At 45.6% G+C, this 143020-nt stretch overlaps 7 protein-coding genes across 18 annotated transcripts; 4 read left to right on the top strand and 3 right to left on the bottom strand.

The window, feature by feature from the left end:
* Positions 1-371: 371 nt before the first annotated feature.
* kpna1 (karyopherin alpha 1 (importin alpha 5)) lies at positions 372-13170 on the top strand. Its single transcript, XM_056583679.1, has 14 exons — positions 372-645; positions 1560-1693; positions 1914-2027; positions 2321-2420; positions 2571-2665; positions 2879-3010; positions 3264-3352; positions 4144-4243; positions 4847-5010; positions 5110-5188; positions 7293-7418; positions 7862-7989; positions 8240-8415; positions 9791-13170. The coding sequence occupies exons 2-14, from the start codon at positions 1565-1567 to the stop codon at positions 9976-9978; spliced, it is 1620 nt and encodes a 539-aa protein (XP_056439654.1). The 5' UTR covers positions 372-645; positions 1560-1564; the 3' UTR covers positions 9979-13170.
* On the bottom strand, positions 11827-15355 carry fam162a (family with sequence similarity 162 member A). Its single transcript, XM_056583697.1, has 5 exons — positions 15199-15355; positions 14643-14741; positions 13428-13536; positions 12818-12926; positions 11827-12571 (listed from the first exon to the last, which is right to left on the bottom strand). The coding sequence occupies exons 1-5, from the start codon at positions 15236-15238 to the stop codon at positions 12446-12448; spliced, it is 483 nt and encodes a 160-aa protein (XP_056439672.1). The 5' UTR covers positions 15239-15355; the 3' UTR covers positions 11827-12445.
* Positions 15356-15695: 340 nt separating this feature from the next.
* Positions 15696-21187, top strand: mix23 (mitochondrial matrix import factor 23). The gene is made up of 5 exons (XM_056583699.1): positions 15696-15792; positions 16638-16763; positions 16879-17025; positions 17420-17479; positions 17639-21187. The coding sequence occupies exons 1-5, from the start codon at positions 15742-15744 to the stop codon at positions 17687-17689; spliced, it is 435 nt and encodes a 144-aa protein (XP_056439674.1). The 5' UTR covers positions 15696-15741; the 3' UTR covers positions 17690-21187.
* A 21775-nt stretch (positions 21188-42962) lies between these two features.
* LOC130376802 (uncharacterized) lies at positions 42963-48673 on the top strand. Its single transcript, XM_056583693.1, has 2 exons — positions 42963-47101; positions 47384-48673. Exons 1-2 carry the CDS (start codon positions 46055-46057, stop codon positions 47585-47587), a joined length of 1251 nt encoding a protein of 416 aa, XP_056439668.1. The 5' UTR covers positions 42963-46054; the 3' UTR covers positions 47588-48673.
* Positions 48674-49367: 694 nt separating this feature from the next.
* riok3 (RIO kinase 3 (yeast)) lies at positions 49368-78007 on the bottom strand. 4 transcript variants are annotated; one of them, XM_056583682.1, is made up of 13 exons: positions 77710-78007; positions 76106-76221; positions 72793-72935; positions 72580-72687; positions 63154-63263; positions 62717-62860; positions 57498-57625; positions 55795-55977; positions 55291-55450; positions 54153-54233; positions 53873-53962; positions 53512-53625; positions 49368-52673 (listed from the first exon to the last, which is right to left on the bottom strand). In XM_056583682.1, the coding sequence occupies exons 1-13, from the start codon at positions 77743-77745 to the stop codon at positions 52560-52562; spliced, it is 1527 nt and encodes a 508-aa protein (XP_056439657.1). In that variant the 5' UTR covers positions 77746-78007; the 3' UTR covers positions 49368-52559. The 4 variants fall into 4 exon arrangements, with proteins under 4 accessions (XP_056439657.1, XP_056439659.1, XP_056439658.1 ...); XM_056583684.1 differs by lacking the exon at positions 77710-78007 and adding an exon at positions 77611-77689; XM_056583683.1 differs by lacking the exon at positions 77710-78007 and adding an exon at positions 77563-77572.
* A 2999-nt stretch (positions 78008-81006) lies between these two features.
* On the top strand, positions 81007-85276 carry LOC130376806 (clavesin-1-like). The gene is made up of 7 exons (XM_056583698.1): positions 81007-81208; positions 81657-81827; positions 82350-82468; positions 82649-82823; positions 83352-83462; positions 83833-84059; positions 85195-85276. The coding sequence occupies exons 1-7, from the start codon at positions 81110-81112 to the stop codon at positions 85274-85276; spliced, it is 984 nt and encodes a 327-aa protein (XP_056439673.1). The 5' UTR covers positions 81007-81109.
* A 2852-nt stretch (positions 85277-88128) lies between these two features.
* unm_hu7910 (un-named hu7910) lies at positions 88129-131260 on the bottom strand. Of its 9 annotated transcripts, none has more exons than XM_056583659.1 (29): positions 130970-131260; positions 129626-130004; positions 129467-129532; positions 127332-127529; positions 123889-123933; positions 123113-123181; positions 117365-117415; positions 117237-117275; positions 116698-116742; positions 116405-116437; positions 109415-109468; positions 107644-107841; positions 103280-103321; positions 103135-103167; positions 100845-100877; positions 100294-100329; positions 99633-99680; positions 96317-96349; positions 96062-96147; positions 95493-95579; positions 94930-95080; positions 94412-94548; positions 94217-94315; positions 93893-93982; positions 93425-93562; positions 92450-92585; positions 91699-91790; positions 91315-91448; positions 88129-90763 (listed from the first exon to the last, which is right to left on the bottom strand). In XM_056583659.1, exons 2-29 carry the CDS (start codon positions 129768-129770, stop codon positions 90613-90615), a joined length of 2469 nt encoding a protein of 822 aa, XP_056439634.1. In that variant the 5' UTR covers positions 129771-130004; positions 130970-131260; the 3' UTR covers positions 88129-90612. The 9 variants fall into 9 exon arrangements, with proteins under 9 accessions (XP_056439634.1, XP_056439635.1, XP_056439637.1 ...); XM_056583660.1 differs by having other exon boundaries at positions 116698-116715; XM_056583662.1 differs by lacking the exon at positions 99633-99680.
* Between the last annotated feature and the right edge of the window lie 11760 nt (positions 131261-143020).

Here is a 143020-nt window from a genome sequence, read left to right as displayed (position 1 = left end):
GTGTGTATAATCACACACACACACACAGACACACACACGTCGGGCTCGCACTGTCATAGCTCATTGGCAGGCCAAATTCTCTGGGCTGGCAAGGCAGAGAAAGGGGAGGTGGCATCTCCCCTTATGACGACAGACGGGGAACATTCCAAAACGGCTGCTGGGGGAGCATAGGTAGGCTGGGGGAACTCATATAATTCTTAATAATCTAATTCATTGGATCTTTCATTCAAAAGTGACGCACAATCAGACAGCTGCTGAAGATGTCAGCAGCTGTCTGGCTCTCTAGTTCACTATCGTTCCATGGTTCCAAATAGTGCAAAGTTGTGTGCATCTTTAAAATGTACTGTTATATATTTCTTGATGTCTTATTATTCACAACAAATAGTCTGCGGTGGTTGAGAACCCCTGCCCTAAGTGGCATATAGCAAAGGACCTTGCTTCAATGGTGATCAGCGTGGGGTTTCTCCAGACTGCAAAGATCCAGAAGGGCTGCCTCGGGAAGACTGGCACTTTGGAGCGGTGGACGGACTCAGGAGCTGACAGAGTGTGGGGCGTGGGGCCAAGAGGAGCTGCGTAGCTCACGCATGCGCAGTCCTGTACCGGTGTAGAAAGGCTGGCCTTACGGATTAGAGTCCACTTTCTCAGGTCAGTTAAATTAACGTTATATAATATGGATTGGTATACATTGATCGATAGAACTATTAACCCTTCAGTCCCAGACACAATGCGGTCTATCTTCACGTTGTTGTTTTGGTTAATACTAACGGCTTATCTCGGAGCTAAGTGACTTAGCCGTGGTTGGCTAGCATTAGCATGCTAGTTAGTCTGTTATGGACTGGGGACTGTTATGACAGCTCCATTTTAAACATTAATAACCTTTACCTAGTAGCCTATACTGTACATAGTAGCCTATTCTGTATACTATAACTAGTAGCCTACACTGTACCTAGTAGCCTATACGTATACTACACCAGGTCTCCCATACTGTACCTAGGCTTCTATACTGAATACTGTACCTAGTAGCCTATAATGTACCTACTAGCCTATACTGGAACTAGTAGCCTATAATGTATACTGTACCTACTAGCCTATACTGTACGTAGTAACCTATACTATACCTAGTAGCCTATAATGTACCTACTAGCCTATACTGTATACTATACCTAGTAGCCTATACTATACCTAGTAGCATACACTGTACCTAGTAGCCTTTAATGTACCTAGTAGCCTATACTGTATACTATACCTAGTAGCCTATACTATACCTAGTAGCATACACTGTACCTAGTAGCCTATAATGTACCTATTAGCCTATACTGTATACTATACCTAGTACGCTATACTGTACCTAGTAGCCTGTTCTGTACCTAGACATGATGTATACGAAGCACAGAACACACTGACCGGCTGGCTGCGTGACCCAATATAACCTTTTGCTAACGCCGAAACAACAGTGTCATGACAGTGTTGACTGTTTACTTTCCATGCAAGCTTTAAATGATCCAATCGTAGATGAGGTGTTTTCCTCCACGTCCAACCACGTTTATCCGTCTCTCCAGGAGACATGATGAGTCAGAGTAAAGACAATGCGCGGCTCAAGAGCTACAAGAACAAGGCGCTCAACTCAGATGAGATGAGGAGGAGGCGGGAGGAGGAGGGACTGCAGTTGCGCAAACAGAAGAAAGATGAACAGGTGTGTATGAGCTTCAATATGTCCGACTTGGACATTATTATTAAAGGGGCTCCTCTGCTTGTCTTTTCTTCCTATGGTGGGTTTTATTGTTTATTTTGGACTAATTTGTAGAGAAGCACGTCAAAGGAAGTTAACTACCTATCTAATTAGATAGATGCATTACAGTTGCATACTGTGTGGAAATAGAAATCAAGTTTATACTCTTTTTATACTTTGCCAGCTCTTCAAGAGGCGAAACGTTGCAACGGTGGAGGAAGATGGAGCACTGGAGGAGGATGGAATGGCCGACAGTGGCTATCTGGAATCCCAGGCCAACAACATGGACGCCCTCATGGTAGGGTGAAAGCAGCTTCATTACAAGCAACGGTACCTTGTGGTCATGGAACACGATGCAGTACAGAATGACGGTGGTCGAGCCCATGGTGCACTCGTAGCATTCCTTCTCAGCAACGACTTTCATGAGATACCAATAGCACTGTTATTGCTTGTGCTTGTATGCTGAGATTTTTACACTTGTTGACAGTTGAACTAGGATCTAGAAAAATAACAAATAGTTTGGTGGCGAATCATCTGTTCTCTTCGTCTGTTGCCACTGATGGTGGCCGCGTGTCTCTGTGCCTCCTGAAGGGGGGGGGCATATCGGTGGACATGACACAGATGATCTTTTCCAGTGCCCCCGAGCAGCAGCTCATTGGCACTCAGCGCTTCCGGAAGCTCCTATCCAAAGGTACAAACAGATTCACACTTTACATATGCTTAGCAGATGCATCTATCACATTTTTTCTTTCTGTTTCTTTCTGAAACTGCACCTGTTGCATCAATTCAAGTTATTTTTGTAGTGTCGTCTGCATGGCTTATGTCTTATTGTTCCGGACAGAACCCAACCCACCCATTGACGAGGTCATAGCCACTCCCGGGGTGGTGGATCGCTTCGTGGAGTTCCTGAAGAGGAGGGAAAACTGCACGCTGCAGGTACTGTGGCTTCAGCTGCTGAGGTGCTGTTAGGGAATGCTGGTGTAGGGGTAAGGGCCATCCACCCCCAAAGTCTGTGTTTCCTCCTAAGGATGTGTCTGGGTTCACTGTGAGATGCTTTAGAAGAGTCTGCTTGAAAAGATAAGGATGCAGAATTTTTGGTAATGTCTGTTGATTTTCATACATTGGATGCGTATTTGCCATGGTTGCTAGTTCGAGGCTGCATGGGTGCTCACCAACATCGCGTCAGGGACGTCCCATCAGACCAGGGTGGTCATCCAGGCGGGGGCCGTGCCCATCTTCATAGAGATGCTCACCTCAGACTTTGAAGATGTCCAGGAGCAGGTAGGGAGCGTTGAACCAAGTACCCGACGACATAACTCACTAGATTCATATACTGATACTGTAACAAAGGAAAAAAATATTTTTTGATTAAGTTGTGGGGGGATGACCTTTATTCTTTGGACGCTCCTTTCAAATATTAACTGAGAGCTACAAATAGGTACAAGAGGCTGCGGTGAAAACCAAAAGGTGACACAATGCAGATTGAGATGTGTGTGGAATCTTGTTGAGCGGTGGGTTCTCTCCTCTCACCCAGGCTGTGTGGGCCCTGGGGAACATCGCAGGAGACAGCACTGAGTGCCGGGACTACGTGGTGGACTGCAACATCCTGCCCTCCCTAGTCCAGTACGTAGCACTCGGTTCCTCTCTGTTCTACGCTCCTCACATGGGCTACTTACCACCATGGACACGCCCGATCTCGTCTGATCTGGGAAGCTAAGCATGGTCTGGCCTGGTTAGTACCTGGATGGGAGACCGCCTGAGCATACCAGGTGCTGCAAGTGGTGTCGGGTGGTGGCCTATAGGTGGCACTCTTCCCTCTGGCCCCTTCACTCATCAATACCGATGCCCCAGTGCAGTGACAGGGACAATGTGTGTGGAAGGTGCCGTCCTTCGGAGGAGACGTAAAGCCGAGGTCCAGACTCACTGAGGTCATAAGAGATCCCAGGGCACTTATCGCAATGTGTAGGGGTTTCCCCGGTGTCCGGGCCCTCCCAGGCTCATTCAATCTGGCACCCTAATCATCCTCCTGTATAATTGGCTGACTCATTAATTCCCTCACTCTTCACCTCAAGCTGGTGTGTGGTGAGCGTTCTGGCGCAGATTGGCTGCCGTGCATCACCCAAGTGGGTGTTACACACTGGTGGTGGTTAGTGAGGTTCCCCCTTCCCTGTTAAAGTCTCTTTGAGTGTCTAGAAAAGCGCTATATAAATTCAATCAATTATTATTATTATTACTTTAGTTTCTTTGGTTTCTTCCTCTGTTGTTTGGTTTTTTATTTTTAAGTTTTAAGTTTTATTGTAATTCCGCTTTATTCTTACTAAACGTGATCATTGGTCCAGGCTTAAAGCGTAAATTAGTATGAAGTAACAACAACATACAATTGAATAACAAAGTGAATGGATGTCGTCTCCCAGGTTGTTGGCCAAGCAGAACCGCCTGACCATGATGCGGAACGCTGTGTGGGCGCTCTCAAACCTGTGTCGAGGGAAGAACCCGCCGCCAGACTTCAGCAAGGTAACCGTTGCCATGGTCACCATCATGCCCAGCACGCTGCTGAAGTTAAAGGGGGTATCCCGCCACCATCCCCTGCTGGCTGATTGGTGGGGCCGCCTTCTCCCTGCTAATGGATGAGGCTGAACACCCACTCCTGAGGGATAATCTATCCATCCATTAGTTTTACCTTCACTGACGGTACCTGCAGTGCCTACAGTAAACCATACTACCTACATGTAGGGTCAAACACTAGACTTGGTAGCCCCGCCCATTCTGCTGGTGATTTGAGTTAGTCCTGCAGAAGAGTCTGGAGAAGAGCAATACATTTCTTTCTCCTTCCAATACGTTTTTGTGGGAGCCAATCACCAAGATGGCTTTTCTCCCTGGCTCGCTATTGGCTGGTTTAACACAATGACGACAGGGAGGCGACAGCAAGCAGCCAGTTGCGTACAGAGTCATTGAACTAGGCCCATTGATCACGCCTCTTGTGCTGAAGAAAGTGACAGCAGCTTCCTCAGACCAACGTGCGATCTACGATTGAGCTTGGTCTGGCAATAGCCAGGCTAGTCAAACACATCATCAGCAGCATTACAAACAGAAAGTCCACCCCTTACCCCCCTGCAGGTGTCCCCGTGTCTCAGTGTGCTGTCCTGGCTGCTGTTCGTCAACGACACGGACATCCTGGCAGATGCGTGCTGGGCGCTCTCCTACCTGTCAGACGGACCCAACGACAAGATCCAGGCTGTCATCGACTCTGGGGTGTGCCGTAGGCTGGTGGAGTTACTGCTGTAAGGAATCACGGACATGGTTTAGGCCTGGTTTGGCATCCTTACAGCTAAATTATGAGTCAATTAAGTTCAGTGGCTGACATGGTTTTGTGTTTGTAGACACTCTGACTACAAGGTGGTGTCTCCTGCCTTACGCGCTGTGGGGAACATAGTCACGGGAGATGACCTACAGACACAGGTAGGTGACCCCTGACCCTTCCTGGGAGGCACAGACACCCTAGGTCCAAGTGGTGTGTCAGCCCATATATTGAACCCCATTAGCTTGTCCCATTTTTGGAGAAAAATTGAAAGTGAGATATTTTCTTTCAATTTAAATGCTACACTCAAGAAGGTTTGTTAACATATAGGATGTTTTTCCTGTGTGCGTCAGCTAGGGATGTTAACCGATGACCGTTTGACCGCTGGTTTACCGCATCAACGTTAAACGATCAATCTTGTCGCTTGTCGGTTAAAAAAAAATTGGGATCAGTGTGGACTGTGAAGTGTGTGTTGGTTTCACTCCACACAAAAAGATGATCAGATCAGATGACCTATTTGAATTTGGACGGACACTGTGTCTCTAGCCCGCTGTTTAATTTCTCCTCAAGTATTAATTATTCCCGCATGAGAGCGGCAGAAAATATGATCTCTCAATTATTATGGACAGTAGACCAGGGGTTTTCAAAGTGTGAGAGAGTGAGCCCCCCCTCAGAGAAGAAATTTCAGCTGAGCCCCCCCCCCCCCAATTTTTTTTTTCTAAATACCTGTGTTTTGAAAGCTATCTTAATTATTTTACACATTTTAAACATCTCTGATTTTAATTTTAAAACAGAAACATATTTTTTCAGCAACACGTCAGAATATTTTAAACATATTTCTGAAACATTACAACATCTTTGTTGTAATGTTTCTTTGATACATCTTAATCTGTGTAAACTGCCAGTTTACACAGATTCATTCAGGGTCGAATCAGATCTGCCTTTTGAGTCCAGAGATTCGACTATTCGGCGGGGTTTGTTTACCGGCGTTGCTATGGTGACCTAAATTATTATAAGCAACTGAAAACGATGCCGGTTTCAAACTAAAACTGTGATTCTGAAAAAAGTATAAATGCTATCAAAATTCTATAGTATTGAAGATACAAGTTTGTAGATTTGTTTAATGGTTTGAACGATGGTAAACGGTTGAAAAATGAATGAGTTACGATGTCTAGAAGTAGGTGTATCAGAATGGGCTGACGTCTTCAATGAAAACAGCTGAAAACAAAGCGGTATGAAACTAAAACTGTGATTCTGAAGAAATTTTAAATGATATCGAAATTCTGTTTAGATATTATTGAAGATACAAGTGTGTAGATTTGTTAAATGGTTTGCACGAAGATAAACGGTTGAAAATTGATTTAGTTATGTTACTTCTACAGTTGAAGTACGAGTGATGATTTGAATCATCGACTTCCAGGTTTTTTTTCGGGTTTATTTTTTTCTCACGTCGCGCCCCCCCCCTGAAGAACTCTGGTGCCCCCCAGGGGGGGCGCGCCCCACAGTTTGAAAACCACTGCAGTAGACTAAACGCTATAAGACTACAGTTAGCCATCTCATTCCAAGGGGAAAAAAAGTATCCCTCACATTTTTCCATCACCTGCAAACTAAACAAGCGGCGTCTCTTCGGAGCTGTCATTTTCTTAAATGCGCCACGGCAATGTTTCAAATGAGCTCCTAACGCTGCCCTCTTCCGATTGGCCCCTGGTGAATCCCGCGCTGGGTCTCAACGAGGTCCGCGCCATCTCAGACCATTGTGGGCGTTCGAGCCCGCTCTCTACACACGGTCAACTTGCAGTAAGCATGCCTCGTGTTTCAATTCAACACAGGTCGTGCCGCGGTTAGAGCCACTGCCTCTCACTCGGAGAGTGTGTGTGTGTGTGTGTGAGTCAGAGGCAGAACAGGAGAGAGATAAGCAGAGTTGCGAAATAACAGGTGGCTGGCGCGGCTCAAAATGGTTATTTCAAATAGCACATTTTAATCTGATGGGTTAACCGGTTTCAACCGGTTAATGAGGCTCGGTGGTCGGTCAAGAATATTTTACATTTTCGCCATCCCTAGCGTCAGCAATGCACTCCTATGTCACTGGTTTCTACTTAAACACCTGGTCAGTAGCCCCAGAACTTCCCACCTTTTAGCCACCGTCTCCCTGAAACCATGGAAACCAGTATCTCTCGATACTGATTGTTCAGATCCAGGTCCCTCAAGGCGAGTATTTCATATTGTGTGTGTGGGGGTGTGTGCTTATCGTTGTGCGTTATGCAGGTGATCTTGAACTGTTCAGCGCTTCAGTCCCTGCTCCATCTCCTCAGCAGCACCAAGGAGTCCATCAAGAAGGAGGCCTGCTGGACCATCTCCAACATCACGGCAGGCAACCGAGCACAGATCCAGGTGGGACACCACCTTTTGTAATCAACCACCCAGTTTCTAGATCAGATCCTGGGACAATCCTATCAACCCATAAAATCTATCACAGTGAGGTAGTTATTTCCACTAGTAGCTTGTATGTGGTTCCTACCCATTTGTCTCTTTGTGCAAAACTAATGTAAGAAATATAGTGTTCAATCTTAATACTTCATTAGCCATCAATCTCCCACACATCCATATGCTTATCGCATATGGATGAGGAAAAACTGAAAACTGCCAAGGTTGGGAAAACTGCCCAGCACTGGGATTGGTGAATGTGAGCAAGAACAGGCGATTTGCCATCATGACTTTCAAGTGACTAATCCCAGTCTCTCTCTCTCTCTCTCTCTCTCTCGCTCTCGCTCTCGCTCTCGCTCTCGCTCTTGCTCTCGCTCTCGCTCTCTCTCTCTCTCTCTTCCCCCCCCCAGTTGGTGATGGATGCAGGACTGATGCCCCCCCTCATCGCCATCCTGCAGGTGGCAGAGTTCCGGACACGTAAGGAGGCGGCCTGGGCTATCACCAACGCTACCTCCGGGGGTTCAGCAGAGCAGATCAGGTCGGTCCCACTGTGAACACATCTGGTTCAGGTGCCCAAGGAACCCTGGTTGTAGAGTACATCACATACGTTAATTTGGTTAAGCATTTAGCTCTACTGCCGATTTCTCTTCGATTACTCTGTGGTTAATCCCACAATGTCAGGGTTACCTGTTAAATATTCTGGTGTTCAATAAGTCATCGGGTAAATCTATTCCTACTGTCCATCTGAGACCTTCCAACAGCGTCGTCCTCCCTGTCCTCCCCTGCAGGCACCTGGTGGGCCTGGGCTGCATAAGCCCGCTGTGTGACCTGCTGACCTTGATGGACTCGAAGATCGTGCAGGTGGCGCTGAACGGCCTGGAGAACGTGCTGCGCCTGGGGGAGCAGGAGGCCAAGAGAGGAGGGGGCATCAACCCCTACTGTGCTCTCATAGAGGAGGCATATGGTGGGACCCTCACAGAAAAAGTGTCCAAATACCACCAACACTCCTGTAGCACTTTCTGTTATGATAAGGATGGTCTAGCGGTTAGGCTGTCTGCAGTTTACCTGTAGTAAATCTTCAGCAGGAGGGAGAGGAGATGGAAGACGGATCCGCGCTGTCCTGCCAAACCCAGCACAGCAGCTTTCATGCTCATCTCGACAGAGGGTTAGAAAGGTTTTTCAAATAATTCTTTCCAAATGGAAAACAGTTTCCAAGTTCCCTCTGTCGAAATTAGCGTGAAAGCTGCTGTGCTGGGTTAGGCAGGACAGAGCGGATCCGCTTCATCTCCGCTCCAAAGAGCGCTATCATCTGTATTGTCAATCCTCTCGACCCCATTCATTGTGATCCACCCCCATTCAGAACTTGTAGTCGTGCATTTTTCCTCCGGTGATTTGATGAAGCGTCAAGTCACCGGAAGTGTATTGGTAAAAATAGTCTATAAATATATGATGAAACATACTGTTGGAGCACAATGTTGTTTTAGGGGTTTAATGAGTGGCTGTAGATCAGATACAATATAATTATGATATTGTATTTGATCTACAGTGACCAAAATACAATATCATGACATCTATTTACTGTTATTTATAACAGTAAAGAGATCACCTACAATATGATGAATTTACGTCTTTAAGGTGCACTAATATGACACTGATATCACCCAACTGCATTAACATGTTACCTCCCCCCTCCATGTCCCTCTCTCCACCCTCCATGCCTCTCTCCCCCTCTCCTCCCTCTCAATCCTTCATGCTTCTCTCTCCCTCCCTCCCCTTTCACCCTCCATGCCTCTCTCCCCCTCTCCTCCTTCTCCACCCTCCATGCCTCTCTCTCCCTCTCCACCCTCCATGCCTCTCTCCCCCTCTCCTCCCTCTCAATCCTTCATGCTTCTCTCTCCCTCCCTCCCCTTTCACCCTCCATGCCTCTCTCCCCCTCTCCTCCCTCTCCACCCTCCATGCCTCTCTCTCCCTCTCCACCCTCCATGCCTCTCTCCCCCTCTCCTCCCTCTCAATCCTTCATGCTTCTCTCCCCCTCTCCTCCCTCTTCACCCTCCATGCCTCTCTCCCCCTCTCCTCCCTCTCCACCCTCAATGCCTCTCTCTCCCTCTCCACCCTCCATGCCTCTCTCCCCCTCTCCTCCCTCTCAATCCTTCATGCTTCTCTCTCCCTCCCTCCCCTTTCACCCTCCATGCCTCTCTCCCCCTCTCCTCCCTCTCCACCCTCCATGCCTCTCTCCCCCTCTCCTCCCTCTCCACCCTCGATGCCTCTCTCCCCCTCTCCACCCTCCATGCCTCTCTCCCCCTCTCCTCCCTCTTTACCCTCCATGCCTCTCCCCCCAGGCCTGGACAAGCTGGACTTCCTGCAGCACCATGAGAACAAGGAGATCTACCAGAAGGCCTTCGACCTGAACGAGCGCTACTTCAGTCCCGAGGATGAGGACCCGGCGCTGGCCCCCGCCGTTGACATGCAGCAGCAGCAGTTCCTCTTCCAGCAGTGTGAGGGCCCCGTGGAGGGCTTCCAGCTATAATGCCCCTCCTGCTCCAATTCCTGCTCCTTCTCCGCTCCGCCGTCCATCGTCTTCATCACCTCTGTGCTTCTCCTCGTCCTCCTCCAGCCAGGGCAGAACCGTGGTCCCCTCAACTCCCACAGATTGTTCAAGATAATTGTGGTGTGGTACTTCTGCATTCGTACTCCTAGTAGACCTCACCCCTCCCTGCCTGGCGGACCGCGCGTGTGTTGGCTTGCAACAGGAACAGCGTGGTGCTTTGCCATCGCGGTAACCCTCCCCCACTATCACCCAACGCCACACAAGACCCCCCTGGGTTTCCACCAGCGATCTCAGATTGGTGGAGGATTCCCCCTCTCCCGGTGAAGAGGGATTTGGCAATAACCGCTTGTCTGATTGAACTGCAGGTGTTGACTCTAGACAGACAAACACACAGACGTGAGTTTCCATTTGAGTTAATTTCCCCCAGGACGACCCCAAGAGAAGGCGCTCTTAACCACTGGGCGGTGATGAGTGACCCCATGCATCACCGTGGTCACCAGACTTATTATTCCACCGTCTGTTGAACTGTGGCAGGTCCCCCCTCCCTAAGGACTGGACTGACCGTATTCCACTAGCAGGGCCTACAGGACAGAATGGAAGTGACCTCCCTACCACTCCTCTCTAGCCATCCGTCTAGCTACCGTTTGGCCAGAGTGAACGCATTAGGATCAGGACGGGTGTTTGGTTAAAGGAGCGCAGCTTGTTCCTCCGTTCTCATTGGGTGTCCATTTTGGATCCCACACCATGCATTCCTTCTCCCAGTAACCACTTCTCTCACAACGGGCTCCCCACACTACATGTGAGGAGCCAGGGGCGCACGTCCTCCCATGGCGCCATGGGATCTCCAATCTTCCATGCACTGAGACTAATGGACACTGAACAAAGACTAGAACTAGGTGTGCTATTGAACAAGACGCCTGCTGCACAGCAGAGCCATACGGGGTGCGGGTGGCAATTTGCATTTCAAAACTGGGCTATAATCCCATTTCATTTTTTTAAGCACTTTAGTTTGGGCCTCCTGACTGCCGGTAGTTTCTAAGTGCTTGACCCCGTTATGATTGTTTGACGTTGTTGGCACGTTACCCAACCAACCCGCTCAGGAAGTGAGGCGTGAACAGCACGCCCTGAAGCAGTCCCTTGTTCTGCCCCTCCCTGGTCTCGTCCGACCATGGACCTGACCTGGAGTCCAACGAGGACTTGGCCTGCTCACATACCAGCTGGGTTCTCCAGTGGGGCCACTTTCCAAAACAACCAACAACCCTGACAGAAAACTACCAATGGAAAATCGGATTCAAATGTTTATTTTAGTCATCAAGAAAATCCAAACTGTCGGCTTCTTCTGTGTTGCTCTGGTTACATGAGCAAGTTTGGACTTGCCAAATTATTCATACTCACAAGCTAATCCTAATTTATATTTCAAGTGTTCTTCTAAATCATGATTTTAAAGTTGATATTAAAACAGCACATCTTTATCAGGTAGGCCTCTCGTCTCAACTCCTCGCTGCCGTTCCCTTTTCTCCCCCCATAAATTAAGTAGTTTCCTCAATCCAGATTTAACTTTTCTGATGATTCTCATCTTTGAAAAAACTCAATCATTGTCAAGGCCTTTTTGTGGTTTGTCATTTTGCAAATTGCGTGTTCTACCATGTTCATTATTCCATCGAGTTTGTGCAACTGTCCTGTTTAAACTATTTGCATAAAAGCAGTTTCATGAATGAATGCTTGGGAGTTTAGTTTTATGATGTAATATGAAACGTCAAACATTTTAAATATTTCATGTGAACATGAAATTGGTTCTATCACACATGTTACATCGACCATTTTGCACACCAAAGAAATCAGTCATTAACACTGGTTGCTCAGCATTCAAGTTGAAAGTTTTAATGGTTTGATCACTCCAGGATACGATTTTACAACAGCCAGTTCCACTGACCACGCTTTATGTCAACAGACGGATTAGACAATAGGAACTTGCCAAAAGTAAAGGACCCAGTATTTTATACAGTATCAGTTCTGATCCATTTCTAAGGGTTTTCAGGTAAAAACAAATTAATTTCAACAGTCGGTTTAGCTGTAAGAGGCAGGGGGAGAAAATGCCCTGGGTTTTAATATTAGTGACAACTACAGAAACAGGAACAAAGAACACATTTTGGTCAGAGGCAGGAATCTGCAACCAAAAAGTTGATCCATGGAAAACACTGAGCAATGACAGTGAGTGTGTACACATCTGTAGCCTGTGTTGTGCAAGGAAATCAAGGTTGTGTAGCACTGTGGGCTATTTGGATCTTGGCATATTTTCTACAATTAAGGCATGGCACCTTTATGGAGTGCTAGGCGCGCTCTCTCTCTCTCTCTCTCTCTCTCGATATAGAGAGAGATATATATAGAGATAGAGATATATAACTAATAACCGGAGAGGATCATTTAGTAGGTGGGACATGTCCTGTCATTGGGCCTTTCCAGACATGGCGGCGGCGCTAGCGGCCTCCTGCTGCTGTAGCTGGAACTCCTGTCTCCACTTGGCCTTCTTCTCCATGTTCTGGCCTGTCAGAGACTCATGTCGGCCCGCTGCCTGCCCACCGCCACAGGGAAACCAGGTGAGAGGCCAAATGGATACGGCCATACTTGACACAATTGTAGTTATTGTACAAATATCAGGTCAGAACTGTTCAACATGTATACATCAGTGTAGTCCATCGTTCCTCATGAACTTGGAAGAAGAGGACCAAGAAGACCATTTGAAACATTGTTTGCTCTGAGGAGGCAGTTTACCAAACCAACACAGAACCCATTGCAACAACTCCATGTTGACTCTTACCCGTTTGCCTAAAATGACCATTATCAAGCAGGCAGCTATTGTGGTCACCATCATGCCGTAGCATGCCTTCACTCTCATCCGATTCCTTGAGGCATCGATCATCTCAAACCTGGAGCAACAGAGTGAACCACTGTTAAATTAATAATGAAACACCTGCCTCACGGACATCTGATTTAGCCATTTATAGCAGACGCCTTTATCCAAATAAACAAATTAAAAATTGAAGCTGAGAACAACCATGATAATTAGGCAATCTTAGCCAAACTGATAATGTTGTATTTTTCCACTTTGGGCAGACTAAGTGCAGAGTCCTTGGACAAGTGTCTGTAATAAATTCAGAGCCCCATGTTATACAGGATGAGCTGGGTGTGGGGTCTTCTGATAATCATCCATCAAAACAGGAGATAAGGTCTACTGATTACTCAGGATAAGTGAATTACCGACTGCTGAGGCCTTGTTTGAAATACAGTCACCCAGAAGCACCATAAACTGGAACTGCATTACACCAATTACAATTGTAGATTGGCGTAGATGTAACTTGATTGAATCCTATAAACCAATAGAATGCTAGAAGTGAGTAGGTCTGATGTAAATAGGAAAGGACACTCACGACACAAACTCTGGGATCTGGTCGGCGCTCTTGAAACGCCCAGACCAGATCAGAATCTTCTTATCCATGTCTGAGGGTCTGTACCCAGGCAGCTTGAATCCCAGGTGGGCTGCAGGACAAAGAGTACCAGTAAGACCAGGAGAAGACAGTGGGTTTATCAATGCTTATGTGTCCCTGTGAAGTCCTATGAGAAAGGCATTGTAATGAGTCATCATTACAATGCCTTTCTCATAGGACTTCACAGGGACACATAAGAATATCCCACAACTCTTAAACTTTCAAATAATATACCAGGTAGAAGTCCCAAGAATAGGCAGAATATTAGTATCTATGGATGAAATAATCCAGGACAGGCAACCAGTTTGACTCATGTTTAGACTTCCGCTGCTCGGTTCATGATCCTCAGGGACAACAAGGGAAGTTTACACAGCTTCAATGTCAATAGCAAGCATCAAATAATCACAGACGGATGGCCTGTATGAATATACAACTGTGGGGATAAGGTCATGCGAATATAAGGATGTGCATTTCTTTGAATTTAATATATTTTCGTATGAGAAAAGGCTGGAGAAAAGACGACGCTGAAGTTGGCATCCGATTCGCACCATCGGCTTGAAAACCACTTAGAATCTTCAAATCGGTCCTGATTGAAAACCACTACACCTAGACTCTTCAAATCTGGACTACATTATCACAGTGAGGCTATACATTATGTAAAACATAGTTTCAGATTTGTGAAACCTTTACCCTATTTGTGAAAATGCAATACAGGCTTATTTGAAATTTTTTTAGGGGTCCAGACCGCATTGCATTTTCACAAATAGGTTAAAGGTTTCACAAATCTGAAACTATGTTTTACATAATGTATAGCCTCACTGTGATAATTTAGTCCAGATTTGAAGAGTCTAGGTGTAGTGGTTTTTAATCAGGATCAGTTCTAATGCGGTCTGGACCCCTAAAAAGCATTAAAATGAGCCTGTATTGCATTTTCACAAATAGAAAAAAGGTTTCACAAATCTGTAACTATGTTTATTAAAATGTATAGCCTCACTGTGATAATTTAGTCCAGATTTGAAGAGTCTAGGTGTAGTGGTTTTAAATCAGGACCGATTTAAAGTGGACCAGCTGCTGAATCGGATGCTGCGAATCGGATGCCAACTAAAGGCTGAATACGAAGCTGTCAGGGGGTACATGTGACGTGTGTGAGAACCCAACTGTTGGCAGGAGCTGTAGCTGGAGGCTCCGCTTTGGTCTCCTGGGGTTTGCTGCACAACGTTCTCCTGCTCGCATCCACCACCTGCCTGCGCCATTGACCTGCACGGAAACCATCATTGAGAGTCACGTAGAGCAAAATGTAACTGCCCATGCCCAAACCTGCTAAGAGCGCCACCTACAATAGCCATGGATAGGAATTTATATTTTAGCCCCTTCTTCTCGGTTGGTGTTTTTGAAAGACGGGCAGTTTATTATATTATTTTGGTACATCACAAAGTGCGTGGTGCGGGTGAACGCCAAATTAACCAATCCAAGTAGAACGTTAATCCTTGTGTAAATTAACCGATCAACTTGTAGAATGAGCCATCACAGGACGCGGTCGACAAAAGGTCATCACCAGGACCAGTGTCACCACAGTGTCAACACTGGTACCAGTATCACCACCATGATGAACCATTAATACGTTGGCCTACCAAGTTACGTCGGCGAATAATTGTTAAATAGCACTGATAGTAGAACGACCTCAACAACACACGGACACACACGGGGCTCATACCTGCGACGCTGAGGAGACTCCGACCTCTCATCATGTTCATTTCTGCAGAGGACTCTTAAAGTTGCACTGGGAATAAACCAGTGGAGGAGTGGACCAGTCGAACTGCAGACAATGTTTTGTTATGACATGTTCAAGAGCAGTAGGCAGGACCCCTGGGATACGGGTTGGTGTCCGCAGTGCCTTGTTAGAATGATACGTTTAATTCATCCACGGCATGGAGGATAAGGCTGTGTAACCAAGTATTATGTTTCAAGTATTATTCTGCTATACATGTTGAAGAGAATAATAATCTTAATGCATATCTCATGCATTTGTCAGACTTGTGTATGATAACGGAACGAGATACTTGCCTTCATACATGTACCGTCGATCATATAATGGTACATGTACATATATGTAATAAGCTCCAAATGATAAACATATAAACGAAGGACTCTAATAATTATAATATAGGATAGGATTTCAGATTCAGAAAATATATTGACTAAACTAGGTTAGGTCAGGCATACATTCAGACACCTCGTGAAGGACCCTGCATTCACCATGGCGGCGCCCGGTGAACCTTTAAACTGTGAGGACTTCTCAATGTTTCAGGTAATAAACAATATATCAGTACCAAAGTCTGATGAAAAGTCTCGTGAAAACATGCACCTAAATACAGACTTTACGGCCCAGTCGTATCTTTTCCTGAATGAAATATGTTGTCTTTATTCTGGAAATCCAATGTTGTGTAACCGCACACAAATTTGAGGAAAAGTAATGGTTTTAGGGATTATCATTGAAGACTATCTATGAATACATCTACCGATCTGCAAATACATATGTTCAACTGGACCCATCAACACCAACGTTATGGTGACGACTATCATTCTTCAATTTCTCTCTGGGCTATTAAGTTTAAGACGTGGAATTATAGGTGCTCCATGCACCGTGTTGTAAATGGAAGTCATTGTCAACAATCTACTTTTATTTTAATTAAAAAAGGTACACTTAGCGAGACGGTAACTGAGCGTTCGTGGTGTTCTGTCTTATCTCTTGTTTTGGATCCCCTCTAAGAAAAAGAAAGCGGCGAGCTCGGGAATCTGTGTGCCTCAAGCAGTACAAATAGAGAGATAGAACGTTCATTGACATACTACATAAAGCATGTCTACAGTTTGTTCAAGGGAAAATCCCTCACCTGCCGTGTGAGTCCAGACCGCAATCGTCCACCGTTTTAGAACAGCAGTGAGAGTCTCGGGGCTAAGGTAAAGTGAGGTAAAATGGACACAAACTAAGAAGTTTAAATTGACCAGCAGAGATTGTAATGATACATTGATGATGACACAACACATACTCGATGATGACAAGCAACGCAACATACCTGCAGTGTTTGGTGCAAGAGTAGAGAATTTTGTCATGGAATTTCCATGATGATACACAACTAAACCTGTGTGTGTCAGGAGGCCCTGAGGGTGATCCGGACCATCGACGACCGCATCGTCCATTCCCTGAACACGAGCGTCCCCACCGTCTCCTTCTCAGGCCGAGTGGACGCCACTCAGACATGTGAAAAACTCTACCAAACGGTCAGCATGGATACCACTAGAATAAAAAAAAGAATCCACCTTTATTTCTATCTGCTCTAGTTGTTTGCCAATGCTATTGTGAAAACGTTTTGCTGCTTTTCATTACGTTCTGCAGATGATGGAGGCCCATCTGAGCAGAGACAAAGCCATCAAGGCGTGTTTAGCCCAGACCTCTGAGGCAATGGGACACTTGAGAGAAGAAAGGACAAAAGATGCTGACAACCTTGCAGTACTTAAACAGCTTAGAAAAGAGCAAACCAAGGTAATCCCTCATCCCAAAACAATGGGGCGCCACCGAGCCAAGTTTGCAACGCAACTGACAGAATTAAACTCAACCTTCCACAATATAATATAATAATATATTTTTAATGTCCGCTCATGTTGAGTGAATCGAAATTTTGGATGCATCAAACACTGTCTCTAAAATAGTCTTTCCTCAGAACCGTAAAGTATATTGTCTGTCTTATCAAATGGACTCTGTCCTCCACTGAAGTTTGGGGTTTATCTGCTGATGCAAACACACTTAAACACCCATTCTGAAATCCATGAGGGCACAATGGCCATGAAGGAATGACAATCTCACAAAATAATCTTGTTCCTACACATGAGGTGTTGTTGATTGATTCCATTGTTGATCTTCCCCTTTCTCCTTCCAGTTGAAGCTAATGCAGTCAGAGTTGAATGTTGAGGAGGTGATCAATGACAGAAGTCTGAAGGTAACAGTCTCTCAAACATATTGAACCATCCATTTAAAATGAATAGGCCATAGCCACTCAGTCAATGTATGACTGTTGTTGAATTCCCTGATGATTTCAATGGAACTCTTCACTTTGATTCATTTAATTAAATTTATCCTCACTAATTCTTCGATGTAGGTTTTCAATGAAAGATGCAGAACTCACTACACGCCCCCTAAGGTGAAGTGACTTGAGTCTGTGTACGGTTCAGAGAGCTGCCCCCAGACCAGCACTATTCTGGAGCTACCTAGAAACGAAGCCGGACCCCGTCTGCTCTCCCAGCCCTCCCATCACTGTGGCCCCTCATCCCGATCCAGAGAGCTGCTTGGACCCTGACCCTGTACTGCCATAAACAAACTGGAAAGACCCCCACCTCCCTTTCAGCGGGGGAGGGTTCCCCTCTGTCTCTCCTCGTCTGAAAGGCATTGTATGAAATTTATTTTATATAAATATATACGTACTTAAATGCTTTCTGGTTCTTTCTGTGATATAAGCCCTCTCCACCAGAAATTGTGGAGATAGAATTTTTTTTTTTTTTTTTAAGAGACATGACATGTCATCGCCATCATCACATTCATCATCAATGTATGTGTTGGCCCAAAACAAATGGAGGAATTATCTTTGTTGAAGTTGAGTTGATCACAATGGTCCATACCCCTCCCACCTTTAGGCTCATCTGATCACAATTGTGTACACCTCATAAAACTGCTCTCAAGAGAGGCAAGGTACTGACTGTACATATTAAGGACTGGTCAGAGAATGCTTGCCTGTCTCTTCAGGGCTGTCATTTTGTCACAAAAACATTAAGAACAATTTCTTATTTACAGCATTGATCTGGTCCAAGTGGCCCCAACAGGAATCAAGGTACAAATAAAAAATACACAACGGATATACAAATGCACAGCCTATGTACAGACAAACAAAAATAGAACACAAATGTAAATGAATGCAACGAGTGTAAAAGGGCTGGACAGGGTTTAATGAATAAAAGACAACCAAAATAAATGGATGTGTGTGCGTGCGAGCACACGTGCATGCGAGCAGATGCGTGTGTCTGGGTGGAAAAAAAATCGAATATAAACGCAAGCGGTGATTAACGGGGTCCGAGCAAAATTAAAAGTCAAGAAGACACTAATGGAAGATATATAAATGACAAATAATTATGAAGGAAAGATGATGAAGATGTTCCACTTAATGCAATACTGTGCCTCGGCTTTCAGGTGAGCTGCAAAGCAATGGCCGAATGTCATGTTCAGCACCCTATAATCGGGATTCGAACTCTCAACCTGTACAAGGCATTATCCCATTGAGCCACTGATAAACCTGAACTGCAGCCTCATTCACATGTTCAAAATGTTTATTGTTAACGACATCCAGAAACCTCCAAGCACACATTTCTCAAGTGAATTAAGGGCTTTCTTCAAAGCATATACCTGAGAAAGCTTTGAAATTCTGGGGAAATTAAACCTTTAGTTTGGAGTCAAGAACACTAACGGAAGAAATATAAATATGACAGTTAATTATGAAGGAAAAATTCAGGAATTTCAGGTGTTGTTCAGGTGTTTCTTAAATGAGTGGCAATGACAGAATGTCATGTTCAGCTTGTTCATAATGCTCTGATCAATAAGGGAGCCGAAGACCAGGGGGAAAAAGATGCATCTGATTTTAGAGATTAATATGATGAAAGAATTTTGAGTCCAGGTCAATCTAGTAAGGAGAAATAAGGCTAGTTCATATTTTTTTAAATAGTGCCACCTTTGGGTGTAGTACCACAATTTGGGTTTATGGGTAGTGGGGGGTATTGGTATCCACCTAATAATAGTCTTTATACAATAACAAAATGGTCATAAAAGAAAAATGGGCTAACTGCTCCAACTTTATAGGCCAGTATTTCTCAAATGGAACTAAATAAAACTAATTCTGTTTGATCGAGTCCTTCAGGAACAACAGAGAAGAGCAAGAAGTGCATTTTATCTTATGTGCCTAAACACTCAATGCTCTGTTCATTGTAGTCTTTCAGAGCAAATGTGTTTTTCTTTGTATTTTTGGTCTTTCTCTCATTGCTTTGTTTATGTCAGACATGCTAATCAGATTTGCTTTTGCACCAGTATCTAATTTCAGTGTAAATATAGTCCCATGTATTTGTAGTGGTGCTATCCATTTATCATCTTTAACAGAAAAGATCTGAAATTCTGGTTTCTCTTCACATTTCACCGTGCCAACAAAAAATATTTGGCTCAAATCAGTGTCCTCCACAACATGAACAGATTTTCCTTTTTGTTTCTCTATTCTTTTTGAAAAACATTGTATTTTTTGGTAACTGGGCAGAGTAATTAAAACATGTTAATCCGCTGGTCCACTAGCAACTCTCTGTTACGGTTGAGTTAACCTATAGTACAGCACACAAGTTCAGTCAGTGATGTGATTGTGCCCCGGTTTTGCCATGTTAAATTAAGCTGCACACTGTGTTCGTCAGGAACGAAATAAAGCTCCTTCAATGTGCAATAAGAAGCCTCCCATGAGTTACTACATAAATGTCGACGAGGATAAACTAAAGCCGGTGCCTCGTGGGGATGCAAGCAAACAGTAAGACTCTGTAAAGTTAGCGAATCCGAATCGGACGTTACCCGGAAATAATCATGGCAGCGGCCTTGGTAGGGAGCACCGCTCCGTTCCACAGTAGCTGTGTTCGAAGTCGTTCCCTATTCACTCACTCACTATTCCCTATATAGTGTTCATGATATAGTGCACTACATAGGGAACGAACAAACGAGAATTCGGACACTACGCTGAACATTTCTAAGCGTCATTTGCGTCAGTAAATGCGTCTGGTATTTATGTGACGCAGACAGATGCACCCACATCATGTAAACAAACGGGCACTCATGAAGAAAGCTGGAGGTTGTATTGATGTTAAATGTTACATTTCCTTGATCAAGGTTGTTTTTATTAATTTTGAATGTTACATTTTCTATGTTAAATTCCAAATAAATTGACATTTCTAAACGAAAGCCGGAGACTCCCATCATTAAATGTATTCGTTTTCGCAGTAATTCAGCTTCTTCTCCTCCAGAAAAACACGACCGCATTGCATTGTGGTATACGGGAGTAACATGTAGGGTACATTGTATGTACACTCAAATTTTGGGTATTTTAAGTGCACTATATAGTGCATGAAATTAACCACTGAGAATTCGAACACCACTACAAAATGGCGAGCACCCTATATAGTGCACTATACCCGTGATAGGGAACGATTTCGCACACAGCAAGTGAGACGCAGACGTGAGAAGAATATTGTGAGGGTTTCCACCATTTTATTTAAGCTAATGAAATCACAGATGCAAGTCGGCAGAAAGCTATATTGCTCAGTTCAGTGGGAAGTCAGACGTACAGCCTTGTGAGGAACCTTGTCAGTCCCGCCAAGCCCGGAGACAAGACGTTTGCCGAACTGGTCAAGATTTTAAAGGAACATTTCAACCCCAAACCCAGCGAGATTGTGCAGTGGTTCAAATGTAATTCCGGACTTAGGAAGCTTGAGAAAACTGTAATGGACTGACGTGGATTATGCCGGACCGTTCATGGGAAAAATGTTTTTTGTGCTCATAGATGCACATTCAAAATGGATGGACGTGTATCCAGAGAACTCTGCCACCTCAGCCACCACAATTGAGTGCCTGCGTACCAGTTTCAGTAACCATGGACTGACTAAGTTGTTGGTGTCTGATAATGGCACTTGTTTTATCAGCACAGAGTTCAACGTGTTTCTAAGTAATAATGGAATCCGTCATGTGACCTCTGCACCCTACCATGCCTCCAGTAACGGGTTAGCAGAGAGAGAGGGGTACAAAAAGAGTGATGAAAAAATGTCAGTGTTATTCAGCTACAGAATGAACCCTCACACTACAACAGGCTTTTCACCAGCAGAGCTGCTTCTCGGGAGGAAGCTATGTTGCACTTTGGATTCAATCCACCCAGACCTAAACAATAGAGTGCAGAAAAAACAAGAAAGACAAATAAAATCATCGACAAAAAGGCAGAAGAACGCTGGTTTGAAACAGGAGATTCAGTGCTGACCCAAAACTTCAGTTTTGGAACCCAAGTGGATTCCAGGAATCATTGAGTCAGTGACGGGACCAGTGTCATACAAGGTGATGCTGGGTGATGAGAGGATAGTGAGGAGACATGTGGATTAGATTCATGCTCACCACCAGAGACCAGAAAGAGGCAATGAAAAAAACAGACTGTTTCAATTTAGCCCAACAAAAAAGATGAAGCATGGCTGGATGCTGAGGAGGCTGTGGTCAGTGGTGACCAGTTGGAAGAGCCAGCAGCAACAGAAGCTGTTGTAACCCTTTTGGCAAGTGAAGAGACTGGCCAAAAGGGAAACTAAGTTGCCCAGTTATCTTAAAGACTCCCAGTTGAACTAAGAGAAAGAGACTCATTGATAAGGGGGTCTTAATATCAAACAAGAAAATAAACTGATGGGTTTGTATTGTTAGAATGATCCTAATTATTTATTTTTTTAAATTAAAGCATGTTAATCCGCTGGTCAACTAGGTGGCAGCAACTCTCTGTTGTTAAGGTTGAGTTAACCTATAGTAAAGCACAGAACAAGTTCAGTCAGCAATGTGCCCCAGTTTTGCCATGTTAAGTTAAGCTGCACACTATGTTCGTAAGGAACTAAATAAAGCTCCTTCAATGTGCAATAAGAAGCCTCCCGTGAGTTACTACAGTATTGCAAAGTGGTTCTTACCATAGGCAGGATATTGACCCGGTTTATGCTGTGTGCCACATATTTTGCAGGTGGATGAGTCCAACTTCTGTCTGCTTTGCACACTGCTATGTGCACTGCGACAAGCATTTGCGGAAAAAAAAATCAGATCCGCTTCTCTTAAAAAAACGGATCTGCTTCGCTGATTTTTGGTGGACACGGCCCCTTGGTGCACTCACACTAGGCCATCTGGCCGTGGCCTTGGCCGTTTTCACACCTAACCGTGCTCAAATCTGCCAGTGTGAGTGTGGCCAGTCTGGCCAGGCCAGGCCAACTTGGCCACTTCGGAGAGGTGTGCTGCTACGGTACGGGCCGCCGCGGTACAGATGCTACTGAGCCCACACGCGCACACGCACGGCTACGCAACCTGAGCTGGATGACGTATAGTCCATGCAACGACCATGGACATAATAAAGGCGACGAGCCTTCTTTCCCATTAAACGGTAAACATGGCGTCAAGCGGTTCAACTGTTGGATCACGTTGGTCCCATAGAGAATTCGAGTGTCTGTCAAAGTGCGAACTGTGTTCTCTGTGTTGTTGTCCATTGTTGTTAAAACTCTGAATGGCGGCAGACTTTATTATGGTCCGGACGCTGGGTTATGACGTGTTACGGCGTGATGACGTGTGTACAAGACCCTACCGTGGCCAGGCCATAGTTGCGAAGGCCAACGGCCACAGCCAGATGGCCTAGTGTGAGTGCACCCTTAGTAGCCTTTCTCTGACCTTTTTGTCTCCAACTCCAAACACAATCTGGTCTCTTACCATAGTATCCTTCAGCGTTCCAAAATTATATGACTGCTTTTATCTTCAGGTCAGTCAGAAAACCATCAAAACTTTCACCTTGCGTCTGCATTCTAGAACACATATCTCGTATTATAATTTTTCTTCGGAGAACAATGAGCATCAAACTTACTCAGCAAGCATTCCAATTGTGCATCCTCATCATCCACGTCTTAAAAAACAAAAAGTGTTGTACACTTCCACGGCTTGTGGACCAGCCATTGTAAGCAGTAACGCTACCTTTTTTACATTCAGCTTATCATCCAGTTCCATAGTCTCGATATATAGATGAAACTGCTGATTAAAAATATGCCAACTGCTTTGGACATTCCCAGTCAGCTTCAGGTGCGCTTGTGGCATCAAACTTTCCATAATTTCGCCGTTCACAATCTGCTTCAATCCTCAGATTCTGAATTCAACATAGTTTCACTCCTACCTTTTTCTGTTCATTTCAATCAAGAACTGTATTTTTTATTTTATCTTTTTATTTTGATCCAGGGAATCCAATACAACTGTGTTCTCTTTTAGGCCCCGTCCACACAGGCGAAAAAGATCAGTTTCCGTTTTATGAGGTACAGGAATATCTCCGTAAAGACGGATTCATTGCGAAACCGCATTGAGCTGTAGAAATGCTATAGTACACATTCCAGGCCATAAGGGGCGCTGCTTCTGCTACAGAACTCCAGCAAAAGAAGTAAGAGGCAGAGGCGAGCATGCGCATAAAGCCCGCACGCTGTTTGCAAACATACCCTCCTGGTAGTGCTTCGTTGGATCGAAATAGATTTTGGGCCCGTCCACACGGGCGAAAATGATCTTTTCCCCTCCTTGTTCCTTTGATACGTTTCAGGACTATCTCCGTAAAGAGAGCTGTAGAAAAACTATAGTAAAATACTCAAGGCGCTGGTTCTCCACCAAAAAAAGTGGAGCTCATCAAGCCTGCGCGCATCCAGCCTGCGCGCTGATATGCAAACATTCAGTCGAGGAGGAGATTAAACCTTTTAAATTGAACAGAAATCATTTTTAATGTACAGTTAGTGATTAAATGTACAAAGGGGCTATATTTAAAGCTACAAAAATAATACAAATAAAAAATGCAACGCAACTCTAACGTCGCCCAGCGGGTGGGGGGGGGGGATTCCACATGTTCTTATTCTACTAACTCACCAATAGTCTGATTAAACTGACACCTAGTGGCCTGTAGGTGAAATACTACAAATCATCACAGATGCTAGTAGCTTGGGCTGGAGCAGTAAGTTTGCTGCTCCAGTTTGGGCTACTCCTGTGTCTAGCTGGGATGCTGGGGCCTGGGGAAGCTAGTGTAACCGAGTTCCTGTTAGGGACTCCTATTTTGAAGGAGCAGAACGGAAGTCTCTGCGTGTGGGTCGCTGTTTTGACTGTGTGTGGGGAGGGCGAAAATAATAAAGAGGATCGCCCCGTTCAGTGAGTGGAGTTGTTCGATTCTTCTTTTATATTGCCCAAATAGCAACAAAAATAAAACGCTTGGTTACATTGGTGCCAGCGGTGGGATTACTTCTGTTCGGACGCCCATCGAAAATAAATTAAACGGACGAAACTGTTGGGAATAGTGGTGAAAAGTTTAGTTGAGTAATCAATCACTTCTAGCACGGTTAGTTTAGCTTTACACAGTTTAGCTAGTACGCATGGAGAGTCCGGGATGCGTCCAGCGTGAGGACTTAAGCCTTCATCTCAGCGTCGTTGTGAGCTCCATTAAAAAGCTACATAAATTAAATTAAATAAGCAAAATGTGGAAGTTTAAAAAGGACCCGTTGGACTACACGCAGCGCTGCAGGGAAAGGCCGTTCTCCAGCAACATAAAGATTGAACTTCCACCACCCTTTGCAGGAGAGGAAAAGCAAAGCTTCTCCTGCTGGGCCAGGCAGTATGAGGTCGCCGTGAAGGCGCTAGTGGGAGGCACCAAAAGTGACTATGACTTTGAAGTGGTCAGGATTTTACCAACGTGTCTGACCAAAGCTGCTTTTCTGTTATGGGATAGTCTGCCCGCAGCCGTTCAGGCCGACTATAATGCAGTAAAGGAGAGGCTGCAGGAAGCTTTTGGACAAAACATTTTTTGGACTGTTTCAGAGCGAACATCGCTGCCCGCCTCCGTGCTCCGGGCGAGAGCTTGGATGTGTATGCAGCGGAAATAAGTAAACTAGTTCTGGAAGCATTCCCAGGCTACGGCGACGTAGCTCAGAGAGAAGAGAAGTTTTGCAGGTTTCTGGTGGGGCTCGACCCGGTCCTGAGAGCTAAATGTCACGAGCAGGGGGCTACTGATCTGGATGAGGCCCTTATCATTGCCGGCCGATGTGAGATGGCTCGAGAGGCTTTAAAGATGGACTATGGCAGCACTCTGATACGCCAGACTCCGACTGGAGGCGGTGCAGCAGCCATGGTGCACTCCATATCTGATGGAGGTGGCTTGTACAGAAACATGGACAGACTGACTGAAGATATGAGAGAAATGAGGGTGGAAATGAGACGAATGGCAGAGGAACACAAGAAACTGAAATCCAGCGGCTGGGAAGATGAAGGAAGACTCTCTCACCCAGTGCGTGGAGGCCAGTGCCAGTGTATGTGTGGTGAACAAGGCTGCCAGTCGCGTCGCCCGAGAGATGACCACAGGTGGCGCTCACCCGACCGTGGCTGGCGTGAACGAGAAGCGGAAGGAGGTCCCGGCGGAAAACAGGATTACAAGGCGTCCTTTGGTGACCGAACCCCCTCTCCAACTTGGCGGGACCCTAGACCTACCAGAGGCTCCTTCCAGGATGATTCACAGAGGAGAGGAGTGCGTTTTCTCTCACCCAAGAGGGAGGATCCTGCCAACCGCATGTCAGTTCCGGCACTACTTAAACGTCCCTTAAAGGTTGTATCAGCGATTCTGGTTGCCCTGACTTCCGTTGCGAGATTCCAAACAAACAGAGCCAGCTAGCCCCTCCCTCCGTGTTTTAAAAATGATCATGGACACGCATTTTCTTGAACGTGCATGACCATGAACGCGCCACACATACGACAATCGAAAGGTTGCATAGCCCAGGCACGAGCGCAAAACACCACAACACCCATCCCTTGTCTGTGATTGGTTGGAACACTGTTTATTTTGATTTTGAGGTGTTGGTAGTACCATTTCTTTTTGTGTGCGATCTCGGAAGCCTAGGCTACCTAGAGAGACGCAGGTTTTTGACAGCCTGCTTATGGGACGGGCAGCTAGCGGATCGTGAGGAAAAAGCAGATGAATGTGATACTTTATGTTTCAATCAGAATCGCTGATACAACCTTTAAATGCAGACTTCATTGTTGCACGTGCGGTGAATGGTCAGATGCTAGACACATTGGGCACCATTACTGCAACTCTACATTTAAGGGAAGACTCCTGGCAGCATGTTTTAAATGTGCTTAGGGGGTCCACACAAGCAGCACTGTTGGGACTTGACTTTCTTAACGTCAACCATGCACTACTGGACTATGCGGGACACTGTAATTCCCCTTTTGTGTGCCAAAGACTTGATTCCAGAGTGTTGAAATGTCTCCATTACCACTGACACAATAATACCCCCCCCCAGTGAGATGCTGGTTCAAGTAAATGTGTCCCCAGCTGGCCTCGTTGACCAGCTTCCGGACATTGTTGGCTACTTAGCACCCAACCTTCAAAACAAATGTGAGTGTGTTCAAGATTCAAGATTCAATACTTTATTGCCATACAACTCTGTACAAGTTGCTAGGGATTTGTTTCAGTGTGCTCATGAGTCATGACAGTACATGACAGTACAAGACCCACACAAAAGACACATAAAACATAGAACATCATTTCATCCATGCAATATCCTTCCAAGGATCCCACACATAAGACATATAGCCCACTTCCACCTGGTTGACAGGCCAGGGTAAGTGCTGTATGTTTGATTAAAGTGACAGGTGCTTATAGGTGCAAGTGATGTGCAAAATGGAGCAAGTCATGTGCAAATCTGCATAAGGTTCAATAAATAAGTACAATAATAAGTTAAGAAAACTCACATTATATAAAAACAGAGTAGAAATTAGTGTGTATTATACTATACAGGGCCACTGGGGGAGTCCTGCATTCCTGATATACTGGTGTAGGGATGTAGAGTTGTTAAGAGATTTAATGGTCCTGCAGTTTGCGCTGTTGAGGAAGCGGGAGGTTTTAGTTTTGATGGCCCTCAACCTTATACCTGATGGGAGTGGATTGAAGAGGGAGTTAGCAGGGTGCAATTTATCCTGAAGAGTTTTCAAGCCTCTACTGTGGATACGGGCCTCGTAGATGTCTGACTGCAGCCAACTATCTTGGAGGCCGTATGGACAATCCTGTCTAGTCACATCCTCTGCTGGACAGTAGAGTTGCCATACCAGACTGTGATTGAGAACGTAAGGACGCTCTCAATGGTGGCTTGGTAGAACTGCTGCATCCCCTTGCAGGCCACCCCAAACTTCTTTAGTTGGCGGAGGAAAAAGAGCCTCTGGTGGGCCTTTTTACTAATAGCAGTGATGTTATCTACCCATTTCAGAGAGGAGGAGATTATTGTGCCCAGAAATTTGAAGCTGTCTACCCGTTCCACCACCGCCGCATTGATGGACAGAGGTGGAGTGTCCTTCCTCTGTCTTCAGAAGTCCACCACTAGCTCCTTAGTTTTTACAATATTTAGCTCTAGGTTGTGGTGGGAACACCATTCAGTTAAAGAAAGGATCTCATTTCTGTAGGCACTGTCATCATCCCCTGAAATCAACCCTATCAAGGTTGTATCATCAGCTAATTTAAGCATTTTCACTGATTCACTGTGTGATATGCAGTTATTAGTGTACAGAGAATATAACAGAGGTGATAATACACACCCCTGGGGGGCACCAGTACTAATGTGTTTGGCCTGTGACAACTTGTTATTGATTTTGACAACTTGTGTTCTTTGCTGTAGGAAATCTAAAATCCAGTGACATAAGGAGTTCTGGACACCCATGTTTTGGAGTTTATAGAAAAGTTTGCTGGGTACAATCGTATTAAAAGCAGAGCTGTAGTCTATAAAATGTACCTTTGCATAGTTGCCTGGGGACTCAAGATGTTGTAGAATAGAGTGGATACCAAGTGACACAGCATCCTCAACAGACCCATTAGTCCTATATGCAAACTGAAAGGGGTCTAGACGGACAGCTTTGGACAGATAATCACATATGATTTTTTCAAAGATTTTCATTATGACAGATGTAAGAGCTACCGGTCTATAATCATTTAAACCAGTGATGCTGGGCTTCTTGGGCACAGGAATAATAACAGCTGACTTAAAACATGTGGGGACTATGCATTCCCTCAGAGACCAGTTAAAAATGTCTGTAACTACTGGGGTCAGTTCATCAGCACAATGTTTGATGGTAGCAGAGGATACGAGGTCAGGGCCTGCGGCTTTCCTACAATTCAGCTTTTTTAGTAGCCGCCTAACCTCATCCTCCTGTATGACAAAAGGCGGTGCTAGGGTTTTGATGCCCGTATAAGGGCATCATCCCGATCTTTGTCAAAGCGGCAATAACATTCATCAAGACTGTCAGGCAGTTGTATTTCACACAGTGATGTCAGTGAGAGATGGGGTTACTACAGCCCGTGTGTTAAATCCTACAGATCAGGACATTGTACTCAGAGAGGGAATGCACCTGGGGGAGTTTTTCTCGGTGGATGAGTCCGAGCTTGTATCACTCCCGCAGGTTGCTGTCGAGACAGTCTCTGCTATTTCACAAAATGAGCTGCTCCCTGTGTCACTAGAGGATTTGCCCGCCAGTCTGCAACAGAAAGCGCGATTGGGTGCTCTGCTAGTAGAACACAGGGAGTAACCTGTGGTAACCCTGATCCAACCCGGACTGGCAGACGGAACCCTCGGACATGAGGTAGAGGTGGGCTGCATCCACGGCCAAACAGAGACCTACCCCACAAACCGCATTACAGTACAAACCCAGAAGGGAACCTTCACAGTTCAGGCCGGGGTGGTACTGTACCTCCCCATGCCTCTTTTAATTGGACGGGACCGCCCCATCTTTGGAAGACTGTTGAAGGCGGAGCTCAGGACACCCCAACCCCGACGTCTCCGGATAGGACCACTCCGGTTGCGTAGCCGGCCCGTCTACATGGCAGCCCAACCACGACGACGAGTCCCTTCGGAAGATCTACAAGAGGGACGGGACACCAACCACATGCCTCGTCCACGGACTCCATTCCCCGGGGGACCCCAGACACGATGACCGCCTCCGAACAGACAACCCTACCGGAGGAGAGAGAGAGCCCAGACCTCATCGATTCCTCCGACTTCCTCCTCGCCGTCGAGGGACGTACAGACAGGGGTGGACAGTTTGACACCACCCAACTGGAGGATGACGCTACTTAAACATGCCTGGGGACACGTGCAGGTCTGCGAGGGCGTATCCAGGGACTCAGTGAGTGGTCGGCACTACCAACACTTCAGCACACGGTGGGGATTACTGTATAGGGTAGTGCAGAGGGGAGGAGAGGAGATGGAACAATTGGTAGTGCCAAGGACATATGTGAGCAGGAGTCAGAGTCCGCCTTCGCCCCTACAGGGTCCCGGAGGCACTCCGAGCCACCATCAGGGCAGAGGTCGCCAGCATGCTGCAGGTGGGGGTCATCGAGGAGTCCCACAGCGCTTGGTCCAGCCCTGTAGTTCTGGTACCCAAGCCAGGTGGGACTTATAGGTTCTGCAACGACTTCCACAAACTGAATGAAGTTTCAGCATTTGACGAGTACCCCATGCCCCGGGTGGATGAATTGATAGGGCGACTGGATCGGGCCAGGTTCATATCCACCCTTGACCTTACCAAGGGATATTGGCAGGTCCCCCTCACCCAGAAGGCCCGGGAGAAGACGGCGTTCCCCACACCCGACGGGTTCTAGGTCAAGGGTCAAGGTCAAGGTTGCTTTATTCATACCCGTGGGTAAATTTGGTTTGCAGGGCAAGAAAAGGGCGTTCACACGCAGACAAAAATCACAGAGGTGCTCAGTACATCAGAAAGTGCAACAAAGTTATGCACCACTAGTGGCGCTGCAACAATTTATTCGTATAGATAATGGCTGCAGGAACAAAACTGTTCCTGTAGCGGTTTGTTCTGCTTTTGGGAACTTTGAGCCTCTGTCTGGAGGGAAGCAGCTGCAATGCACTGTTTAAAGGGTGGGTGCTATCATTTTGAACGGATTTCGATAACCTCTGTAACTGTTTGGTGTACAGGGCTTCCATGTTCGGCTGTGGCTCACCAATCAACTTACCGGACCATTTTACAATCTTGTTGGGGGAATTCTTATTTTTTAGAGATATGTTTCCAAACCATGATGCTAAGGAAAATGTTAAAATTGACTCAATAAAAGCACAATAAAACAAAGACATCATGGTCTTGTCTATGTTAAAATAGGAAAGCTTCCTCAGACAGTGCAGGCGCTGGTGACCCTTCTTGCACACAGCTTCGCAATTTAAATCAAAATTGAGGGTAGAATCTATTACTGTCCCAAGATATTTACATGAGGTTACCTGTTCAATGATCTGACCTTTTATTGTGAGGGCCTCCTGACTGTGAGCCTGCCTTCTAAAATCAATGAACATATCCTTTGTTTTGGACACATTTATCTGAAGATAAGAGTCATCACACCATCTAAGAAAGTCATCTATAACCGGTCCATGGCTGCTCTCCCCACCCCTAAGCAGGCTGACTACTACCGAGTCATCCGCATACTTTAAAATCAATCTGTTTTCGTACTGGCTCCGACACATGTTGGTATAAAGAATAAAAAGCAAAGGCGATAGCACACAGCCCTGTGGTGAGCCAGTGGATGAGCAGACAGGGTCTGACAAAGCCCGGTTTATTCTCACTCTCTGTGTCCTACATGTTAAAAAGTTAAGAATCCACCCTGCAAGATTCTTACTCACATCAAATTGTTCTAAAAGCCGGTTAGTTCAAATATGGGGCTGGATGGTGTTAAAAGCTGAACTGAAGTCAACAAATAAAAGCCTGGCGTGAGATCCGGGTCCCTCCAAATGACTGAGAATTGAATTAAATAAAGTGACTGTGGCATCCTCTACTCCCCTGTGTGGCCTATATGCAAATTGCAAGGGGTCACCAATATACTCTCCTTCCGTTCGGGGTGCATGGGGCACCCGCGACCTTCGAGAGGATGATGGACTGGATCCTACGGCCCCACAGGGAGTACACTGCCGCATACATCGATGACATTGTGATACATAGCAGCACCTGGGCCCTACATCTGCACCATATCTGAGCCGTTTTGGGAGCGCTCCTCCCAAAACAGCCGGCCTCACAGCCAACCCAAAAAAGTGCCACCTGGGCCTGGAAGAGGCCCCTATCTGGGCTATCGAGTAGGGAGGGACAGTGTAAAACCCCAAGACGGAAAGGTGCAGACCATCAGGACCTGGCCGAGACCGCAAACCAAGAAACAAGTGAAGTCGTTTCTGGGACTCGTTGGCTACTACCAACGATTCATCCCCAGCTTCGCAACACTGGCCAGCCCCCTCCACGAGCTGACGTGGAGGGCTCTACCCAACCGAGTGGCCTGGACGGACGAGATCGAGGACTCCTTCTCGCGCCTACGACAAGCCCTGTGCACCGAACCACTGTTAATCACCCCCGACTTCAATCTCCCCTTCGTGGTCCAGGACGACACCAACGCCAGGGTGACGCGCTGGTTCCTGGCCCTACAAGACTACCACTTCCAGTTGTTCCATCGACCAGGACGGGCTCACGCCAATGCAGACCCCATATCCCGGAGGGACGCCTGCTTAGGTCTTACCAGGGGAACCCCCAGCTTGCTGCTGATGGTGGGCATTTGTGGCAACCCCGTGCCGGCGGACCTGGAGGAAACTCGCCAACTCTCTGTACAGCGCCCTCTCTACGGACAAGTAGTCCAAGGGAGATACATCCCCTTCAACACGGCTGTAACCACTCACCAATCAAGTCACAGACAATTATGGGGATCACCTGGGGGAAGGTGGCGGCAGAGGGATATTAAAGGCCGAGCACACAGCAGTCAAGGGAAGGAGACACGTAGGCGAGACAGGCACGCGACAAGACGAGACCGACGGACTATATTGCCCTAACGTTTGGAACGCTTTCCGGTAGGAATAACCGAAGAGTGCCGGGAGCGACATTCACGCCGGACACCAAGAGGGATCTGGCCGGAGAACCCACACCTCTTTTCCCCATAGTGGAAGTAGCCTTAGTTATTTTATGATTTTCCTTATTCTCCTGAGCGGTCTAGAAATAAAACCCTTGTTTCCCACTTGTTTTGGTTCCATAAGCCTCAGCCTGATACATGTGGAAAGGATTTTTTTCTAAACACTTTTTTTGCTGAAGGGATTTATAACCATTGGTCCATTTTGTTTGGATTGCTTTTTTAATTGTCTCCTTTCCTCACCATAATCCTCTCTTTTTAACACTTACATATAAACAATATTCATCCCTGTTCCTTCGCTTTGTTCTTGTTTTCCCAGTTGGATACAAACACACACATCTTTGTTGTCCCACTCATTGTTTAATAAAAAATATACTTTTCTTTTTAATTTCGGCAGCGGGTAGCATGCGGTTCAGTCTACTTCAGATTGATGTGGAAGAACCAGAGATGCTGGATATGCGCTTCATATCCAGGTCAATTCACACAACTGTGAGTAAAGCATATAAACGGAGAGGAACTTCCGTAAAGTTGGAAATAAATGGGCAGATTCTGAGTTTGCGGTTCAATAGATCATCAATGAAACATCGTTGCGACACAATTGAGTGTATTAAACTAGAGAACCAGCTACAAAATTGTTTCCATCCAAACGAGCCGTCTTTAGCGAACGGTGAATTGCATTGGCTTCTATGAGCTGTCGGCTTTCAGGTGCGAGCATAGGGGCCGTCTGCAAAGTGCAAAACTGAAAACGACCACCATGGTAGAAGTTCAATACCGTCGCCATTATTGACGCTAGAGCCCAAAAACGTTTTCCATATAGGCATGGGCCCTTTATGATCTTACTGCAACCTTTAGTTTTGAAAAATATATATCTACTTATTTTTGAGGAATTTATTTTTAGCAAAAATGTCTATATACATCTTTTTTTAGCAACAATTTCAGTAGCGTCACCATTATTGACTCTAGAGCCTCAAAACTTGTTCAATAGAGGCATGGCCTCTTTATGGTCCTACTACAACCTTGCATTGGTTGGAGGCACAGACCTTTTCGATTGTTGTAGTATTTGTGTTATGTGGTTTTACTGTATAGGGTGGTTGTTGATATAATATATTTTTCGTTAAATAAATGTAAACATTTGTGTGGGGGGACGTGCGACGTCTGGCCTGCAGGGGGAGTATGGGCAGGTTGGGAGCGCACCGGATTGGCTGGGGGGGTTGGACCTGAGTGCGAGCAGGTGTCAGCACTCAGGCCAATCAGGGAGTGTTTGTATTTATGTGCCTGCTTTGTAGTTAGTAGGAGGCAGACCGGGGAGCAGAGAGAGGTCCAACGCGTTCCCCACCAGAGATCGCAGGTCGTGGATCGCAGAACGCGAGGACTCTCCTGGACGTTAATTTCAATTTTAGTTTCAAGTCTCTGCTCTGTTTTGTTACGCTTCCAAATAAAGACGTGCCCAGTGAGGGAAGACCAACTGTGGCCTCCGTGCGCTCTCTGATCCTGTTACAGTGGAGCCCAATACGGGGCGGGCGCAGACATGGACCAGTCACGGCTGGGAAGCGTGCTCGGGCATCTGGCCCAGATGGCGGAACGACAGGGCCAGCTCCAGCATACCCAAAGCGAGGTGCTCACAGAGCTGGCCCAGTCCATGGCGGCCGATCGGGCCGTCCTACGGGAGCTCCTCGCCTCCGGGGGACGCGGCGAGGGACCCAGGGGAGCAGGACCCGTGGCCAACATCCACGTCCCAAAGATGGGGAAGGCGGATGATGCGGAAGCCTTCCTGGAGACTTTTCAGGGGGTGGCCTCGTCAGGAGTGGGCTCATCGTCTCCTGCCGCTCCTGACGGAAGAGGCCCAGCTTGCGGCCCACAGTCTGCCAGCCGGGGCCCAGCGGGACTATGGGACCATCACCAGGGCCATCCGGGACCGGCTTGGCCTTTACCCGGAAGAACATCGTCGCCGGTTCCGGACACTGGCGTTCACCGAGGGGGACCGTCCCTTCGCCTTTGCCCAGCAGCTGCGGGACCAGGCGAGGAGGTGGTTGGTTCCGGACCAGAACTCGGCAGAGGACGTGGTGGAGCAGGTGGCCCTGGAGAGGTTCGTTGAGGGGCTTCCGGCCAGTACCACTGGCCAGAGAGCCTCTCCGCTGCAGTCGACCTGGCGGAGAGCCACCTGCAGCCCCCACCAACGGCCCAGCGACCACCAACACCGGTCCCAGGCACCGGTGCAGCAGCCCTACGACGGGACAGGCCAAGCCCGGCGCCGAGGGTGAGAGGGGGGGTCCCCGTTACGGAGCGGGCACGTGAATATCCTCCCACCCCCACTCCACAGACGGGCGCTCAGACGGCAGGGGAGGGGTGCTTGAGGTGCGGGCGGCCTGGTCACTTCCGGCGGGATTGCCCTCTAATGGAGGTGGGCCAGGTCGTCCGCGTCACCGGTGCCCCGTCTCCTCCCCACGGTTCCGGCGAGGAGTACCGTATCCCGGTGAGGGGATACAGCGGGGTACGCACCAGGCGCTGTTGGACTCAGGCTGCATGCAGACCATGATCCACCAGCATCTGGTGCGGTCCGAGGCATTGGTGGAGGCAGACCGGGGAGCAGAGAGAGAGAGAGGTCCAACGCGTTTCCCGACAGAGATCGCAGGTCGTGGATCGCAGAACGCGAGGACTCTCCTGGACGTTAATTTCAATTTTAGTTTCAAGTCTGTTTTGTTTTGTTACGCTTCCAAATAAAGACGCGCCCAGTGAGGGAAGACGAACTGTGGCCTCCGTGCGCTCTCTGATCCTGTTACAAATTGTTTTAAAGATTAAACTTGTAATATGTTCAATCTCTTCATATTTCCCCTGTTCATTACTGTGCACAAATGTACTGTATGTACACCCTTCTGGTGCTTTGCGAGCACACAAACAAAATTGCGATCTAAAAAAAAAAAAAATTCACCTCCGCTGCTGCAACTCCAGGCTAGGGGAAACACTGTATATGATATGTATCACATGATATTATTTAGATATAGAGCTCCAGGACTGTAACGCAAGTGTTGTACACTTCTGTGTTATTTGGATAACCGTTCTGCTGTTGGTATTATGGCGCAAAACACATCGGTTCTTTGACGTCTCTGGTATTTCCACAACGAGACTGTAGTTGGGGTTATCTCTGCCATCGTTGCGCCCCACTGCTTGCTGCCCGCTGCCGCGAAGCACCACCGCCTGGCAGCGGGCAGCGCGGGGTTCAGTCTACTTCAGATTGATGTGGAAATGGAAGAACCAGAGACCAGAGTTCTCTGACGCAGTCATTTGCGATTCATAATATCGTCTGGAGGCGCACACAGCTTTTGGCCGTGATAATATGTAGCATTATATTATATTATTTAGATATAGAGCTCCAGGACTGTAACGTAAGTGTTGTACACTTCTTTGTTATTTGGATAACCGTTATGCTGTTGGTGTTATGGCACATAACACGTCGGACTCTCGTCTCTGGTATTTCCACAATGAGACTGGTAGTGTGGGTTATCGCAGCCATGGTTGAGAAGGAATTGGGAGAAAGGAACTTTGGCTTAACTCCCTGAAGTACATGAACCACGACATGGAGAAAAGGATTGTTGCCTCCGATTGTCTCCCGCTTGAGCCCCGCTTCCGAAGGACCACCGCCTCGGCGCTGCCCGCTGCAAGAGGCAATGGTGCCCGAGCACTGCCCACTGCAGTGCCCGCTCCCACCGGAGCCTCGGCAGCGAGGCTCCGGTGGGAGACAAAAATCGCGGGCAACAATCCCTTTCTCCTCCATGTCGTGGTTCAGTCTACTTCAGATTGATGTGGACGTGGATAGGGATGGGAATCGAGAACCGGTTCTTGTTCAGAACCGGTGCCGAGTCAACCGATCCGGCCCTGGGCATAGGCAGTATAGGCAAATGCTAGGGGCGCCGTCATCCGCGGGGGGCGAAAAAAAAAAAAGTATATAAAAAAAAATGTTTTACCGGTGCCATTACTACTTTTATTTCGAAATATTATTTAAACCCACAGCAACAAAAAGTCATTGCAAAGACTATTAAATAATGGAGAAGCCTTTTTTCTGGGTGCCTGCCTGGCTCGTTGCTCTGTACCGAGGTCAAGAGGCCAGCTGCCTGAATCTAACCGGACCGTGACCCCGAGACGAAGAAAGAGATTTATGACACTGTATCGGAATTGTGTCCAAAAGACTGAAGCCATCAATTAAATGAAGCCCAAGGAACGAAAAGATGAAAGAAGAGGAGGAAAAACGTGAAAAAGATAGAGGTACAGTAATGTCAATGTGATGAAGTGCATGAAATGAATAGTTTAATGCATCGTAGTTACCTTTGTTGGAGCAGAGTGTTAGCTTGCTAGCTTACTTCGGACGATAGCAATATTGTTTAATAATCAATAAATAGCTCGAGTCGACGTGTGTTAATGTTACTTAAATCCATCAGGGACGTTTGGAAACTTAACGTTAGGCCTGTTCAGGTGTTATTTTACAGGTGTCTTTCCTGCTTGTATGTCAGTTAAAATGCTTTTAGTTGTCCATCCCCTTTGTAATAGGGTGGTTGTAAGCATTTGGTTTTATGTGTCACAGTTTATGTTTGTTAAAGTTTACATCAGTGTTAAAGCTATACTGTACGATGTGAGAGAGCTAGCATGATTTGAAATTAGCTTCTCTTCGGAGTTCCGTTTAACTCCTCCCCCCCCCTTCAGGACTCCCTGCCCCCACCCCTCGACACAGAGCCGTGCACGAGCGCTGCTGCTGCTTACGGCTTACTTCAACGGCAGTGGTAACTTCAGTTGTTTCTCTTCCATTGTGTAAACGTTGTAGGCTCACTAGGTCTAGTCCACTGTCATGAACTACTATGACAACAACGCTTTCTTTGCCCTCCGTGAACGCGCTCAGGCCGGCTTAGTCTCGTACACAGAGGGGAGAGAACGCGTAGGCTTGTGATTGGTTCTTTAGATCCGGGCACAGTGTCTCCGATTGGTAAGCATTTTAACAGGTTTATAGCAGATACAGAATTCGGGTTTTTTTCGCTTCTTTTTCATTGCCCATAAGTTATTTTTTGCTGTCAGGATGTAAAAACCAATTTCAACAACATATTAAAAAGTGCATATTACTGGATCCCGTACAATATGCCTTTAAGTGCAGTTAAAGTGTATTGCTGTTAATATTTCATGCCTTAGCTTTCACATATCATTCATAGGCTATATATACATAAATATTCATTTTACTGCACTTTACTGGTTTTTGCACTGTGGTTAGACTGTATTGCGCAATGACAATAAAGTTGAATGAATCTCAACACATTTTCATTATTAGTCTATATTAGTCTCATGTATAGCACACCAAGCATCTGTTTTTTTATTAAAATGTAACATGCAGTCGTCACATATACTTCTCTTCTCTCTTCAGATGCACTTTTTAAATATTTCAGTACCACCCCCAGTGACACAGCATCAGGTGTGGCTGTCCCGTCTACCTCTGCACAGCCCTAATACATTATTGTATTTTTTTTATACTTCAGTTGAGTGCTTGTTTAATCTCTGGAACCAAACTAGATAAACCATACTACATTTAATTGTATTCACAATAATTTGAATCTGAACACTATTATGAATGCCTTTAGTAAACATCATGCATTTCTTTGCAGTATTTTGTGCATACCTTATTGTATGAGTGATTCATTGTCACTTGTTTTGCAAGACTTTTTTTTACTGCAAAGTGTTTAATTATTAAAGTTCTAACGTCTGCAGTATTTTGTGCATACCATATTGTATTTATGATTCATTGCTTGTTACTTGGTTTGTAATACGTTTTGTGTGTTTCTATCTAAAGTCAAAGAGTCTCGAAGACAAAGCTTTGTAGCTTCTCTGAGTTTCTGAACATTGGTAGTCGAATTTACTGTGCGATCCAAAGGGGTAGGGGGCGCCAGCAAAAATCTTGCCTAGGGCGCCAAATTGGTCAGGACCGGCCCAATCATGAGCAAGCCTGCTTAACGATTCCGCTTATCGGTTCCAGTCGTGGGAAATGCGTCATGACGTCACACACGCTGCTTTGTTTTGGTTCATAATGCAGCAAACACGGCGCCGACGAGGAAGAAGCACATTGTGCGTTCACACCAAACGCGATGGGGTGACAAGATCCCATACAAAGTGAACGTAGAGACTCGTATTGGGCAAATTTTTCGCGACAGAAAACCGGCGACAAGTTTTGATTTGTCACGCCACACTTTCGCCGTGCACAGGCGAGCGCGTTCACAGGGATTTCTGCCGCGACAAATTCGCTCGAGTTGAAATATTTCAACTTTGACGCGAATTTCGCGTGATGACAGCCAATCAGCGTTCAACAGCGTGACAACTGAGTGACATGTGCAACGTAACAACCAATCAGCGTTCAACCATCAAACTCAGTGCAGTGCAGTCCGGGGTGAACTGCAGCATGGAGGAGAAAGTGATTGTTGCCATTTCCGACTCCCGGAGCTCTATATATAATAGTATATAATATAATATAATTGTATATATAATATCACGGCCAACAGCTCTGTGCGCCTCCGGATGGCCGTAGCGTGGGGAGCTCTCATAGGGATTGGGCTTCTCTGGGTTTGTTTACCGGCGTTGCTATGGTTTCCGGTCTTGTGTGTTCCAACGGTTTATTAGGTAGGCCCATCTAATAAAACTCTGTCTAATCAATACTTCATTTTGTTTGTCAGTTGAATTTTGTTACAAGTTTAATGCAAATGAGCACGGTTAGTATTCCAAAAGGTGTTTTTAGTTTTATGGCACATAATGATGGTATTTGGGCTTAAAAAGCCAAACATATATTTTTTTGTCTAGACCAATTGATTTTAAAATGTACAATTTCCTAATACTAGACGCACTTCTGATCAGATATTAAAGAGATTTAATACAAACGATAAGCAGAATCGGAATCGGAATCGTGAAATTCTTATCAATTCCCATCCCTAGACGTGGAAGAACCAGAGACGTCGGAGAACCTGAAGCAGTCATTCGAGATTCATAATGTCGTCTGGAGGCGCACACAGCTTTTGGCCTTGATAATATATATTATATGAGATATCTAGGTATAATATGATATTATTTAGATATAGAACTCCAGAACTCCCGCTGGAGCACCTGGAGTGTTCTAGAATATTTACAGAACACGGACAAAGGCAGTGTGCGCCTCGCCATTGCGATGCATCCACTGTCTCAGGGCCCCACCCCCACCCTCCTCCTTGACCCGCCTTTCTCCTCCTCATTTGCATTAAAGCTACAGAGGGACGCGTTTGGGGAAAGCTCAATGTGCGACTAGCTCGTAGTGGCTGTAATTCTGCACCACGGCTGAATTTCGGGAATGTCTTCAAATACTGTGTTAGGGGCCCACTAATGCCAGGAGATATTGAAAACACACAACTCAAATGGTGACTCTGAATGACTCTGACTCCACCCATTCCAAGTACATGGACGCGCAATCATGCACGAGCGAACATTGGCTAGTTAGCTAGCTCCAGTAGCTAGCTACCGCAGGACAGGGGCGCAACTGCCTACTTTCTGGGGGGTATGCAGACACATAGCAGCCCCCCCCCCCTCTTTGATCTGGGCACAAATTTGACCTAAAACACACTCTGATATTGAATCAAAAAATTCATTTTGAGTGCACCAGGACAGATATCGGTGTTTTCTTTAGTGGCAGCCTTTCTAAGATGCTCTGTCAGTGTAACATCATACCGTGCTATGAGATCAAGGATACCCAGAAAATGTCCATTTCTAGGATTTCCTAACTGCATTTTGTCCCCCTCAGTGGCAGGTTTCTTTCTGCAAGGAAGAATATGCAGTCGATCACTCGAGTCAACAGGCTCTCTGCATTTCGTTATCAATAGTTTTAGCTAGGCATAAGCGGGATGCCAATTCTTTCCACATCAGATAAGCATTTATGTGGTAACCACTTCTTTCATGGTGCTTCAGTATCTTTGAAAGACACTGCCAGTTATTATACCCCACCACAAGGCGCGTGTCAGCAACTCTAGCTTCACCAAAAAGCTTACATGCAAAACAATAGAATCTGTTAGAACTGTTGGAGTACAGTAACCAAGAGGGGTGGGAAAAATAATCGATTCTTCGCAATACTGTGTAGAACGATTCAGTCTCAAGTTATAGAACCAGTTATAAAGTATCAACTTTATAACTCCGTTTTTACTGGTTATATTGACATAAAACAAAGACTTGCATAGAGATTGAAGTAAAACAAAACAACCACAAACAAGTTCCTTTATTTTTCTTGTTATGATCCGTTATATTGTACACTGTAAAAAATGATTTTTTGCCTTTGTAAATACAATGAGGACAATTCAAGTAATTTTTACATGAATGTATCAATTCTGAGAATTACTCAAACATGTCATGTGAAATTCAGTGTAATGCTTGGAGTTTCTGTGTAATTAACTGAATTGTCCTCACATTCAGTTAAATAAATTCAGTAAATTTAACCGTAATAACTGTTGTGAAAATTACTGCAATTTTGTGATCATGACATTAACTACAGAAATTCAAGTAAAATTTGCCAACAGAACGATGGCGTGACGTCACATTCTAGACATGCCCCAACGGTTGACTTTCTAAAGTGATGACATTGATGCGATGTGAGATTTTGTCATTGTGGTCGCGGATTAAACTCCAGGTGCATTCAATTCTGTTGCTGTCGGTCGTCTGAGCTTCCCTTTCTCAGGCTTTTGAAAGTGTGGACATTCACCACGGTTAAGGTAAGCAAGCACAAATCAATTCAATTTTCGGGCTTCGCAACTTCATTTGAACGCGTTTTGGACTAATGAAATATTGCAGCATCTAGAAAAGGCTAGGCTAGGCTACATGGCTACATGGATAATAGGATGGTATCTGGGTTTTCGTGGTATTGATGCGGCGATTTGTCATCACTGTTGCATTAAAAGTAGGACAGTGATACTAACTGTGCTATCAGTTAATTACATAGAGCCGTAGCCGTTTATGAAATGGCAACCATATCGCAAGGCTAGCTAATATCTGGTGGTCAGAGTTATTATCAATTTCAAGTCAGTTCAAAGTAAACATTTACCGTTCACCTATTTAAGCTCGGGTTTACGGGAAAGACTATGCCTAGACTTTGTTTTAAAGGCACCCAGAGCAACTTTCGAGGCTTAAAAATAAACATTAAATTTCTAGTCTTTTTTACACGTAGTAAGTTTCAATAACTCCATACCATTACATACCGACATTTAAGCAGCAAAGATGAGACGTCGGTTGTGTGGTGAGAACTGATACAAAATCGATAACAACAATGCCGCCATTTTCTTTATTTTTTGTAACCTACAATAAATAAAGCAGGCTTCCAGTCAATGGAAAAATGGCTTCTCCCCACCGGCGATTGTTGTTGTTTACGATTTTAAAGAGCCGTCTGAAGTGAACAGTGAGCAGAGCACGGCTCTGATTGAGGATATATTAAACAACTTGGGTTTGTATAAATAGCAGGTGTTAGTCGTTAAATTGATATGGAGTTAGGGTTGAAGAAGTAGAATTATCTGAGCCATGAATACGCTGCTTTAGAAACCGATTTTATATATTTTTTTAACCGTTGTGATCATAGCAAGATTGGCGCTGGCCTCGTGGCTATGTGTCTTCACAAACATCGATATTGTGATTTTAGTAGGCTACGTCCATGCCGAGTTTGACATTTTGTGTGCTGTACATGTTTACTGAATTAAAAACATAGAGCATGCAATATTAAGCTTAAAGAATAAAGAAATACCACAAGTATTCATAAAATATCTTAATATTTAATTTAACAAACAATGCATTGATTGAACTCTGGGTGGTTATTGTGCAAATTATTAATTCATGGTACATTGTTTTAATTATTTCATAGGAAGAGCTGGAGGACATTTTTACCCCTCATCAGGCACCCTATTAAGGGTAAGTTGAGCACACAGTCATTCACAATACAGCATGATTTGTGTGTGTGTGTGTGGTTGTGTGTGTGTGTGTGTGTGTGTGTGTGTGTGTGTGTGTGTGCATGCATGTGCCCCAGAAATGTAATTTTACAAATTGTTTCTATTTATTTTTTTGCCCTAGGTGTCCCACCATGAGGTGGCTGTGTAAAAGTTGTAGCTTTGCCTCAAATAGAAGGGTTGATCTTTTCAAGCACTACAGACTCAAACATGGAAACAGTGGCCGTACTCAATCCATACCTTGCCTATATGCTAATTGTCCTTGTTCATTTAAGACGTTTAATGCTCTCAAGATCCATCTATCCCGTCATCATGTGGAATCAGTTGCACCAAACGTGGTTGTTTCGTTCAGTTGTCAGCGCTGCAATTTAGCGGCCTTCTCTTCAGAGAAACAGTATTTTGAACATTTACATCATTTGAAGAGGTTTGAAGTTGTGCAGTGTGTATTCAAAGACTGTAGCTTCAGTACAAACATCTATTCAACCTTTTGTTCTCATAAGCACAGGAAACATGGTCAGCACTCACATGAAGACTTTAAACCTGAGGTTTTGAAAACGCTTTCAGATACTCCTGTCTTCCAGCATGATCCAGTGTTTTCTGAACAGGATCCAGAGGTTTTAGTTGAACCATGTGAGGATTTGTCTGAGGTTATAAAGGATAGACTTGGACTGCTGTTTCTAAAGTTGGAGAGTTGTTACAATGTGCCGAACAAGTGCATTGATTAAATTGTAGATGAGTTACAGTTCTTATCCTGCTCCTCATCTGGACCAGTTTTGAGACATGTTGTTGAGTCCACCTTCAAGAAACACAACTATGACTTTGATTCAGCTCTTTTAAGCGATTTGGTGAGCAACTTATGTGAGTCACATCCTATTAGTTCAGCTGTAGGGAAAGATGGTCCTTTTACTACATCATATAGGAGGAGGCAATATATCAAGTCACATTTTTCAGTTGTGGAACCAAAAGAGTACATTCTGAAGAAGAGGGAGAATAAAACATTCCAATATATTCCTATACTGCTAATATTACTACTAATATTTTTTTCTCTTCAGATGAGGATAGATTAAGTCTTATCCTGTACATTGACGACTTTGAAGTCTGCAACCCCCTTGGAACATCCCGGAAGATACACAAAGTTACTGCTGTGTATTGGGTCTTAGGCAACATCCCAGCACATGCAAGATCGGCATTGACGAGTATATACTTAGCAGTGGCGGCTGGTCGTTTTCAAAGTGAGGGAGGAAGGACTGCGCGCTTGGTTGCCATTGGCCTGCTTGCACTGTTGGTGTATGGTGGCATAAGAATGTGAGACTCAAGTTGTTTCAGGGTGTTTTGGTGAACTACAAAATAGAAGGTAGGGAGTTATGTGAACAAAATGTATACAAAGCCACCAGTGGCATCAATGTAATTTGAGAAGGAAAGGATGCAAAGCATATTAGTCAAATCAGGCCTACTATTGATTTGTAAAAGTAAATAAAAAAATCTTCGGCCTATTTTTGCCCTCACTGACTGAAGTTATTTAGCTATGTTTATTTTCAGTTACAATTGCTTGTAATGCTACCAGTAAGTCATGCGTACCTAGCAAACCATGTAGCACTCACAACACTGACGTTGCCATTACTTCTGGTGACCTTGATTTTGGGAAGTGGTCTACCTCTTTCTTTGGTCGCTAACTTAGCACTGTAACTGAATGAATTGAATGCTTTTTGTAATAAGACGTTAACAATGTCCTCCGTTTCCAATGTTTCCATTGTGCATTTAGGATCTCGCTATCGCAGATTTCACTTGCTCTGCGTCTCTCAGACTGAGCACCGCGGCAACGCAGACCGGGTTTGTTATCGACAGCATTGCCAGATTGGGCAGATTTCCCGCCCAATGATAATTCTTCCAGCCTAACATGGTTAAAAGTAGCCCAATTGGGTGGGAAATCGGACCAATCTGGCAACACTGCTCAACATCCAGGGATCCTGCTTATTGGTTCATAGCGCAGACGGATAGATTTTTGCGCGAATCAGACCCCTTAAGGTCCCACCCACTCAGAGGAGGATTTTCCTCCTCTCTCCCATTGAAACCCATGTTATCCACCGGCCGCCAGTACTTTCGGGGAAATGAATGGGAGTGAACGGAAGCGAACGGAGGACGTTCCTCCCTGAAGTAATTGGCGATAGGCGATAGGGGGTGCTAATGTCCCTTTACCCAGGGAAACGAACATTATATATTCAACGGCAATAAAGTAGTCATATTTAAGGGCATTAATTTATTACAATAGTCTGGGCAATCTACATTTTTTATTCTCAACAATGTTAGGGAGGATCTTCCTCCCTCTCCTCAATGGAGAAGCCTCCACTGATACTTAGCCATTCTCTGTAAGGCCAGTGACACCAAACAGTTTGGATTTCAGACAGTGCTAGAGCCACTATTGCGGGATCTTCAAAGCTTAGAGAAAGATGGTCTTTTCATTCCAAGTTTTGGGAAAGTGATCAAAGGCACTGTGGTGAGCGTAGTGGCTGACAATTTGGGTGCTCATGCTGTGGCAGGACTTGTTGAAAGTTTCTCAGGACCTCATGTCTGTCGATTCTGTCTGGGAGAGCGCTCTATGTTTCAGACAACAGAGGTAAGATCAGGAGTTTTTCAGCGAAGAAGGGAAGAGCAGCACACCTTACATGTTCAAACAGCTTTATCGAGTCCTTCTCTTAGTCCGTGCTATGGGGTGAAAAAACGGTCTGACACTATCTGAAAAGCTGTGTTATTTTGATGTGACGTCTGTTTTCCCTCCTGATGTGCTACACGACCTTCTTGAGGGTGTTGTTCCCCTAGAGCTGGCATTGTCACTGAATGCGTTCATCAAGAACAAGTATTTTTCCTTGGTGGAATTCAATGACTTAATTGCTCAGTTCCCTTACAAGTGGACTGACCGAACAAATCGCCCACATTTGGTCACTGCTACTTTCGCTGCAAAAAGATCAGTAGGAGGGAATGCCCATGAAAATTGGTGCCTGCTGCGTCTTTTGCCTTTTTTGATTGGGTTGAGAGTACCTGAGAGTGATCCAGTATGGCAGGTGCTAATGGTTCTGAAGGACATAGTGGAGCTAGTCATGTCTCCAGCTCACACAGAGGAAAGTATCTGTTACTTGGACACCAAGATCGCCGAACACCGGCAAAGATTTCTGGATGTATTCCCCCAAAACAAACTAATTCCCAAACACCACTTCATTGAGCATTATCCTGAGCTCATAAGGGAATTTGGACCATTGTCTGCCTTGTGGACAATGTGCTTCGAAGCGAAGCACAGCTTTTTCAAAAAAATTGTCAGACAGACTGGCTGTTTTAGGAACATACTGTTGTCCCTCGCCAAAAAACACCAACTCATGGTTGCACTGTGTCTCCATGAGAACAGTGCATTCAAACAATCTGTGTCTGTTACCAAAACATCACAAGTGTCATTAGATGTACTAAATGCGGCCATTAAAGACTTGGTGCTGCGCAAGTATCCAAACATCACAATGGTCCATGTCTCAAACAAGGTGGCCATCTCAGGTACAAGCTATGCGCCAGGAATGTTGCTGTGTTATGGTTCAACTGGAGGTTTGCCTGACTTTGCTGAAGTTTCTCAGATCATCTTGGTTTTGGATAGCATAGTCTTTGTTGTCAAACTACTAAATGGATGGTACAATGAGCACCTCAGGAGCTATGAGCTAGAGTACACAGGCAACTTCCAAATAATTGAGCCGAAAGAACTACTTGATTTCTATCCCCTGGCTATGTACACTATTGCAGGACGACGAGTTGTTACCTTAAAACACCACATCAACACCCCCTTTTAAATATGCAATGGACTTTCTTTTTTTCCAGTGTCTTCCTGCCTGCTCAGATGTCCACCCCAGCAAAGCTACGGATCATTTTTGATGATCATACAGTGCACAAATTGCTTCTGCCATCAGGTATCCCCAGTACTCTACAGGATCTCAAGCTTGTCATCCAGAGCACATTCAGCACTCCAGATGGCTTTACTCTGATGTATCAAGATGTGGAGTTTGGGGGTCAGTTCTTCACATTGACGTCTATAGAAGATGTGCAAGACATGGGTACCCTGAAAGTTGTCCAAGTCATTTTAAATCTCAGCGCTGTGGAAGAAGAAGATGACAACTTACCAGAATCAGACGTCATGTCATCCACATCTTTAGCATCCCAGGACACCGTTTTGCTTTCTTCATCATCTGATGAAAGTCCTGCATCATACCGTTCCCGACCATGGCCAAGACAGTTCGATATTCCACCATTTTCCTTTGAAATTCAGCTCTTGCTGGAGGCAGGAAACCGAGCTTACAACGCCAATGGAACTCTCTTAAACAACCCAAAAGTGACAAGAAGCGTTCTCGAGAAATTAGCTGAGATAATGTTTCAATACACAGCTTACCCAACAGGAATCCAAGTGATGCACGTAGTTGAGGCCTTGGCTGAGAAGTATCCATGCCTCAAAGAGCCAGGCTCATTCAATGGCATGTATGGATGGCAACAAAGAATCAAGTATAAAATGACCAATTATCGGGCAAAAGTAAGAGGGCTCCAAATTGCCTGTCCAGAGCTAGAGGTGAACTCTTCAAGAAAGATGACTTCCCGTCCCAAAGGCCTCAAAAGACCCAAAAAGGCTGAAGTAAATTATTTGCCGCCATTGCCACATGGAGAAACAAAAGAAACAATGGAAGAAGAGAGGGTGGTTCTACTCACAGAAGTGAAAAAGACCAACAACAACAAGATTATCAGTGAGAAAATGGAGAAGACCTTTCCATATCGGCGGTTGGAGGTTGTCAACCAGATGCCTGCTGTCCCAGATGTCATGGAGAGATGGCCTGCCCTTTTCTACGAATCTCAGGTAAACGTGAACGCTTGTGCCAAACTTTCATGGCAGTTAGTAGGTCATTAGATATTTTGAAGTAAAATAATTTGGAGGGTCTTAAATCCATTAATGTAGCTTTTAAATGTATATACACACAATTATATGAAATCAACTGGTACATAAATACAATAATAAGTAGAAGTTAAAATATGAGCTTGTAAAAACATTCACATAATATGTGCCATTTTAAAGCTTTTTCATTTCAATGTGTGTGCCTTTGTGTTGTGTGCTTTGTGTCTTTGTTTGTTTGTTTTTTAGGTGAAGGAGGAGTTCAAGAGGATCACAACTATCAACCTGGACCGAACCTTTTTGACTAAGATGGATTTCTACACTCCAAAACTCCTGACTGTTTTCAAGACAAAGGGTGGGACTTCAGGCACAAAAATAAAAAGTGTGTTGGAGTCACTCAATCAGGTAGGAACAGTCCACTGTACTTCCTTCATGAAAGGTGGTGTTCTCTGAATTGAGACGAGCTGAGCCATATCTCTCTGAGCTTTGCGCGTCCTCCCAGTCAGTCAGATCGTCGTGTTGTGTTTAGCAGGATGTTTCCAAGGATGTCATCGAACAAGACATCAAAGACGGTGTGATCAAGATCCTTGTGCTGGGCAGTGCTGCAGAGGGTGCCCCCCCAACTGATGCATGTCATCATTGTGGTTGATGGTACAGAGGTATTGGGTGGTTGTAAAACACTCACCAATGCTTGCATTCTGCTCATGGGCTTTGTGTACTCACTGAATCTCAGTTATCCTCCAAAATTGAAATACACATTTGAAGTGTTTCAAAAGTTGCTTTTGGAGTTGGATGATTTAAAGTTCTCCCCCAAAGTGGATTCTCTGAGAAGGAAACTGTTACAGTAAAAGGGAAATGTGACTACAGCTCATGCAGCAGATGCAATTGACTTAATTGCGAAGTTGTTCATAACTGTTCATGAAAGGCTTTTAGTTATAATAATAATAATAATAATAATACATTTAATTTAGAGGCGCCTTTCAAGACACCCAAGGTCACCTTACAGAGCATATAGTCATCATTCAAAACTATGTAAAACAGACTAGGAATAAAAGGAAAACAGAGGTTAAACATGAAGAATAATAATAAATAATAACACTCAAAGACGCCTAAAGTGAAGGGGGGACCTCACTAACCACCACCAATATGTAGCACCCACTTGGGTGATGCACGGCATCCAATCGGTGCCAGAACGCTCACTACACACCAGCTTGAGGTGGAGAGTTAGGGATGAGGTGGAGAGTGAGGGAAAAGAACATTTAAACACTATCGACCATATTTAAACACTTTCGATCACATTTAAACAATATCGACCACATGTAAACACCATCGCCCATTTTTAACATTATCACCCACATTTAAACACTATGGACCACACGTAAACCCTATGCACCTTGTTCTTTAGTGTAGGTTTGTTTCAGGACTTGAATTACAGTATGTAAAAATGGACCTGTACAGGTTGGTGGCTTTTTTTTTAAAGATTTGCATTCTTTCTTGACTTTGAATTTTATTACTGTGTACTTATAGGTCCATTTACTAAATTCCACTCACCAACGCTTGCATTCTGCTCATTATTTTTGTTTCTGCTTTTTTTTATATCTTATGATTTTATATTTTCATGTAGAAAATGCCCATTTTGTTTGTGTATGTGTTTTGTGGTTTTGAAAAATAAAAAGCAAAATTCTGGATATTGTGCGTCTTCATTTTTTTTTGGGGGGGGGGGGGGGAGATTTAGGTGTGCCCATTTTTAACATTTACTTGGAGTTTTTATGTGGAAATCGTGTACTAGATTTTTACCAGTAATTCTTAATCAAAATATAACTAAGTTAAAAATACTTGCCTTCAGAGGTAAACATTACTTTGGTATTGCTAATAAAAGCTATAAGGAGATCAAAATATAACTAAGTAAAAAATACTTGCCTTCAGAGGCAAACATTACTTTGGTATTGCTAATAAAAGCTATAAGGAGATCAAAATATAACTAAGTAAAAAATACTTGCCTTCAGAGGTAAACATTACTTTGGTATTGCTAATAAAAGCTATAAGGAGATGCAAGTAAATTTTACTTAAAGATTTGCTGTGTTAAATTTACTTAGTATTTCTGTGTGCAATGGGTGGACAAAGTTTTTTTAAGTAAACCCAGCTCCATATTTTTTTCAGTGTAGGCTCCATTCTGATCAGTAGCCTACACAGTTGCAAGACAACAGTAACCTGTTGTTTTACTAGTAGTAGATTTAGCTAATATTTACAAGCCTCCTCTTGATACACTGATATAAAAACGACTGTCTTTCAACCACTTTGAAAAGCTTTCTTTCATCCCTGCGCACCCTTTCTCCTTCCCAATTCTCCTTTCCTCTGTCATCAGATGACAGTGCGGTTCAAATGAAGACACTCTGGCGCTCGGCTCCAGGGCGTGTTCGAGGGGGCGACCACTGGAGCGCCATGTGGGGAGGAGGGGGGGAGGGAGGCGAAGGAGCGGGGGGCGCCTTATCAGTGACGTCCCTCTGTTACACAAACGCTGTTAAAAACAGAAAATGCCGACTCAATTTTTTTTACTTCCATCGTTTGGCGCCCCCTCTGGTGCGGCGCCCCTATGCGCCGCATATAGTGCATACCCACTTTTTGCGCCACTGCCGCAGGATAACAACAAACAGAAACTTGCTCTGGGTCCCGAGATTTGAGTACATGCACAAAGGGGTCACGCGCGGGGGGAGTGCAGTACGACCGTTTGATTGACGTACTTACTGTCCAATGCCACTCGGTGGGTCTGGAAATCATTGGCTGGAGTTTTTCGAGCCCTGCCCGTTCCACACATGATTGACTTGTTTAATTTTCATGTCAGTACTTCTAACTCAGTGGCTGTAAGTGGGTTATGATAAAGATTTCAAGTAATTTTGAAAAAATGGCCAAAAAAGAGAATTCCACCCAACCTTTAAAGCATCCATAAAGTAGCATGCCATGGGACCTTTAATATATATATGATACTATGTGTATGACTTAGTCTTAAAAGTATCAAGGTTGTGTGGTCAGCTCCTGGCTCATCAGAAGAAGTTGGCTGGACACTAAATACGAAATGGACTGTTGCTCTGCTTTCTCAATCGCTATCTGACCACGGGTAAGTGAATCAGAATTACAAACAAAATCAAGGAAATCTAAGTCAAGTTGCGCAAAAAAGAACATCTCGAACCGTCTTTGATTTCATTTGATTTGATATGTACAGATAGTATTACTGAACAGAGAAGGATCTGTAATTAGTTTTTGGTTTTCGCAGCGCAGATAAGAGAAGGACGATTCTACGCATGCGCTCAGACATGGAGGTGTTGTGCGGTGTATCACAACACCACCTAGCCGCCTGACATGCATACCCAATCAAATTCCACACACTTCTGCGTCACCGTATTCGCGCAGATTTCCTCCCGAAAACGCTTGTCTAAACGCGGAGTAAAAAGGGAAGAAGCGACTTTTGCGACTTTTTTTTTATATCTTCCACTCTGGCTACTGTGCTTGGGCTAAATGAAATTAGCCCAAATGGGGGCGTGTCACGACACCTGTCAATCACAATGAAATGGCCGCTTACGCTACTGTGCTTGGGCTGAATGAATTTAGCCCAAATGGGAAGCATATGAAGGGGGCGTGTCACGATATCTGTCAATCAAAATTGAATGGAAGCTTACACTACTCCGCTTGGACTGAATACATTTAGCCCATTCACAGGAAAAAAAACAAGATCTATCATATATCCTGGGTTTTTCTGTCACTTTTTGGTGCTGTTGCTGCTTAGGTTCTACCAAAATTTAAAACAATATGTTCTAAGGTTTTTAATAATATTTTTTCATTTTTACTGTAAAAGGTAGGGAGGGCTTAGCCCTGTTAGCCCATTTATACCAGCCGTCCCTGACTAGGGGGATGTTTTTTTAATTGATATTTACCATTCAATATTGCAATCGCTGCTTTTAGTCCCATAGAAGAACAAGGCAGCGCGGGTGTGTCTGGAATTATACAGGCTTACATAAAACACGTAACCCCCCGCCGGTGAGATCAAAAAGGCGATCAAATAATTGTAATATTACAGATAAATAGGCATAAATACATAATGGTGTGTTCCAGAATCCTCGGACGCCAGCCTTCTGAGTTGCACTTTTGACGTAATTTCCGGTCTCGGAGCATTTATAGTGTTCCTGTTCGTCTTTGTGATTGTGTTATGAAATTTGCTAGCCGTTTTTTATTGTTAGCTACATTAGCTTCCTTAGCAAACCAGCCCTAAAACAAACACAACTTAACATTGTATTGCACGCACAGCAAGACCATGCAATGTATAAATCTGTGACCGGAATAAAGTAGCAATGTAATCAAGTGTGTCTACTCTTAGATTTCCGAAAGATGAAGACAAAAAGGGGGCGTGTCTCCGAGAAATGCGCAAGAAAGCTTTAGACTCTGAAGTTTGACGTCCGAGGATTGAGGAACACACGAGACTGAAGTCTCGGAGGCACGCCCCCTTTTTGTCTTCAACTCTCCAAATAATGTTACAATATCATACGTTTTGTCTTATGAAGGCCAAAAGGTCACAATCCATCTCAGCCCTCATGTTAACCAATGAAGCCCCTCGGATCAATGGTGGACTGGGACAAGAACTGAACCGTGAATAACATCCACACGGAGCACCATCTTCATTTTTATCCAACCAAAAGCTTCAATTGCAATACCAAAAAGGAAAATATATATGTATCAATCACTTCCACAATACAATGGGGTTGTTGTGTAGAATGGGAGTCCCCAGAAGGTTGTGCAGACCCGGGTCCCACTAGAGTCTCTGCCTGGCCCCAGCGGACCACATGGGGACTGAAAATTAACTACCGTAATACAACGGATGTTATGGTCACACAACGCCCCCTGTCAACATAGACACATGCTACTCACACAATCTTCTGTGGACGTTTGAAGATATCAATCACAAAACATGGTTAGAGCTGCAGCCTCCTTCTCCCTGAGTAAGGCTGTTGATGTGGGAGGGAGGGAGAAGGCTGAATTTGGAAATATAAATGGTATATTGCACACAGTGGAAATAGAAGCTCATGCAGACTATATACTGAGTCCTCTAGGAGGACAGAGCTGGAGGAGGACGATAAAGAGGTTGATAGAAGCAGGATGTGATTGACCCATGTTTGCATGCCCTTTGTCTGGTCTCAACTCTGGGCAGTGGAGACAGAAGGGCCCCGAACTAAGCAGGGACCCGTTGGGCTTTGCTGGGGCCCCTCTGGCGCCCCCTGGGGTCGTACAGGCTAGGGTCCAGGTGGTCCCACCTGGATTTCTTTTTTTTGGTTCTCTTCAAAGTGGACGAGGGGGAGGTGCGGTGACCTCTGACCTCGGGGGTCTCCTCGTGGCTTGTGGGTATGGCGGCGCTGTCCTCAGCGACTGGGGGGGGGGGTTAGTCATCTGCGGCATGTTTTAACGGAGGACTTCCGTCCCACGAGGACAGAGGAAAGGTCTTCTTCCCCCGCTTCTGGACGTGGTCCTCGTTACGCTTCTCCAGCGCCTCGATCTGAGGGGACAAACAGAGATCATGGGTCTCCATGGGATCATCTAACGCCACAACATGGGTCTCCATGGGATCATCTAACGCCACAACATGGATCTCCATGGGATCATATATATCGTTATGGAGACATGAAATGATATGGTTATGGGGATATGAAATTACCATATTGTCATACATATCGTTATAGAGATATGAAATGACCAACATTGTGATATATATGGTTATGGAGAGATATAATGAACCGTATCGTGATATTTATGGTTATGGAGAGATATAACGACCCATGTGGTTATATATATGGTTATGGCGAGGTTACAGTAAATGAGCCATATAGTGAAATATATGGTTCTGGAGAAATTATAGTAAATTACCCATATCGTATGAAATGAACCATGTCGTGTTTTTTATCGTCAGAGATATGAAATGACCCACATCATGACAGAAGATTTGTCTGCATCTCTCAGATGTTCATAAAAGGAAGCCAACACTCAATGTTGAAGTCAAGATACAGAAGAACCGGTAGGCTGGTAGGGCTCTAGTCATCTGTCATGATACGACCGTAGGATGGTAGGGCTCTAGTCATCTCTCATGATACGACAGTAGGATGGTAGGGCTCTAGTCATCAATCATGATACGACCGTTGGATGTTAGGGCTCTAGTCATCTCTCATGATACGCCAGTAGGATGGTAGGGCTCTAGTCATCAATCATGATACGACTGTAGGATGGTAGGGCTCTCGCATCCCTCATGTGCCTCATGGTCCCCAGCGGACAACACCCAACAATCGGGGCCACCAGCATGGAAAACTGAAGGGATGTGCTCCTACACCACAGTGTTGTACCTGAGCTAAGAACTCAGCCTCGTCCTCTTCATTGATCGTGAGGTCGAGTCCCGTCACACAGTTGAACAGCTCGTACACACTCATCGCCTCGGCCACGCCCCTCTTCTGGAAGAACTGGACACACACACACACACACACACACACACACACACACACACACACACACACACACACACACACACACACACACACACACACACACACACACACACACACACACACACACACACACAGAATTTTTGCCATTTAACATTGACACTGGTAGTAAAGGGGCTAATTATCGTTCGGCATGAATGTGGACCATCAATCACACCTCACTGAATAAGATGACAAATGTCAACCAATCAAAAGAGGGCGTTACCGTAGAAACGTTCGTGCAGTCTCTGAAGAGGAACTGGAGTCCATGAGGATGGCTGGGCTCCACAGACTGACTGACGTCAATCAGCCACACCTAACAAACACACACACACACACACACACACACACACACACACACACACACACACACACACACACACACACACACACACACACACACACACACACACACACACACACACACACACACACACACACACACACTTAGAGAGCGGCCGTGGGAAGAGGCGTGACACATGGCGACACTCTGCAGCTGAGCCTACCTGGCCCTGGTGCCAGAGCATGTTGTATTCACTGAGGTCGGCGTGGACCAGGTTACACTCCTGGTACAGCTGCTGCATCATCTGGAGGGAAGAGAGCGGCAGAGTCATCCTTCTTGTGTTTGGTCTGAGAAGCAGAACATGGGGTATGAACTAGGGCTGGGCGATTAATCGAATTTTGATCACGATTTTAGCGTCAAACGATAACCAAACTAATAAATCGAATTTTCAATTATTATTATTTTATTTTACATTAAATGTTTTATAGAAAGTTCAGAACAGTTGGATACATATCTCTACATTATTTTAGATTTTAATTTTTTTCCCATTTTGTGTATTATTTAAGGCGAAACTTCAAAGTTCTCAGTTACAAAGTGTTTTTTGGGACTGCGATGCTGAATAAATATACCATGTTTCAAACTCAAAAACAATTGTTTGGATAATCGTGATTTAAAGATTGACCAAAATAATCGTGATTATGATATTTTTCCATAATCGACTGTTAGCCTTAGCCCAAACACAGCACTGTTAGCCTTAGCCCAAACAGCGGACTGTTAGCCTTAGCCCAAACACAGCACTGTTGGCCTTAGCCCAAACACCGGACTGTTAGCCTTAGCCCAAACACCGGACTGTTAGCCTTAGCCCAAACACAACACTGTTGGCCTTAGCCCAAACACTGGACTGTAACGCTGCGTTCACTCTGCATCCGTCCGTTGACGGATCTCATTGACTTTGCATGGGGCGCTCTCGAAATGCATTATGGGTACGTCCTTTCTGTCGGCTCCGTTGCCTGCGTCAAAAATTTGAGATTTTTTTTAATTTTCGGGCAGCAACGGATCCGTTGGCCAATCAGATCACATCATCCGTCGACGGACTTGTGCAGTGTGAACGCGGCGTTAGCCTTCGCCCAAACAGCAGACTGTTAGCCTTAGCCCAAACAGCGGACTGTTAGCCTTAGCCCAAACAGCGGACTGTTAGCCTTTACCCCAGTTCTGCCTCAGGGAACCTTTGCTCATAGGTAGAGCTTATGGGCAGAGCGAACAAATCAATGCTCCTTACATAAATTGCCTACACTAGCTTGAATACTAGAGGAGTAGGTAGTAGTGAATCATAGTAAGGTGATGCTATTGGGTGTACTTACCTGTAGGACTTGGTAGTACGCAGTCTTCATGTCTGCTGCACCCAGCATGGTGTCCTTGAGTTTGGGTGCGGGGACGTGGTCTTTACCAATGAAGGACAACACAAGGATGTGTTTCCTCAACAGGGCCACCTCTGGACAGGGGATCCCAGCCTTCTTCATTCTGAGAGGGACCAGAGGGAGGGAGGGGAGGGAGGGAGGGGAGGGAGGGAGGGGAGGAAGGGAGGGACCAGAGGGAGGGACGAGAGGGAGGGAGGGAGGGAGGGACGAGAGGGAGGGACGAGAGGGAGGGAGGGGAGGAAGGGAGGGACCGAAGGAAGGGACGAGAGGGAGGGAGGGACCAGAAGGAGGGAGGGACGAGAGAGAGGGAGGGACCAGAGGGAGGGACCAGAGGGAGGGAGGGACGAGAGGGAGCAGCATTGATAAAGGTTGAAGCAACATGGATTGATGCAGTATTAGGAGAATGAATACGCAGCGTGGGTTGTGGCAGTACATCACCACCACTACCTGGCCAAGTTGTGCATCTCTTTCTCTGCCCACAGCCGGATGATCTTGCGTGGGTTGAGTTTGCTGAAGCGGTCCTTGAATCGGTAGTCGTCTTTAATGTAGCGGTCCCGGTTCTTGAATTCATTCAGCGTGGTTTTGAACACCTTCAGTACCACCTCTTCTGGCACGGGCTGCTCCTCCAACCTGGACACACACAGAATCAGGCTGATGACACTCCACCTACAGGGGACTACAGGAGGACTAGTGCTGGCTGATTACACTCCTCTTACAGGGGACTACAGGAGGACTAGTGCTGGCTGATTACACTCCTCTTACAGGGGACTACAGGAGGACTAGTGCTGGCTGATTACACTCCTCTTACAGGGGACTACAGGAGGAATAGTGCTTGCTGATGACACTTCTCCTACAGGGGACTACAGTAGGAATAGTGCTGGCTGACTGTGTGTCCGCCTATAACAAGCCTCAATTGCCCCACCTCCCACAAAGTGATTGATCGAAATCCTGTTCCACCAGACTGGTCTGCATCAAACAGTAGATATTAGGGGTGTAACAGTACACAAAAATCTCGGTTCGGTACGTACCTCGGTTTTGAGGTCACGGTTCGGTTCATTTTCGGTACAGTAAGAAATCAAAATGCTAAATATAAATGTGCTTCATAACATGTGCTTCAAGTTGTTCATAACACACTTTTGTGCTTTTTACAATAGGAACTTTAGACAATACAAAGCTAGAATTCTGCTCAAAAATATATAGATTCTGAAATGTAGAAATAAAAATAAATAACATTGGCTCAGACTGTTTTTTTTTTAAATGTATTATCTAATGTGCAACAATGAACAATTGCAACACTAAACAGTTTCAAGTGGTTGCTCAGATTAATTTTTCCTCCCCCCCCCCCCCCCCAATCTTTAGCCCTGATGACTTTCACTCAATCTTTATCCTTATCTTTAAAAATCAGCCTATCCACATTATTTGCAGGATAATAATACCCACAATTTGAGTGTACATACGTTGTACCCTACATGTTACTCCTGTATACCACAATGCAATGCGGCCGTGTTTTTCCGAGGAGAAGAAGAAGCTGAATAACCGCGAAAACGAATACATTTAATGATGGAGACTCCGGCTATCGTTTAGAAATGTCAACAATTTATTTGGGATTTAACATTGAATATTTAACATTCAAAATGAAAGTTAAATATCCAGCTTTCCTCGTGAGTGCCCGGTTTGTTTACATGATGTGGTTGCATCTGTCTGCGTCACAGAAATACCCGGCGCATTTACTGACGCAAAGGACGTTTAGAAATGTTCAGCGTAGTGTACGAATTCTCGTTTGTTCGTTCCCTAAATAGTGCACTATATCATGAACATTATATAGGGAATAGTGAGTGAATAGGGAACGGTTTCGAACACAGCGACAGCGGCCGCAGCATGTTCCACACATGCGGTCCTCTACTTAATATGTCCGTATGGAAACTCGTTCGGTACGCCTCCGTACCGAACCGAGCACCCCGTACCGAAACGGTTCAATACAAATACATGTACCGTTACAAGATATAAATCTAAAGTCTGAGTACTGGACTAAACCCCCCTCGTAGTGTGGCTAGATTCAATGGGAGTCCCTTTGGATAAAGACTGATCAATGAACACATAGTAAGATGGAGAACATGGGGGAGTTGAAGCCTGTCTCTCTGCTCACGTACATTCCTCCGTTGGCGTGGAACACCACCGACTCCTTGCCTGTGCTGATGCAGCCGTTGATGCGCTCCAAAGTGCCGGCACTCACCATCTTGTACATCAACAGACGGGTGCGGGGGTCCACTGCTTGCTCCTGGAGGAAAGAGAGAGAGACAGAGAGAGACAGAGAGAGACAGAGAGAGAGAGAGATAGACAGAGACAGAGACAGAGACAGAGAGAGTGTGTTTATTTGATGGTTGGTGTGTATCTCTCTGAGGGTTTGTGTGTATCTCTGAGGGTTTGTGTTTATCTCTTAAGGATGGGTCAGAATATTAGATTATTCGTTCCCGAGGGTCAAAGTCGATTTTTAACATTTGGACTGTTAACATTTTATCCCATTCAAATAAACAAGAATTAACGGACAGAACAAATTTTGGATAGGTGTCCAAGGCATGGTTCTTGCACCATTTTTAAAGTCAAATTTAAGACTTTTTAAGACCTTTTTAAGACCAACAGATACATAAATTAAGACCCAAAAAATGTCTGAACAATTATTTGATAGAAAAGGGAATTTATTGAGTCACTTATACACATCAACCGTAGCTGTAGTACTAGCAGTAGTATTAGTACTCTTGCAAAGTTATCTCGGAAGCGCGCAGACACGACGATACGCAAACACATGAACCCACCCGTGTCACTCATAATCACCCATGTCCCGGACACGCTGGGGTTGATATGTTACCGGACTACTGTAACTACTACGGAGTGATAACAAAAACATGAATCAGGCAATCTATCCACCGTCCTTGACAGCGGTCAAGTTTGGTGTGCGGAGTGGACCAATTGCGAACTACTGCAGCTGCTCTAAGTTAAACCCCAAACTAATCTGAATAAGTGTATGCATGTCGATTATAGCGGACTACACCACCTCTTCTGCAGCCGAATAGAATTATATTCCGAACAGATAATTGTATTCCGATTGAGGCGTATATATGATCCTTTTCGATTCCGATTGAGCTGGTTTTCCACATCTATGCGGATCAGATGGGTCCATGTAAACACGGCTGACAGTGATCACACACACACACACACACACACACACACACACACACACACACACACAGGCTTTGACGCCGAACTTCGTTATTCGAATATAATTTGAATATCAAAAAATAAATCAAAATCGGAGGAGAACTAGACGCAGTCTATTCAGTGAATCAAGTATTGATTAGACAGCGATTTATTAGACACCTAATAAACCGTCGGAACACGCAGGACCGGTAACCATAGCAACGCCGGTAAACAAACCCTGCAATGCCCAATCCAGGTCTTACTGAAGGAATTTAAGGGTCAAAATATTAATAAAAAATATTAGAATATATTCAAATATTAATATTAATAAACAAGCAAACCTCGAATATGATTTTGGGGCAAAAGTCAAAGCCCTAATTAATTTACTGTTTGGAATACTTACATTAAAATGATCCAGCATGAACTGTGATCCATAGTACCGCGATATGACATGGCTGTCGGTGTCGTCCGTGGGCCAGTACCTCACATGGATATCCATCTGTTTGCTTTTAGTGGTTTTGTTCATACTCTCATCGAACATGAGGACGTACTGTTTATCGTTTATGCTGCGTGACAGCTCTCTTTTTATGAAAGATGCAATGCCGTATTTGGCAAGATAGACCGTTTTGTTTTCACATCAGGTGAACGACTTCGCAAACTCAGAATCTGGGAACATAGTAGCCAAGACGCTACTAATGTCCTCGTTCGATTTGAAGGAATTATGTGTGGAGAACCCACAATACCTCCGCCTTCTGGGTTTCTGGTGGCGACACAAAGCCGGTTAACGCCGTCTGATGTGAAGTACTAGCCACGGATGCTGAACTTTTCAGTCCACTTCTTTCAAATAATACGGGCATCGGTGTAGTCCCGCTAGCTGCCACGGAGTATCGGATATATTTCTGCGACCTCATGTGGGACTCAAGAGCTTTTTGCTCCCATGGTCCCTAGTATGAATGCCTTTCGGGATAAACGACACCTTGCCTCGTAGTCACCTGCCTTCTCCAACCACCCCCGAAACTTATCCTCCTCAAACCATTTGCACCGTCCCATCCTGAAAGTAGCGCAAGTTGGCCTAATGATGTCAACCATCACTAGCTAAAAGTAGCGCCAGCAAGTTAGCCTACTGATGACTGATGTCAACGTTAACGTAACGTAAAACTCCTGAAAATGCCGTAATTAAAAGACACATGTGATTTGTTGTGTGCGACAATTTCCCCTAGTCTTAAAAAACCCTCTGCAAAATGTAATACCTAGAGCAAATTTACAGTAAATTTAAGACAATTTATGGCCTTAATTTCACACAAAAAAAAAGTAAGACTTTTTAAGGACCCGCGGGAACCATGCAAGGGCATTATCCTGCTTATACCATGGTCACTTGCCATAGAAAATAAATGAAGACCATTCATTTGTAGGGGGATATTTGTTTATCAATACGGCGGATGGGCGCGCAGAATTATCACCATAAGAAAATTTGTTTGACCGGTTGCCATGGTTATCTCCGTGTGGTTGATTTGCAGTTGTGGTGTTAACTAGCGATGTTGTCAGTTTACTGTTACATTAAACTGTAATCAGAAAACGCAGTTATATGCTATAGACCAGTCATACTCAAGTAGCGCCCCGCGGGCCTTTTGTGGCCCGCGGGGTGTCTATTAATGGCCCTCGAGCTGTTTTGAAAAGTTTTTTTAATTATTAAAAAAAAAATAATAATAATAATCGTGCTGGGCGCTCTTATTTTGAAACCGCGCGCCGCGATCTCAATACGAGGCTGGGGGTTGCAACGATAAACAGATAGCACTCCAGCCCACAGACCGCTCCAGCCCTCCCAAACTCGAGGCAGACAGTCCATCTCAGCAGCAGTCAAGGCCGATTTAGGGTCGTTTTAGACGCAGAGACGCAAGCACGTAATTTACACAAGGGACTTGTTTTAGACAAGTTTTGATTTACGGTTCCTTTAAGGTTCCTTAAGGATTGCGCGTGTTGCAAGGGGATTCTCCGCCAGAACAGTAGGGGGAGCAACGAACGAATCTGTGGGCGTGGAAGTGGAAATCGCTGGCCTATATATATTTATAATTATCATAATTCGTTCTTGTGTTTTCTTCTTCTCCTTCTTCAAAATTCTTCATTCGCTTCTGTCACAGCCTTTTAAAAATGGCGCTATTATGCTGTAAAACCGGAAATGTGAGACTCCTGAAAGGATGTGGTTAGCTGGCCAATCACAGTCTTTGCGAGCTGCGTAGGGCCGTAGTGTTTTAGTCGCATAGTCAGGAATTTTGGCCGACGCACTTAAGCACGTAAGGGGGGATATTTTACCGCGCAAGGGGGGGTTATGTATCTTACGTGCTTACGCGTTACGTCTAAAACAGAGCATATATCGGCCTCAGTCACACGTATACCGACCGGCCCCTTGAGTCACTGAAAAATAAATTTGTGGCCCCTCATCATTTCTACTTGAGTACCCCTGCTATAGACCCTATATTATCTGTGGTATAAAGGCTGTGACGAATTTCAAATGATACATACGTACTCTTTATGTTAAAAGTAAAGGCCGTCGCGATTCAGCCTTTATACCACAGATACTGTAGGGACTATAGCATAAAACCACGTTTTCGGATTACAGTTTAATTAGGGTGACCAGATTTGAGTTTGTGAAAAAGAGGACACTTCGTCGCGGGGGGGGGGGGGGGGGGGGGGGGGGGGTATTTTTTCTTTAGTTCGTCCGTGAACTTACATTTACGTTTAGGCATGGCTGCAGATGCAATGTGCTGTTGTAAACAGAGTGGAAGCGGCAAGGTGCTCAATGTTGCCAGATTAGAAATGGCAAAGTAACGTACCAAAGGCTCAAAATGGTCGTATTTGGAGGATAATTATCGTGGCTCTGGCAACCCTGAGATCGGTCGCCCAATGACAGACTCTCTCTACAGTCAGCTCGCGCAAGAAGGTGGAACGTAAGGGAGATACCATTTCCAGAACTTGGAAGGCCGCAATAACCATAGACATATACAATGGTAATAACTAGTAGGTTATGTGAAAGACCCAGAAACACAAATATGCGACGAGGCAAAAACAAATATGCGACGAGATAATGTCCGAAAACCGGACATTATCATCAATTAATAAAACCCCCCCGGACGCCCCGGACGGGACGTAAAAAGTGAACATGTCCGGGGAAAAGAGGACGTTTGGTCAGCCTAGTTTAATGCATTTTTCACAATCTACCAGCTCTCGTTTCGAGGGCTGAACAGACAATTTGACTGGAACTACGTAGCAGGTAGTTGTTGTTTTGCGTTTAAGATATTAAGCGATTTCTTGCTGATGATCCATGGCTGCCTTTGTGAATGTCGGCACACATCGAATAATCGATTATTCGTTCATACCAACCACCGATTATTCAACCATGAAAAATCTGAGTTATTCACATCCCTAGTATCTCTGTGTATCTCTCTGATGGTTCGTGTGTATCTCTCTGATGGTTTGTGTGTATCTCTGAAGGTTTGTGTGTATCTCTCTCTGATGGTTTGTGTGTATCTCTCTCTGATGGTTTGTGTGTATCTCTCTCTGATGGTTTGTATGTATCTCCCTCCGATGGTAGGTGTGTATCTCTCCGTGTATCTCTCTGATTGTTGGTGTGTATCTTCGTGTATCTATGTGTGTATCTCTCTGAAGGTTTGTGTGTATCTCTCCTGTAGTTTGTGTGTATCGCTCTGATAGTTTGTGTGTATCTCTCTGATGGTTTGCATTTATCTCTCTGATGGTTGGTGTGTATCTCTCTGATGGATGGTGTGTATCTCTCTGGGCATCTCTACGATGGTTGGTGTGTATCTCTCTGATAGCTTGTGTGTATCTCTCTGATGGTTTGCGTGTTTCTCTCTGTGTATCTCTCTGATGGTTTGCGTGTTTCTCTCTGTGTATCTCTCTGATGGTTTGCGTGTTTCTCTCTGTGTATCGATGGTTGGTGTGTATCTCTGTGCATTTCTCTGATGGTTGGTGTCTATCTCTCTGTGTATCTTTCTGAGGATGGTTGGTGTGCATCTCTCTGATGGTTGGTGTGTATCTCTCTGATGGTTGGTGTGTGTATCTCTCTGATGGTTGGTGTGTATCTCTCCGATGGTTGGTGTGTATCTCTCCGATGGTCGGTGTGTATCTCTCCAATGGTTGGTGTGTGATGTGGCCATACCGCAGTGGAGTGCTCCTTCTTGTCGTGCAGCCTGGCACTCCGCCGCTGCTCGCTGTGGCAGTGCTGCTTCAGGGAGTTGAACACCTGGTTGGACAGTTTCAGGTCCATGCCTAGCCCATCGCCCACCAGCACCTCCGGAGCAAACTGAAGAAAAAGAACGCAGGGGTGAGCGGAGCCCAAACTGAACAACAAGAACCAGGGGGTGAGAGGGTCCCAACTGAAGAGAACAAGAACTAGGGGTCCGAGAGGAGCCAAACTGAACAGAACAAGAACCAGGGGGTGAGAGGGGCCCAAACTGAACAACAAGAACCAAACAGGGAACCGGAGAGAGGAAGGAGGAGAGCAGAGAGGAAAGACAGCTGAAAAATGCATAATCTGCCCAAACCTTTGTGTATGGCTGACACAAACACAGAAGAGACGTTTTGTGGATCTCTTACATTGTCCATGCGGGCGGTGTTCTTGCGTCCACACAGCACCTCATCATGTTTGGTGGTGATGTTTTTTCCTTTTCCTGTGAAGCCCTTGCGTGGCGTCACCTGAGGCTTATCTGGAGGATCAGGAAGGGGAAGGGGGGTAAGACAGAACAGTGAACCACAACGGAGAGAGCCAATTCATCGCATTGCTTCACCAAATACGAGCATCACAAGTTCCTTTACAGCTGGAAATACACTGGGAGGAACGTCTTGGAAACGGATTACATGTGTTCTCAGATTACTAGGGCTGGCCCGAATGCCATTTTTCAGGCTTCGAATACTCGTTGGTATTTCCGAGCGAATATTCGAATACTCGTTCCAGAAAAAAACACCATCAAAAACAACATTAACAATCCCTATATACTCCCTGGAACCGATTTTGACAGTATCTGCATATTTTGTTGAAGATTTAATAGCTTTTGAACGTTAATTAGTAGGCCTAAGTAGGTTGAAGTTCCTTAGTTATTCCCCGTGAAAGCGAACAGCTGTTGCTCCGTTCCAAATCAGCTGTTCTCTGCCATCTCAGCCCTTACGGGAGCTTTTCAATTCATCCTGGAACGTGCATCTTTTCAGGGAATTTGTACAATAAATCCATAACAAATGAATATTGATTGTCTTATGTGTCCATATTATATCCATTATATTGACCGGTTATTCCCAAGACGCTCACGCTCTGCAGCAAGCCAGTCACAGTTGATTGGCGCGGCGCTGTACAGCGAACGTAAACAAACAACTAAGCTAAGGTTTTTAAGTATTACTTTTCCTCCAGAGATCCGGCTATTGTTGTGTTATGAAGTAAAGGGAAACAAGATATCTATTCTTCCTCCACCTCTCTCGCTTCTCTGCTTGGTGTCGCTGACGCTTATAGTTTGCCTCCCTCGCTCTGGTAACATGACGTACGTGAAAAAAAAAAAAAACCGAAGCTCTGAATTCTGATTTAAGCTTCGAATACTAATTTTCCGAACGAGTATTCGAATATTCGAATAATTCAGGCCAGCCCTACAGATTACATATCAGACAAATGCATAAAAGACATGCTTTTGTCAGAACGTCATAAGTAACGTCATAATAAGTCACTATATCGTATTATGATACAGTGTTTGCTGTCAGTGGACAGTATTTTACATTCTTGACCAGTGTTTCTCAACAGTGGTGCCGTCTGACATACTTAGGGGTGCTGCAGAAACGTGGCTGACACTAGTTTAATATAGTAAATTTGAAATAAATGAATGCATCATTTTGGAATTTTTCTTTTAGCGATAGCATACAGCTAGGGTAAGTTAATCAAGGCATACATCAGAGAAAATAGTTTGGATGGGAAGGTTTACGTAAAGGCACGTAAGAGCTTCCGAACCTAACCCTTGAAGGTAGCATTATTTACAGCGCGCGATATCGGATGAGTTGTCATAGCGTTGTGCAGCGGTTAATTAGCCAGCAACATGGACAGGTTTGGAAAAGAAAAGCTCCACACTCTGATCTCTGAATCTGAGCCCTCAACATCGTCATCGTCTGGTCAGTCAGTGAAGGAGGTAGACACCTCCAGCAAGATGAAGAAACGACAGTATGATGACAATTACCTCACGTTTGGATTTATCTTCAATGGAGAGCTGTCATGTCCTCTCCCCCTGTGCCCGTTATGTGGTATGAAATTGTCCAACCATGCTATGGTACCCAGAAAGTTGAAAAGACATCTGACAACAAATCACCCATCACATGCCAACCAAAGTAATACTTTGTTTGCTTGAAAAGCGAACAAATGCACTGAAGGCCAGCAACCTGGTAGCCGAAATAATAGCTAAGGCTAAAAATCCTCACACCATTGCCGAATCAATAATAGAGCCAGCTTGAACTGCTATTGCAAACAAAATGATAGGCCCACAAGCAGCTAAAGAGATCACAAAGGTACCACGTTCGAACTCTACCATTGGAAGGCGTATAAATGACAGGTGGGCAGACATAGAAGACGTGGTCATAGAGAAAATAAGGCTATATGGGGAAATTCTCTCTGCAAGTTGATTTGTCAACAGACGTGAGTGGCCACGCACAACTTTTGGGATTTGCGAGATTTATTGAAGGAGGAGAAATTCGTGAGAATTATTTATTTTGCAAGTGTTTGACGCACAAAACAACTGGAGAGGAAATATACCGTGTAACAACAAAGTACCTTCAACAGGGAGGTCTAAGTTGGAAAATTTGTATCAGTGTCTGCACTGATGGAGCTACTGCGATGGCCGGAAATGTCAAACAGCAGGATCAGAGGGCAAAACCAAAATGTTCACACAACGCATTGTTTCCTTCACCGGGAGGCACTGGTTGCCAAGACTTTAACCAAAGATCTTTCAGATGTACTGGACAGGGCATTGGACAGAGTTAATTTCATAAAGGCGCGACAGTTTAAGTCTCGTCTTTTTTCCAATCTATGCGAGGAAATGGGAGCCGAGCATCAGAGCTTGTTGCTGCACACGGCTGGCTCTCACGTGGAAAGTGCTTGGACCAACTGCACGAGTTAAGAAAGGAACTCGGATGTATATATGCAGAGAATACTGCATATAAAGAGTTCATTGTAGATGCGTATTGGTGTGCGAAACTCTTAAATATATGGTGGCCGATATATTTAAGAACCTCAAAGAAGGAAAATCGACTAAGCTCATCCGACAAATTGCATGGCTTCAAGTCTAAACTCACTCTCTGGCGTTCTTGTGTGAAACAGGGGAGAGTTGACATGTTTCCCCTGTACAGTGCACATTCAAACAGGAAAATGAATTCCGGCCTCATCTCTCATCATCTGCAAACCCTTGATGAGAGATTTAATTAGATTTAAGTATTTTCCAGCTGAGACCTTTGCTTGTTTTGACTGGGTCCAGTTACAGGGTTTCCCCAGGTTTGATCAACCCAAATTTAAGACTTTTTTTGGACTTTTTTAAGACCACTTCAATGAAAATTAAGACCTACATCGCACCCATTAAGCAGTCGTAAAACGCGGTCGTGCATATGTTATTCATGTTTTTTTGGAACATATGAAACATTCATGTCAATACATTAATGAATGTGCCAAAGGATAAGTGTGCACTCACCAATCAAAGAGCCAAACTGAGGGCCTAACTCAAAGCCTAGAGGCCTGATGTCTCTTAAGACCATGTACCCAGAAATGATAATAAAAGATTAAAAAAACAATACACAAAGTGATGGTGTGAAAGTGTAGCTGTATTTTTGGTTTAAATATCAAACTTTCAACACACAATATAAAATATAAACAAACAAACTCTTTTCAAATTGCTGTAGTTTCTCAGCATTCAAATTTCCTCAACCATTTCAATGAATCCACCACTTGCCTCGTTGACCTCTTTTACTAACTCCTTCGTAATGTATGGAGCCAGCCCGAACCCTAACCCTGCGTTCACACCAAAAGATGCAAAAAGTTACCGCGCAGCACGATCCCATTCAAAGTGAATGTAGAGACGCGTTGCTGCTTTGCTGCCGCAACACTTGCTGCCGAGAAAACCGGCAGCAAAATTTGATTTGCGGCGCGGCAAAATCTGATTTGCAGCGCAGCACGCCCGTACCCGCTGCCGGGCACGGGCGGCGGGCGCGTTCACGTATTTTGCGGCGCGTCAAAAGGCTGCTCGAGTTGAAATATTTCAACTTTTCGGCAGCAAACGCGTGATGACAGCCAATCAGCGTAGCGTTGCCACTGAGGCGTTGCCACTGAGTGACATGCCGTAACAGCCAATCAGTGTTACTCCCTTGGAGTGACCTAGAGTTCACTACCGTTACATTTATTTAGCAACTCGAAAAAACCCACAAATCAGCATTTTGTAGTGTAGTTGTGTTTACAGTTAAACTAAACTATGAGTATGCTAAAGGGCTAGAATAACAACCCCAAACAAAACCTAGTTGGGTAGCAGGCAGCACCAGCCTTCCAGGCTCCGAATGGTCTCATGAACCCATAAACCCGGGGCATACCGACGTCTCTCCCTCTTCCACAACAGGTAAAGACATGCAATGCTCGTAATGTCGGCCATGGTTGTGAATGAATTCAGAAGCACCACGGGCAAAACTTGCCGTGCCGCGAAACTTCCCGCGCTGCAAAACTCTTGCTGCGCGTCAAAACCTTTGCTGCACCGCAAAACCTTTGCAGCGCCGCAAAACCTTTGCTGCGCCGCAAAACCTTTGCTGCGCCGCAAAACTTTAGCTGCGCAGCAAAACTTCGGCGACAACGCGTTCGGGCAGCAAATATGCATCTTTTGGTGTGAACGCAGGGTAACCCTAACCCGTCCACAGACATGGTGACTAATGTATGATAGTATGCATTATTGGCCCTTAACACTAATATTCGGAAACAACACTGCCTCAAAAGGATATTGGCCTAAGCAACACCAGTAGAGGCTATACTTTTCCCTGAACTTTTTAACGTTGCAAACGTGCAAAAACATAATTATATATTTATGTGGCATTCAGTCCAATGCTTAAAATATAGCTGTGGCATTCAGTAGGCCAATGCTGTGGTAAAGTGTGTAAAGTATGACCAAGTGTTTCTTTCTGTTCAATAGATAGAACTTTATCAATCCCCTGTAGGAGAAATTTGTTAATGTTTGTCCCTATAAAACAATAATGGCAACAAAAAAAAAAATACAAAACATGACGGTAACTCTAAAGTCAAACCATCCAACCTGAAGGCTCTACTTAACCACACCCCCTACTCACTTCCAGCAATGCAAAGCGAACAGAACTGAGGTGAGGAGGGCGTAGCTTAAGTAGTTTGTGACCGACCCAGAGGAACGCAACGCAAATTCAATGTGAACATGTATGAGGCTTTAATAAAATCCCGGACGATTTTGAAATTCCGCCCGGACACATTTATTTTTAAAAGTGTCTCAAAAAGAGGGCATGTCTGGGCAAAAGAGGACGTCTGGTCACCCTTCGTAAGGGGAACCCATTTGATTCCTACCTGTTCCACTGTTAAATAGTGGCGCAAGTTGGTGGGCGCTATCCTGGTAATTTCTCTGCGTGAAAAATACGAAGTGTGGCGTGTGAGCGTGTGCATGGGTCGAATTGCGTGTCTCACGCCGAATGCGTGAGACTTGAGAGTAGGGCCCGACCGATATTGATTTTTGAGTGCCGATGCCGATTATTTTCAGAGAAAAATTACGATTACGATTTAATCGGCCGATTAAAAAAAAAAAAAGCATATAAATCGTAGTTTTTGATACCTTAAATATACTTTAAACACTTTTGACGAATATGTGAATTGAATGCAGAACCTTTGAGTGTTTTAGAATACATTTACAGTCAAAAATGAGTAATGTAAAATGTAAAATAAATAACTAACTCCAAATGTGCTGCGCTCGTGAGCAGTGACTAACACGTGCGTGCTGAGCAGTATGGTCTCACCATTAGAGTCTACAGTATAACAAATTAACATGGCCTGGGACCTAAAGAAAAACAGGCACAACATGCTCAAACAATGCGTCTTGTGTACATTGGTGAGGTGAGCGCGCAGCTGCCTGAGCGAATGCTTTCATGTTGTACGGTAAAATTCAATCTCCTCTTTTTTACTCCAGCTAAAGTTGTTAGTTAGCAAGGCGAGTAGGAGCGCAATCTGCAGGATACTAAGCGCAATAACATTAAAAAAAATAAATAAAATAATAATAATAATCGGTTGTAATCTGCGTCTTTTTGGCCGATGCCAATTATTTTCAAAAAAGCTATAATCGGCCGATTAAATCGGCAGGCCGATGAATCGGTCGGGCCCTACTTGAGAGCCCTGCTTCCCCATGATGTGGCGTCTCCCCTCGACTGATTATGTTTGTTGAGATTGCCGGCGCAAAAACCCAAAGTATTGTTCGCGCATCCTCCAATAAATGAGACGTTCTCTGACGTTACGCAAAACCCCGATACGCAAAACGCCCCCTATTTTCCCCTTGTGTCACAGTCCGGTTGACTACGAAAACATATCCTAGTAGGAAATTTAAGACCATCTTTAAAAAATTAAGACTTGGGTAACGCAATTTAAGACTTTTTAAGGCCTTAACCCATTGGCGCCGGATGCTGCGTAGCGCAGCATAGCCCCTCCTGCCGGTTGCTGCGTATCGCAACATAGGCTTTCCTGCCGGTTGCTGCGTAGCGCAGCATTTTGTACACATGCTGTTTTCATGACGAATGCAGCATATAACTCACTCTGGTTGGTTAAAAATACACATGGGGTGGGTCTTAAGGCTTTGGTAAAGATCAGGAGACCACCAAAACGAACTTTGGTTGGCTGAAAATCACGTCAATCAATCATATAGCCACGCGATATTCTATGTTTGTTTTTAGCGACGCGTCTAGCTGGCGACCGAGAAGTAGCAATGAACATGGAGGATTTTGATAGCGATGGCAGTGATATTGTCATAGAATTCAAGGGATTTGAGTATGAGAATGAGGACGAGAATGATTTTGTGCCGGTTGATCCACTGGATCGGATTCCAACGAATCGGTACGCGCAACAGGTACGAGCTCAGACCCCCGCGACCTCAAGTGGACCCCGGTCCCGAAAACAGAAATGAAAACATTCCTCGGGCTGTGTCTTTGCTTTGGAATTTTAAAGCTACCAGCACGCCGCGATTACTGGAGGCAAACTAAGTGGCTCTACCAAACAAATGTCAAGGGACCGTTTCGACATGATCTGGAGGTAAATATTTATGTTTTCTTTTCTTGTGCTCTCTTCCGAGTTCCATTCTCTTCTCTTAGAAAACGGAATGGCCAGTAATGATAGTGGTGCTATAGCAATTACTAATGGTGATGATGGTTGATATTGAATAAATACAATGATGTTAGTTATAAATACAATAATGGAATAATGAATAAATAGTAATACAATTATGAATATAAATACTATAAATAACATAATACAAATAAACACAATGATGGAAATAAATGTCAGGCTCAAATTCTTTGTCATATATGCATTTTCAGATATCTCCATCTAGAAGATAACTTGGACCCTGCCTTGGATAAATCCGATAATCTGTGGAAGATCCAGCGGTTCATGGACCTCCTCTTGCATCAGTTCCAGGCCCTCTATGAGGTCAATGGGTTTGTGAGCGTGGATGAGTCCATGGTAAAATACAAGGGACGCCTTGCCTTCCGGCAGTACCTCCCCATGAAGCCGGTGAAGTGGGGGATAAAGGTGTGGGTCATGGCAGAGCAATACAGGCTACATAAACAATTTTCAAGTTTACACAGGGGCCATTGCAGGCAAGACCGAGACAGGCCTGGCTTACCGGATTGTGTCATACCTGGCTAAACCGTATTTTGGGTCAAACTTGTGTGTTTACATGGACAACTTTTACACCAGCGTGAAGTTGTTGCTGGATCTGCAGGTCAGGGGTGTGCCTTTACCATGCTTTGGTTAAAATGTTATTTGTTGTATTTTATATCATTGATTTATACTGTTTTTTCTTCTTAATCTTGTTTTGAGAATGTTTTTAAAATGTTGCTGTTATGGTTGTGCTCAGGGAGCATGTTTTAATAAAACCTGTAGTTCTTACCTTTAAAATGCTTTTTATTTCATGTTTCTAGGTGCTCCAGAGGCTTAGATATTAAGGTTTATGTAGACGTTGACAATTCTTACTATTTTCTCAGAAAAACCTCAGGAAATGAGGTTCTTTTTCCTAGAATAGCATAGGATTTTAGCAGGCGTTTTTAGCAGGCGTTTTAGGCATAAATGGGTTAATTTAGGAACATGAAATTTAAGATTTTTTTTAGACTTTTAAGACCCCGCTGCTACCCTGAGTTAAAGTCCCTTGGAATTTGTGCGCTTTGGAGAGCGCAGCCGACCTGCAAATGCATGCACAGGAGCAACTGGCAGATGAAGGAAGATCGTACATTAAGGATGAAATTTCAAGATATGACATTGGATATCATTGGAAAAGGAATACCCGATTGTGTCAAGTAGCGCCGTTGACCTACCGTTACCGTTTTCCACCACATATTTGAGTGAACTGTGCTTTTCGAGCTTAGCCAGCATCAAGAACAAGTACAGAGAGTGCCTGAGAGCTAAGGACCAGGAGCTACGCGTGTGTCTGTCATCCATTCCTGCGAGAATAGAGCAGTTGTGTGTATCCTCCCAGGCCCAAATCACTCACTGAGTAAGTCACATTTACCCCCTTGTGTGTGTGCGTGTCAGTGTTCACGTTAGCCGGCTATAGCCGGCTAACAGCCCACATGCCACAGAAAAAAAAGAAAGAAGTTTGCATTCATGTATGAATTAATCCGTAGCAAATGAAAAACCATTAGCGGTTCCTGGCCGAGCTCACCAGGTAGGCAAACCCGAACGTGCATTTATTAACGCGCGCAGTGCACCCGCACATGCATACACATGTCACTCAGTGGCCACGCTGTTGAACGCTGATTGGCTGTCATCACGCGAAATTCGCGTCAAAGTTGAAATATTTTAACTCGAGCGAATTTGTCGCGGCACAAATCATCGTGAACGCGCTCGCCTGTGCACAGCGAAAGTGTGGTGCGACAAATCAAAACTTGTCGCCGGTTTTCTCTCGCGAAAAATTCGGACGATACGCGTCTCTACGTTCACTTTGTATGGGATCTTGTCGCCCCGTCGCGTTTGGTGTGAACGCACAAATCTTTCCCGACTGTGCAAAGCTGGCCAAAATAGCCAGTACAATCCCCGTGTCCAGTGTTCACCATTGAACAGCTAAAAAACGCATTAGGAGCAGCAACAGTCTTCTATATGGAATTTCACCGGTTGAGACATGATCTGTATTGAAAGTGTAGTCGAATAGTAACATCAACTTCAAATTTTGTGCTTTCCTGACCGAGAAAAGGCAGACAGTGACTTTTTGGCGCTTGTGGACTGAAGACGACAACTTCCACAATGCCAATCAGCGTTCACTCCCTGAGGGAAATAACATAACAGCCAATCAGCGTTCACTCCCTGCAGTCCAGAGTGAAGCTGCATGGGGGAGAAGTGATTGTTGCGTCTCCGTTTGCAGTCTCCCGGAGCTCTGTATCTATATAATATAATATATAGGTATCTATCTTATATAATATATGAATATATAATATCACAACCCCCTTGGCAGGTTTGAAAATGAGGAGTGCTTGTAGTTTTTTAGAGCCCCCCTCCCTCCCACACTTATTGCTTTAAATTAAGCAAAATTCTAACTTTTTGCGAAATTGAATGCGAGTTGTGTAAGAGGTAGATACGGATCTCTTCCGTCTCAGGGGGAAATGATGGAATGAAGCAAGACCATTCAAAAATATGACTAGGTTTCTAACGATACAAAGCTTAATGCAAATGGGTGAAGTCCCTTTAAAGAAGAACACGCCCTGACCTTATCAAACTCTGAGAACAGGGTGAGGGAGACGGGAGACGGGGGTGACTGTTACCGGGCTTGTAGGGGTCATCCCGGGTGTCCTGCCAGTCCACCTCATCCTCTGAGCTCTCACTGCCGTCATAGGGATGGGCTGTGCGGTAGTTCTCAAAGGAGATGGACACTGGACACACAAACGCAACTGGTCATGTTTAACCTGCTCCAAATGGACCCCGTGCTGATCCTCCTGTACAGTGGGGGTAAAACAGCATCTTGTGTGGGTCACCACCTTTGCTCTCCCCGTTGTACTTGCGCTCCTCCCGGCGGAGCTGGGTGTCGCACTCGCGGTCGTACTGCATCTGCAGCAGCCGGGCCAGCATCAGATCGCTGTTGGTGTCAGTCTCCTCACCTGACAGGAGACTCACCTCAGGACTGGAGAGGAGAGGAGAGGAGAGGAGAGGAGAGGAGAGGAGAGGAGAGGAGAGGAAAGGAGAGGAGAGGAGAGAGGAGACAGGAGAGAGGAGAGAGGGAACAGGAGAGAGGAAACAGGAGAGAGGAGACAGGAGAGAGGAGAGAGGGAACAGGAGAGAGGAAACAGGAGAGAGGAGACAGGAGAGAGGGAACATGAGACAGAAGAGAGGGGAGAGGAGAGAGGAGAGAGGGAACAGGGGCAAGGTGACAGGAGAGGGGAGAGGGAACAGAAGCATGGAGACAGGAGAGAGGGAACAGGAGAGAGGAGACAGGAGACAGGAGAGAGGGGACAAAAGAGAGGGGCGAGGAGACAGGAAACAGGAGAGATGACACAGGAGACAGGAGAGGAGAGAGAGGGGAGAGGACACAGGAGAGAGGAGAGAAGGAACAGGAGAGAGGAGAGAGGGAATCGGAGAGACCTCCATTACCATTCCTACCGTTCGGAATTGAATACAGTTTGATGGTTGAATAAACCGTGGACCAGACACTGCCTCTGCCTCGCATTTGAGAACATTATAATATATAATATCACGGCCAAAAGCTGTGTGCGCCTCAGAAATATTCTGAATCGCAACGACTGCGTGGGGGGGGGGGCGTTGCTAGGTTACTTGTTTATGTTTGGGTCTCGCGGAGTGAGAAACCTTGAAGTTAGTTACTGTGGAATTACCGTTATTACTATACCTACCTACCGTTTGGATTTACAATTACTATTCCTACCATTCAGAATTGAATACAGTTTGATGGTTGAATAAACCGTTGACTAGACACTGCCTCTGCCTCGTATTTGAGAACATTATAATATATAATATCACGGCCAAAAGCTGTGTGCGCCTCCGGAATATTATGCACAAAATTGCAACCCTTTGGTTGCGATAGTTTTTAAGTACTCTCTAATTCGTCAGACACCTTATATCCAAACCATTTCCATACTATGGAGCTGTAGGTATTTCGCTTACAAACAAGCTCCTCGGAGCTGCTTGTGCAGGCGGACTCCATGTTTCGCGATTTCAAAAAGTGATGTGATTGGAAGGGGGGGGGGGGGGGGGGGGTGGTAGAGACTGTGTGTTTGAGCTGGAGGCATAGCAGGAGAGACATAAGCAGAGTTACGAAATAGCAGGCGGCAGGCGTGGTTCAAAACTGCTGTTATTTGGACCGAATGTGCTGTTATTTCAACGCAAATTAAATTATATCGATGGTGACGATATGGTCTCGTTCCATATCACGTTACAAAAAATATCGACATATATTTTAAAGGTTGGGTACGCGATTTGCGAAACGCCAGCAGATTTTGAAAATACACAACTCAAATGGTCCTACCCCCTCTCCTTCAACGCTGACTCTGACTCCACCCATTCCAAGTACCTGGACGCGCAATCATGCACGAGCGCGAACAGAGATGCGCGAGAGCGAGCCAGGCTAGCGTAGGTTTTCGTTTAACAACATGGCACTACATTCAGCTGTAAATTACACCCAGTACCGCGGGAAGTAGGGGTGCTGCAACACCCCCTGTCCGAGGCCCTGTCTTATCACAGAAAAAGATCATTTCTAAAAACTCCAGCCAAAGTGGAGATTTCTGAAAACGCCGGTTATGTGTTGTCGTATCAACGGGGAGAAACGGGATTTTAGGTTCTGAAGCGTCACATTATGCACCAGGAAATGCTTAACGTCATGTGAGCGTCCGCTGTACCGTATTGGTCCGAATATAAACACAAACCCCATTGTAATACGACCTATATTTGGAAAAAAGATTTGAAGACCAGATCTTGATTTCATGAATAAATAAATTGTATTAATTGAAATAATATACGAAAATAAAAAGGCATAGAATAAAACACTGCATTGCCACTAAACAGTAGTGCAAATAGGCCGTACTGATGTGTACACCAAAGACTTCCTGACACTCCTCTGCCCCGCTGTGTTCGCTCTGGCTGTGGTCGCTCCGAACTGTTTCGGCCCGTGGCAAAGCGAGTCATCCTCGCTGCTGTCCAAGGCATGTTGAGACGCAGCATTTATTTAATGCTCATATGTCCTAGTGCTGAAAAAAGGCTACATGAAAAAGTGTGAGGGTAGCGGTGGTGCGCTAAACTTGTTCTGTGAGCAGCTGGATGTGAACCATGGTGTGAAGGAAGTGAACACAACGATCGATTTTCAACTTTGCGAGCATGCACTGGTGTAATTGAGCTGCGCTGCTATATATCTTTTTTATCAATGTGACGAGTTGCGAGTCTAGTGCAGGCCGGGTTTTTTTTTCCAGCACCCCCTGCTGAGAATACGTTCTCGCGGCTATGGTTGCACCAGATGTTATAAACATTAAACGGTCACATAAATCATTACTATTTTTAGAAAATGTATGTTTGTTTCATATAATTGTATTGGAAGTCCTGGTTTTCACTAGGGTTGCCGCGGTGTGGACATTTTCACACCGAGTAATACACTCGTCTCAACACCGGTATTACCGAGTATAAACGGTATAAACTTTGAAACTAGGTCAACCGCCACACAAGCATCGGTTTTTAGACCCTTCTCGTCCTTCAGTTGCCGCCAACGTTCAAAAGCAGCGCCTAGGATTATTCTTGATTTCAGTTTTTCTCTTTCAGCGTTTTTATTATCAATTACTCTCTGAAAAAGAGTTTTCCTTCTCTTTGCTGGTGGTGGTGGTGGGGATGGTGGCGTCTTGTCTGCCATGGAAATTGTCTTCTACTGCTAGGTCCAAATGTGGATTAACTAGTTCCAGACAGATACCGCAGGATAACAACAAACAGGAGCTTGCTCTGGGTCACGAGCTCTGGGTCACGAGTACTGCACGAAGGGGTCGCGCGCGGGGCGCGGGGGAGGGGGAGTGCAGTACGACCGTTTGATTGACGTACTTACTGTCCAATGCAACGAGGTGGCAATCCAAATGATTGGCTGGAGTTTTTCGAGCCCTGCCCGTTCCACAGATGATTGACAAGTTTAATTTTCATGTCAGTACTTCTGACTCAGTGGCTGTAAGCGGGTTATGATAAGGATTTCAAGTAATTTTGCAAAAATGGCCAAAAAAGCGAATTCCGTACCCAACCTTTAAATATCGATATATCGTCCAACCCTGAGTCGGTCCACGGATGACATGAGCTATGGTCGTAGGGACCTACTTTGTCAGAGAGGGGAAGGCCTTGTTCTCCTCCTCCAGCTGCCTGGCCAGCTCCTCACTCATGACATCAGACAGAGAGCAGGATGGCATCGCAGGGGGGCCCCCGCCCCAGGGGCTCTGATGAGCACACACACACACACACACACACACACACACACACACACACACACACACACACACACACACACACACACACACACACACACACACACACACACACACACACACACACACACACACACACACACACACAATTTGCAGGTTTGATATTATTGTCTCTTAAAGGTTCGTATGGGATTTGCGAAACGCAAGTAGATTTTGAAAATACACAACTCAAATTCTAATGAAGCGAAATGGCCAATAAAGAGAATTCCATACCCAACCTTTAAGTTCGGAGGCTGTATCATGAAAGGGGCATTATACGGTTTTCCTTCTACCTATGCATATTAAATCTAAATTACACTGTAAAGTATTAGTCTTTAAATTACAACCCATTGCTTGGTTCATTAGCCTACGGCCTATTGACCAGCTAATGCAGGTTAACGTGGTTCTGAAACAGTCCTATTATATAAATCGGTCAATGAACTAATGGACTAAACGTGTCTGGGCATGTTCGGATGATGACGTCTTGTCCCAAGGTCTAAGCAACACAATGCAACACCACGTGACGTGACCCATTTTTAGCATTATCATAAGAGTGTAATTGTTAACACTTTACAATGGAGGGTACATTAATTAACCATGTATTTACAGTAGTAAAGGCAGTACCAGTATCAGTTACCTTATGGTCTAGAAATAGTAAGGAGAACCCTGGGTTAGGACAAGCCTAGTGGGTTAGGATAGTTAGGAGCATCCAAGTGGGTAAGGATAGTTAGGAAAAGCCTAGTGGGAAAGGATAAGCCTTACCCACTAACCTTACCCATAACCCTTTACCAATGCCTTCTAATGAAGCCAAACTGCATTAACTCATGTTATTAATGGTTAATTAATGTACCCCCACGGGACAGGCACCACACAGGACTGTGGGAAAGTCCCCCCACAAGACAGTGACAGTCCCCCCACAGGACAGTGACAGCCCCCCCATGGGACAGGCCAACCACTGGACAGTGACACAGGCAGTCCCCCCACGGGACAGTGACACGAGAGTCCCCACAGAAGGGACAGCCCCCCCCACAGGGCAGTGACAGACCCCACGGCACAAAGACTGTCCCCATTGGAAAGGCCCGACAGGCGACAGTCCCCCCACAGGACAGTCTACGAGACAGTCGGCACGGGACAGGCCCCCCACGAGATTGTCTCGTGCTGTACCCATACGGGACAGTTCCGTAGACCCAGGGAGGAGCTGACCCTAGGCCTTTTATGGTGATGTTCCCACCAGGAGGGCGGGCAGACGTAGGCCTACTTCACTCTGAAGTCCTTCATATCTAAATTTAAGAGCTGGTCCTGGTAAGGTCTTACCTTGGGGGTCTCTGAAATCCTCCCTATCTGGTCCTCATAAGGTCTTACCTTGGGGGTCTCTGAAGACCTCCATATCTGGTCCTCCTAGTGAGGTCTTATCTTGGGGGGTTCTGAAGTCCTCCGTATTTGCTCCTCGTAAGGTCTTACCTTGGGGGTCTCTGAAGTCCTTCCTAACTGGTCCATGATTATTGGGTCGAATGTGCGCCGGAGAAATGGATGTTGGCTAGCTTGCTAGCTGAAGAGCTGCAGCGGAACTCGTTTAGGATAAAGGAAAGGGCAACCAACGTGTCAACGCTATTATTGATACCAAGGGAAGTCGATAAATACAAAAATTCTAAATAGATTTGAGGTATTAATTCCGGAAGGAGAAATAAAGGTTTTGAAGAGGGAGTTGACTTCACTACAGACTCTCTACCGGAAGAAGAACAATCGATCTCCGGCCATAGATGACGTCATTCACTGAAAAGAAACGCCCTCTTGGGGGCGGAGCGAGACTACTGCTCATTGATCCCATGGCCGATTGAATTAATCATTGGACCTTTGTTAATTTTTCAGATATTCACGTTAACATGGGAAAAATACTGATCTTTTTCAATTATAAAAAATGTAACAAATGTAACATCCTCTTCCCCCCATACACACACACACACACACACACACACACACACACACACACACACACACACACACACACACACACACACACACACACACACACACACACACACTCACACAATATCTGACAACCTAAACTGCAGCTGTATGTATTTATATAGATAGGTATATATTTATAGTGAGAGAGAGAGAGAGAGAGAGAGAGAGAGAGAGAGAGAGAGAGAGAGAGAGAGAGAGAGAGAGAGAGAGAGAGAGAGATACATTTGTGTGTATGTATATATATATATATATATATATATATATATATATATATATATATATTGGTATGTATATATAACCTACAAATTGCCTTTCGCTATAAGAAAATGCCTTCCCCTGATGATAATAATATGCTCTCCTCAGTACAGCTCCATCTCGGTGCCGCGTGAACGCGCAAACCGTCAGTTGTCACAGACGGATGGAGCATCTTTGTGGAGGAGACCGACGTCCGTTGTCACGAGCATAAAGCATAGTATTTTCCCATCCCGTCGGACTGAGGGCAAAGCAGGGCTCGAGGATACTTTGATTTGGTGCCATTATTTTCGCTCTTGGACAAAGGGCTATCTATTTGCTCCTTTATCGTGTGTCGGGGATGTGTATGTGAGTCCGCCGGATACCGATGGCCACCCTCGTCCCTAGCAGCATCAGCACCACCGTCTGCGGCCCGTCAGGCCGGCGCGTCAATCCACGGCTCTTATTTCACCAGCATCGAGACGGGCTGTAGCACCGGGTGAGTAGCTGGTCTCCACAGGATCACCGGACCGTCTCACAGGACCACCGGTCCACCTCACAGGACCCCCGGTCCATTTCACAGGACCCCGGTCCATCTCCCAGGACCGCCAGCAGACCTTCTGCGGGTTATAACGTGTGTTAGTGGGTCAGTGTTTGCATCGACCGGTGGACAGACGGTGGGTCGCTGGGCGTCATCTGACGCATTAGTAATCTGAACGCCAGATGGGGACGGGGGGACGGGGGGGATGAACGCACCACCATAAAACACGTCCATGTTGGGTTCCCTGTCTACTAAGACGAGCTGAAGAAAGGGAGAGCGTCCATCCTGCAGGGAGCCTCGGTCCTCTGCTACAGCATGCTGACCCGACAAAATAGGTCTGCTCATTGCTCACAATAAAAGACAAAGATCAAACTTGATAGGGTAGAAGGATAAATGAAAAGGTGGTAGGATTTGATGATGCGCGTTACCTTCGGGGCATGAAGGTGGAGCAGGTTAAAGCCTCCTGTTGGAGGTCCTCTTAATGATGTCAGGCTCTTTAACCGTCACAAGGTGCTCTCAAACATCTCTGAACAAATACACACAATACCGACAACATGGACATTAAGTCATAGCACTATTCTTATTCATATTCTATCTGCTATAGTGATCCAAATGGTGATAAACTGCACCAAATAGTTCCATCATGCAGCATTAAGCTCCTCTCTCTAACCTGGTGTTACCCCTTCTATCCAACTAACGACTCAATCGGAGCACGCATCAAGTGCCTTTCAGGAGGGCATGTCAATGTTAGCTGTGGAATCAGAAAAGTATTTGGCTCACTGTTCAATGACTCCAGGGATCAAGCTCATTGCCACAGTTGTCCATGGCTGAGCCCGCACCATATCATAGAGCTATAGGTCGAGACACCAAGACCATCTGCACTTCCTGCACATGCTCTGCTGTTTTCTTTGAAGTCATCTGTTTGGTGGCTTCTCAAATTGGTTTTAATATCATTCCAAACTTGTGTTTGGTCTGAAATGCCAATTATTAATTAATCTCTGTTCTGTTCCGTCCTCTCCTCCCTCCAATTTTCTCCTCTCCTGTACTTTCTTCTCTCTCCTCTCCTCTCCTCTCCTCATCCCTCTCTCTCTCTCTCTCTCTCTCTCTCTCTCTCTCTCTCTCTCTCTCTCTCTCTCTCTCGCTCTCTCTCTCTCTCTCTCTCTCTCTCTCTCTCTCTCTCTCTCCAATCCTTTTCTCCTCCCAGGCTGAGAGGACCACCACTTTGGAAAGTATTGCCTTAGATGACCTCTGACCTTGGACAAAGGGATGGGATACAAGAGGGCTTAACCAACGCAGTAGTTACCAACGCCAACCCAGAATGTAAATCCTAGATTCATCTGACTTCAAACCAGTGGAGGAACTGTCATGAGGAGCAGAAGGATACTGCCACAGCTTATTTAAATTCAGTCAAAGGAGCAGGATATTAATATTGATGGTATTGTTCCTCCTGTATCTTTTATACCTTCATCTACTTCCTTTTCATCCACATTTGAGAAACACCATACCAATCAACCACCTAGAGAAGACCTGGAGCTTCCCTGGAAACGTGGAATGTACAAGAAGATAGCGATTAATAATGTTTCCTTGTAAGAATGTGGAGATGCAGAGAAAATAGTTAAAACCGATACCTGCAGAGCCAGAGTTCTGTTCTAGCCAACAAAACCCCCGAAAGACTCAGTTCCTATGGTGGTCTCTCTGTAGCCACCTCTTTGCTCTGCAAGGAAAAGGGTTCTGACATTATCTCCTTGCTTTTTCCACTGGCCCACGAGGAGCTCGACATCAAACCAGGATCCCGTTCTCAAAGGGTTTCTCCATCCTACCGTGATGTAGAAGTACAATGGGTTCACGGGACAGCAAGCAGGAATGTTTGTCGACTGAACGGAGGGCGTCTGATTAGAGGCAAGGTGCACTCAGCTAAGACAAAAACAAGGAACCACTGGAGCATCGAGACGGAGGGGAAGTAAACCAGTATCACTTTGGAAACCAATCTGAGGATTCAATCCAATAAAGGGGGAAGGAACAGTGGAACTGCATTGTCTCTATCGAAGAGGGGATTCCTCACTGGATCCAGCCACAGACTTCAGACAGTGGCTCCGAAGTGGACCAGAACCACGTTCCAAGATGAGCCACCTGCACGCGGGTCTGAGTCCTGAGACCACGGAGAAGGCCCGCCTAGAGCTGAACGAGAACCCGGACATGCTGCACCAGGACATCCAGCAGGTACAGGACACACCATGATGCCTTCCATTCAATCTCCATCAGACTCCATCAGATTCACAGCTAACTCAGTAGCTAGCTAGGTTTCCATTGGATTCTCTGACAAATTCTAAGAGTGACCCATTGATTTGATAGCTTGTGATTATAGCGTAGCCTAGCATAGTATACCTTACCACCGGACCCGTCACCATGTATCTCCTGACTCATATCTAAGCAGGTAGCATGGATATTACGCAGAGGGAGCATTGTTGGTTTTAATTGGGGTGACCTCAAGACAGAGCTCCATTACGTCTGTAGCTTTGCTCTTTGCCGCTTTGGGATATGCTTTTAGCCAGAGGATCCAACCATCTCATGGGAACCTATATTGTAAGCATGGGAGGAGTTGAACCCATAGCCCTGGAAGTATTCTCCCCTGGGCCCACCCTGTGTACTGAGTATGTCGGGACCCTAGGTACGAGATATGATCGTGACCCGGCCGGACATCGGCTTCCTGCGGACCGACGACGACTTCATCCTGCGCTTCCTGCGAGCCAGGAAGTTCGACCAGGCCGAGACGTTCCGACTGCTGGCCCAATACTTCCAGTTCCGCCAGCAGAACCTGGACATGTTTCAGAGCTTCAAGGTCTGTGGGTCCACTGGGTACAGTTATGTGTCAGACGACTCGGTCTACAGAGCAATGTAGCGGTGTGCACTTACACTATATATATACTGTCATATGTGTGAGCATAACTGTGTGTGGGTTTTTGACATATTTTGTGAATGTCTGTGTGTGTGTGTGTGTGTGTGTGTGTGTGTGTGTGTGTGTGTGTGTGTGTGTGTGTGTGTGTATCATTTTTTTGTCTATTTTTTACTTCTTGTTCATACCTTTCAAACACAAAGGCATATGGACATATCTTTACTGTATTACTGTGATTGTGATGTGTTTTAAATGTTAAATGTACGAGTGTGTTTCTGTGTGTGTATGTTTGTGTGTATGTGTGTGTGACTGTACTGTGTATATGCATCACAGTGGCTGGATGTGTTAGTGTCTCTTTATTTGTATGTTAACCAAATGGTAATCACATGTACTTATGTGTGTATAACTGTGCAGTAACAGGATACCTAAATGTGTGTGTGTATGTGTGTGTGTGTTTGTGTGTGTCAGGTGGATGACCCAGGTATCAAACGGGCACTGATGGACGGGTTCCCGGGGGTCCTGGAGACCCCAGACCAACAAGGCCGCAAAATACTCATCCTGTTCGCCTCTAACTGGGACCAGGGCAGGTAGGACCAGCCACAAACACACACATGTACATGTAGTATGTACTCACACTTTCTCACTTCCACATCACATTCTTCTTCTCACCCATTCTCCTGTCTCTTTTCCTCACCAACCCTGACCCTGACTTCCACCATTCTCCGTCTCTTCCGGTGCTCCATCTCTCTCCCCTTTCCCCGGCTCAGGAACTCCTTCACGGACATCTTACGAGCCATCCTGCTCTCCCTAGAGGTACTGATCGAGAACCCGGAGCTCCAAATCAACGGCTTTATCCTCATCATCGACTGGAGCAACTTCTCCTTCAAGCAGGCCTCCAAGCTCACGCCAAACATCCTGAAGCTGGCCATCGAAGGCCTCCAGGTAACATCTAGAACAACGTCCTGAGGCTGGCCATTGAAGGCCTCCAGGTAACATCTAGAACAACCTCCTGAAGCTGGCCATCAATGGCCTCCAGGTAACATCTAGGACGACCTCTTGAAGTTGGCAATCGAAGGCCTCCAGGTAAAATCTAGCTCCCCTTTAGGTCTCAGAACAATATCTGGGTCACCTCTGGGTAAAATTACGACTTCAATGAAAAGTTAGTTTTGATGCATTGGCGATTTTGCTTCAAGGGACTGCCAATAGAATCTCAACAGCGTAACGTATTACAGGATGAATCCGCTGTACCAATCCCCTGGTCACGAACATACTGAGCTAGTTGGTAAATAGACTGTTTCCATTTAATAAGCTTGCCGGAAAAATAACGATGTCTTAACAATAACTTATCTTTTGCGATGGATAATTGGAGGTGTATTGCATTGAGTTCTGTCTTTGCATTTGACATTTAAATATAATAATGTCACAATGTTATCAATCTCTTATTCTTCTCTCCCTCTGTGATCTCTGCAGGACAGTTTTCCAGCGCGCTTTGGGGGCATCCATTTTGTGAACCAGCCCTGGTACATCCATGCCATGTACACCATCATCAAACCTTTCCTCAAAGACAAGACCAGGAAAAGAGTAAGACTAATGTCTCTCTCTCTTCTCGGAGGATCTGCTCAACTCTCTTCTCTTCTCTTCTCTGCCCTTCTCTTCTCTTCTCTGCTCTTCTCTGCCCTTCTCTGCTCTTCTCTGCCCTTCTCTTCTGTTTTCCTCTTCGCTATTCTTTTTTGGGGATTTTTTCTCTTTCAACCCAGACACACATGGACGGGTTATTTCAAATGTATACAGGATGGCCTACAGTAAACCGTCTCAAACCATCCTTCTGTATCTACCATGGGGGGATAGGGGACACTCCAGCCATCACATCACATTTCCCTTGCTGTTTGGCGTCCTTCTCATTCCTGTGTGGAACATTCAGGAAGCCCTTCTCTGCTCTTCTTCACCACAGATCTTCCTGCACGGCAACAACCTCAACTCTCTGCACCAGCTCATCCAGCCCGAGTGTCTGCCCTCCGAGTTCGGGGGCACCCTGCCGCCCTACGACATGGGGATCTGGGCACGCACGCTGCTTGGGCCTGACTACAACGACGAGACCGAGTATACATTGACCTACGACGCCCTGCACGTCAGGGAGAGCTGCGGAGGGGCAGGGGGGGACAAGGAGATGATGAAGAGGTGGGAGGAGCGATAGGGTGTGTGTGTTTTTGTGTTTTTGTATGTGTGTGTGTGTATGTGTGTGTGTGTGTGTGTGTATTTGTCTGTGTGTGTATGTGTGTGTGTGTTTGTGATGATGTGTGTGTGTGTGTGTTTGTGATGATGTGTGTGTGTGTGTGTGTGTGTGTGTGTGTGTGTGTGTGTGTGTGTGTGTGTGTGTGTGTGTGTGTGTGTGTGTGTGTTAGTGTGTGTGTGTGTATGTGTGTGTGTGTTTGTGATGATGTGTGTGTGTGTGTGTTAGTGTGTGTGTGTTTGATGGTGTGTGTGTTGGGTTGTGTGTGTGTGATGGTGTGTGTGTGTGTGTGTGTGTGTGTGTGTGTGTGTGTGTGTGTGTGTGTGTGTGTGTGTGTGTGTGTGTGTGTGTGTGTGTGTGTGTGTGTTAGTGTGTGTGTATGTGTGTGTGTGTTTGTGATGATGTGTGTGTGTGTGTGTTAGTGTGTGTGTGTTTGATGGTGTGTGTGTTGGGTTGTGTGTGTGTGATGGTGTGTGTGTGTGTGTGGTGGTGTTTGTGTGTTATGGCGTGGGTGAAGTTGAGTCTTGCTAACAGAGTTCTGTGTGTAGCTTGTGTCGCGAAACTATGGCGAGACTGGTGCATGTGTGTGTATGGGCGCATGTTTGTGTGCATGTGTATGCATGTGTATGCGTTTGCGTGCATCTGTGTATGCGTGTGTGTGTGTTGTGTGTGTGTGTGTGTGTGTGTGTGTGTGTGTGTGTGTGTGTGTGTGTGTGCATGTGTGTGTGTGATCACCTCAAAGACCAAAGTCCCGGCTCCACCTCGCTGATGGCTCAGTCAGTCACAGAGTGTGGGTTGTAGTTACCAGGCAGCCCCCCCCCCCCCCCTCCTTATTGATCAGTCTGACGGCCAATTACGCACACACCCCCTCATCGACCCCCCCATCAGAGGCCCTGTACTGACACCAGGTGGCAGAATAAATGGAGCAGATACAATAGACTACAATAGAATATATATTATATAAAGAGAGAGAGAGAGAGAGAGAGAGAGAGAGAGAGAGAGAGAGGACGTAGGAAAGAAAAAGGAGGTGTCCAATGTGAACGCCTGATCAAGATGTATTTTCCCTCTTCTTCTCTGCTTCAGGTCTCAGTCTGCAGTGGAACCAGGAACCTTGAGACACACAGACAGAGAAACCAGTACACAGCCGCTACTGGCTCTAGACTGAGAGACCCACTCACAAAAATACTCAGACAAACACACACACGCACGCACGCACGCACGCACGCACACACACACACACACACACACACACACACACACACACACACACACACACACACACACACACACACACACACACACACACACACACACACACACACTATGGGATTCACGTTTGCGTCGTTATAAACTCTGGACTTGAACAGTCACAGTCAAGCATTGATTTGCCAACATTTGCCAAGCAGCTTCAGTGATTGTGTGAACACATGCACATACAGCGAGCATACACTCAGAAACACACACAACACCCCTCTCGGATAGCTCTGCCATTCTCAACACACACTCATAAAACTTTGTCCCTTGGTGTTCACAAGTCAATAATGTAAGGGTGTATATTATTTATTTATTTATTATCAATTGAACACACAACTCTAGTCACCCAAAACCACCGTATTTATGTCACACTTTTGTGTTATGATTCGATACAGCATGTAAAAGACATTGCATTGTTTTCATGTGTGTATTATTGCTCTGTCCAAGATATGTGTGTGTGAATTCTCCACAAAATATGCACAAGACAAAAGACACATCCTGTTTTAGTGTGTTAAAGAGCTGGTTTTATTTGCTTCCTGATTGGTTATTAAATTATGTTCTCTTTTAGTGGAACCTTCAAATTGAATTCCCATACAAGTGATTTATGAGAAGGTAGAGGTCACGCCTCTTGCTCAAGGGGATTCAATTTGGGGGTTGGAACCTAGAACCTTTACCTATCAACCAAACAGCCGACCAGGACAGACAAACTGCCCTTGGCTGGTGATTGACTTGGTTTGTTGAGAGCCTTCACTGGGCTGACCAGGCCCGCCAATATAGCTTCAATATCTTGGAGTGGTACTCCATCCCTTTTCCAATCTTGCTTCGTATTAAAAATCCAATCTTAGAAATGATGTTCCATAGCCAAGCCGTGTGTGGAAGGTCATCAGAGCTCTCTCTCTGGAGAACAGATGGCAATTTTTGGCATGATCAAAGTCTTTGGTTTGAATGAAAAGGTCACACGGTCTCTCACACACACACACACACACACACACACACACACACACACACACACACACACACACACACACACACACACACACACACACACACACACACACACACACACACACACACACACACACACACACAGTTGATGTGTTTAAAAATCGAATCAATTTAAATCGATTTAATCTCATCCGAAGCAGGAAGTTGTTCAAAAGGCAAAAAACAGATCCACTGCCCCATACTTCCTTTCAACCAACAACATGCGTCTAAAGCAGCACTTTTATGTGCCAGTTGGTACAAACCACTGTCCGTTTCCAGCTGAACAAGTCTCATATCTCCCACATGATGGGTTCCTCTGAAAGAGCTAATGAAAGGACACCTAGTCCTCCCTGACACCACCAGTTCCCCCAGAATGGGGGTACCGGCTCAGACTCAGACATCACATGATCACAGAAATCCAAGCAGGACATAACAGGAAAACTAGTGCGATGAGAGAGTTTTCTGAGCAATAAGTATAGTTGGTCTGTTCTAAAACTAGCTTCATGTCAGTGTAGAGAAATGTTTTTGTGAGGCTAATGCTAACGGTAACAGGAAGAATGCATCACAGTTATGGCTGTCTCCAATGTATCTTCTAACTTAAACATGCCGACAAATAAATGTCAGTATCAAAAGGTTGAATATTTAGAGATACTTTACTTTGGTAGAATATTTTTTTTTCTTTTTTTGTACTTTGAATGTTATTTATTTTATATCTCACCTACAAACAGTAATGATCACTGCTGTGTGATTTACAAGAGAAGTATATCAATTTTACTAGGCAGTGTTTCTTTTAAGTTATCTTTTTTGTTATTATGGTGCAGCAGCATGAACAATTGATCAGATATTCTACCAAAGTGGAATATGGCTTCAAGTCTCTTGTGTTGCAGTGTATTTAGCTGGAAGCCCTACATATTAAGAACCGGACTCAGAATGCCAATCTACCACTTGGAAATGAAAGTATTTTATTTATGATTGTATATTGTTAATATGACCTGTTATTATTATTGCTACACTGCACAAAATGGAGGATTGCAGAGGTTTGTTCCTTTTGTTAATTCAGATTGAACAGGACGAGCTATTAAAATTTTAAATAACTCTCTGTAAGCCTGCTTTAGAAAATCTACAGGGAACCAAGCTAAAAAAGACCAGCGTCCCAATTAACCATTGGAAACCATTGACGTTGTCTCTATTGTATATGTGATTTCACTGAGAGTAACCTACATACCAACCTGGCGGCTCTTTAGAGCGATCAGATTGACCAGCTGCGGTCCACCTTGGTTTTGTGCAGTGTAGACCCTCCTTAGGGCTACACTGACCAGTGATCAGATCTCCACACGACTGTAATGTATTTTCTTTCAATGAATGTATAGAAGTAAACATTTACACCAATCTCTGTGTTATTCCAGCACTGTGTACCTGCACTTGTGTCAGACATGATGTATTTTTGAAATGCAGTATATAGTATTCAAATTATGTGCTATTTAATATCTCCAGGACAAAATTAAAGACTTCAATAAAAAAAGACAAAACCTTATGACAAGGCCTGATTACTAGCTGTGTATTTGTCTCCAGGGTACAGGTTCAATAGAAACAACGCAATAAGGTCAACTGCTTGTGGATTTGGCAAACCAGTATGTGGTCTAAACCGACCGAGCTTTCAAAGAAGACGAGACTCAAACGGTCTAACCTGCAGGAGGGACTTTCCAACATGTGTCCTGACTTTCCAACACATGTCCTGACTTTCCATCATGTGTCCTGACTTTCCAACACATGTATGACACATTCCCAGTAGTTAAATAAAACACATTTTAATTTCCTTCAATAAATGATTCACACATTTTCCATTACAAGTGGACATGATATATATGTGGTGGAGTCACATAATGCAGTACTGTGTGAACGTATGACAGTGGTCGGTCAGCAGCAGTCATTTAGCAGCAGTCAGTCAACAGCGGTGAGTCAGCAGCAGTCAGTCAACAGCGGTGAGTCAGCAGCAGTCAGTCAGCAGCGGTCAGTCAATAGTCAGTGAGTAAACAGTCGTCAGTCAGCAGTGGTCAGTCAGCAGTCGGTCAGTCACCAGCGGTCAGTAAGCAGTGGTCAGTCAGCAGCGGTCAGTCAGCAGTGGTCAGTCAGCAGTGGTCAGACAGCAGCGGTCAGACAGCAGTGGTCAGTCAGTCAGCAGTGGTCACAGTCCGCAGTGGTCAGTCAGTCAGCAGTGGTCAGTCAGTCAGCAGTGGTCAGTCAGTCAGCAGTGGTCAGTCAGTCAGCAGTGGTCAGTCAGCAGTGGTCAGTCAGTCAGCAGTGGTCAGTCAGTCAGCAGTGGTCAGTCAGTCAGCAGTGGTCAGTCAGCAGTGGTCAGACAGCAGTGGTCAGTCAGCAGTGGTCAGTCAGCCGTGGTCAGTCAGCAGTGGTCAGTCAGCAGTGGTCAGTCAGCCGTGGTCAGTCAATCAGCAGTGGTCAGTCAGCAGTGGTCAGTCAGCCGTGGTCAGTCAGCCGTGGTCAGTCAATCAGAAGTGGTCAGTCAGCAGTGGTCTTCAGCCTCTCACTAGAGCTCTTAGGCTGGACCTCACAATTCTCTAAACCAGTTTTGATGTCATGATGAACATAACTGAAGAGACCTACAGTAGGATACGAATGACTACTGGAGAGACCTACAGTAGGATACTTATGAATACAGGAGAGACCAACAGTAGGATACTTATGACTACAGGAGAGACCAACAGTAGGATACTAATCAGTCTGGACAATGATCACATGTAACAAGTGTGATCTGTTTTGTGTTACTTGTCTTATACGTTATGTGTTTGCTGTTTCTTTTTCAATGCTGGCTGTGCATCAAATTGCCCCTCGGGATAATAAAGATACCTCGTAATGCTACAGGAGAAACCTACAGTAGAATACTAAGGATTACAGACCTACAGTACGATACTGATGACTACAGGAGAGACCTACATAAGGATTCTAATGACTATAGGAGAGACCTACAGTAGGAAACTAATGACTACAGACCTACAGTAATATACTAATGACTACAGTGGGCAGAAGCAAAGAAGCAGACATGTATTAAACTCGACCAAACAGGCATGCACTAACAAACATATTTAAAATTATTAACCAAATACAACATAGACATTCCAAGAAGCGAGTTACCTATTTGTTTTATTCAGCAATTGTAGGATGTGGAGGCGTGTTAAAAAAACTACAAAGAGCAGTAGAGAGAAATGGACCTTCTTTTGAATTTACAAAATTTACTTCATCATCAGCATACAAAAATATTCTATTTTTGTTAAAAAAATAAAATTGTAGAAAGATTTAGTTTTTTTGTTGATTTTGTTACATATTTGATTCTTTATCTATCTGACGAAGATGTAGTTATTCCTGTTTCTGTGCATGCTATCAAACAAACAATGAGGATTCACTTCAACGCTGCAATATACAGTGAATACTCCTACAGCAGGCCACACAGAACTCCACAAGACAGCCATTGAGCCACTGATCAGGTCTGTCCTAAACCAGCCGTTGAGTTTAGCGTAGTCAGGGATGTGTTGTCACACTGGGCTGTAGCTTCATTCTAGCCAATTCCCTAGAGGATTGCCTGACACCCCATCTTACTTCTAACATTTACTTCTTACATTTAGCTTTAAACATTTTCATAACAGTATCATAAGAGCAATGATCCATTGTGTGATTTATATTGGTCTGGCAAGTTCAAATGGTATATGATATTGTTTGTCAGTTTTTCTGAATGCTCACAGGTGAACGTATACTTTCATTCAAATATCACAGTGTTTATCCACACACTGAAAGACACAATCCCCTCTGCAAACTGAAAACACTGGCCAGACTTCTGAGCCAGGGGGGAGAGCACGAGTTCTGCTGCTCACAGCCAGAGCCAGAGTATTCATTGGTTGAGGATTAAGACAGGGCTAACAAGGCTTAACAAGGCTTAACGAGGACAGGTGCATCCACCAGGTGAAAAACACAAGCATGAGGCTTGGGACGTTTCCTAAGGCAAGTGTATAACGTCTCTGTTGAAAACACATTCAATTAGTCATTCATAGCAAAATAATAATATTAAAGTCAATGTGGAGGGGCTGGTCAGTGTATCGGCCCCCTCATCACTCCAGACTCAGGTTGGCACTCCGTCGCTTGGTGTCTATATCTGCCAGACTTGGCACAACGTGGTTTGTCTGTCTGTTTTTCCAGGAGGCAACAGAACAAGATGTCTCAGATGGGGGAAAGGCTCTGGCCTCCTGACCCGGTCTAGATGGGGGACAGGGTCTGGCGCTGATGGGCGCTGAGGGCCGGGTGCCACACGTCCACGATGAGGATCAGGCGGTAGCTGGCAGCCTCCTGCCACACCTCGTGCTCAAAGGAGTCGTCAAAGATAAGCACCTTGCCCTCTTCCCACGCCCTGGGACGGAGATAGGGGGAGGGAGAGGGGGGAGAGAGAGGCTGTTAATATGGAGGGAGAGACAATACGGCTGGACGGAGGAGACGATGAGACCATGAAGGAAAGAAAGGACAGGAGGAAGCAGAAAGGAAAGGAGGTCAGGGTGTGTGACGTACAGAAGAGTGCAGATAGAGGAGAGGGCACGGGCGGACAGCGGGAGGAGCTGAAAGGAGCACAAAAGAAGAAGTGGAAAAAACAGGAAAGAAAAAGAGTGGAAGAAGATGAGAAAGGAGGAGGAGATAAGGTGAGAGGAGGAGACGAGGAGAGAGGAGATGAAGAGGGAGGAGATGACGAGAAAGAAGAGAGAGGAGGAGATGAGGAGTGAGGAGATGAAGAGAGGAAGAGAGCGGCAGAGATGAGGAAAGAGGAGATGAAGAGAGGAGGATACGAGGAAATGAGGAGAGAGGAGATGAGAGAGGGGAAGTTCAGGTGAGAGAAGATGAAGAGAGATGAGGAGATGAGAGAGGATGAGAGATGAAGAGATGAGAGTGGAGGAGAGAGGAACACGGTACCTGGTCTGGTTGGTGCAGCGGATCCTGCAGCCCTCCTCAGGGACCACTAGCCCCAGGTGCATCCTCAGCCTGCAGTTGGTGGGCCCGGTGTGGGGCCACACGTGGGTCCCAGGCTGCATCACCGAGAACTTGATCTGCACCCACCACACACACACACACACACACACACACGCGCACAAGCATGCACACGCAGTTTGACAGAAATGATTGACGTGGTCTAAATTCCCACCACACACTTAGTGTCAGAAGTGGAATCGCTGCTCTAGAGAATTCTTATACGTTTGGAGGACTTTTTAGTCTTTAACAGTTTGGACAATATTTACAGTGTATTACAGTTTATTTTGTGCAGTGAGTGTGTATATGTGTGTGTGTGTGTGTGTGTACCTGTCCTCTCTTGCAGTTTGTAGCTTCAGGGAATCGCTCCAACAAGGAGCAGGTTTTGGGGACACTGCGGCATGCGTCTCCAGCCTTCCTCCCTGCACACACTCTCCTTACATTGATACAGAAACACACACACGTGCAACATGTGTGTGTATGCGTATCATTGGATAGGTCGACTGTTTACGTATTTATGTCGACCTTCGTTGGTCCAGCCATTGTGAAGGGTTTTAAGTGTGTGAGTGAGTGAGTGAGTGAGTGAGTGAGTGAGTGAGTGAGTGAGTGAGTGAGTGAGTGAGTGAGTGAGTGAGTGAGTGAGTGAGTGAGTGAGTGAGTGAGAGAGAGATGATAGGAGGAAAATAACAGAATGGGTGTGTGCCTCTGAGTGTGTGTGTGTCTTTGTGTGTTTGCATGCGTGTGAGTCTGCATGTGTGTGTGAATGTTTGTCCCCTGTGAGTGACTGTGTACGTGTACGTCTGAATGTGTGGGTGTGCGAATGTGTTTGTGTGTGTGTGTATCTGAATGTGCGTGAGTGTGTGTTTCTGTGTTTCTGAATGTGTGTGTGTGTGTGTCTGAATGCGTGTGCGTGTTTAGTGTGAGCATGGGTGTGCGTCTGCATGTTTGAGTGTGTGTGTGTGTGCATGTGTGTGCGTCTGTGGTTGTGTGTTTATGTGCGTGCTTGTGTGTGTGTATGTTTCTGAATTTGTGCGTGTGTGTGTGTCTGAATGCATGTGTGCGTACGTGTGTGCGCACGCACCTTGCTGCCACAGAGTGTACTGGCCCCACTCCCCTCTCTCGCGCAGGTTCTCCTCCTCCGGCATGAACAGGCCGGTCTTCAGGTCCAGCACCGCCAGCACCTCCTCCCGGATGGCCTTCCAGCCGCGCTCCAGAGCCTGACAAACACACACACATGTCTACACACACTCCACACAGGCCTGCCCCACCCTCACCTCCACGCTGGAGAAGAGCCGAGTCTGAACCCCCTCCTAGTACACAACCAGCACCATTTCCCACAAAAAAACTGTTGGTAGATGTGAGAGATCAGACGGACAGGAGGGCCATGAAACCAGCATTATACACTACATACACATGATATACACTTCTATACCAATATGTGGTAGTGCTACATGCACTTGGTCTTGTGCTGCCTTTGTATGTTTTGCTATAATGTCTTGTTCTTGCCTTGTTCCTGCACCCAATCATCACAATCACCTCCTGGAGATGGAGCATCGTGGGTGTGAGTTGCTGACTGGCTCTATCTGATTGTTGGCGCCGCCCCCACTCATATAAAGCTGAGTGGCTTACTATCTCTCTCTCTCATCTTGAGCACAGACAGTGGCACACCTTTACCTTCTGTTACCTATTTGTTAACATTGTTAAATACGTTACATTTGTGCTGGTTACTGCACCTCCCAGCTAGTCAGCGTGAGGTTTTTCCTTTATACTTTTCCTTTACCTTCATGTGGCAACCAACTTGGCTTTTCTGCTGACACTGTTTTTGCTGTTACTTGTTTCAGTTGCGTGAAACTGTAAGATCAGTGTTCCAACCAGTAAAAACATTGCTTTTCCCCGCAAACCCTGTCGTCAGAGTCTTTATGTTGGGTTGTCCAAATCTGCTGATAAATGTATCTTGGACACCGTAACACATACACTTATATACATACTTTCACTAAATCATACATCTCACTAAGACAGAGAGAGACAGAGACAGAGAGACAGACAGAAAGAATACCTTGACCAGGTCTGTGTAGCCGGTCTCTTGGGGGGTCCACCAGGGCTGGGCCTGCAGTCCGTCCACGTTGTACAGAGACCTCTGCCACACAGATGCAAAATGGCCCCGCTGGTGTCCCAGTTCATACCAGTGGTAAGCCTGCAGAGAGACGGGTCATAAGTGGCCCACACTGGTCACATGCTCCAGGGTCTAGGTGACTATAATTGTGTTGTTGAATGCTTTCATACCAGGAAAGCATTTGGAATCGAGAGTAAGCATGTATATTGCCCATGGCAAGAATGAGAGACTAAGGGAGAGAGGAGTATGGAATGAAAAGACAGGGAATGAGAGAATGAGAGAAGGGAGAGCGTCCATAAAGCAGCCCACCTCGAATGGGAGCACTCTGGCGTAAAGCTCTGTGGAGCAGAGCAACTCTGAGTCAATCACATCTGCTGAAGGAGGAGGTGTGTGTGTGTGTGTGTGTCCTACACTGTCGTCTCCTACTCTCTGCAACGCATCCCCAAGGTGGAAGTAAAAGCGTCCGTCATCTGTTCCTGGAGCTCCAGACTCCAACCCTCCCTGGAGAAGAAGAAGTAATGAGAGAGAGAGAAAGCGTGCGAATGGGGGGGGGGGGGGGGGGGAAGAGAGAGAGAGAGAGAGAGAGAGAGAGAGAGAGAGAGAGAGAGAGAGAGAGAGAGAGAGAGAGAGAGAGAGAGAGAGAGAGAGAGAGAGAGAGAGAGAGAGAGAGAGAGAGAGATGATGGATAGAATATGTCTCAATGTTTCTTCTTTGGTGTTAGAAAGAAACGTGAACCTTCAGGTACGGGATGCTCTCTGCGATCTGGTTCTCCGACTTGAGGATGAAGCCGTAGTGAACCATGGCGAAGCCGTCGCCGGGGGCAACAGCCAGGACCTGGTGGGGGACGAATGAGGGAGCGGATCATTCTCCAGCAGCTCTCACTCTAACCCTTTAAACTCTTTTATAATTAACACTGATCAGGGGTCAGACCTCCTCATATACTCTCTTGGCCCCCTTGTTGTCCCCAATAAGAAGGTGGGCCACCCCCAGGTCGTTCTTCAGACCCAGGTCCTCCGGGAACACCTCCACCAGCCTCTCCAGGGTCAGGAGAGCACCCCGGTTCCTGCCTGGGTGGAGGAGACAGGGAGGAGGGAGGGGGGGAGGGAGACAGGGGGGAGGGAGCAAGGGGGAGGGGAGAGGGAGGCAGGAGGGAGGGAGGAAGGGGGAGGGAGGGAGACGGGGGGGAGGGAGCGAGACAGGGGAGAGGAAGGAGGGAGGGAGGGGAGAGGGAGGCAGGAGGGAGGGAGGAAGGGGGAAAGAGACGGGGGGAGGGAGGAGGGGGAGGCAGGGGGGTGCAGGGAGGGAAGAGGAAGGAAGGGAGGGGGCGAGACAGCATCGGGAATGAAGAATAAGTTAAAGACAAAAGACCATTTGAAAACAACATATTGATTTGGTTTAACTTAACTTCATGCCCCCCCCCTCCCCCCACCCCACCCCTGCCCCACTACCGAGGAACTGCTGCCTCTCCGCCCGCCTCTTCAGCGTGACCCTGATGAGGTCAGGGGTCGCAGAGGGCAGCTCCGAGGCCTCTCTGTAGCTGTTGATGGCTCTCTGGAGCAGATCGTTGCTGCGCTGCTTCTCTGCCACGTCGTCCTCCGCCTGCACACACACACACACACACACACGCACACACAGAGACATGTACACACAGAGAAACGCACACACACACACACAGAGACACGCACATACAGACGCACACACACAGACACGCACGCACAGAAAGAGACACGCACAAACACACACACACAGAGACACGCACACACACACAGACACGTACATGCACACAAACACACAAACACACAGACAAGCAGACACACACACACACACACAAACACATTCACACAGACACACACACATACCAACCCATAGGGACGCACACCATTGCATAGCAACACACACACATATAGACACACACAAGCAAGCATACAAGCACAAAAAGGAAGAACAACATTTCAATGAATGAGGAGGATAGACAGACGTTGGACAGTATGTGACAGACAGAGGGTCATACCTGAGCTTTCCCGTAGCGCGCCCGCGGGCTCTGGGGGAACCTCTGGACCAGGGCCTCGAAGCTCTTCAGCGCCTCCTCCACCTTCCCCTGGAGACCCCACATCGGAAGGGTGAGACAGACCCCCACACCGGACGCTTGGACAGACCCACACGGGACGTCGAGACAGACCCCCAACGGGACGTCGAGACAGACCCCCACACAGGACGGTCGAGACAGACCCCCACACAGGACGGTTGAGACAGACCCCCACACGGGACGGGTGAAAAAGACCCCAACACGGGACGGGTGATACAGACCCCAAACGAGACTGGTGAGACAGACCCCCACACGGGACGACGAGACAGACCCACACCAGACGGGTGAAACAGACCCCCACACGGGATGAGTGAGACAGACCCACACCAGACGGGTGAGACAGACCCCCACACAGGACGACGAGACAGACCCACACGGGACGGGTGAGACAGACCCCACACGGGACGACGAGACAGACCCACACGGGACGGGTGAGTCGGGCAGAGACACACAGGGTGAAATTAGACGGGCAGGGAGAGGTTGCAGCATGTTACCTTTTTGCGTAGCTTTTCTGCGGCGTCGATCTCCACCTTGATGGTCTTATCTAACTTATTCAGCAGCTTGGGCTTACTCTTCTTAGCTGAGAGAGACAGAGAGTGAGAAGACAGAGGGAGAGAGACAGAGAGACAGAGACAGAGACAGAGACAGAGACAGAGACAGAGAGAGAGAGAGGGAGATGGCAGTTCAGTTTAAACTGAAATTATTTTGAATCCATCTTTGAGTGCTTGCATTAAAAATTTGTCTCTTACTTTTCTCTTTTACCTTCTGGTCCGACCGGCTCTCTGTACAAGAAAACAGATGTCTCATTACAATGTACTCATCCAAAACCACTTCTACCAGGCTAACCTCTATATTCACTGGGCGAAAGACATCCAATATATAATTTACCTCCCTCCACCACAAGAAGGAGTTTTTCTATTCCAAACCAGATTTTTTTTCTTTAATGTGGAGAATGAAATTAGTCACTTGAGCACTAACCCTGGTACACATTGAAACACGTCGCCCTTTGCAGCGCCTGACATGGATATTGCACTTGGCCCTAACCCTAACTCTTAACATCTGGATCCATGTCCCAGGTTGCTATGCTTGCCCTTACCCTAACTCTTAACATCTGGATACATGTCCCAGAATATGGTGTTAGCCCTAACCCTAACTAATATGAATCCATGTCCCACTGTCCAAGGGTACGGGGTGGGTTTGACCTAATCCTAGAGATAACGTATGATAGAGACAGAGGTATGGTGGAGGAGGAGTAGAGCTAGAGTAGAATGGTCCCTAGAATAGGACGAAGTAGAGTAAGGCTGAAGACCGGGTTCCCCTGGGAACTAGACTAGTTGAGCCAATCCCAACAGAGGACCTGAAGGGGGTCTGATACTGTAGGAGGGTCTGATACGGTAGGTCAGGAGGATCTGATACTGTAGGAGGGTCTGATACTGTTGGTCAAGAGGGTCTGATACTGTAGGTCAGGAAGGTCTGATACTGTAGGTCAGGAGGGTCTGATGCTGTAGGGGGATCAGAATGAACTGATATGGGGTCTTATAGATGGCTGTAGGGCTCAGGGAAGCCTTGCAGGAGCGCAGCTGAGGCATTGTCATAAACAACCAAGATGGCTGCCACTGATGTGTCACGAGTCTCGCTGCTCTGATCGGTTGAAGGTCTATCCATTGCGTCCAGAGGCCCTCTGCGCCCATTTCTAATGCCCCTCGTAAATCTAAAGAACACACATTAGCTACGGAGTCTGGTACTAGAAGGATAGAGTAGATTAGCAAGAGTCCAAGTAGAGATGAGCAGCAGTAGAGCAGCACTAGAATAGCAGTAGAGCAGCAATAGAGTAGCAGGAGAGTAGCAGTAGAGCAGCAGTAGAGTAGCAGTGTAGTTGCAAAAGAACACGTTAACGTTATATAATGATAACAACCTCTGTAAAAAAAACTGATGTCCCCGGTGCTCCACAAAATACAATACCATTCAATGTTTAGCAAAGATAAGGTTAGGTTAGGTAGGTTAGGTAAGGTTAGTTAGTTAGGTTTGTTTAGATTAGTTAAGTTTGGTTAGTTATATTAGGTTAGGTTAGGTCTTGACTAGGGGCACTACCTGTCCCTTGGATAGTTAGGTTGGGTTAGGTTTTTACTTGGGTCCCTAGCTGTTTCCTGGTTAGTTAAGTTAGGTTTGGTTTAACTTGGGCCACTACCTGTCTCCTGGTTAGTTAGGTTAGGTTAGGTTTTAACTTTGGTCACTTCCTTTCTCCTAGTTAGAAAGGTTAGGTTAGGTCTTGACTTGGGACGCTACATGTCTCCTGGCGAGTTAGGTTAGGTAAGAATTAATGTTTGGTCACCACCTGTCTCCTGTTTAGTTAGGTTAGGTTTTACCTTTGGTCACTATCTTTCTCCTGGTTAGTAAGATTTGTTTTTTTTTAACCTGGGTCACTACCCGTCTCCTGGTTAGTTAGGTTAAGTTAGCTTTTAACTTGGGGCACTATTTGTCTTCTGATTAGTTAGTTTAGATTAGGTTAGGTTTTAACTTTGGTCACTACCTTTCTCCTGGTTAGTTAGGTTATGTTAGGTCTTGGGTCAGTAACCGTCTCCTGGTTAGTTAGGTTAGGTTCAGTTTTAACTTTGGTCACTACCTGTCTCCTGGTTAGTTAGGTTAGGTTAGGTCTGGACTTGGGTCACTACCTGTCTCCTAGTTAGTTAGATTAGGTTTTAACTTAGGTAACTACCTGTCTCCTGGTTAGCAAGGTTAGGTTAGGTTTTGACTTGGGTCCCAACCCGGCCCCTGGTTAGTTATGTTAGGTTAGGTCTTGACTAGGGCCACTACCTGTCTGTTGGTTAGGTGAGGTTAGGTGAGGTTTTAACTTGGGTAACTACCTGTTTCCAGGTTAGGTAGGTTTGGTTTAATTTGGGTCACTACCTGTCTCCTGGTTAGTTAGGTTAGGTTTTAACTTTGGTCACTACCTTTCTCCTGGTTAGTAAGGTTAGGTTTGTTTTAACCTGGGTCACTACCCGTCTCTTGGTTAGTTATATTAGGTTAGGTTAGGTCTTGACTAGGGGCACTACCTGTCTCTTGGATAGTTAGGTTAGGTGAGGTTAGGTTTTAACTTGGGTCCCTAGCTGTTTCCTGGTTAGTTAAGTTAGGTTTGGTTTAACTTGGGCCACTACCTGTCTCCTGGTTAGTTAGGTTAGGTTAGGTTTTAACTTTGGTCACTTCCTTTCTCCTAGTAAGTAAGGTTAGGTTAGGTCTTGACTTGGGACACCATATGTCTGGCGAGTTAGGTAAGGTTAGTATCAATGTTTGGTCACTGCCTGTCTCCTGGTTAGTTAGGTTAGGTTTTACCTTTGGTCACTATCTTTCTCCTGGTTAGTAAGATTTGTTTTTTTTTAACCTGGGTAACTACCCGTCTCCTGGTTATGGCCGATATATGCTCTGTTTTAGACGTAACGCGTAAGCACGTAAGATACATAACCCCCCCCTTGCGCGGTAAAATATCCCCCCTTACGTGCTTAAGTGCGTCGCCCAGAATTCCTGACTATGCGACTAAAACACTACGGCCCTACGCAGCTCGCAAAGACTGTGATTGGCCAGCTAACCACATCCTTTCAGGAGTCTCACATTTCCGGTTTTACAGCATAATAGCGCCATTTTTAAAAGGCTGTGACAGAAGCGAATGAAGAATTTTGAAGAAGGAGAAGAAGAAAACACAAGAACGAATTATGATAATTATAAATATAAACAAGCCAGCGATTTCCACTTCCACGCCCACAGATTCGTTCGTTGCTCCCCCTACTGTTCTGGCGGAGAATCCCCTTGCAACACGCGCAATCCTTAAGGAACCTTAAAGGAACCGTAAATCAAAACTTGTCTAAAACAAGTCCCTTGTGTAAATTACGTGCTTACGTCTCTGCGTCTAAAACGACCCTAAATCGGCCTTTAGTTAGGTTAAGTTAGCTTTTAACTTGGGGCACTATCTGTCTTCTGGTTAGTTAGTTTAGATTAGGTTAGGTTTTCACTTGGGTCACTACCTGTCTTCTGGTTAGTTCGTTTAGGTTAGGTTTTAACTTGGGTCACTACCTGTCTCCTGGGATACTTTGGAGCTGGTCACATATTTCCCAGATTCAACTAGAAATCCAAGACAACATAAAAAACAGGATTATCAAGGGTTTTTTCTACCACAACTTTCATAAAGTAAACATACTGGGGACAATGGTTAGTACTCGTACTACACTAGTGGTGGACCAATAAAGACACTGGTACTGGACCAATATAAAGCTGGTAATGGACCAATAAAGACACTGGTACTGGAAAAATAAAGACGCTGGTACTGGACCAATATAGACACTGGTACCTGACTATTAAAGACACTAGTACTGGACCAATAAAGACACTGGTACTGGACCAATAAAGACACTGGTACTGGAAAAATAAAGACACTGGTACTGGACCAATATAGACACTGGTACCTGACTAATAAAGACACTGGTACTGGACCAATAAAGACACTGGTACTGGAAAAATAAAGACACTGGTACAGGACCAATAAAGACACTGGTACCGGACCAATAAAGTCACTGGTACTGGACCAATAAAGACACTGGTACTGGACCAATATAGACACTGGTACTTGACCAATACAAAAACTGGTACTGGACCAATAAACCAGCTAGGAACAGCGACGGCCAATAAGGCAGAGAGGATTTCTAGATCTTTTGATATAAAAAAAAAATCTTCTCACCCATAGTTTCCTCTGCCATCACTTCCTCCACCAAGACTGTACCCATAGAAACAAGACAGAGGTCACAAGATGCACGACACAGAAAGTGACCTTCACTCAGACTGGTACTATGTTCACTGGTACTGTGTTCAAGACAACTCTGACCTCGGAAACGACAAACTCCAAACAACATCAAACAAGTGTAAATTTGACACCTAGTTTGATGTGTAACTATGTGATACGTGTTAATGGACTTTATATTTTAATCTGATTATAGCCATATGTGGAACAGTTAATTTGCTGATTTAATTAGCAAGCTACCTAGCTAGTGTTGGTCTCCTTTCTTCATCATATGTTCATCAAAGAAGCATTCATTTGTGCTGCAAATATTTGTTGTATTCAGCAAGAAACAAACTCCATTATTAGATTTGTCTCTTCTGTCTCTAGCTCTACATTGCAGCTTTGTCTAACTCTAAGTCCCAGCTGTCTCTAACTCTAAGTCCCGGCGCTCTCTAGCTCTACGTCCCAGCCTATATCGACTGCAACAACTGCTACCATCCATGTGTTCTTACCCCCAGTGGTGTCGATGGTCTCAACCTCGTCCTCTGCAAACAAGAACAATGAGTAATGTCAGAAGGATGGAACCAAGCAGAGAGGAGGTATCAGAGACAAATAAAGACACATATATATGTATACGAATATATATATAATGTATACATCATATATATATATATATACCGTAATTTCCAGGACTATAAGCCGCTTCTTTTTTCCCCATGCTTTGAGCCTCGCGGCTTAAACAGTGACGCAGCTAATTTATGGATGTTTCCCACTTTCACAACTTCATGCCGCCAAAAAACTGAGCAAAAAACACATCATGTGACAGTGTTCAGTTTTTTGGCGGCATGAAGCTTTCATTAGAGCAATGAAATTGCTGAACAGGTTAAGGTGAAACATCGTAACTGTTTAGTTCACTGTTTAGATTAAATCGAGCGTGCTGAAACTTCCCATCATTCTGATTACGTTAGTCATTTTGTCACCCTCATCATGGCAAAGACAGGGAGAAATGCATATGATGCAGCTTTCAAGTTGAAGGCGATCGGTCTGGCTGATGGAAAAGGAAATAGAGCTGCTGCACGGGAGCTTGGCCTTAATGAGTCGATAATAAGACGTTGGAAACAGCAGTGTGAGGAACTGACTCAACATCATAAATATGGATAAGGTACTTCTGACGTTTCACCTGCCTCTCACTCGGACTGTCAACAGGAAAGGCGAATCATCCCTAATGCTGAAAACAACTGGGCATGCAAAAAAACGCACTTCACCTGTGTTCTGAGCTGCACGGCATCGGGAGAAAAGCTTCCACTGATGGTGATTTTTAAACGCACAACGATTGCCAAAAGAAATATTCCCGAGAGAAATTGTTGTGAAAGTCAACAAGAAGGGATGGATGACGGAAAGCCTAATGAATGAATGGCATATGGAGTGTTCAGTGGGAGGCTTGGATGTAGGGCTGTACGGTATGGACTAAAATGTATATCACGGAATGATTTGAGGAATAGACGTAACGGTATTATACCACGGTATGTTCATTTTATCTTCTAATTTCGATATAAATGCCTCTGAAGGGGTAAAATACTGGAAAGGCAGCAAAACCGCATAAAACAATTAAAATCTTTTCTCAAGTTACTTCCATCTCTGAAAAACACTAATGTTTAATAGTATGGATTTGTTTCTCCACTTGCTTGCGGACCTTGCCGTATAGTTTGGCATCTCAATTTGGCTGAAGTGTGTGCGGGCATGTAACGCATACCTGGGATCGAGTGTTTTGACCATCTCTTTAAAACCCTTTCTATCGACATTTTGAAAGGGAACCATGTCCTTAGACAGGTAAAAAGTGACAACGTTGTCATCTCGTTCCACCACTGGCATTTTGTTGTAAGGACTGGCTTTCAAAATGCCTGTGGAAGCAATGTCGGATTGCAGAGACGGCTTCACGCTACCAGCGTCTGTCTCGTACGTTGTGGAATGAGAGCTCGTGAAGGGACTATTGTGCGAGCACGCAGGAGCGCTTGCTGCGCACCTGCGTACTTGCGCAATAGCATACTGCCTGAGAAGGCAGTATCGCTGTCAATCTGTCCCTGGGAAAAGTAACGTGGTACCGAATTGAAAAAGGAACTATGTTTCATTACCATATTTTCAGTAGTTGGTCGTAACTTTACTTTTTACATGAAAAAGTAGTTAGGGAACTGTATTAACGCATTACTTACTTTGTTACGCGTTACACACAACATTGTCTACCGGTCACACCGGTCCCGAGGTAACGTCAAAATCCATACCGTAGCGCAAGTTCACACCGGTATACCTTCAGCACCGTTTATACCGTACACCCCTACTTGGATGACAAGTGTTGAAGAGGTCAGCATTAGCTCAACAGAGAATTTGCCTCTGGATGAAAGGGACGAGAGCGACAATGAAAATGATCCAACATCGGATGAAGCAATTCTGAGGCTATTCAACTCTGACACCGAAGGAGATGACTTCAGTGGTTTCAATGCGCAAGAGGAGGAAGATATTGAGCAATTACTTTCTTGGTAGGCTGTTTACCGCTATTTTTTTATTTTTGTTACAAGCCGTGTTTCGTTAAAGCCTGTGTAAAGTTCATTAGGTTCAATGTTCCGGTAGACACCTGCGGCTTAAAGACATGTGGGGCTTATTTATGTTCAAAATAATTATTTTTGAAAAATTCAGTGGGTGCGGCTTATATTCAGGTGCCCTTATTGGTCAGGAAATTACGGTATATATATATATATATATATATATATATATATATATATATGTATATAAATACGTCTGGCAGACCATATGGATGTCCACTGTCTTCTCTGGGGTCATCTACAAAAAATATAGAACATTTGAATAAATAACAGTATATTGTAGGTCAAAAGAGATCTGTATTTGAACATTGAAATATCTTTAAAGTTCAATGTTAGATGATGGCACCGACCTGGAACAAAGTCCTCCACCAGAGGGGGCTGGGGGCGGACCGCTGGAGGAACACAAGATGATCCGTTCAGACACACACACACACACACACACACACACACACACACAATCTGTTATGTCATGGTATGGCCATGTGGCATCAGGATGTTAGAAATGAGCCTCAAACTGCAGTCCCAACGTGAGCTCAATATTCATCCTATGCACGCTACTACTTTGGTGCTGCGACACTTCAGATTGTCTGACCTCAGACAGGCAGAAAGACAGACAGACAACCCTTTCTGGTTTGTCTAGGATCAAATATAGTGGTTGACACACCAAATGATGACTATTGGTCCTGTCTCAGGTATTTGGCTCATTTAGATTCGCCCCTGCCTGCTTCAGAATGGCTGGCTTTGGGCATTCACAAACCTGTCCTTAAAACTACCCTAAACGTTTGTTTTCAGAAATGTGCAACTCACCGAGTGGTTAGTGGTGTTCGTTGATGTTCCTAATCAAGTATCGTAGTGAAATACAGTTTCTGTCGTGTTTTATTCGGCGTTTCGTAAATCCCATTGAACAGAAACCGTACCGGAACCGGAAGCGGAAATGGGCTGTTTATGTTTGGTTGTAGTCTTTTCGCCCGGTTGTCTGTGCTTCCTTTGGAAACAGTTTTTTTATTTTCTATCCATTAGGGCTGTCAATCCTCCCCTCAAATCATATTCGAATTTCTAATGCTTCTTATGTTGAATATTCGGATAATATTCAAATATTTTAATCTTATTATTAGGCCTACGTCCCGCGTCCACTAGAGGGCGCGTCAACCAAATCTGTTATGTAACATTTGCAACAAGTTTTACCAAATCAATACAAAACTTATATATAGGTAAGATATAATGCCAGAAATATTCAAGCAAAGATGTTTAATGAAGAAGCTGATGTTCAATCATTCAAATACACACACACACTGCTATTTTAAGTCTCAAAAAGACAACTCTTCATGAAAAGACAAGCAGGCGATTTTCTTACTGCTCCGCTATTAACACATGGATAAAGTAAATAAATTAAATCATATCAAAATGAAAACATAAATGCTTATGGCTGCAGCAAAATCAAAGTCAACGTCGTGCGTCGTGACTGTATGCTTACAAGATGGCGGGGAGCAGCGCGCGAGCAGACACAGAGCTGGAAAGCATAACTCCTAAAAACTTAAAAAGCACCGTGTGGAAAAATTTTGGATTTCCATCGAGAAACGGGAAGATTACATCCAGAGAAACCGTCATTTGCAAATTATGCTGTAAGTCGTTAAAGTACCACTCGACTACGAGCAACATGAGCGCACACCTCCATTCAGTGCATTACTCGGAGTACGCAGAACAGTTAGCGGCTGAGGAAGAGCCACGGTCAAAACAGCCAAGAATAACATTGTTTTTGCCTCCCTCCTCATCTCGTTGTCTGCCAGCTGGGCGGCAAGAGACAATAACGAAAAAGCTGACTGAGTTTATCTGCAAAGATATGAGGCCAGTTAACATCTCGCAGGGGGACTGGTTTAAGGAGAAAAAAAAAAAAGTTTGAACGTTAGTTGCCGCACTCGAATGTTCTCCTTTTTTTTAAAAATTCGAATTGTATTCGAAAAGCGAAGTTCGTTTTGACAGCCCTATTATCCATGTTAAAAAGAAGAAGGAATAATGGATCAGATTGCACTTTATTTTGTTTAAATTATTTTTTGTAAGTTTTTATTTCATGTGGACACAAGCAATTCTTTAAAATATTTACTATGCTTAGAGGACGCAGGATTATTACCTAATTTTTCCCTTTATTTAGTTTTTACACATTTGAAGATTTTATTTAAAGTCACATTTGTCTTGTAATCATCTTTTTTGTTGTTGTTGTTGAAAATGATCCGACCCGTGACTCAAAAACCGTGACACGATCCGAACCGTGAGTTTTGCGATCCGTTGCACCCCTAAAGCCTACACAGAGAAAAAGAAGGCCTACACACAGAGAGAGAGCGAGAGGCCTACATACAGAGAGGCCTCGACACAGAGAGGCCTACACAAGAGGAGCCTATGGAGAGAGAGTGAGAGAGAGAGAGGCCTACACGCAGACACACACACACACTCAGAGCAAGACCTATACACAGTGAGGCCTACACAGAGGCCTACACACAGAGAGAGGCCAAGACACACAGAGAGAGAGGCCTACACACAGAGAGAGGCCTACACACAGAGAGATAGGCCTACACATAGAGAGGCCTTCCCAGAGAGAGAGGCCCTGAGACACAGGCAGGCCTACACACACAGAGAGGCCTACACACACAGAGAGAGAGAGAGGCCTACACATAAAGAGAGAGAGGCCTACACAGAGAGAAGCCTACACAGAGAGGCCTACACACACCTCTTCCGCGCCTTTACACTACCCAAGGTAAAAAATTAAATTGCCTGCTTGACATAGCACCCCAATTTACCCGCCCGGACCCTGCACAAATTGGCGGTATATTGGGTTTCATTCTGATGTAAATGCGACAGCTCCGTGGTTCCAGGGGGGGATATCGCAGCGTTGTCTCCACAGAGACAACGCAACTGAGTACAACGCAGCTTAGTCTAGACCTCTTTAGAATGTCTCCAAAGAGATAACGCAGCGATATCATCATCAGCAGTTCTGAAAGTGAAATCCGCGAGCTGCTGATCATGTGAGAGAAGGTTATGCGGTCGTATTAAACAAAGTATTAAACAAAATTATTCTTGCAAGCGGGTGTCTTCATTCCTAAAAAAATAAAAACATTCGGGAGTATGCAAATTATTCCAAAGAGGTCTAGACTCCGTGCGCAGCCCCGCCTTCTCAAGGGAACCAAGAAAGCCTGCGCTGTGACGAATGGAGGATTTTTGATCAAACACTCAACATCGCACCAACGTGAACCCACACGTGAGCCGCTTGCCGCCATGTTTATTGTTTATGGGATAGAAGTGTCGCATGGACTATACGTCATCCAGCTCAGGTTGCGAATACGTGCGTATGCTCGTGTCGGCTCATTAGCATCTGTACCGTGGCCTGAGCACAACTCTCCGAAGTGTACTCAGGCCACGGAATTGAACTGTACTTGAGTACGGATGGTGTGCTCACACTAGCCAAACGATCTAGACTTTAGGGAGCAAACGTACTTGAGTACGGTACATGGCCTAGTGTGAGTGCGACCCTACACACACAAATAGGCCTGCACACAGATAGAGAGAGGGGCCTAAACAGAGGGAGAGAGAGGCCTACACAAAGAAAGAGAGAGAAAGACCTAGGGGCGCACCCGCACTAGGCCATCTGTACCGTGCCCAAGTCCGTTTCACACCTGTACCGTGCTCAGGTCTAGATCGTTTGGCTAGTGTGAGCACGCCAACCGTACTCAAGTCCACTTCAATTCCGTGGCCTGAGCACACTTGGGAGAGGTGTGCTCAGGCCACGGTAGGTGCTAATGAGCCGACACGCGCACACGTACGGCTACACAACCTGAGCTGGATGACGTATAGTCCATGCGACCCTTCTTTTCCATTAAACAATAAACATGAAGGCTAGCGTTTCACGTTGGGGCGATAGTGAAGTTGAGTTTTTGATCAAAATACCCCGTTTGTCACGGCACAGGCTTTCTTTGTTCACTGGAGAAGTCTTTAGAATAATTTGCACACTCCCGAATGTTTATATTTTTTGATGAATGAAGACACCCGCATGCAAGAATAAGTTCACGTGTGAGTGTAGGCTACAAACGCGACTAACTATTTACAAGTACAAAAACGCCAACATATTCTTTATTTTGCTGACAACTTGTTTTTTTTCCCGACAAAAGCCTCGTAAGGACAGTTCCTCTGCGTCTCTCTCGTAGATTGCACCATCTTTCAGCGTCTTTGTTTAATACGACTGCATCACCTTCTCTCACATGATCAGCAGCTCGCGGATTTCACTTTCTCTCAAGTAAGAAGTCAACTGCTCATGATCACATCGCTGAATTGTCTCTGTGGAGACAGCGCAGCAACACCACTACCCAAGCCCTCCCCCCTGGAACTGCGGAGCCGTCACTTTTACAACAGAATGAAACCCAATAAACCACAAATGTGTGCAGGGTCCGGGAGGGTAAATTGGGGTTCTAGCTCAAACAGACAATTTACAACAGCGAGTGTAAATGCGCGGACCGTGCCGCGAAAAAGGTGTGCATAAAACGGCCAATTTGGCAGTGTAAATACGCTCAATCGTACTTGAGCACGGTACAGGTGTGAAACGGACTTGGGCACGGTACAGATGGCCTAGTGTGAGTGCGCCCCTACACACAGAGAGGCTTACACACAGAGCACCAAAAAGTACCAAAGAGCTCCGGCTCACAAAAGGAGGGAGAAGGAATCAGCTCACCTGGGTCCTGGGTGTCAGCAGGCCGGTCCCGGTCTGGGTCCTGGGTGTCAGCAGGGCGGTCCCGGTCTGGGTCCTGGGTGTCAGCAGGGCGGTCCCGGCCTGGGTCCTGGGTGTCATCAGGGCGGACCCGGCCTGGGTCCTGGGTGTCAGCAGGGCGGTCCCGGTCTGGGTCCTGGGTGTCAGCAGGGGGGGCCCGGTCTGGGAACAGGAACACAGGGATTACTTTGCTGATTCCTCTTTTTGAAGGTGTGAGATTAATTCATTGAAATACACTCCAAGCAAACCGTTGAATCCTCATTAGAGGTGTCTGGATCTCATCTATGGTGCAGCATGTTTAGATATAAAATTATATTTTAGTGACCTATTTCAGTATGAATATCAAGATTTACTTTGTATTTTCAAAAGCAACACTCGACGTCCAATAATTTGGTCCCCAAATGATTGAGCAGTGGCAGTGACTTTGTGCAGGTTTAGTGTCCCTGTATTCTATCACTGCAGCATGTGGTCCAGCCCCCAAGGAGGCTGTAATCAGCTCGTTGGTTGTATTGGCCAGTGGTGTGTGCTCATTGATTCCTTCATGTTTGAGCGACTTGTGATGGTGTAAAGATGTAGCGGTATCTACATCAGGAGTTCTAGAGTGCCACGCTGCAGGGTGTGGGCCTCTGAGCCTCTTCCTGCTCAACATGTCTTCCAGAACAACTACACCTCAGCCCAGATTCTGCTCTGACTCAGGGACCGCACCCAATAGGCCCCCCATAATAGACTGGTAACCCGAACCCCCTGGCTTTTGTCTAAGGTAGAGCACAATACCTAGCCTGGAGCACTTCCACGTCTGTGGGTGTCCATGTGTGTGTGTGTGTGTGTCCGTATCTGTGTGTGTGTGTCTGTGTGTGTGTGAGATCGGGGAACATGAGATGGTGGACATAAAGTGTACACAGCTGTGTGAGTAGTTATTCTAGCAAGAAAATCATCTAGTGTACTAGTTAGTTAGGAGAGCCATGTAGTGTATGATGTGTGTTAGGAGTGACATGAAGTGTATGATGAGTCTGTTAGGAGTGATATGTTGTGTATGATGAGTGTGTTAGGAGTGACATGTACTGTATGATGAGTCTGTTAGGAGTGATATGTATTGTATGATGAGCCTGTTAGGAGTGATATGTAATGTATGATGAGTTGTCACTCATCATACACTCATGAGGGTGTTGGGAGTGACATGGGCCTAATAATTAATTATACTACGCTTATACGCGTCTGGGTTAGCATCTCCATTACAACCGGGCTTCCCGCTTGAAGGTGTGTCTTTACCTCATGAAGCGCTAGAGTCTAGATTGATGACACAACAACCCTAACACTTATGTTGCCTATTAAGTTTGATATTATAGCCTACAATCAAATCTGATTTATTTCAGAGACATATTTCATTTCTTTCAGACGGCGACACACACACTGATATCCATGATGATATTTATATTGCCCCTTTCTGCTTCTTAGTTTTGTTTACATATTGGACAAGGTTTCACAACAACATCAATATTAGACACTGATAGAGGGACATGTTATCCGATATCCAGTCTTTAGACCAAGACTGGCGATGTGTCTCAAGAGTGCACAGATGAGTGTGTTTGGTCAGGTCTATGTTCCTCCCCCGTCTGGCCCAGTGGGCTCTTAGACGAGAGCCCACTTGGCCAGACGGGGGCCTCTCCGTGAGGGACGGGGGCCCCTCCGGGAGGGTCAGGGTTCTTGAATGATTGCTAAGCATGTGTTCTCTCACCGTGTTCCTCAGCAGGCCGCCCTCCCACTTCAAATGTCACTGGGTCTTTCAAACCTGTTTGTTCAAAAGAGGTTAATTAGAAATAAAGAACCCCTCAACGACTTCAACACATCTTTATTACTGTCTATGTGAGGTCCAACCATCATAAGGAGTTGAACAGTTAACTCTGGATCCCAACCTCTAATCTAAAATCACAGGGTCCTGTTCCCACGTTTCAAAGGAAAGCACTTTCTCAAGAGCAATGACCGCCTGGGGACTAATACATACTCTGACCTGCTATCAGTAAAGGATATAACATAAGCTGACATACTATAACAAAGGCAAGACAGGAATTAGCCTAAAGTCTAAATATTATAATAGAATTATAATATTCAAGTAAACAGATTGACGATAGACCATTTGAGACTATTGTTGATGGATGAGCAGGATTGATACTATAGCAACAACAGGCAGGATTCCATGACTCTTATATACAAAAACAAGAAACTATATAGTTCAGATATTTAATATAATGAAATTAATTGTTACAAAAAACTGCTGACCAGCCTCATTCTAATATCCAGGTCCAAACATAACCAAACTACTGCAGAAACTAGCCTGGTTATTGCCAGACCTAGCTCAATCATAGATTGCACGTTGGTCTGGGGAGGCTGCTGTCATTTTCTTCAGCACAGAAGCGTGATCAATGGTTGTAGTTCAAATGACTCTTTACGCAATTGGATAGTCCTTGAACCAATCAACGTACTATGCAGAGTGACGGTAAAACTCCAGGTGTCAACAAACGTGATTGTTTTGTTACAGCAAACCTTTTTTGCAGGTTGTGCAAAATAAATATGAAAGTGGAGGGTACATAGTCACTCAAGAGATATTTTTGTTTAAAGGTCCCATGATATGCTATTTTATGTATTCTTTAATATAGGTATTAGTGGGCAACTAACAGTATTCAATGACGTTCCCGAAATTCAGCAGTGGTGCAGAGTTACAGCCACTCCGAGCCAGTCGCACATTGAGCTTCCCCCAAATGCGCTGTTTCGGTGGGCGTGTCAAGGAGGAGGGTGGGGGTGTGGCCCTGAGCAGCTTGCAGCCACGGTACCATGCGCTCTGTTTACAGTGGATGTATCGCAATGGCGAGGCACACACAGCCTTTAGCCGTGTTCTGTAAATATTCTAGAACACACGGGAGTCCTGGAGCTCTATATCTAAATATTATCATGTAGCCTACACAGATATCTATATCATATAATATATATTATCACGGCCAAAAGCTGTGTGAGCCGATATTATGAATCTCAAACGACCGCGTTGGGTTCTCCGACGTTCCTGGTTCTTCAACGTCCACATCAATGTGAATACACACACTGTAACGCAAGTGTTTCTTGTCGGTTCTTTGACGTGTCTTGTATTTCCACAACGAGACTGTCGTGGGGGTTATCTGAGCCATGGTTGAGAAGGAATTGAGGGAAAGGAACTTTGGTTTGACTCGCTGAAGTACATGAACTGCGACATGCCGCCGGTTGCCGCGAGGCACCATCGCCGTCAGCGGGCAGCCGGCAGCAGGCAGCGAGCGGTTCAGTCGACTTCAGGTTGATGTGAAAGTGGAAGAACCAGAGACGTCGCAGAACCCGACAAAGTCGTTTGTGATTCATAATATCGTCTGGAGGCGCACACAATATGTTATATGATATAGATATCTATGTATTATATGATATTATTTAGATATAGAGCTCCAGGACTGTAATGCAAGTGTTGTACAATTGTTATTTGGATAACCGTTCTGCTGTTGGTGTGATGGCGCATAACACGTCAGACTCTCGTCTCTGGTATTTCTACAACGAGACTCGTATTGGGGGTTATCTCAGCCAAGGTTGAGAATGAATTGGGGGGAAGGAACTTTGGCTTTGACTCCCTCAAGAACATGAACCACGACATGCAGGAGAAAGGGATTGTTGGCGGCGAATGTCTCCCGCTTGAGCCCCGCTGAGGGACCACCGCCGGAGGCGGAGGTGCATAAGCGCTGCCCGGCAAAGATCCCTTTCTCCTCCTTGTCGTGGTTCATGTTCTTGAGGGAGTCAAAGCCAAAGTTCATTCCCCCCAATTCATTCTCAACCTTGGCTGAGATAACCCCCAATACGAGTCTCGTTGTAGAAATACCAGAGACGAGAGTCCGACGTGTTATGCGCCATCACACCAACAGCAGAACGGTTATCCAAATAACAAGGAAGTGTACAACACTTGCGTTACAGTCCTGGAGTTGGGAAAATCGGAAGGAATTTGCAATCGCTGCTTTACTGTTGTGTTAAACCAGCCAATAGCGCGCCAGGGGGGTAAGCCAGCTTGGTGATTGGCTCCAGTAAAAGTAGATCGGGAACAGGAAGAAAAATATTGCGCCTCTCCAGCCCCTGCTGCAGGGTGAATTCAAATCGCCGGCAAAATTGACTGGGGGTACCCAGTCTAGCAGAAAACAGTTCAACAATAAACTCAATTGACACAATTTATGTTAAGCATTTATTTAATAGTCCTTCAAAAATATTAATTAATTTACATATTAGGCATTACAACATGCGGTAATAACACCTTCAACTGCATATATAGGTGTCATATACAGTACACATTCCTCTGATCCAGGTGAGGCGCTCTGTTGAAGTTCCTACTGAGCCTTTTTTTTCTCCTGACCAGTGAGTTGCTGCCAAGGGGATTTCAAGGTAAAGCTCGACAGTCCTAGCCACCCGTTCTGTTCTCTGTGCCTCTAACTCCAGGACGTAGACACTGCCTCAGAGAGGACTTGCCCATTTCTACTAAGCTACAACGAAAAGGAAACAAATAAAATAAAAAGGAAAGAACCTTCCCCCCAAAAACGACAGAGAGAGAAAAAGAGGTAGAGAGAAAGAGAAAGAGAGAGAGAATTCCACTTATTATAAAGAATGATGTTAAAATCCTTTGACATAAAATAGAACCGCAAGAAATGGTAACAAACCGCCGATTGCTGTAATTGAACTGAATGGAGTCAGAATGGAATACGTAACAAAGCATCCATATTGTTTCGGTACAGTGTGTGCAGCATCAACCTGGCCTAGCCTTGGTGGATTCAACACCTTACAACTCCATGGATAATGTAACCATCGGCCTGGTGCACCACTTGGTCATGGTAAATGCAACAGAATATGGTGCTGCACAACGTGCAGTGTTAACACAGCGAGCCTGCTCCTCTGGGGGCAATGTCGTGACATCATCAGTGTGTGCCGGATGCCACTAGTTTGTCTTTGGGATGTTGGTAAGCCCCTGCTCCGCTGGCCTTGGCCCTGACGGAGGACTATACCTGAGGCCTGGCCTGGTCCCCATGCCTGGTGTCCCTCTCCGGTGCCAGCCCCACTCTCCCCTTTCCTTCAGGAACATTCTCCGTCTCCTTGTTCTTGGCAGCTCTTTCCCTGGCTAACCCAACCTGCTGCTTCTCCGTGGACGCCCGCTCCACCTCCATCCTCTGCTTCTCTCTCAGCTCTCCATCCATCCTCTGCCTCTCCCTCAGCTCTCCCGCCATCCTCTGCCTCTCTTTCAGCTCTCCATCCATCCTCTGCCTCTCTCTCAACTCTCCCTCCATCCTCTGCTTCTCTCTCAGCTCTCCCGCCATCCACTGCTTCTCTCTATCCGTCCTCTCTCGCTCCAGATTTTCATCTCCCTCCTTGGCCACTCTCTGGCACTCTTTAGTGTTGCGCTCTCTTTCCGCTCTCTCCCTCTCGCCTCTCTCCCTCGCCACCCGCTGTTGCTGCTTGACCATTCCTTCTCTCTCTCGGGCGATTCTCTCAGTCTCCTTCTGTTCCGCTCTCTTTCGCCATATCCTCTCTTTCTCCTCTCTTTCTTTGGCCAGTCCCTCTCTTTCCTTCATGACTCTCTCCCTCTCTGCTCTCTCTCTTTCCACCCTTGTCTTCTCCAGGGAAAGTCTCTCTCTTTCCTGTCGGTCCTGTTCAGCTATCTCTCCTTCTATCTTTGCTTTTGCAAGAGCCAGACTCTCCCTCTCCTTCAAGAGTCTCTCCCTCTCTGTTCTCTCTCTTTCCATTTTTTCTTTCTCTAGGACCAGTCTCTCCCTCTCCTTTGCTGGTCTCTCTATTTCTGCTCTCTCTCTTTCCATCTTTTCTTTCTCTACGACCAGTCTCTCTCTTTCTTTGGCCAGTCCCTCTCTTTCCTTCATGACCCTCTCCCTCTCTGCTCTCTCTCTTTCCACCCTTGTCTTCTCCAGGGAAAGTCTCTCTCTTTCCTGTCGGTCCTGTTCAGCTATCTCTCTTTCTATCTTTGCTTTTTCAAGAGCCAGTCTCCCCCTCTCCTTTGCTAGTCTCTCTCTTTCTACCCTCTCTCTTTCCATCTTTGCTTTCTCTAGGACCAGTCTCTCCCTCTCCTTTGCTAGTCTCTCTCTTTCGGCTCTCTCTCTTTCCATCTTTTCTTTCTCTACGACCAGTCTCTCTCTTTCTTTGGCCAGTCCCTCTCTTTCCTTCATGACCCTCTCCCTCTCTGCTCTCTCTCTTTCCACCCTTGTCTTCTCCAGGGAAAGTCTCTCTCTTTCCTGTCGGTCCTGTTCAGCTATCTCTCTTTCTATCTTTGCTTTTGCAAAAGCCAGTCTCTCCCTCTCCTTTGCTAGTCTCTCTCTTTCTACCCTCTCTCTTTCCATCTTTGCTTTCTCTAGGACCAGTCTCTCCCCCTCATTTGCTAGTCTCTCTCTTTCTGCTCTCTCTATGTCTACCTTTGCTTTCTCCAGGGCCAGTCTCTCCATCTCCTTCAAGAGTCTCTCTCTCTCTGCTCTCTGTCTTTCTATCTTTGATTTCTCCAGGGCCAGTCTCTCCCTCTCCTTCAAGAGTCTCTCTCTCTCTATATTTGCTTTCTCCAAGGCCAGTCTCTCTCTTTCTTTAGCTTGTCTCTCCCTCTCTGCTCTTTCTATCTTTTCTTTCTTGAGTGCCAGACTCTCTCTTTCTTTTGCTATGCGTATTTCTTCCATCTGTTCCCTCATTGCTTTCTCTTTAGCAGCCTGTTCTAACAATCTCTCCCTCTCCGCTCTCTCCCTCTCCCGGGTGAGTCTCTCTTTTTCTTTCAGTTCTCTTTCTTCCTTCCCTTTTTCTCGTGATAATCTCTCCTTCTCCTGGAGTTCTCTCTCCTCCCGGGCCTCCTTCTCCTTCACCAGTTTCTCTCTCTCTTTCTTCACCCTGGCCGTACGCTCCCTCTCCTCATTCTCTATTCTCTCCTTTTCCAGCCTCTCTGCCACTATCCTGCGCTTGTCCTCCTCTCTCTCCTCCTCAGCTAATCTCTTTGCCTCCTTCTTGCGCTCCTCTTCTCGTCTCTTCTCCTCCGCTAACTTCTCCTCTCTCTGGCGTTCCTCCTCCTTTCTCTTCTCGGCTAATCGCTCTGCCTCCTTTTTGCGCTCTTCCTCCTTTCTTATCTCCTCTTCTTTTTTCTTGTGTTCTTCCTCCTTTCTCTTCTCCTCCGCTAATCTTTGTGCCTCCTTCTTGCGTTCCTCCTCCTTTTTCTTCTCCTCAGCTACTCTTTGTGCCTCCTTCTTGCGTTCCTCCTTTCTCTTCTCCTCCGCTACTCTTTGTGCCTCCTTCTTGCGCTCTTCCTCTTTTCTCTTCTCCTCAGCTACTCTTTGTGCCTCCTTCTTGCATTCCTCCTCTTTTCTCTTCTCCTCCGCTACTCTTTGTGCCTCTTTCTTGTGCTCCTGCTCTTTTCTCTTCTCCTCAGCTACTCTTTGTGCCTCCTTCTTGCGTTCCTCCTCTTTTCTCTTCTCCTCCGCTACTCTTTGTGCCTCCTTCTTGCTTTCCTCCTCCTTTCTCTTCTCCTCCGCTACTCTTTGTGCCTCCTTCTTGCGCTCCTCCTCCTTTCTCTTCTCCTCAGCTAGTCTTTGTGCCTCCTTCTTGCATTCCTCCTCCCTTCTCTTCTCCTCCGCAACTCTCTGTGCCTCCTTCTTGCGTTCCTCCTCCTTTCTCTTCTCCACCGCTACTCTTTGTACCTCCTTCTTGCGTTCCTCCTCCTTTCTCTTCTCCTCTGCTACTCTTTGTGCCTCCTCTCTCCTCTTATCCTCCTCTGCCTCCTTCTTGCGCACCTCCTCTCGTCTCTTTTCTGCCATTCTTCTGATGTTCTCCTCCTCCTCGGCTCGTCTCCGCTCCTCCTCTCTGAGGATGTGGTGGGCCTTGTGCGCGGCCTCCAGCCTCTTCATCTTCAAGGCCAAGGCGAGCTCACTGGCCTCCTCCTCCTCCTCCAGGACGGCCCGGACCTCCCCCAGCACCAACCGGGAGATCTTCTTTGCCTCCATCCTCTGGTAGAGGCTCCTGAGCTGCTGGTGGAGCGTCGAGCGCACCTTCAACCCCAGGCCCTTGGGCAGCTCATCTTGGGCGGGTGGCGGGTGGCGGGGGTTGAGAACACCAGAGACATTTAATGGCGGAGTACCGCAGAAGGCTCAGAACAGCAGGCAAACATGCAGACATGTGACGTCTCAGATGCAGGATGGAGGTCAGTTGGTCAACGACTCATCAAAGCCAAAGTCTTTGGGCAAGGCACTCAACGGCAAGCCACTCGAGGTGAATAGCCAACATCAACTTATGTAACAGGAAGAAGGCATCAAAACCAGCATTCAGTACCGGTAGTTTATTTAGGTAGTGCAGTTAGTAATTGAGTGTCAGAATCATGGGATGTTAGGTTTCATACCAGGGCTTGGCCAGGCTATTGGTCCCCCTCACCACCAGACTCTTACAGTACAGCAGAAAGGTCTGTTTGAAGACCAACACAAACTCAAGCCATGCAACACCTCACTCAGAGAGCACCACTATAGAACACCATAATAGAGCACTACAGTAGAGCACCCCAATAGCAAGCACACCCAAGTAGAGTACCCTAATAGAGCACCCCAATAGAGCACCCAGTAGAGAACCCAATAGAGCACACAGTAGAGCACCCAAAGAACCGCTAGAGCCAGGCCCAGCCTATACTTCCTTCATGCTTGACGGGGGCTAGTACCTCCAGATCTGTTCCAACCAGGGACCTTCTCCTCTGAGAGAGAGCAGAGAGGAGAGTATCAGACCTCATGAACTGCAGGAGCTGCAGCGCTTCCACTTTAAGTCATGCACTGCTCACCAGCAAAACTCTCCAGTTCTGCTGGTTAGCAGATCAGTGACCTCAGACTACAGGAAACTTTACTTTCCATATCTGCAAGTCGTACATCTGCCTCCAAAACACCACTAGTCACAAGGCTTTACATAGGAGACAAATACATAAAAGACACACACTAAAAGACAAAAACGGATTGTTACCTCTTGGTAGTTCAATGTCTGGAAGAAGAACCTCAATGACCTTTTCTGGTGTCACACACACACACACACGAACACACACACACACACACACACACACACACACACACACACACACACACACACACACACACACACACACACTCTTTGAAAGGGTCAACATACATTGTTTGGCGTTTTGCAACAAAACTTTAATTTTTGAAAAATCTGACAAATACAACATGCAAATACAAAGTTCAAAGGTAGAACCGGGCCCAGGCACAATTACAACTGCACTTTTGAGTGTCTGTTTCTCTAAGGCCCTTAGATACGTACACTGCATTATGTTTGATACGCCAGTTACAAACAAACACACCTTTAGCTCACCTCATAGACATGTCGACCAACACACACAGAGAGCTTTTTCAACGTTGGAGGTTTCGTAATTTATTTAAATACTGTTAAGTGGAGAGGAATCAAACAGGCAACCATTTTTGGGTTAAATGCCATGCCAACTTCAAGTGTCGTTGTTCAGGCATGGAACGAAAACCAAATGATACTACCTTTCCTCCGGTCTATGTTCTTCACATCGTGTGTTTCCTCTGCAAGGTTTTTAGAAATTGATAAAGGGTTTTAAAAGAGGTCTCCGTGGCACAGAGATCTATAGATGTACTATGACAGACACAGTTACCTGTTTTCAGTCCTTTCTTTGGGACAGTAGCACCATTTAGCTTCTCGTCATCTGATCAGAGGGACATGACACCAAGTCAGTGACACGTGAACAAGGGAAAAATTATACGAGTCATCCCAAATCAACCCAATTTATAATCCCAGCCAACGGTCCTATTTGAAGTAAATATACTTTAAAGAACCATCAACACTTTGGAAATTGAAAGACTTATAACCCATGGTGCTGATTGTCAGAAATACTTGTCTGGCACTATCTTTCAAATTGAACAGCAAGTTATAAGCACTGACGTTTATTCTGGTATTTATTCATTTGTGATTTTTTCTATGCCTGTTGCTAAATTAAGATGTATTATTATAACCTTATTTCATTCCAAACCGTTTCCTCATAATCAGTAAGAACACGAAGTAAAACCATGCAAATGCACACAGCAGTGGTTGGTGTAAAGAAATATAAACTAACTTAACTGTTATCATAATTCATGCAGTAAAAACACCTAGACAAACCCTTTGGCAGGTTCATCATTTCCCAAAGGTTTTAGTGTACTAAACACTACTACCTGCCAAACTCTGAGGATGCCGCTCAACATCAAACCCTTTGCTGTTGGCCATGCAAAGAATCCTCAGACTAATCCAACGCTAGGGACCCCTGAACGGACACGTCTCCCCACAACCCAGCTGATGCCATCATGGGGGGGTTGGCTCAGTCCAGGGGGCTGCTGAGGCGGGGGCCCGGCCCTGTCGGAATCAAAGGTCTCTTCTTTCTTATTGGACCAAGTAAACGCAGTGTATGCTCCCAGTGTTTCAGCGTTCCCTGTTTTTCAGCCCTTCCTGTCTAGCAAGACTGCCCTTGTATCCACGGGTATCTGCGCCCAACGTGTGTCGGCGCTCCCCTTGGCACTGATGCACAGGGAGCGCGCACTGCGTCTACTTCCCGTCTACCGCCAGGTGACCATCCAGCACATCAACAGTCTTATTGGCAAATATACAGTTGATAGGTCAAAAATGTCATTACCAGTGGCAATTTAAAGTTGATAATTTACCCAAAAACTTTTTATAAAGAGGATGATCACTTTATTGTTACAGATGTCACATCAGGCAGAATATAGAAGTGAGTGAGGTCATCGGGAAATGGGTTGATACTTTAAAAAGTGGTTACTTTAAAAAGTAACCATACCCTTATCCACCCTTACAGCATTAAACAGTTCCCGGAACCCCAGGGATGCCCCTGGCTGCTATGGCATCATCCCAAGGACACTTCAGCCATTGAGCAGTGTAATGTTTGGTTACTCTTTAAAAAGGATTGCGTTACAATGCCCACCCCCCTAGGGGTTACCCTGAGAACTGTAGGTGCACAAGCATGTGACAGTTAATCAATACACATGTATCCTATAGATACGTTAAAAAGGAGAGGTGGGTAGTGGGATTTCTACGTTAATACCGAGTAATACAGTATTTGTTATATGAAGGCAAAAGACAGGGTAGGTCGAAGTTCACTTGATCAACTGCAACAGTGACACTAATAATGGTTATCGCTCTGAAGCAGAACCAATGGCAGATGAAGCTTAAGTTGAACGAACGGTCCCGACCTTTAGCATCTCTACTCCGTTACAACATCTCATCCTGCTGACGCTGTGGGCGTCATGTGACCACCGCAAGCTTAATGCGCACAGCAGGAGTGCACACTCAAGTGGCTTTATCTGGATTTAAACACAATGGTACAGTTGACACAACCTCATTTCATTTTTATTTTGAAAATATCTGGCGGTGATCAAGTGCTTAGAAAGCAGGTTCTAAATGTAGAAGGTGCTTCTTCATCAGACCACCTTTCCATTGCAGTGGCACTAGGAGCCAGAGCAGGACTCAGCAGATCAGATGTGCAGCATGATAACACCAGACTGGAACAACTTAAGCACACAAACATTGCACTCAATTCCCTAAATGTAAATAAGCATGGTATCATTTGGACACAAACGGTCAGAAAGAATGAATTAGCAAATTCTTAGCGCTATAACATAACAGTAATTGTTGTGAAATCCTTCTTTCCCTGATTTGACCTGGCAACAGATCTCTGTAAACAGATCTGGGAAAGTGTCCTAAACACACCTTTGCTTATCAAGCAGGACCAAAAACTTCCTGTACCATTTCCATTGGATGGGAACCAAGGAGACTTTCTATTGGAAATGGCTTTTGTATCCCTCGTTCCTATTGGTTCAGCAGGTCAAGTATGACACCTTCAACCATGTCATCCGAGGCCGCTCCGCCCTCCCGTTGGCTCGCTGCCTGCCTGTCTTCATCTCCCTTCTCCTCATCCTCCTCCTCTTCCTCCATCACCCCTCTGTTTACGGGCGAGGTAACTACATCATGGAGGAAGGTGAAGAAGCCATAGAACCAATCGGATCCCTCCTGGGCTAAAATATCAAGCACTTCCTCTAGTGAATCAGCGTTCTCACTATCGTCGCCATCTTTGGTCAGGCCTGACGAGAGAGAGAGAAAGAAGGAGAGGTGGAGAAAGAGGAGGATACCATGGCGGAGGGGTGGAGTTGGAAAGGAGGGGTGGAGTAATAAGGGCAGGGGATGAAGGAAGAAAATAAAATAATTGTGTAGAAGGTGGAGGGTAAAAGTAAGTAGGCAAAGGAAGACAGAAGGGAGTTAAGAAGGAGAGGACTGAAAGAGGTTAGGGAGTAGGAAGGAGAGGACTGAGGGAGATAGGAAGCAGGAAGGGCAGAAAGGAAGCAAAACAATGGAGGGGCTTGGAGGATCGCCGTTGGTCCACAGTGGGCAGGAGATGGGGGTTGGGAGGAGGTCGAAAGAGAAATCATACAAAGAGGAAGAAATGGATAAGATGATAACACAAAGGGGTCAAATGAATGGTAATGATGCAGAAAGAGAAAGCAGATTGTGAGGTTAAGGACTTCCAGACAAACCATCATCTATCAAAAACCAGTGCCACCACAATAACTGGTATCTGTTGCCCTCGCCTGCCAAAGTGAAGCCTCCGCCATCTTGTCCAAGGCCCACAACTCACTAACCCCAACCCTCATTATTAACAGTGGCACAAAAATAAATGTACTGAACATCATGACATGCACATAAGCCCCTGTCCCAGGTCAGTATTAACTGTACATAGTCTGTTGGTGATCAGGGTATGGCCTTGTCCCAGGTCAGTATTAACTGTACACCAGTGGCGGCTGGTGGTTTTTAAAGTGAGGGAGGAAGGACTGCGCGCTTGGTTGCCATTGGCCTGCTTGCACTGTTAGTGGCGTATGGTGGCATAAGTATGTGAGACTCAAGTTGTTTCAGGGTGTTTTGGTGAACTACAAAATAGCAGGGAGGGATGTGAATACAATTGATACAAATCCACCAGTGGTAGTAATGCCCACCAGTGGGTGGGCAGCATGTCTTGGACTACAAGGGCCGAAGGAAAGGACGCAAAGCCAATTAGTCAAATCAGGCCTACTCTTGATTTGCACAACTACCGTATATAAAAAAAGCTGGGCCTACCATTGGGCCTATTTTTGCCCTCAATGACTGAAGCTATTGCTCGTAATTGGGCTATGTTTATTTTCAGCTACAATTGTTTTAAGAAAAATTAAGAAAAAAAGTTATGCCATTTAAAAAACATCATGCTATGAATCATTCACTAACATCGTTTCCACAATATCAAACAGAATGGTCAGAGTAACAAACAATTAAAAGAACAACAAGAACATTATTTCACAACTATTTACATAGGTTGTAAGCCTAAATTGTTTGAGGCAAATGTGGATGTTAATGGATGTTTTAGAATGTTGGTCATGGTGTTAAGCCAATTAAGATTGAGGGACTTAATTTATAGATCATGTCAATCCTCCTCGCTGTTTGAGTTGCAAAGATATCAGTCACCTGGTCATACCAAACAGGATATTTTTTAAGTGATTTACGGATAACGGCTTGTGTAGCTCCACTAATTTTGCCGCCCTTTCAGACTTTGCCCAACATTTCCACCGGAGGTTGCGGGTCGGTCTGCAAAGGTGCGGAACGGGTCGCGTTTCTACCGCCGAAAGTGGGCGTGATCTGGATTGAGACGTACTCGTCGCGGTTCTCGGCGGTGGTGGAAATGCGAGCGTAACTGAGCTGGGCTATACCGTCCGCACCCTCACTACTGGGATGAGGCGCGCCGGTTGAAAAGGGGCATTTCCACTGGAAGGTGCAAAGTCTTTTAAGGTGCAGCACGGATCGCGTTCCATCGACAAAAGTGGGCGTGACCCAGACTGATCCGTATTGAGCTGTACTCGTCTCACAGTACTCCTTCGTTGGGGTACTGAGACGCCTGAAAGGGTGCCGGTAAGTTTGAGCTACACACGCCGTCCGTTGATTGGTCGACAGAATCACACTTCCGTGCAACAGGGGGGGTAATAACAAACAAACACATTACCCGCGAGTTCTTTCTGGACAACGGCGAAAGCTTCGTTTATTGAAGAAAATTTTGCACGAAAGTTTACCGTCCTTCTTGGACGTCCTTAAACGTTGCTCTTTGTTCATTGTGCACGTTCTTCTTTTTCATTCGATTTATTAGCAGGCTTCACTGTGTGGGACTGCAATGAGGTCACAATGTTTACGTAGCTGCCACGGCTATCGCCATGCGGCTTAATGCCCGCCCTACCATAAGGTTACTGTCGGCGGTGGAAACGCGAGCCGTAACTGAGTTCGGCTATACCGCACCCTCACTACTGGGCTGGGTCCGAAGCAAACCCGCAGGTGGAAAAGGGGCAAAAGCAAACCGAGCCGCACCGAACCGCTCGGCGGAAACTCCAATATAAGCGAACAGAGCCGCACTGTACCGCAACGAACAGTAGCGCACCGCTCGGTTGAAACGAGGCCTACGACTGAGTAGTAAGCGCCAGGTTCGTTATCATCGTAGCCTAGACTTGAAGGGATAACCCCTCCCTCTGGGCTGCTCCACAACCAGGGCTCCTGCATATTGATTCATACCGCAGCCAGGGCTCCAGCCTATTCGTGAATAGACTTTGACGCGATCCAGATCTCTTAGCTAGTCAGACCCTCAGAGGAAGACTTTCCTCCACATTCCCATTGAACCCCATGTTATTCCCTGGCCGCCAACACTTTCGGGGAAATGAATGGAAGTCAATGGCGGAGAGGGAGGAACGTCCTCCCTGAAGTAATTGTCAATAGGCAAAAGGTGGTGCTAATGTCCCTTTACCCAGGGAAACAAACATACTACAAAGGCATTCAATTAGTAATATTTAACGGCATTAATTCATTACAGTAGTCGGGGGAATCTACATTTTTTATTCTCAACAATGTTGAGGAGGATCCTCCTCCCTCTCCTCACTAGAGAATCCTCTACTGCTGTACACAGTCTGTAGATTATCAGGGTACGGCCTGTTCCAGGTCAGTATTAACTATACACAGTCTGTTGGAGATCAGGGTATCAGTATACTGGGGTTCAGGTGAAAGGCATCGGGGGCTTTAATAGGTCTAGGGTCTAAGTTCGGTCCGTCAATTAATGCGATCAGCCTCCGGAATATGTAACCCCTAAATATGTACGTGTGTAACATGTATTCATCCACCCTTCGGAGGAGGCAGGTATTTTGGACCCGGGTTGGTGTATTAAAACACACAACGGTAAACATGCATTAGAAAGAGGCATGTCGATCGAAAGAGAGTGAGCCACAGTGAGAAAAGACAGGAAAAACAGAGACATGAAGAGGGAGTAGAGATAAAGAAATGTTGTTTTAAGGAAACTTGCCAAGCAGAACTTTAGCATCTTCCATGTCGAAGTCTCCATCTCCGTCTCTATCGTACGCCATCAGTTTACCTTGAGGAGAAGAGAGATGAGTCAGCCACATGCAGACTGTCCACTGCTGCGGATCGACACATAACAAGGGGAACAAGGATTTTAAACAAATAAAATAATCAACAAGGGTCAATGTGCAATGGATGTGGGTCCCATTCCTTGCCTAACCATGTCACATCCGGATATCCCTGTCCAAACCTCAAATGGATCTTGTGACGATTTGGGTTCTTGGATATGACGAAATCCATGTTTTGTATGTGACACTGCGTCTAACAATACTAGTCTGCTGTTCTAGAATGTGGTTTGTGATGACACACACACGCCGGCTTCCTCTGCTCAGATGTAAATGAGGTTATATCCACAGCCTTGGTTCACATGCTCCTCTGACCCTCAGGGTCAGCAGGTGCTCTGTCTCGACCCTCATATTACTGTTCTGATGGACATGTGGCCAAACTCCAAATGGACAAAGACACATGGACAATTGGTAAATAGATAATTCTTCACTTCGAACAATAACCCACATGAATGTAGAAGTAAAAAAACAAGACCTTTTCAATCAACAAAATAGACAAATAACATGACATAATATGTATAAAATTAAAATGATAAACATTAAAATATACATATTTTAAGACAAATAAAATGTGTATAGTGTCATGATTAAGAATGTGATTTGTGAGAGCAGGAAAGACGAGCATTGATAAAGAATCAGCAGAACATCCGTTTACCTTGTAGAACCTCAGAGAAATTCACACGGAACTCCTTAGCCCTCGCTGTATTTAGACAGAGACACACACACACAGAGACTCAAACACAGATAAACAGACACAGAGAGAGAGAGAGACAGAGAGAGACAGTGAGAGAAAAGAAACAGAGACAAAGAGAAGAGACAGACAGAGACGGACAGACAAAGAGAAAGAGAGACAGAGAAAGCAAGAGATAAAAAGAGAGAAACAGAGACAGACCGAGAGAGAGAGACAGAGAGACTCAGAGACAGAGAGACGGAGACAAAGAGAGAAGAGACAGAGCACAAAAGAGACAGACGAAGAGAAACAGAGAGACGAAGCAAAAGAAAGGTATAGAGAAACACAAGGGAGGGAAAGAGAGCGATATGGGTAGGGAGAGGGAAATAGAGAGCACAAAGAAGATAGAGCAAGGAAGTGAGAAAGTATAGTAAAGAAAGGAAGAGGTCGAGAGAGAGAGTGCAAGGGGAGATGGAGCACAAAAAGTGAGGAGGGAAGAGAGAGGGCAGGGGGAGAGGAGATCAGCAGAAAGCATTACACGTCGGAGCAGAGAGGAGCCACAGCAAGGGATTCTGAAGATTATACAGTATTAATCTGGTCTGCCTCAGCGGAAACAAGAACTGCTCAGAACATATTGAGGCTAGAGAATAGATGATGCATTAATATAGTTGATATCCTCCAGAATGTTGCGTGCGCGCACACATACACACACGTACACCCTTTTAGGCCAACAAGTAATGACATCACTTGCTGCACATGATGATGCTTGGGCCTTTGTGTTTGGAAGCATGTGTGTCTGTGTTAGACGGACACATGTTAGACAAGCTGTGTGGGAAGACATGCAGGCACAGGGCACACAGCTTGGTTCTATATCTGTTTGGAATGAAATAATAAAGTAGACCAATCATTTAATGTAAATACAAACGTTGTATTAGGAATTAATGGATTTGTTGATCATTTAAAAATTAAACTAATCAGGTTTTTATATTAGTTATAGAATACTGTAGAATCCTGTTGTTCTGATTCAGATGATTCAGCGATTGAGAGATCCTGTGTTCCACAGTGATTCTGTCATCTTTAAGTGATACAAGTTGTCATGATTAAGCTCTGTTAGAAGGCTTGTAAATGTAGCCCTTCCAAAGAGTCAACATGCTAGCTACCATCTCTCTACCCTTCAGCGTCTGGCTCACTTTAGCCTGAGAAGCATTCTCCTCGTTGGATATACAGCACTCTCCAGCGCATCGGGAGGTCTACAACACTGAGCAACTTTAAAAAGAACACACCTTGAATGAAGCTCAAGGTCAACTACCCTGTAATGAGAAACGCATTTCTTCCTGAAAGGCCAAATATTTATATTGGTAACATTATAATATTATTAAATCTGAATACTTCGGTAGGGATTGGTTCATAATAATAATAGTATTCAAATGTAGAGTCACTGGCCCTCATTTATCAAACGAACGTAGAAATGAGCGCAAATCTGAACGCATGATTCATCTTACGATAGGACCCACGTGAGATTTACGAAACCTTCGTATCACACCAATCCCAGCGTACGAAGGATCTTGCGTTGATAAATACGGCGGCTGAGATCGATCGTAATGAACGTGACACGCCCATATAAAAGCACGTCTTCAGAAGTCTCGCCCCCAACTTTTACGACATGGAGAAACGTCCAACGGTAAAATAGAGGAATTTTTCCGAGACCCAAATGGAGACGCTCGGGTCACTGGTGGATGCGAACCGTCTGGTTTTATTTGGCAGCCTAAAAGCTGGCAATAAAGGCCAGCAAAAGAATGCTATATGGAAGGAAATAACTGTTGCAGTGAATATTGTTTCCAATGTTCGTCGGGCTACGGAAGAGGTTTGTTAATTAAATTAATTAAATAATAAATTAAATGTACAACTTCTGTTATCCAGCTTAAAACATTTCACATATATGCTATTGTTTGCATTCCGTTAAAGTTATTTAATTCCGAATAAGGTGAAGAAAAAATGGTCCGACATGAAGCTCATCACCAAAAAACGTGTTGCGGCTGTGAAGCCGGCCAAGCAAGAAACGGGAGGAGGCCGGTGCAGTGCGACTGCAGCGTAACTCACCGAGATGACTCTGACCATGTAGTGCGCCCTGATGTAGACGATGCCCAACGTTGCTATTTTGGAAAATAAAAGAATCGTACGTGCCCCCAGGCCATCGGGCTACCATGTTCAGGATTGACATTCTGGCATCGCAAATAATCTGAACATTAACCGAATGGTAGCTTTTGCGGTTGATGTACGCGTAATCATTAATAGATGGTGGCTTCATACGCACATGGGTACAATCAACCGCACCAATCACATTTGGAAACCTAGCAATAGCATAAAAATCCCGTTTGATTCCAGTTTGCTGATCGTTAGTGTATGGGAATTTAATATAACGTTCAGAGAGGGACAGTATAGCTGCCAAAACTGCTGGCATGGTTCGGCTAATAGTTGGCTGGGAAATACCAGACCTGTCCCCGATCTCCCGCTGAAAGGTCCCGGTGGCCAAAAACCCCAAGGTAGAGCACACCTGCACTGGCACAGGTATTGCGTTTGATCGCCTAGTTTCTCGCCTTAACTGTGGCTCCAAATCATTGCATAGCTCCATCAGGAGATGCCTTGGGAGACGAAAACGACTCAAGAGCCATTCATCGCTCTCCATAAAAAAATCGGCGCGGTCTCGAAAAACTCTCTCTCGTCTTAGACGTGCGTTGAGGTCCTCTAACAGAGCCAGATCTGCCATCGCTGCGACTCGACCACCTATTTGGCAAAGCTCCTGTTTATATAGACAGCTGAATAAACATTTCACCTGTCACATTCTAATTATTTTCATAGCAATACTGTTTTTAATTAGGGCTGACTTGATTGTAATTGTTTGAACGGCTGGGCTAATTCCAATTTATTTAGTACCTAATTAATACAGATGTGCAAAATGGGCTACTTGTGCTGCACTATTCATCAGTGAAATACCCGTGTGTTGCGCCAAAAAAACTTGCGTACACGAGCTCAGACCTGACGTGAGATTTCATCGCAGCCTGCGCTCACGTTCAAATTGATAAATGCCAAGCTCAACGTTGAAATGAGCGTAGATCCATTTTACGCACGTTTTCTGTCGTACGCTCGTTTGATAAATGAGGGCCACTGTGTTTCATAAATATCACAAACACACACACAACCTATATCAGTATCATCAACGCTTTTTTACACTCTCAAGCCAGGCAGTTTCTTGAACACAACTAACCATGCAGAGTGCAAGTAAAAAATATTAAAAACACAAGGGGACTTATGTGTGCGGATCCTGTTTTTGGCCAACCAAAATGGTCAAAATTTGGCCTTGACCTTTGCCCTGGCAGTCACCATGAAATACCACGAAAGGGTGCTTGTTGCTGCCGGGCACTACTCACCAATGACACTGTCATAGTCAACAACGTCGAAGTAGACCACCGCCACAGAGCTCCAGACCCCAAGGAGAGCCAGGACCACGAACCAAGTAAACATGGTGGTCTTGGGCCCTACTCCTCCTGCTGCTGCTGCTCCTGCTGCAGCTGCTGCTCCTCCGTCTGACTTGAGCCCATTTTTGCTGTCCGCCGTTGGCTTTCCATCTGATGGAGGAAGATAATTTCACAGGGTCACAATTGGGAGAGGTTTGATAAGTGAGGGCATTAGCCTTAAGGTAGGGGCGTTCACGAGGATGGGAGGGCGTGGGCAGGACGGACAATATGCATGGGCGGGTGGCTCGGGTGAGCGGTACGCGTTGGCGGGCGGTCGGTTCCCGTTGGTGGGTCGGACGGACGGTTCGCGTGGACTCGCGGGAGGGTGGTTCGCGTGGACGGACGGACAGAGACAGAGACAGCGACAGAGAGAGAGAGAGACTCGTAGGGAGGGCGCTTCGCTTGGACTCGTGGGAGGGTGGGCGGGCGGTTCGCGTGGACTAGCTGGAGGGCGCATCGCGTGGACACGCGGGAGGGCGCTTTGCGTGGACACGCGGGAGGGAGGGAGGGAGGGAGGGCACTTCGCGTGGACGGGAGGGAGGGTGGGCGCTTCGTGTGGACAGGTTATATTGGATTGACATGCAACATTTGGCCAAGAAACATTATTTGTAGTTTCTGTCCACCAAATACTTTATTAGAGCTTCTCACCACAGAATACCACAATTTAACATCCATGAAGCCTCTTGACATTCCTGGTGAAAACAGATTTATAAAGACACGTAACAATCAACGAGAAATAGTGATTAGACAGAACTGAACATCTGAAAATTGATGATGTTGTGAATTGATTTTCTTTATGTTTTACACAATAGATCCAAGTTAGAGGTGTATCCACATATTTGACCCTAAAATATTCCAATTTGGAATGGAAATGGATAGTATATCGATCAATACCTTCAAAAGGACGGCATCAGTGACGTAAAGTTGTACCAGCCCATACATCCATAACACGTAGGCTCCGATCCTCCACTAGTGATGGAGGGTTGACTATTTACAACAACAACCATCGGCGCTTTCAAACTCTCCTCACAGTAGCCTGCAGCCAATAGATGTACACTGTTGGCAATTTGGCAACCATTATAAAAGGAGAATAGCTTAGCAGGTTGAATAAGAATTACTGTAATTGCAGGGTTTAACGGGGAGAAATTTTTTGATTTCTAGTTAATAGCAGCTAGCGCCTACTCGTAACAGGGGTAAATGAATGGCTAACAGGTGGCTGGAACTACGGTGACACCATACACTTTTGCATGCCAGGCTATTCTTAAAACAGCCATTGGTGATTGCTGCTCAAACACAAACTGTCCTCTCAAACACAACCTATACCTACCCCTACATAGTACCTATTAGATCCATACGTCTGACAATAATTGATAACTGACCTTCAAACAATATATTTGAATGCCTAATAAAGTGCACTTGGTCAGGGCAGACCATGGCCCTACGGTTCAGATGGCCCTTTAGCCAGTGTCACGCAACTTTAGCTCTGCAAGCTGAGTGCGCGCACTGGTCTTCAAGAAAGTTACGAACCGCACCTTTAACCTCTGCTTAGAGGGCAAACACTGGACTGCACAACAACTATGTTGAAGTTCACAAGAGCATGCCGCTACCAAACCACAGAACCCCAATGCTGCCTTCACGTCTGTTCATACGTTACCAACAACCAATATTCAATACGATCTCAAAGAACAACAACACGCGCCACATCAAGTCATAGCACCACAAAACCAAACCCTGTATCCCCATAGTGTTAGTTCAACATAGGGGTTCACTTAGGCATTAGCATCAAAGCAGAGACACTGTGTCATACAAACACTCATGTCAGGACCGACCACATCAATCCTTGCCATGCAGCAGCCAAGACCTGACCAGACCTTCATTTGCACTACCAACCTTCATAGTAGGGCAAACCAGCAGTCATCATTACCAGGGCTTGTTGTGGGATCATTCTAATGTTGGAGCATTCTAATGTTGGAGCACAGCATGCAGCTCTTCCAACAGCTAGAGTCAGTCAAACCAAGACACACCAGGGGATGCCGGTCCAGTCCTACCTGAGTCCCGTAGGTAGGGACAAACCTCGGCTCCAACAAGCGGCTTCTCTGCCTCGTTAAGACCACCTAATAGGGAGCCAATGGGAATCAAGCCGAGAGTTACCACAAACAGATACACAGCGGACCAGGAGAAACACTAGTTTAGAACACAAGTCCTACCTATGTCCTGTACAGCAGATGCCACCTCCTCCTCATCATCACACAGCTCCTCCTCATACATCACCTCCTCCTCCTCCTCCTCCTCCATGTACACCTCCTTTCCAGAAGCAGTGGAGGAGGAGTCTCGGGGTCTGCATGTCTCCATCGGTAACCCCAACTGGCCTCTGAACCCAACGGGTTCAGAACTGAACCGGAAGTAATCCAATCCAACCCAACCGAAAGCAGCTGAGAGCAAGAACCCTGGTCCCGCTCAAATGGTTCTTCACCAAAGCCCGCCCCCCTGCGGAACCAGCCTGTCACTGGATGGCGGGATGGCTAAACCGACCCTAGGCTGACACTTGGTCCTTGCCGTTCAGAACCAGCGAGACGAGCCAATCAACTGAAAGAAGGAGACAGTGGAGCCAATGGTGAAATAGTAATAACCAGAAGCATGTAACAATGACCGAGCAGATGAGAATGGCCCGTGACACTGAGACACCGGAGCAGACACAGCCCTCCTCTGTGGGCGTACATAGTTAGGTCAGCCAGAACCCGATCCTGTCTATTCTTAGAGCTGACAAAACGATGGACAACAGATCAGCCGAATGAGTGGGGTGTTGAAAAGAGAGCGAGGGCGACAGCTTTACTTTCCAACCTTGATATACATTTCAAGGTTGAAACATACAGTAAGACTCGACAAATGCACGTGTCTGTGTGCACATTAGCAGATTTTTTTTTTAGACAAAAGCATGCGAGTACACCAATTACTGTTTTGAACAACTGGGACTATTTTTCCCTTTACACTTTGTACTGCTTTCCTCGGAGATGTACAAAACATAAATAAACCTTGACATGCATTAGGTCACATCGACCTAGTCTGGCTACACACACACGCACACGCCTCCACTTTGGAGAACACGGAGCAAAGGGAATCAGGAGGACTTGTCTAACATCTCGGTCCTCTGAGAGACAGCCTAGTTACAACACGTTAGCCCCCCATTAGCTAGGGTGTACTCTTGCTGTAGCTGAACACTGCTCCTCCGGTTCAGTAGAGGCCCACTATCAGAGCATCAGCCAAGGATCAGGGCTCAGCAGGTCATCAATCCAGCATCCGGGCTCAGCCTAGCGTTCAGGGCTCAGCCCAGCCCCAGGGCATCAACCCAGCAGCAGGACTCAGCCGCAGCTTGACTTAGGTGTGTGTGTGTGTGTGTGTGTGTGTGTGTGTGTGTGTGTGTGTGTGTGTGTGTGTGTGTGTGTGTGTGTGTGTGTGTGTGTGTGTGTGTGTGTGTGTGTGTGTGTGTGTGTAGGGTACATCACCCCCTACAGTGGACGTTAGAAAGGCTAGCAGCCAGTTAGGGCACTCACCTTTTTTGGACCGGATTTTGGGGCTCTTTTTCTGGGCCATTTGTTCGTAGCTTCCCGATGCGTCTGCAGATGCGCGACAACCGTCTTGGACCAATGGGGCTAATGCGGAGGCTAATGTTGAGGCTAACTGCTGAGGCTAACCGCGTAGCTTCACGGTGGAAATTGAGATAATGTTCTTCTCGATGAGGCGCACAGATCGATCCCGATATACACGTCGTTCTCTCTTAGAAACCAGCAGGCTAGGCTGAACTCCCTGGTAACCACGGCCTGAGTGACGGGACAACCCACCATAGAGGGGCTCAGGAAAACATGGTGGGCGGGCTTATGGGTGGAATATAGTTTAAGTAATCCACCAATTAGCGTTGGTACAGCCACGAAGCCCCGCCCTGTACCCTGGAGAGAACTAAGACGTGGCGGAGGAGGAGCTGCCGTGTGGAGCATGGAGCAGCGAAATTCATCCTGCTAACATAATACACAAGGGGAGCATTTAATCAAAGTCGCTGACTAGGAGCGTCGCTAGCAATTTAAAACATTTGGGGCTGTAGCCCAGAAGTCCTTTTAAAAGTTAGCACCATATGCATTGCAGCCCCACATTCGCAGATCCGGCTTCTCTAAAATTTTGATTGCAAAAAAAATGCTCGTTCCAGGGTGGGGGCCGGAGATTAATGTAATATCAAGCGAGCCCAAAGACCCATTTTGCCATCAGAGGGGAGAGGCGCGGTGAATGGAAGCATCTCTCTCTCTCTCTCTCTCTCTCTCTCTCTCTCTCTCTCTCTCTCTCTCTCTCTCTCTCTCTCTCTCTCTCTCTCTCTCTCTCTCTCTCTCTCTCTCTCTGTGCGTGCGCGCAAAATTGTGGAGGATATCAACTATATTAATGCAGCCTCTATTCTCTAGTCTCAATATGTTCTGAGCAGTTCTTGTTTACCCTGAGGCAGACCAGATTAATACTGTATAATACCCAGAATCCCTTGCTGTGGCTCCTCTCTGCTCCCACGTGTAATGCTTTCTGCTGATCTCCTCTCCCCCTGCCCTCTCTCTTCCCTCCTCACTTTTTGTGCTCCATCTCCCCTTGCACTCTCTCTCTTGACCTCTCCCTTTCTTTACGATACTTTCTCACTTTCTTGCTCTATCTTCTTTGTGCTCTCTATTTCCCTCTCCCTTACCCTATCGCTCTCTTTCCCTCCCTTGTGTTTGTCTATCCCTTTCTCTTGCTTCGTCTCTCTGTTTCTCTTCGTCTGTCTCTTTCGCGCTCTGTCTCTTCTCTCTTTGTCTCTGTCTCTGAGTCTCTCCGTCTCTCTTTCTCTCTTTCAGTCTCTGTTTCTCTTCATCTCGGTCTGTCTCTGTTTCTCTCTTTTTGTCTCTTGCTTTCTCTGTCTCTCTTTCTCTTTGTCTGTCCGTCTCTCTCTCTCTCTCTCTCTCTCTCTCTCTCTCTCTCTCTCTCTCTCTCTCTCTCTCTCTCTCTCTCTCTCTCTCTCTCTCTCTCTCTCTCTCTCTCATACTATAAAAAGTGACAGTATCTTCTATTAACAGATAAATTACCGATCAATTAAAGTGTGTAATAGTGCAAATATTGTGGAAAGAGTGAGTCCAGGGGTTTGAGGTTCTTCTCTCATAACAAAAGGTGACCCTACAGGAAAGCCTTCAAACAGTGTTGACAATGAAACCAAATATGTCAACAAGACCTTCCAAGCTTTGTAATGACACCCCGAAAACAAAAATACATGGAGGAAATTTAACCACAATTTAACATCCATGAAGCCTCTTGACATTCCAGGTGATGACAGATTTATAAAGACACGGAACAAACAAAGATAAATAGTGATTACACAGAAATGAACATCTGAAAATTGCGATTATGATGTTGTGAAATGATTTTCTTTATGTTTTACACAATAGATCCAAGTTAGAGGTTTAGCCACATATTTGACCCTAAAATATTCCATTTTGGAATAGAAATGGATGGTAAATCGATAAATACCTTCAAAAGGATTGCATCAGTGACCTAAAGTTGTACCAGCCCATACATCCAAATAGGGCTGGGCGATATATCGATATTTAAATTATATCGATATTTTTTCAAACGCGATATGAAACGAGACCATATCGTCAATATCGATATAATTTAATTTGCGTTGAAATTACAGCACATTTGTTCCAAATAACACCAGTTTCGAACTGCCGCCTGCTATTTCGTAACTCTCCCGCTCTGCCTCCGGCTCACACACGCAGTCTCTGCCTGCCCCCCCCCCCCCCCCCTCCACTGACTCACACCACTTTTTGAAACATGAGCCGTGTTCGAAATCGTTCACTATTCATTCGGTATTTTAAGTGCACTATATTGTGCATGAAATTAACCACTGAGAATTCGAACACCACTACAAAATGGCGAGCACCCTATATAGTGCGCTATATCTGTCATAGGGAACGATTTCGAACACAGCTATGGAGTCCGCCTGCGCATGCAGCTCCGAGGAGCTTGTTTGCAAGCGAAAGACCAACGGCTCCATAGTATGGAAATGGTTTGGATCTAAGTTGTCTGACGAATTACAAAATCACGTAATTTGTGGAGTGTGCTTAAAAACTGTCGCAACCAAAGGGTTGCAATTCTGTCCATAATATTCCGGAGGTGCAAACAGCTTTTGGCCGTGACATTATATATTATAATGTACGGAGGCTCAATCGGGCTGATTTGGAATGTCTTGGTCTGTCACAAAGCATCTAAGCTCCTCCCCTTACTCTGCCTGGCCCGCCCAGACCGTGCGAGCGCCACATGTGTGTGTGTGAACACACACACTATAACGCAAGTGTTTCTTGTCGGTTCTTTGACGTCTCTTGTATTTCCTCAACGAGACTGTATTGGGGGTTATCTGAGCCATGGTTGAGAAGGAATTGGGGGAAAGGAACTTTGGCTTTGACTCGCTGAAGTACATGAACTGCGACATGCCTCCCGTGGGTTCTAGAATATTTACAGAACACGGCTAAAGGCTATGTGGTACCGTGGCTGCACGGCAGAATTTCGGGAACGTCTTTGAATACTGTGTTAGTTGCCCACTAATACCTATATTAAAGAATACATAAAATAGCATGTCATGTCCGCCCCCCCACGCAGTCGTTACGGTTCATAATATTTTGGAAGCGCACAAAGCTTTTGGCCGTGATGTTATATATTATAATGTTCTCTAATACGAGGCGGAGGCAGTGTCTAGTCCACGGTTTATTCAACCATCAAACTGTATTCAATTCCGAACGGTAGGAATAGTAATATCAAATCTGCGCACGGAGCGCCCCCCCCCCCCCCCCCCCCTTCGACAAATATCGATATTTATCTTATATCGATATTCTGCTTGAAGATATCGAGATATGACTTTTGGTCCATATCGCCCAGCCCTACCAAATCACATAGTCCTCCACTACTGATGGAGGGTTGACTATTTACACCAACAAGCATCGGGGCTTTCAAACTCTCCTCGTAGCCTGCAGCCAATATATGTACACTGTTAGCAATTTGGCAACCATTATAAAGGAGCATAGCTTAGCAGGTTGGGGGGAGGACATTTGGAGAAGTTTCAGTGAAGGCTTCAAACATGAAAATAATTAAGTTGTGGGGATATTTGGCTATTTTGTTGAATTCATTGTGCCACAGCTTTGAAATGTCGACAGATATTGAACCAGATATGGATACTAGACCTCCGAAGCTTTCCAATGATAGTATAAATTTAAAAAAACAAAATGGGAATTTGGAGATATTTCATCCTAAAATTCACACATATGCGATTTTGCGATTTTGCTCTGGCGAACATAGTGTGGAGCTTGTAGTAGTGACGTTCACAAACAAACCAAATCTATTGAATGGCTCTTAGCATGAACGATGGGAACCAAGTCTAGAGTTTAGATTCTCTGACCGAGACCCGGCCCGACGCAACCCGGCCCGACGCAACCCAGCCCGACGCAACCCGGCCCGACACAGTGACCTGTCGTGTCAGGCTTGCCCTTCGGCTGGGACTCCACCCTGAGAAACTACCGTTGCCAATCTCTGCCAGACAGTGTTGTTTTTGGCAGGCATTTTAGATTTAGTTTTAGTCTTAGTCTTTTTGACGAAATGCTTCTTAGTTTTAGTCCCATTTTAGTCATTTCTATCTTTGAAAGTTTTAGTCTAGTTTTAGTCTGACGAAAACTCAAAAGGTTTTAGTCTAGTTTTAGTCCGACGAAAACTCGTCCACCAGCCTCTCTCTGTAGTGTATGAGTGTGTGTCAGCCGTGTGCGTGCAGGCGCAGCTGCGCGCAAGCACACGAGCCAGTGTTGCGGGGGGGGGGGGTGGAAGGGTCTCACGTGACGCGTTTTATCCAATCAGGTTGCTTGGATGCTCCCATTGAAACCCATTCTATTCTACGTGAACCACCTACATGTAAGCCGCTAGAAGCAGTTAAAATCGGAGCGGACTGGAGCGGAGTCAAATCCCCGCTCCGGCCTTTGAATTTAAAACCGCTCTGCGCTCCAACCCGCTCCAACGTATTTCTTCCGCTCCGCTCCACCACCCGCTCCACGCTCCGCTCCGCTCACATGCTCTCACTAACAATTTAGTCTCGTCTAGTTCTCGTCTGACGAAAATGTCTAAATTTTTCGTCACATTTTAGTCTTTATATGGCTTTGGTGACGTTCGTCTTAGTCTCATTTTCGTCATGGAAAAAAGGGGTCTGACGACGTCATTTTCGTTTTCGTCTTGCCTGACGAAAACAACACTGCTGCCAGAGCCCTGGATGGACACGTGTTGGGGAGAGTAACTTCCCGAACCAATCCTGTGCACATGCTCCGACCGGGGGGTCACAGGGAGACCATCTGGTTCATGCTTCTGCCTACCCCCAGCCAACCTGTCATCCTGTGTCACTCCTGGCTTCGTAGGCACAACCCCAATATTGACTGGTCTACCTGTTCCATCCGGGAGTGGGGAGTGACCTGTCTGCATTCCTGCCTTAAAACGCAATCACTGTCGCCTTCCCCCCTCGCTCCTGCTCCAACATCAGACATCTCCGGGATCCCTGCAGTCTACCATGACCTGAGGGACGCCTTCAATAAGGCTAAGGCTACCTCCCTGCCTCCTAACCGTCCCTATGATTGCGCCATTGATCTCCTTCGGGGCACTTCACCCCCCCAAGGGACGTTTGTACTCCCTCTCCGCCCCCGAGCAACAAGCCATGGAGGAGTACATCCGGTTCTCCTTAGCAGCGGGGATCATCCAACCCTCTTCGTCACCCGCTGGGGCAGGTTTCTTCTTTGTGGGCAAGAAGGACAAGTCCCTACGGCCCTGCATCGATTACCGAGGTCTGAACGACATCAAAGTTAAGAACCGTTACCCCCTTCCACTACTCTCCTCTGCCTATGATATGTCCCCTTTGAGGATGTCCGGGGCTTCGTCAACGCCTGTCTTGTTTGTAACCAGAATAAGACCTCTCGCCGCCCACCTGCCGGCTTCCTGCCGGCTTCCTGCACCCCTTGCCCATCCCCCATCGTCACTGGTCGCATATCTCTCTGGACTTTGTGACTGGTTTGCCTGCATCCAAGGGCCACACCGTTGTCCTCACCCTCGTAGATGGTGAAGCCCATTTTGGCCCATTTCATCCCCCTTACTAAACTCCCCTCTGCTAGGGAGACTGCGGAACTGTTCCTCCAGCACGTCTTCCGCCTCCATGGGTTACCTACAGATGTCATCTCTGACCGGGGGCCCCAATTCACCTCGGCCTTCTGGAGGGAATTCTGCTGCCTGGTCGGGGCTACATCAGTCGATCTTCCGGCTTCCACCCCCAGTGGACAGACCGAGAGGGTCAATGAAGATCTGGAGACCACCCTCCAATGCCTGGTGAACCGCAATCCGGCTTCCTGGTCCAACCAACTGGTATGAGTAGAGTATGCACAGATCAACCAAACCTGCTCATCCACCGGCCTCTCTCCCTTTCAGTGCGCCTACAGGTATCTGCCATCCCTATTCCCCGACCTGGAGAAGGAGTCCTCCTGCCCCTCGGCTCAAGCCCTGATCCATCGTTGTCGACGCACCTGGATCCTGGCGCGCACTGCTCTCTCCAAGTCTGCAGATCGCCACGCTGCTGCTGCCAACAAACACTGCACGCCGACCCCTGCCTACCAACTTGGCCAGAAGGTCTGGCTCTCTACCCGTGATCTGCCCTTTAAAGTGGAAAGTTGCAAGCTGGCCCCCAAGTTACTAGGACCATTTCCCATAACCCGCATCATAAACCCAGAGGCGGTACCCCTTCAGCTTCCTCTTTCCATGAGGATCGACCCAACTTTCCATGTCTCCAGGGTCAAACCCGTCCAGGAAGTCCTCTGGGTCATCCTGTTCCGCCCCCTCCTCCCCCTCAGCTCGCCGACGGAGGTCCGGTGTTTACTGTCCGGCGTCTCCTCTGCTCCCTCCGCCGTGGACGTGGGGTCCAGTATCTGGTGGACTGGGAGGGGTGTGGTCCGGAAGAGCGCTCCTGGATGCCGGCTTGCTTCATCATGGACTTCCGTCTCATCTCTGACATCCACCGTTCCCATCCTGACCAACCTGCCCCGTCCTCTCGTCCGCCCGCTACGGTTCCATCTGTGGGTGGTTCTTCTGACCTCCCGAGGAGAAGGCACTCAGATGTCGCGTCCTCCTCGTCTATGGAGGACGCAATCTCCGATGCCTCGGAGGAATTCTAACCCTCCTCCGGGCCCCCTCCACCCTCCCTGTTCGATCTAGGACGTCTGGAGCCGTCCCTTGCCGGGGGGGGGTACTGTCATGGTCCGCCCCTGGTTTTCCCATTCACCTGCCTGCCACCCTGATCTCCCCTAATTAACCCAACCACCTTCACCTGTGCTCCCCCTCCTCTCCTTTCACTCAGTCCTTGCCAGATTATCTCTTGTTTCATTCAAAGCTTTCCCGCAACTCTGATTGACTTTGTCTACTCCACTCGGCCTGTTAACGATCTCTCGCCTGTCTGACCTCCTGCCTGCCGTCCAGTCCCTGTCGGTCTGTCTGCTCCTCTGTCCCCGCCTCTTGATCCACCGGCCTGACTTCCTGTTATCGACCCTTCGCCTGCCTGACCTCCCGCCCGACATCGAGTCCCTGTCGGCCTGTCTGCTCTCCAGTTCCCGACTCCCGATCTGCACTTCTGCCCTCCCGTTGCCGACTCCTCACCTGCTCACCCACCGATGATTCCCTGCCCACCTGTCTGTGACTTTACTGTCTGCTCTCTGCCTGCCCGATCCCGTACCAGAATAAATCTTTGAAACTGTCCTACAACTGTCGTCTGTCTGTGTACTTTGTTTCTGCCTAACCCCCCCATTACAGGATGTGTTTTATTAAAACACATCCAATACCACGGAATTCCCAGTTGGCGCAATTTCGCAACCAAAAACAGTGGTTACTATCGATATATTATTCATAGACTATTGTTAGATTTAAACAGCAAAGATAGAGACATGTTAGAAGTCAACGACAACATAATTTATTGCAGCAATTTAAAATTCCAAAAATACATGCGCAGCCGAAATATACAGATCAAACGCCACGTCACAAGGCATATAGTCAAATCAAATGATTCCATTGCCCTTGTATAGGAGGTCGCTTTCGAGCTGCACTTGCTGTCTCTCTCTGATTTTAATTCAACCATCGTGGTTACAATTTCCTCATATTGATCCATGGAAGAAGACATAGGCTACTGTAGACATGAATCATGCTGAGACCAGCGGGTGTCTGAGAATTTCTGCAGGCGTTTTTTGTTGCGATTGTTTGCATTAAGCACTGTGGGTGCTTCGGTGAAGCTGTGATCTATTTTTTTCACTATTTTTTGGACCGTGTCTACTGACAGTAACGAACATCCCTGACTATAGATGATCGCGTTTGTCTACACTCAGACGTGAACTCATTATTGCATGTGGGTGTCTTCATTCATGAAAAAATTAAAACATTCAGGAGTTTGCAATAATACAAATTATTCTAAAGAGGTCTAGACTCAGCCCCCCCCCCCCCCCGCAGCCCCGCCTTCTCCAATGAACCAAGAAAGCCTGCGCCTTGATGAACGGGGGATTTGACCGCCTCGGTTTTACACAGGAAACTTGAGATAAGAAGGTGAAATCGCCTGGCGTGCCAAGCTGCAACTTAGCGGGCTTGGCAGTGTAAAAAGACCTAGGCTATAGCCTACATCATCCTGCCCAACAATATGGGCAGGATCTAGACCAAGCTCTACTAATCAGGTCAGCAATAGCCGTGTGCTAATGCCTAGCCTCTGCGTTTGAATGATAATGAATGAATGGAACGTTGCATTTTTATTGTCTACAAATATTCTAGACTAGAGGTTGCGCGCCAATCAATGAAACCGGAATAAGATAAAGTCGTCTCTCTTTGCTGCGCAAAGCATGTTTCAGAAATCAGCATATTAAGATAAATGTAGTTGTAGTCTGGCTAGTGGCGGCTCCTGACAAATTTCTCAGGGGGGGCAATTGTTGCGATGATGGCTAAGATCCACGGTACAATCAGATTGTTTTCTGCTTACCTCATCGAACAGCTAAATGGCAACATCAGACATGTTCATGTTCTATATGATTTTTTTGATACAGCTAAATCAAGTTCATAGTGAATGTTAACATGCTTTTGTTTTGGCTGATGAATGAACTATCCCACTATGGTCATCTAAAGGTACATTTTCATCTACCATTTTGCCTCCTTAAATACTTCTGAAAGTTAAAAGACAATGCTTTACAATAAATCACAATACTCTTTCTCCATCTGATAACATTTATTTTAAGTGCAGCAGTTGTGTTCTGATTAAACAAAAAAATGGATGTTAGCATAGCCTAGTAATTATAATATTTACAGTTCTCATCACATGTTTACAACTTGATGACAGCATATATAAAAACTAGTGGCATAGCCTACTCATTGCAATATTTACAGTATTCCTAAAACAAGAATGATCCAAGGTGATAATCAAAACATTGGGTGCTATTTAACAAGAATTTACCCATAAGACACATGTACATTACAAAGCAAACAAAAAAATTGGCTAATGATATGCAATTAATACAGCTATTTCCAATTCAACATTTGAGTAGTGCAACAACACAACAACATTAAAACAACATTTCTCACTTGTATTGAAATTTTGCTCGTCTCTCTTTCAAAGCAGCAAAGTGATCAATGACCCTCTCATTAAAATCAGGCATGTTCCTGACTAGTTCCCTCTCCATGGAAAGCATGGCCACAGCATTGAGACGATCCTGTCCCATTGAGTTTCGCAGGAATGTCTTGATTCTCTTTAAGGTCGAGAAACACCTCTCAGCTTCAGCAGTTGTCATGGGAGTGGTTATGAGGATGTTCAACAGAGCCACAGTCTCAGATAGGGTCTCATGGAGGTTGTTCCTCTATAGAACCTGGTAGAGTGCCAATGCACCCCTGCAGCCCTTGAAATCTGGACTCTCGTAGATAAGGGACAGTTCAGTCTTGAGCTTCGCCTTATTCAGCATGGGGTATGCCTTGGCAGTGGTGTTAAGAGCCTCATCAGGGAACATATGGCAGTACTGCTCAAACAGGTCTCCTTGTAGCAGCGTTGCACTCACAAGGTGGCTTGCGAAAGAGAACCTCTCGTTTGCATGGCCCAAGATGGTGTCACAGACCTGTCAAAAAAAAGAGAGTATATCACAAATTGGAAGTACACTATGAGTAAAAAACACTGCCACCATCCATCCTTGAATGTAACTGTAAATACAGAAGGGGTGATTTTTTAACACTAGGTTCCAGAGGCCTTAAAAAGGAGGTCTGCATGACTTTAGAATACAATAAAGTAAGGTATGCAATGAAGTGAAAGTGAGAGAAAAATAGAACAAAAAGAAGAAAATAAACAAACAAAACTACAAAATCATCTACCTCCTTAGACAGCCTCTGCTTGACTTGCTCTCCCAAGGCCCTCCTTTTTCCTGTAGTTCCTGCTGCTACTTGCTGCTGCTCTGGAGATGAGCTCTCGTCCCTGAAACAGACAGACAAGGAGAGTGTGTGTTAGTCTATGAACGTATACAGTATGTCAATGCAATTACCTACAGTTCCTGTCTTAGAATACCAGTAATAATAGTACGTTTTGTCTTGTTTAAGATAAACTGGGAAAATGTATAAAAAAAATAAATAAAATGGATGTGCTTAACTTTGTTACACAGAGTAATTGCAATTTATGAAATATACAATGACTGAATTAGTTTCCTACTTTTGAGTGTCTAAGCATATAGGCTTACATCGCAGCATTACTACATTTGATTATTACAAGGTATATTAAGGTGTGCAAAATTATTTTATCCTATACGAGCCATTACAGAGCCTATATTAAAAGGCAGTTAGGAAAAAGGCAAATAATATAGTTTCCCTGAATATGAAACGCTGCCATCAGGCAGAAGAATGTGTATCAAGATGCAAATCAAATCGCTTAAAATGATCTGTTCTGGCCTCCATTAAGCTGATGAACAACATGCAATAGAATAATGTGCAATAAATAGGTAAGTACTTAACTTTAGCACTCAAAATTTAGCACCTGCACCTTATTCATCTTATGCACCTTATTCAAGTTCTAGTGCAATAGTTATAGTTAATAGTTTTTAATGAATCAATCATTCACTGTGCCAAAGACAAATTTCCCCATGGTGACAATAAAGTGTAACTTATCTTACCGTATGGCTTGAACACTGCTTGTGAAGCTCTGCAGAGCACGTTTGATGAAGACTGCATCAATGTCCTTCTTCTGCAGCTGTTGGTACATAATGTCAACGTGAGGCATGATTTGATGAAATAGATGCAGGAAAAACTTGAAGTCATCGTCCTGCAGCATCCTCAGGTAGCCAGATGCCTCCCTCACTGTGGTGCAGTCAAATGAGCCGTCTGTCCTGATGGCTTCAAAACACTCTATGAGGTCATCTAGGTTCTCATAGACTGTGTTCACGACCCTGCTGTTGAAGTTCCATCTTGTGGGCGATGCTCTTGGCAGCCTCCGTGCAACAACCTGGTCGAGGATGGTGGTGCGTTTGGGTGACCGACTAAAAAAGCTAGAAATGCCATTCAGATCCGAGAAAAAAAACCTCACTGCTGGGACCTGAGAAGTGGCTTGCTGCATGATCAAATTCAGCTGGTGTGCATAGCAATGCGAATAATGTGCATTTTTGTAATGCTCTCGCACTTTTTGCTGCACACCAGCCTTCTCTCCTCTCATCACATTGGCCCCGTCATATGCTTGCGCGATGAGTTTACTCCTCTCTTCCTCGGCGAATAGACTGTTCAGTCTCTCCATAATAGCAGTGGCAATCGAGTCAGCCGTTGAAGACGAGAGGGGGAAAAACTCAAAAAAAGCTTTGGCTTTTGGCTCCCATCAATGTATCGCAATACCATGACCATCTGAGTCTGAGTCGAGACGTCCGTTGTTTCGTCAGCTTGTATCGCAACGAAGCTGGCCGACTTCACCTCCTCCGTAATGCGTGCCCTAATGACAGCTGCCATGCAGTCGAGCAGCTCATTTTGGACCGTCTTGGATGTGCCTTTAAAGACGGTGGCCATTTTTAAATGCTCCTCAAAAACTTCATTGAGGGATGCAATTAACTGTACCAATCCTCGAAAAATTCCGGGGTTGCTGGATCCCTCGCTCTCGTCTCGGCCGCGCAAGGCCAACTCGAATACACCGCAGAACTTAACACCGTCAATCAGGCGGCCCAGAATGTGGCGGTTTTTGCTCACCTCATCATTGTGCCGACGCAGTGCTAGCCTGTAGCCATCGTCCAACTGCGTAGCAATGTTGACGCTCCCAAACGCCGACAGTTTTAAGCAGCTGTCCATGTGGATCCTCGATGTTTCATGCTTTTTTATTTTTTCGGACAGATGATGCATATCTGTGAAACCTGTTGTAGTCCAAGGTGTTTCCGTGGTGCAGCCATCAGGGTGGATGAGGATGCAGGGGTAGCAGAAGAGTCCGTTGGCTACCTCGCATCCTGCTAGCCAGTTTTTCCTCTCGTACCAGCACCGCGAAAATCCCCTGGTGTACGACTTGC

The sequence above is a fragment of the Gadus chalcogrammus genome, chromosome 23, assembly GCF_026213295.1.
Source record: "Gadus chalcogrammus isolate NIFS_2021 chromosome 23, NIFS_Gcha_1.0, whole genome shotgun sequence".
NCBI classification, from domain to species: domain Eukaryota; kingdom Metazoa; phylum Chordata; class Actinopteri; order Gadiformes; family Gadidae; genus Gadus; species Gadus chalcogrammus.
This window is presented reverse-complemented; position numbering and strand designations above follow the sequence as displayed.

Coding starts and splice junctions, on each gene's coding strand:
- kpna1 (XM_056583679.1), top strand. CDS start 1,565: ATGATGAGTCAGAGTAAAGACAATGCGCGGCTCAAGAGCTACAAGAAC. Junction 2,666..2,878: donor GGGAAAACTGCACGCTGCAG/GTACTGTGGCTT, acceptor CATGGTTGCTAG/TTCGAGGCTGCATGGGTGCT. Junction 8,416..9,790: donor TCTCATAGAGGAGGCATATG/GTGGGACCCTCA, acceptor CTCTCCCCCCAG/GCCTGGACAAGCTGGACTTC.
- fam162a (XM_056583697.1), bottom strand. CDS start 15,238: ATGAACATGATGAGAGGTCGGAGTCTCCTCAGCGTCGCAG. Junction 14,742..15,198: donor GAGTCTCCTCAGCGTCGCAG/GTATGAGCCCCG, acceptor GTTTCCGTGCAG/GTCAATGGCGCAGGCAGGTG. Junction 12,572..12,817: donor TGGTCATTTTAGGCAAACGG/GTAAGAGTCAAC, acceptor GGCGGTGGGCAG/GCAGCGGGCCGACATGAGTC.
- mix23 (XM_056583699.1), top strand. CDS start 15,742: ATGGCGGCGCCCGGTGAACCTTTAAACTGTGAGGACTTCTCAATGTTT. Junction 17,026..17,419: donor TTAGAAAAGAGCAAACCAAG/GTAATCCCTCAT, acceptor TTCTCCTTCCAG/TTGAAGCTAATGCAGTCAGA. Junction 17,480..17,638: donor TCAATGACAGAAGTCTGAAG/GTAACAGTCTCT, acceptor TCTTCGATGTAG/GTTTTCAATGAAAGATGCAG.
- LOC130376802 (XM_056583693.1), top strand. CDS start 46,055: ATGCAATGGACTTTCTTTTTTTCCAGTGTCTTCCTGCCTGCTCAGATG. Junction 47,102..47,383: donor CCCTTTTCTACGAATCTCAG/GTAAACGTGAAC, acceptor TTTGTTTTTTAG/GTGAAGGAGGAGTTCAAGAG.
- riok3 (XM_056583682.1), bottom strand. CDS start 77,745: ATGGACCAGTTAGGAAGGACTTCAGAGACCCCCAAG. Junction 63,264..72,579: donor GGATGACCCCTACAAGCCCG/GTAACAGTCACC, acceptor CTGATCCTCCAG/ATAAGCCTCAGGTGACGCCA. Junction 62,861..63,153: donor ACACCGCCCGCATGGACAAT/GTAAGAGATCCA, acceptor CTTTTTCTTCAG/TTTGCTCCGGAGGTGCTGGT.
- LOC130376806 (XM_056583698.1), top strand. CDS start 81,110: ATGAGCCACCTGCACGCGGGTCTGAGTCCTGAGACCACGGAGAAGGCC. Junction 81,828..82,349: donor ACATGTTTCAGAGCTTCAAG/GTCTGTGGGTCC, acceptor TGTGTGTGTCAG/GTGGATGACCCAGGTATCAA. Junction 83,463..83,832: donor AAGACAAGACCAGGAAAAGA/GTAAGACTAATG, acceptor TCTTCACCACAG/ATCTTCCTGCACGGCAACAA.
- unm_hu7910 (XM_056583659.1), bottom strand. CDS start 129,770: ATGGAGACATGCAGACCCCGAGACTCCTCCTCCACTGCTTCTGGAAAG. Junction 96,350..99,632: donor CAAAGTATCCCAGGAGACAG/GTAGTGACCCAA, acceptor TTTCTTGTACAG/AGAGCCGGTCGGACCAGAAG. Junction 92,586..93,424: donor GCTACACAGACCTGGTCAAG/GTATTCTTTCTG, acceptor TGTGTTTGTCAG/GCTCTGGAGCGCGGCTGGAA.